General features: G+C 48.2%; 3 protein-coding genes and 1 pseudogene across 3 annotated transcripts; all 4 read right to left on the bottom strand.

The window, feature by feature from the left end:
- Positions 1-1160: 1160 nt before the first annotated feature.
- On the bottom strand, positions 1161-48387 carry NCKAP5L (NCK associated protein 5 like). The gene is given in 14 exon segments (XM_032492779.1): positions 1161-2059; positions 2355-2497; positions 2572-2880; positions 3369-3450; positions 3709-3756; positions 3758-3872; positions 4831-7460; positions 8583-8696; positions 11421-11540; positions 12230-12268; positions 12381-12449; positions 13158-13286; positions 14385-14446; positions 48265-48387. Coding segments are annotated over 12 exon segments (4005 nt in total). The 5' UTR covers positions 13281-13286; positions 14385-14446; positions 48265-48387; the 3' UTR covers positions 1161-1846.
- On the bottom strand, positions 34211-43487 carry LOC116667583 (annotated as a pseudogene).
- Positions 43675-48546, bottom strand: BCDIN3D (BCDIN3 domain containing RNA methyltransferase). The gene is made up of 2 exons (XM_006177697.2): positions 48265-48546; positions 43675-44997 (listed from the first exon to the last, which is right to left on the bottom strand). Exons 1-2 carry the CDS (start codon positions 48496-48498, stop codon positions 44353-44355), a joined length of 879 nt encoding a protein of 292 aa, XP_006177759.1. The 5' UTR covers positions 48499-48546; the 3' UTR covers positions 43675-44352.
- Positions 48547-64932: 16386 nt separating this feature from the next.
- FAIM2 (Fas apoptotic inhibitory molecule 2) lies at positions 64933-98254 on the bottom strand. The gene is made up of 12 exons (XM_006177698.3): positions 98043-98254; positions 94408-94606; positions 91604-91707; positions 91126-91190; positions 90605-90658; positions 84452-84502; positions 84073-84112; positions 83565-83602; positions 82961-83048; positions 82581-82676; positions 80857-80910; positions 64933-68557 (listed from the first exon to the last, which is right to left on the bottom strand). The coding sequence occupies exons 1-12, from the start codon at positions 98055-98057 to the stop codon at positions 68408-68410; spliced, it is 954 nt and encodes a 317-aa protein (XP_006177760.1). The 5' UTR covers positions 98058-98254; the 3' UTR covers positions 64933-68407.
- Positions 98255-136030: the final 37776 nt, after the last annotated feature.

The raw sequence follows: 136030 nt of genomic DNA on the forward strand, positions 1-136030 counted from the left end.
GCTCTCTAGAGCATTCACAGGGCTGGAAAGACACTGCTGGAAGGAGCTAGGATAAAGGAGGCGCCGACGTCTTCCCTGCCCCCAATCTCCCCTGGGCTGATCAGAGCACAGGACGGTGTCCAGTGGTATAACCGAGTTGTGAATGGGCCCAGCACTACTCCTTATCCAGGAACTCTTGACTTTGGCTCGGCAAGCCTGTGGTGTCAACAGACCAGGTATTCGTTACAGAGCCACCTACCTCCACGACGAAATGTCCAGAGTCTCGGTCACAAGGCCGGGGGTGTTAAGCATGTACGATGCCCAGGTGGCCCCCAGACAGCATGCCAGGGGAAGTAGCAGGTGCAGACTATGACAGGTGGGCACTCTGGACAAGTTATCCTGCATCCTTCCCAGGCCCAACCTGGCTGGCCAGTGTGAGGTGGGCTGGTGCCACCTGGTCACATTCAAGTCACTGCCCAGTTCCATGCCCAATAGGAACTCCACGGGCTAGAGAGCCACGACCACCCCCACAGCCTTCTCATGTCACCTGGAGGGCCCGAAATAACTCCTAGAAGCCTAGATCCTCCTGCACAGCCATCTTCCTGGCCTCCCCAACCTAAAGTGAGAATCTGAGAGCCAGAGGAACTTCTGGTTGAAATCTGAGGTAGAAATAGGGGCAAGAAGACTTGGGAAAAGCCCAAGTCTAAGGAGAGATCAGAAGGTGGCAAGTTTGAGACCCGTTTGTGCCTCCCTTTGTAGTAACAAGAGGCTGCAGACACAACTCTGTCTACCCTCTGGCTCCTGAGGTTCAGAGTTTGCACAACCTACGTGATTTGGTATGTCCAGGGTTTGAGTGGGTGTCCACAGCCACCCCACCCCACCCCCACCGAGGGGCAGCTCAAGCCTTCTGCCCTGATCAAGCCGTGGGGCAGCAGCATCTCCACACCCCCAAGCACCATCTAGGCCTAAACACACCCCACTTCCCCAACCCTGAGTTACCTTCTCAGGCGACGGCAGCCAAAGACCCTCGTGGTGGGGGCTGCCCCATGCCCCTGGTGGTGGGGGGCTGTCCCACAAGGGTACCTGGGGCAGAGTCCAGGTCCCTAGAGTCCCACACCCTGGTGCCCACACAATCTCCACCCACCTGCCCATCCCTGAGTCCTCCCACAGAACAAGTCGAATCAGGGGCAGGGAGAGGCCTCCACGTTTTATTAGGGATACGGCAGAAGTAGAGGCTGGAAGCAGAGCAGCCGCAATTTTAACGACAGATAAATTAACCGCAGTGCGGGGATGAGGGGTGGGGACTGGGCCAGGCGCTTTAATAAAAAATAAAAAATAAGAAGAGACAAATGGACCCCAAAGAACTGGGGCGGGGGAGGGCAGCACCATCCAGACAGCAGGGAGGACTAGGGCAGACAGAGAAAGAAGGCAACTTGACCCTTTGCCCCTAAACTCCACCAGCATGGGGCTTCCGGGCTGGCCCTGCAGGGCCTCCGGGGCAGGGGAGCCGCCAGAACGGGCGGAGATGGCACAGCCGGTGGGCAGGAAGCCCAGCACCACAAGATGGCTCAGCCTGAAGTGGGAGCTGGGGGCCAGGACACAGCAGCCTTGAACCCCCAGTCTCTCCGAGGAAGAGCCTTACTCTGGGTGAGAGAAGGGACCAAGGGTGGGGTCTCTCCCTGAGCTGAGCGCGGTCATCTCCACAGCAGTGGGGTGTGCCGGGGACCCCCTTTCACCTTCCTGTCCATCTGCCTCCTTGGTCCCTTCTGGGAGGAGCCTCCAGGGCCCCAAAGGGGCGGGTGCGAGGAGAGCTGGTCCATTCTGTGGTTGCCAACTCCAGAGAGGTCCCATGTCCCCGTGCAGCCACTCAGCCCTGACTCCCGCAGGAGGACAGCGAATCGTAGAGCGAGTCGCTGAGAGACTCTGAGGTCTCCAGCCCCGTGGGGCCCCCGCTGGCCACTCTCCCTTCTTCGCCCATGTCCGACGTGCTGGGGGTGCGGCTACCCCCAAATGCTGGGCCCTGGGGTGCAGCAGCTGGGCGGCTGGGCTCCAGGCTCCGCTTTCGGTCCATGGGCAGAGCCTAGGAAAGGAGGGGAGGCTGGGGAGGAAGCTCCTCTCTCCTCTCAGCCGGCCTGAGAGGCGCCATCCGCCTGATGGGGGCGCTGCAGCTGTGCTGGAGGCACAACTGAGCACAGTCCTACCAGGTCCTGGAAGGGAGAGAAACCCTTTCCCCAAGAGGGGTGTGAGAAGGCATGGGGATGTGCTGACCAGAGGGTCATCCAGGCGCTCCTACTCCGGAACAGGGCTGTACCTCACCCCATGTCATTCCCTTCTGCCCTCCAGTGCTGTTCCCTGTCCCCTTCGGCCATGCTCACCATGGGGGTCCTGGGCAACCCCTCCAAATGTCGGGGTGGGCATAGGAAAGGGTCAGAGGAGCCGCTGGCTGCCCTTGCGTTGGGGAAGGTCCAGTTCTTGGCCAGCTGAACAGGAGGGGGAGGTGCCGGGTCTTCACAGGGATCTGTCCAGGACAAAGGGAAGGTGGGTGGTAGGTGGAGCTCCCAGAGAGGCCCACCCACCTGCCCAGACACTCACCGTCAGGACAGGTCTGATGGCCCCGGTGGCCCGGAGCAGCGGTGAGCAGGGCAGGGAAGGCCGGCATGCTGGGGTGCCGCCCGCTCACCAGCAGCTCCTCTATGCCAGGCACCTCACGCTCCAGTGTGTGGGCACGGCGAGGGACTTTGGTAAGGGGTGGGGGCCGAGCTGGGGGCACCCCGGGTGAGGGCTCCAGCCGTGGTGGCTTGGTTTTGGGAAGATTCTTGCTGGGGGTCCCAGTGCTGCCATGGTCTGGGGGTGGGAACGTCCCAATGCCACTGTCCAGGGTTCGAGTCAAAGAGCCACAGGCTGGGGAGAAGAGGGTAAGTCAGGGATGTGAGGCTGCAGGCAGCTCAGCCCCTCTGCCTTCTTCTAGCTTCCTGCCCCCGCCCAGGCTCCACCCCTGGTTAGGGCCTCTCCTGGCTCCACAGGCTCAGTGGTCCCTGCCTGCCCTGCCCCATTCTGGAGGAGCAGGGCAGTTACCTTCTGCAGGGAGTGATTTATTCCTGTGCAGCCCCAGGGCCCACTGGTGCTTGGCACCAAGATGGCACTCAGGGCCTGGCACCTGCTGCAGTGACAGGAATAAAGTGAGCAGGGGGTGGGGGCAGGTCCTAGTCTTGGCTCTTTTTTTTTTTTTTTTTGTGGGGGGAGGGAGGTAATTAGGTTTATTCATTTATTTATTTATTTTTTTGGAAGGAGGTACTGGGGATTGAACCCAGGACCTTGTGCATGCCAGGCATGCACTCTACCACTTGAGCTATCCCCTCCCCTTAGTCTTGGCTCTTGACCCTGCTGACCTGTGAAGTGTGAGGTGGGCACTGGTTCTGCCAGACTGTCTTCTGAGGGCATCTCTTCCCGCCTCCCTGGCTCGCAGCTTGGCTGTACGGGGTACAGGAGATTTCAGAGCCCATTTTCCCTCCACCCTAGTCCCCTCCATTAGGACCCCTGGAGAATGGGTCTGAGAGTCCTGGCAACCTGTAGCCCTCAGGAGGCCTTGTCCCCTCCCCACGCTCCTTGAAGACCAGACATGCATCCAGAAGCTTCCAAGCCTCAGGGAAGGGGAGCCCTCCAGGGAGCAGGAGACCTGGCAGGGCCACAAAGCCAGGCCCTCCACTCAGCCCCTGTCCCAGGACTTACCTTCCCAGGAGGTTTTCCGCAGCCTTGAAGAGGGCCCACCAGGCCATTTTCGGGGCCCACAGGCTGGCCAAGGGTTCTTGGGGTCAGAGGACGCTGGCTGGAAATCACCATACTCAGGTTTGGGCTCCCGCCAGCTCTTGGGGGGCAGCTCCTTGCCATCCACCCTAGGGGCAGCAGGGCAGATGGAGGTGAGGGAGGCCCGGGTGCACCCAGACATTCTGGCCTTGTTCCCTCCAATGGTGCTGGGCCTAGTGAGGTGCCCCCTGCCCCTAGGTAAGGGGACATATTTCTGGTAGCTGCCCCTATCAACCTCTCCTGACACTGGAACAGGCAGAGACCCCAGGGAAAACCCCAGAGGACCAGCTGGGGCAGGGGAGATGGGAGAACTCTCCTGAAGCTACCTAGGGTCAAGCTTAGAGACCTCTTGACAATGTTTGCTGGTAGAGAGCAGACACGGTCACATCCTGGTCCACATGTGACACAGCCTGCCTGCCCCAGCTGTATTTGAGTGCACTTGTCAAAACCACACACTACCTGGGGCCTGATTCTTGTGGACATTCTGCCTTACCTGACCCAGACAGAGTGACCCTAAGTTGGGGTAGCCTCTTCTCTCAACCACAGCTCCCTTTGCTGAGTCTATGGCAGGTGCCAAAGGGCAAGATGGGCAGGGTCCTCTCCTTGTCCTATAAGGCAGAAAACCTTGGAGAGGGAAGACCTTCATCTTCTAACATGGTTAGGTACTAGCATTCCCTTAACTACTGTACACTGGCACTTAGGCAGGCTGCCTCATCTGACACTGGAGACAATCTCTGAAAATGTAGACTGTTAACTCTTCTCAAATGAGAAACTGGGTCTCAGCAAGTCTAATGTCAGACAGCAGGGAGGAAGGGCACTGGGACACAAACCCCCGGATTCTGGTTCAAGCCCTGGATCTCTCTTCTGGGGCAGGCCATTAATCCCCAGATGCTTTGGGGCCATTTGACCACCGACCCTCTTTGGCGTCTGGGAAGCCCCAGCTTCCAGGAAAGGCAGTCCCAGCCCCAGCTCTAGCCCCAGGTGTTCCCATGGAGGGAAAAGTGGCCCCAGCCACTGTCTACTTGCCAACTGGTCGCAGGCTCTCACCTATTGAGCAGCTGCTGCATGAAGGTGTCGGCACCCTGGTACATGCCGGCTAACTGGCCCTGCACCTGCCCCAGGCCTGCACTGGGCCCTGGCACTGGTCCCCCAGGTCGTGGCCGGGCTCTGCTGCTCAGGTAGGCCTTCTCCTCCTCCAGCGCCCGGCGCAGGTCTTCCGCTTTAGCCATCAGCTTGGAGATGTTGAGGCTCTCAGCCTCCAGCTTCCGGGCTTCCATCTTGACCTCCTTCCGGAGTGGGGAGCCTCCACTGGCCCCTTCCTTGCCCTTGGTGGCCTCCGTGCGGCGGTTCAGCGCTGGCAACTTGCTCTTCTTAAGGCCGAACCAGCTGGCAATGCTGCTGGTGTTGCGGTGCTTGGCCTCAGTGCCAGGTGCCCGCTCTTGGCCCTGGAGCCGCAGCACATTTTCCTCGATGCCCTTCATCACCTTCTCCTCAATGGCTGAGTGTGGGGCCTGCCCCTCAGGGCCTGGGCTTGGGTCAACAGGGCCAGGTGCTGGGGGTGTGGGCTGGGCCATGGTGCCACCACAGTCTGCCCAAGGTGGGCCCTTCCCTTTGTCAGGCTTGGGGGGCTCCTTGGTGGCTGGTGGGGCCACAGGTCGGGGTGCCACCTTGGTGGGTGACTTAGAAGGCAGCTTTGTCGGGCTGCCGTGGGGGCTCTTATTGGGCTTGCCGAGACTGGGGGCTGAGGTTGGCACTTTGGCAGGGGTGCGGGGTACTTGGGGGCACAGGGCCCCTGCCAGCCGGCTCTTGGCCAGCTCCACTTTGGTGAGGCAGCTCCTTGGTGAAACAGGCTCCAGGTCTACCCGGGCCCCCATGGAGTGAGAAGAGTAGACTCGGGTCCCAGGGTCCCCCAGGAGCCCTGATTCCTGTTGCTTCAGGCTGCTTGTACCTAAGGCTACTGCCCCCCGTAGGCCCCCCTTGGCTTCTGGCTGCTCAGGGGGCCTGGAGGTCAGGGGTGCCATGTCTCCAGTGCTCTCCCCTGACCTCCCTGCTCCTCGGGCCTTCTCGGTGCCAGGCCTGGCTGGTACCCCATTCTTCTCTGGGCCCTGGGGCCCCTCAGGGCCAGTCTTCAGTTTTCCCAGGGCTGCCAGTCTGTCCCGCAGAGGTGTATAGCCAGGATCCCCAGGTCGCCGCCCCACCCCCTGGCCAGGCTTCTTGGAGGAGCTGCCTGGGGTCCTGCGGCCAGGATGGGGAGACTCTGAGCCTACCTTGTCCAAACTCTTCTCCTGACCACTCTCATAGGGACAGGATTCTGGGAGGCAAGGGCTGGATGGGACTCCAGGGCTTCTGAGGATCTCAGGGGCCCGTGGCACCTCCAGAGTTAGTTGTGGATAGGTGGGCACCTGCAGTGGGGATGGAGGTGGCTCTGGGGAAGGCCCCCTAAAGGTGCTCCGAGAAAGGTCCAAAATGTTCTCGTAGCAAGGAGATACCACTGGTCCTGGGGAAAGTGTAGTGGACAAGGCTGGCTGGGGAGGTCTGAGCTGCGCAGTGTCTGGGGTTGTGGAGCAAGGTGAAGGGCTGGTGGGCAGACCCTGCGCCCCCTCCGGGGACAGCTCTCCTCCACTCAGACCCCTGCGGGCCAGCAGCGGGGAGGGGCTGCCATCTGAGCCACTGTTCCGACAGGGGATTCGGGAATTCCGAGGGAGTTGGGGGCTGAGCTGGGGGCCTCCTGGGCTAGGGACCTTCTCTGAGGCTGGAGGCAGCTTTAGAAATTTGAGACCTCTGGCTGGAGAGGGCAGAAGGGGTCCCTGGGCTTCTCCAGGAGAAGGGGGGCCAATTTGGAGCTTGCTTTTCACCTGAGATGAGGAGTGGGCATGGCCAGGCCGCGAGCCCAGGGGGGTGTCCCCTGCACCCATGAATACACTGAGGAAGGGGAGGGGCCCCTGGCCCTCTGAGGTAGCACCAAAGCCCGGCCTGTGGGCCTCTGGGGTACCCCCACCCCAGGTTGACTTGGGGAGGCCTTTGGACTTGGACAGCTGGGGGGGCCCCTGGTCTGGGGAAGTTGGCTGCCTGGGACCTGGGTGGTCCCCGTTGAGTGGGCAAGCAGCCCCAGCCAAAAAGGCCTGTAGGTAAGACTCTGTGTCCTCGAGGAGCTGGCCTAGGTTCAACTGTTTGCAGGCCAGGGCCCCGAGCAGGGTGTCGGGGCTGGGTGCCTCATTGGGGTCACCTGCCTCATCAGAAGAGGAGGAGGAGCTGCTGCCTGGGGCACAGGGTGGCCCAGAACTGGTGCCCTGGGCCTGTGGGGAGCCCTGACTAGGGCCCCAGGGCTGTCCAACACCCTCTTCCTCTCCTGGGCCCCCTAAGAGACGCTCCCAGTGCAGCAGGCCTCCCAGGCTACCAGGACCTAGGAGCAGGTAGGGGGCCCAGGGAGAGGGTTCAGGCTGCGGTGGGCCACACAGCTCGCCGTTGATGGGTTCTGGGAAGCCAGGACCCTCGCTTGGAGGCTGCCAGGGGGTAGCAGGTGAGCAGAGAAGCAAAGGGTCAGTCTCCTCCAGGGCTCTCAGCACCTCCAGGATCTGGGCTTTCTTTCGAAGGAATGGGGATAGGGCATCCAGTGCTGGGGGTGGGGCAGCCGGGGGTCCTGGGCCTCCTGGCCGTAGCTGCTGCTCCCAACACACCTGGGGGAGAAATGGCACGAGGAGGAGACCATGTGCAGTCCTGGGACCTGAGCTGGGCATAACTGAGTATGTCAGGCACACAGCTGGCCTGGTTTGTCGGTGTCCCCAGAAGGAATTGATAGCTTCTGGGATAGTCCAGCTCAGTTCCCTCAAGAGTCTCTGAGCCCTGGTTACCCCAACTCTTCCTCCTGGTGCACTGGGGGTTAGGTGGGCACCTACCTCCCTTCCTGGTTATCCCAGTGCCACTTCCCACCCCTGTTTGGATCAGCAGGGCTGACCACCTACAATCCTGAGATCTATGTTTGTCCCAGGAGAGGGAGGCCTGTTCATTTTTCAGGCTCCAAAAAGAACACAGAGACTTAAAAAGGAGATGTGATGTGGCCAAGTCCTAAGTCAGTCACTGAAGGCAAGCCCAGGCCTTCTCAGGTCAGACAGCTGTCCTGTGGAGCTGATCCCCACAGAGAAGCAAACTGGGAATGACTCCACCTCATGCTCTTTCCTGCTTTTGCCCAGCCCCTTCTTAGGCCCAGTCCAGTCTGGTATTGTGGTTAACTACATGGGATCTGGAGCCAGACTGTGTAGGTTCAAGTCCCAGGTACACTGCTTAACTAGTCATGTGACTTTCAGCAAGTTATTTACTCTCTAAGCTTAATTGTATCATCTGCACAACAGAATGGTTATTACATTTAATCTCATAAAATAAGGTAAATGAAACCAGATATGCAAAAGAATGAATAAATAATCATAGTTCTGGGCCTGGATAAATAAATATGTGTATGATTATTAAATTTATGCCAAAAATTACAAAAAAAAAAAAAAGATAAATGAGATCCAGGTGTTCAGCACAGTGCCTGGCCCAGACAGAGTAAGAGCTCAGGATGTGTTAATTATGAGTCTTACTGCAGTACTAATGCCTTTGGTTGTGAGGCCAGTGACTTGGGGTGGGATCTATTTTTCTTGGTATGAGGCTGACAGCTAGCTGAGGGCTCACACCCAGTCTGGACAAGAATCTGCATCCAGAAGCAACCTTTCCCCTGGGACTCATGAGGAAACAGCCGTGAAGCACAAACTAACGAGCCTGGAGCGAGTGAAGCCACAGACCACCGTACCCAGCCCTCCTACCTCTCTCTGCCCAGCACAGCGCCCCAATGGCAGCAAAGTGGCTGGTCCCTCGGCGGAGCTCAGGGAGGGGGAGGCTGGTGGCTCTGATGGTGGCTGGAGTGGGGTGAGTGGGATCTGCAGGGGAGAGGTGAGGTTAGCAAAGGTCCTGTCTGTCCCAGGTCCCTACTCACTCACGAAGCTATGCTTTCCCATCCAGGGGTTGGGAAATGTTCTTCCAAGTCTGCTCCTTCAGTGATGTCTCCTGGCCCAAGGTGTGGCTTTCACCACTGTCCCACCACTTGATCATAAGAGCCTTGGGAGACCATGGCACTGAAGAAGCGCACGCAAGCCCAGGAGGCAGGGAGGTGGGGCAGGGCAGATCTAACCTGGGAGTCCACTACGCCTCCAGGACCCTCCACTTTTCTGTGGGGCCTCCTCCCTGATTACAGAGAAGGTGAGCCTTGAGGCCTCTTCCTGTGCTGACCACCTGTGACCCAGCACCCACAAGGATGGCTGAGACTAACAGAACAGGCAGAAAAAAGATGGCGTGAGTTACCACTTCTGTCTCCCCTGACTGGTCGCATGTGAAACCTCTATTCTGAGAATCATAAAAGTAGTATTTAACCATGGGTCACCTCTCTCTTAGTCCCTGAGAGTGTCATTTCCTTCTCCTAGGCATCCTGACTAGAGACAAGTCTGCTTTAACTCTCCCATGTCTCTCATTCTCCACAGCTGTTAAATCCTGTCTCTGGGGCGTCTCTCTGGTCTGTGCATCCGCAGCAGCTCTTTCAGCCAAAGAGCCTCACACCCCTGGCCTAGACACTGCTCAGCATTTCAGTCTCCCTGACCTGGCTGGGTGGCTTTTCAATCTCCTGTGCAGCAGGCAGCCTAAAGCATCTTTTTCTTTTTCATCTAAAGCATCTTTGCACTCAAAGCCTCTGCCTGCCCAAGGCCTCTGGAGAGAAGTCTGAACTGCTCTGCCGGCATCCTGGACGGTTCTTCCTTGACACCATTCCCAGCTCTGCCTCGCTCACTGCTCTTCACATATCCTTTGCTCAAGTCCAGCTGAACAGCTCTTTGCTCCCTGGGATTCCCTGATCTATTCCTTCCAGAGGGAATCCCTTCTCCCTGATCCCTACTCTACTCTTTTTAAGTCTCCCATCCTTTAGGGCCCAGGACCGACGTCACCTCTTCAAGGGACTGCTCCCCAGCCCATCTCTGACGGCCTCTCTCCCCTCTGGGCTCTTGGACAGCACTGTCCCGCTCTGTGCCCTGCCTTACTGCCCAGCTCTCAGGGGTTACGTTCGTTCTGCATGGGCCACAGCCCTGTCTGATGTCATACGTGTTGGCAAAGGCACTGCTCACAACAATAGCTTCATGAGCATTTGCTTCAATGGAGCTTCCATCCCAGCAAAGCACAACTTGGGAATAAGATTAATAATGATAACTAGCTGCCAATTACTGACTGTGAACCAAGCACTAGATATTCCTCACAACAACCTGCACTATAGGTATTTTTATCCCCATTTATAAGGAGAAAAACTGTGGTTTGTATGGTTAAATAATTTACCCAAGGTCACACAGCTAAGAATTAGCTAAGTTAGGGACCCAACCCAAGTTTATCTGAGGCCAAGTTTCGTGTTCTTTCCATTATGTCATGTTACTTCTGGGGAAGATAAATCTATTGCCCCAAAACCCCAAATTCATTTAAAAATCCCAATTCAAGTCCCAGAATTCATTTAAGTAAAAAAGAAGTGATTTATGGATGATCTACACCTTTGTTATCATCAGTCACTGAGAAGGGTATGGATGGGGCAAGCCTGGCCAGCGTGGTTAGGCCTCCGGGGATTCCTGGGTAAACCCTATGGCAGGGACAGACCCAGGGCAGGGGCAGCCGCCGAGTCATGGCCGCTGATCCACCCAGGTCTGCACCAGCCTAGTGAGGCAGGGGACTGTAAAAAGGCCATGGTGGTGAGAGCGTTCCTCTGCCAGGGGTCAGGCTTCCCAGGGAGCTGAGGGCTTCCTACTCAGGGTCTGGGGGCCAAGAGCTGCCTGGTTTGCATTCCAGACACACAAATTCAGATGCACACACATAAAGGTGTTTCTCGTCAAGATGGGGGTGGGGTTGGGGGTGTGCTGGCTGACCTCAGAACCCACTGTTCACCTTGGGAACCTAGAGCTGCTCCTGATCCCCCCAGGTGTCACCCTACCCTTGGGGCTTCCTGACAGAGTGGACCCCAAAGGACATCTTAACTGAGCCCAGGATTCCCTCCCAATAGCCTCCTGCTTCTCCTGAGTCAGGCAGGTGTCAGGGCTAGAAGCAAGGACCGGCATCTGTAGCCATGCTGTTGTCAGTGGTGGACATATGCAACTAGGCGTGACACAGTCATCTGGGTAAAGTGCCCTTCCTGACCTCTCTGTGACACCAAGCACTGGGTGCCTTACACCCGCCCCACCCCTGCCCCTGGCCAAGAAGAGGCAAGGCAGTGGCCAAAGGGGCCCCTTGGGAGATTGAAATAACTGCATTTTGAGCCTCCACCCATCTCCCCACACAGGGCGGAGCAAGCAAGGACCTTCTCTGTCAACAAAAAAGGATACCATCCAGCTGGGCGGGGAGCACCTGGGAGGTGGGGGACAGCAAAGCTTAAGGAGACTCAGGAAGTTTTCCCCCATCTAAGGCTCAGATCTATCAGGCTAAGTGGGACTGCCCTGGATGGCCACAGCCCCCAGCATGGAGGGGAATGGCTGATGGCCTGCTTCTGTAGGGTTCTGGGAGGAAAGAGGATGATAATGATGATGGGGCTAGTAGGAGGCAGGAAGCTGAGATATGAGGAAGGACGGAGAATCACTTGTGCCCACCTGAGGGAGGGAGCCTGCCGTGAGCTGGAGTTTCTGCTGAAATAGGGCGCTCAGCATCTGGTTCTGCCGTTCCAGGTCAAACACCCTCTTCTTCAGCTTGATGCACTCCTCCCGCAGGTCCTGCGGCCCGCCCAGAAGGCAGCAGAAGGAGGGGATGGTGGGGAGAGGGAGAGTACATGAGCACAGTCGCTTTCATCAGAGCAGCGGGCACTCCTGCTGGGCATGCCCTTTTCTTGCAACCTTCTTCTATGAGGGAGCTGAGCTTGCCCACATTTATGGCTATCACATCTTGCAGGGTAAATTTTCTAAAGTCTACCACCCATGGTCGGAGGTAATTCCATTCTCTTTGACAACTTTCCCATCCCTGGAGCCAAGCCCCTGCCTCTTGGAAACCACAAGTCAAAGAAGGGCCCATTAAAGGCAGAGGAAGACCTGGGGGTCAGAGTGGCCCGTGTGTCAAAAAGTTACCCATAGTTTTTGCAACATTACTATCAGGGCCATAACAACCTGGAGAAACTAGCTGGGGCCAGGAAAATGGAAGGATTCAAGTCCAAATCAAATTTATCATAGTTCAGAGACCTGGCCTGACCTAGCTCACCCCTGGCTCCAGGTAGAACAGTATGGACTGCCCAAAACAGAGAAAGGGGACTTAGTTGGGAGGACCAAGAAGCCATTTCCACCAGCTCCCACCTCTATGCCCTGGCTGAGCAGGCTCAGGGGGTCCCAGGAAGGTCTTCCCCTACTGTACCCAGGGCCTCCTCCCAGGGTGTCTGGGCCCACGGGTGAGAATGTCTCCTGTGGACTTTTACCTTTTGGTTCAGCAGCGCCTGTACCACGTGATTGGCCACCTGGGGACAGAAAGCCCCGAGGCAGAGCTGAGGAAGCGCTGTCAGCCAACCCAGCCTCTGCCTGGAGCAGACAAGCAATCCTCCCTGCAACCCAAACTTCAGTCCCACAGACCTCATCCAGACAGCGCTCGTACGTCTCCCGCTGGTTTTCGTTGGCCTGGGCAAGTGCCGAGTTCTCTGCCTGCAGAAGGGATGGGGAGGGCAAATAGGAAGCTAAGGGATCATCCTTCCCCAGTGCAAACTCCTCTTGGGAAAGGGGAGGCAAGGAGTCTACTAGCTACATCCCTGTCCCAGCTCTTGGCTCTGGTCTGTTTCTGCCAGGGAGAGGCCTGCAAAGATAGACCAAGGGCATCAAGAAGGCAGAGCTGAGATGGCTGTTTTTTTGTTACCCCAGCTTCAGTCAATGAGGTTGGAGAGGCTGGCCAGGAGGACATAATGTGGGAGGTGCTGAAAGTAACCCTTATTTCCCTGGGAAGAAGGCAGAGGAGGCTGGAGGGAGAGGGGGCAGTGTCTTAAGAGTGTGGTAAAGGGATCCATATCCTCGTCGCTCAACTCCTGAGAGTCTTCTTCCTGTGGCCTCTGTGACCCATACCTTGCCTAGAGGTGCATGGGCATGAAAGCAGGGGAGAAACAGGGTAAAGAAGAAAGACACTTTGGGGGTTAGGACAGCCCCACCCTTGTGCATGCCTCTTGTCCTGAGCTGGCACTCGGGCTGGATCGCTAAGAGCAAGGAAACGGCTTCTCAGAGGGGCTCTGCTAAAGAAACATTCAGCTCTGCTCCAGCTTGGCAAAGCGGGCTAAGAGGAGGGTCCACCCACACCCAGAACCCATACCAAGCCCCCCAGAGCTCTGGCCAGCACTGTTGCCCCTGTCCTGGCCTGTGCCCCACCTCCAGCTCCCGCAGCCGGTGCAGGAGCTCTTGGCAGGTACCCGGCTCCATGCTGCCATCACCACCCTCTCCTGGCTTCACGTTTCCAGGACTCCCAGCAGGCTGGTCCATGGCCTCCGACATCAGGCCCTGGGGACAAGTGAGAGAAGCCCTGGCAGGCTACTCCAGGGCACAAGGAGGTGAGCGAGGACAGAGATGAAACTTGTCAGTGTTCTCAGAGTTTGCAGCAGTGTGACCGATGTGCCAAAGACACTGTAACAACTCAGGGTCAGGCTAAGACTCCTGCTCAAGGGACAGACACACAGAGACTCTTCCCATCTCAAGAACAGAGACCATTGTTTTAAAAACCCCTATAATTGCCCTCACCCTATCATGGGTCACACAGAACTGGCCAGAAGCCAAGAAACCTGAATTCTCCACTGAGGTTGACCTCAAATTGGCACCCTGTATCCTCCTGCAGAGAGTAGGAGGCGGCCTGCATGCCTCCAAGGATCCCATCTTCCACGAGGCCCCAGGGGACAAGCCTCTTTGTGCACGCCGGGCCCTCTGCAGGGTGTCTTGATACCCACCCCGCTTCCACCTGGCCAGCTCCTTCCTATTCATTCTTCAGGGCCCTGGCTCTAAGGCTGGATCAGGAACCACTCCTGCCTGGTTCTGTAACTGTCCCCCCAGACTATCAAACTGTGAGGGCAGGATATTGTCTTTATTTCACTGTCTAGACTCACACTTCTTGGTGTGATACCTGGAGTGTCAGAGACAGATGACTGAACAGACTAGTTTGTCACTGAACACAACAGAGCCAAGGTTCTGACGTGGATCGTGTTATGTGATCCCCCTCACCTCAAACTGTTGCCACAGTTCCTGGCTTATCTGACTAGTCTTCATCTTCCATTTAAGTTTCAATTTCTCAGCTAGAGAGAAGTACTCATTTCCTTCCTCTGCACACACATTGTACAAATTTCCAATAGATGGGAAGCCCTTCCTAATGTGAAAGGGTGGAGGCCCCCAGTCTACCAACTACTTGCCTCCCTGACTCAGTGAAGCTCCCACAAAAGGGGCTTAGTTAGTTAGCAATTTCGGATCAAGGAAGCGAGGAGCCCTCGGCAGCTCATGAACCAGGCACCTGAACGTTCTCCCCTCAGTGGGGCAGAGGGGCTGCCTCTCCCACCCCCAGCCCTCCTCCTCCAGCCCCCACCACCAGCACACATGGGCTCCAAAGCCCCTCACCTGTCTCTGCTTCCTCACCCAGGCTGGCACACGCACTCTAGCAGCCAGAATGGTCACCTTGCCTGTGGAGACAGAGAGAGAGAGAGAGAGACAATGTCAGCTGCGCATTCCACCAGCATTTACTGGGCTCCTGCTGCATGGCATCCTGGGCCCCAGGGATGAACAAGCCAAAATGATGAAGCTTTCATTCTACTGGGGGAGGCAGGTAGTATAAGATAAACCAATGAACATACATCAGGCCCGGAGAAGGCACTGAGAGGTGATAGCAAGGTATGGACCTGAATGAAGGCTGGATGGAATCCTGAAGTGGGAAAAGCATTCCAGGCAGAGGAAAGAGCCAGAGCAAGGGTCCTCCTCAGCTCTCAGCCAGATAGGAATGAAAAGCAACTCAGTCCTTCCACAATACACACTGTCATCTTTAATCCTCACTGCCACAAAGGGAATTAAATGCTACTATCAACACCTATATTTGAGATGAAGAAAGTGAGGCACAGGAAGCTACACCCACACACCCAGAGTGCGTGCTGTGTGCTGGCACTTTCCATGTACCATTGAGTGCATCTGACTCTCCTATCGACCTTTTAAGGGGAGTGCCAGCCTGGGTGAGGAAGCAGGCTCCAGAGGCATAGGATGCTGCCCAAATCATATGGCTGGTTCACAAAGCATGCTGGACAGGCCTGGATGACCCCTTCCTCTGTGGCCTCTCTACACACATATTGTACTGCATCTCTGTACAGTTAGTCCCAGTGCTCCTGGAGCTTTGCGGTTGGATAGATCTGGATTAGAATCTGACTATGCAAAATTCGTTTCCTCACCTGTTTAACGAGGATAAGAATACTTAGCCCAAAGGGTTGTTGGAGGATGAAGTGAAATAATGCATGTAGAGTGTCTTGCAGGGACTCAATAAGTGGAGGTTTTTCACATTTCAGAGCCTGCTGCTACTCCAACTGTTCACCTGCAAGCTGACCCTGAGTCCCAAGCCTCTCACCCTGGGGTCCTAACAGGAGGGGCTCCTGATGATCTGAGGTGCTGTCCCACCACCTGCCCCTCAGGGGCCACCTCCTCTCCAATCCCCTCCCTGCCAGCCTTCATTCTTCTCTGCCAGATACCCCAGAAAGAGAAAGGGTAACAATGAAGGAGAGAATGCTTCTTCTGGGGAGTGGGGAGATGTGTGCACAACAGTGGGAAGGGGGCTTCTGAAAAACTTGGTAAAAAGGGAAAACTGTGTAATATTTATTTTTAACACTTGACCACAATCCAAAGTCCTTTGTTATTTTAACATCATAAAAATGTATCAAGTATAACTTCATTTGCTCATAACATTATCTTGCTCGGTATATTTAGAAATGCACAGGCCTAGAAAAAAAACAAAAAAAATTCAAGAAAAATACTCCCTCCCACAAACACAAATAGGGGTTAAAACCAAGAAAGGCCTCGAGTTACCTCACCACTGGACCAGTTCCAGCCCACCCCACAACGCTCATCTCGGGGCTACCATCCTCTTGCTAGGCGGAGGCTCCCACTGCTGTAGGCAAGGCCTGCGCCCACAGATCACCAGCGTTATTTCCAGGTGGACACCTCCAGGACTAGAAGGGCGGGGTAGGGGGGCATCTTGGGGAGTGTGAGAAAAAACACTGGGAGGGTGAAGGAAGGGACTGGGATGAATAGGGCAGCATCCGGGAGCCAAAAAAGGGAAGGATTAAAGCAGGAGAAACCCCAAATCTTTGTGTTCATTATACAACAACAAAAACTAAACTAAGGGTGAAGGTGGTTCAGGAGAATATCTTTTCCTAAAAAAATAGAAATTAAAAAAAAAAAGTATCCAGGGTAGGCTTGAGGCCCAGATTGCAGGGGCTGGCTGTGCAGGATATATGTGTGGTTTTGTGCATGTTGAGGAGGGCAGGGACCCAATACACCCCCAAAAGCCAACTGCTGCCACCCTCCTGATCTGAGCCCCTGAGGATCACAGGACAGGGAAAGCCTGAGCCCCACTGTGACCTGAAGGTGACCCTCCAAGTGACAAGCTGCCCAAGAGCAACAGCTCTGTCATGTGGGTCAGGCTGTGTATCACGAGCGGGCCCAGGAGAGGTTCCAGGAGTGCTGGCTGAAGGGAGGCTGTGACTCAGCTCCATTTTGGGGAGAAGTTTTCTGCCCTCAGCTGAAGTGAGTGGTCTGGCCAACTCAGGATGACCGGCCCTCTCTGTTTGCAGGGCCACAGGCAGGGGGCAGGAAGCCGTCAGCCCGGATTGTTGAGTCACTTGGAAGAGGCCTGCATTTAAACTCGGCGCTAGGGAGGAGGGCCACTGTGAGTAGGGTGAGTTTGAGCTCAAGATTTCTATGGTGAAGAAAAAAACTTCCTGTATCTTTACCCTCCTCTAGGGAATATTAAAATCCAGAGAGATAATACCACCTCCAGCTCCCAATCTGAGCCCAATTATGAATTTGGCCCTTCAGAGTCTGGGTTTTAGACATAAATCTCATGAGGAAAAAAAAAAACACCCGAGTGTTCCCCAGCAGCTGTCCCTGCTGGGTATCAGTGAGGCCCCTCTCCCCAGGGGCTGCGCATCCTCCTCTTTCCTCAGGCCCCTCAACTACTACTCACGTCTTCTGTGTTCAGCCCCACCCTGGACCCAGGAAAACCCCTGGCCTGGGCTTTTCAGGATGGGCCTGGTTTCAAACATTCTTCTGGTGGTCCCACAACATATCCCGGATGTTGGATGTGGGTCTGGAACACATGATGCTGGCCAGGCTGAGTAGGGATGGAGCTGCAGTGGGTGGGAGCTCAGAACTTGAAGCGGGAGGCTTCTCCCGCCAGAACTGCCAACGGGCAACCCCGCCCCCGACAAAGGCCTGATTCAGAGGGAGGTGACCTCAGTGCTGAGGGGCGGGAGGGAGAGGAAGGGAGGCAGAGCAGAGCCTCTCTGGCCCTCCTTCAGAGGAGACAGGGAAGAGGGAACAGCTGCTCAGGGGTCTCTGGGTAACAGGGGACAGGGACGAGGCTGGTTCAGCCCAATCACTTAGTGAATCCAGGTGACCACTATCTCTACAGCCTAGTCAGTCATGCAGGGGCCCAGAAGAGATCGGCTTGTCCTGGCCTTTCAGTCGGCGAGATCAAAGGAGTGGAGCCTGCTGCTCCCACCCCCTCCCCAGCCAGGGCACAGGCAAGACCCCACCCTAAACTCAGAGTCCAGGCCTGGGAGGATAGGGCCAGAGAGATGGCAGCAAGCCTGTCCTCCAGGCTCCCTTACTCTGGCCCTTAGCCAAGGACTCCGGGCCCTGAGGAGCCCCTCACTCACCAGCTGTTCCCCCCAGAGTCCTCTAGGGAGTAAAGCTAGGGGCCAGGAGATGGGGGAGGGGTGGGCAGCTGTGGGAAGGCAAAGACCGAGCTCACTTTAATAACAGAATCATCCGTAACACCAACCGTTTCTCCCTCTGCTCCCCCCACCCCCCAGCTGCTTTCTGGAATCTCCGTCACACCCAAGAGTCCACTTGTAAACAGCAACTTCTGCACCCACAGCAAACACTCCTTTCCAGACAAGATCAGCCCTGGGCCGGGGTGGGGTGTGGAGAAGAAAATAAGGACTGAGGCGCCAGGGCATTCCTAGCCTGAAAGTGGCCACCTTAATCTTGCCTAAGGCACCTTTTAGCCCTAAGTATTCCAAATGGTCTCCTCCCTCCTCAGGGAAAGAGGCAGACAAGAATTTCCTTCCCTCCTCCTGACAACTGGCCCCACAACACAATAGCCCTTCTGAGAGGCCTGTGTCCATGGGGAAGGGGCCCACTACATCCCTCCTCCAACTTCCTCTTTAGAGGCACTCCAAGAGCCTCCAGACCGTGGTGTAGGTTCTTTTGAACTGATAGTAAGATCAGTCCCTGCCCTTCTAGGCAGCGCAGGAGGGAAGGGCAGTAATGTTACAAGTCCAAAAGGCCTACAGATTTCAACACCTCTTATCTCTCCTCCCCTGATTCTTCATGTTCCCTGTCCACAGCATAACCCAACAATAATAAAAGCAGCTGCTGGGGGTGGGGAGAGGGAAGGGGCTCTGACACAGACACAATGGGTTTATTTATAGGGCAACATGCCAGGGGCTCTGTAGCCAAGAAGCCTAGGCCACACTCCCAAAAGCCCAGCTGGGCCCATCCTAGCCCAGCCAAGGGTACTGGAAAAAGCCTCAGACCAGAAGGCAGAAGGTTGATAGTCCCAATACAACTTATTTACTATGTGACTTTAAACAAATCACTCAGTTCCTCAGGGACAAGTTTCTTCACTCCAAGTAGAGGCCGTTCTAAAACAGTGGTTCCAAGGGTGGTTCAGAGACCCTGAGATCCTTTCAAGGAATCCATAGGGTCAAAACTGTTTCCATAATACCACTAAGACATTATTTGCCTTTTTAACTCTCATTCTCTCAAGAGTATATAGTGGCATTTTCCAGAGACATGTGATAACATGACAGATTGAATACAGAAGCAGATAATGAGAATCCAGCTGCCTTCTATTAAGTTAGACATTACAGATTTGCAAAAATGAAGAACAATGCCATTCTTTTACTATTTTTTCTGTTCTGGAAAATATATAATTATTTTTCATAAAATCTGTTAATATGTAATAGGTTTATTGTTATTTTAAATGAATTAAATAAATGTCTAAAACTTTCAGTTCTAATTTATATGACAGTAAATGTCAATAGGTGTAACCCATATGAACCAAAGCTCTTTGGGGAGAAAAAAAATCTCTTTGGAGTCTTCAATTTTTAAGAGTGTAGAGGGGTCCTTAGACCAAATAGTTTGAAAAGAATCACTTTTCTAGAACAGTGCTATCCAGGAGAACTTTCTGCAATGATGAAAATGTTTATTTTGTGCTTTCCAATATGGTAGCCACCAGCCACACGTGGCTACTGAGAATTTGAAATGTGGCTGGTGCAACTGAAAAACTGAATTATAAATAATTTTTTTTATTTAAGTATAGCTGATTTACAATATTGTGTTAGTTTCAAGTCAGCAAGGTGATTCAGCTACATATATATGTATATATATATTTTCCAGTTCTTCTCCATTTAGGTTATTACAAGATATTGAATGTAGTTCCCTACAGTATATAGTAAATCCTTGTTGTTTATCTGTTTTATATATAGTGGTATGAATTTTCAGTTTAAATGGTCACATGCACTGGATGGATCTGGAGTTTATCATATCAAGTGAAGTAAGCCAAAAAGAGAAAGAAAAATACCATATAGAATCACTTGCATGTGGAATCAAAAATATTAGACAAATGAACTTATTTACAAAACAGCAACAGACTCACAGACATCGAAAACAAACATGGTTACCAGGCAGAAAAAGGGGTGGGGAGGGGTAAATCAGGAGTTTGGAATTTGCAGATACTAACTACTATATGTAAAGTAGATAAACAACAAGGTCCTACTGTATAGAGAACTATATTCAATAAATGTAATAGCCTATAATGAAAAAGAATATGAAAAGGTATATATGTAACTGGATCACTATGCTGTACACCAGAAATTAACACAATATTGTAAACTGGCTATACGTCAATAAATAAATAGCCATATGCAGCTGGTAGCTTCTATATGGACAGTGCAGTTCTAGAAGATCCCTGGGATTCCTCGATGGAAAGAAGTCACTGCTTCTTTCACCGAGTCTAGAGCCTCGGGGTAGGAAAGGACAGGTCTTGGCACTCCCGTCCCCAGGCTTTTGCTCACACTGTTTCTCACTCTCTCCTCACCAGAGGCCATCTCAGCCAGATGGTTAGCCCTGACTGGCACTCTTACCAAGGCTTAGTGTTAGTTGCTCTCTCATTCTCTGCAATGACTACTTCACACCCTTTCCACTGGCCTCAAATTTCTGGCTTACCACCACCCCTCTTTATTCCCCCAGAAGATTAAAGCCAGCACAGGGTAAATAAAACTCTCCAATCTCCTGCCATCACCCTCCCAGCCCCATTGGAATACCTCTGTACCTCCCCTTCTCCTCCAATTACAGCAGCGGGGTTGCCCTCTTCCCAGGTCAGGCCAGTCCTTCAGGCCACAGACCCTCCTCATTTATGTCTTCAATATCTCCCTCTTCAAGGGATCTTTCCTATCTGTGTTTACAACTTCTTTGGTGTCTTTCATCTTAAAAATAATTCCCCCCTGATGTTTCTCTAGATACTGCCCTCTTCTGCCTTTCACAGCCAAACTTCTCAAAAATCAAGCCGTCCTCACTTCTCACTCCTTCCTCAACCTGGTCCAGCTTCAGCAGTAACTGCCACAATGCTAAATCCATACAGTATTTTTCAGTCACCATTGCCTTCTTAGGCACAAGTGCCCCTGGTGGCCATTTCCTGCTGGACTATTTTTTTTAAAGCTTTGAGAAATAGTTCAACTCCCACACAACTCACCAATTTAAAGTACACAATTCAGTGGTTTGTAGTATATTCAGATATATGCAATCATGACGACAGTCAATTTTAGAACATTTTCATTACCCCTTAGTTATCAGCCCCTCACACCCAAACCTAGGCAACCACTAATCTATTTTCTGTCCTTATGTATAATTTTCCTATTCTGGACATTTCACATGAATGGAATCATATAATGGGTGGTCTTGTGACTAGCATCTTTCACTTTGCATAATGTTTTCAAGGTGAATCCCTGTTAACGCATATACTGGTACTACATTCCTCTCTACGGCCAAATGATATTCCATTGTATGGCTATGCCACAATTTGTTTATCCATTCATCTGCTGATGGACATTTGAGCTATTATGTATAATGCTGCTATAAGCACTAGTGTGTAAGTTTTGTGTAGATGAAAGTTTTTTCATTTCCCCTTGGGTATACACCTAGAAGTGGGACTGCTGGGTCATATGGTGACTTTAGGTTTAACTTTTTGAGGAATCGCCAAACTGTTTCCCAAAGTGGATGCACCATTTTATAATCCTATCAACAGTGTATGAGGGTTGCAATTTCTCCACATCTTCACCACTTGCTATTGTCTGATTTCTGATTCTACTCACCCTAGTATATCTCATTATGGTTTTGATTTATATTTCTGATTGATGATGTCCAGCATCTTTTCATGTGCTTATTGGACATTTATTTGTATGTCTTCCCTGGAGAAATGTCTATTCAGATCCTTTGCCCATTCTTTAATTGGGTTATGTGTCTTTTTTCTATCGAGTTGGAAGAATTCTTTATATATTCTGAACAAAAGCCCCTTACAGATACACAATTTGCAAAACTTTTCTCCTACTCTGTGGTTGTCTTTTCACTGTCTTGATGGTGACCATTTCCCCCCAGACAACTTTTCCCTTGTCTACTACGCTCCTCCTCTCCCTGCAGCCATCTTCCATCTCTACTTCTGTGTTATTAGTGGTGTGTATGCTTTTTAAAAAAAAAAAAACAGATACAGCAGCATGTTCTCATTCTTCTACATTGTTTGTTAGCAAAACAATTAAATAAAACCCCAAACCACAGACTTTACTTGGATCTTACTAGTTTTTCCACTGATGTCCTTTCCACTGGTTTTATTCCAAGATCCAATCCAGGGCCCCACATTGTACTTAATCACCATGTCTCCTTAGTTTCCTATGATCCATGACAGTTCCTCAGTCTTTCCTTGTATTTTGTGACCTTGACCCTTTGGAAGGCAACTGGGCAGTATTTTGGAGAATATTCTCTAATGTGAGTCTGATGTTTTCTCCAACGAGATTGAGGTTATGGATTTTTGAAAAGAACACCACAGAGGTGATGTGTCTTTCTCAGTGCATAATATAAGGGGGTATGTATACAAGATGCTGAGATGTCTTATTACTGGTGATGTTAGCCTTGATCACTTAAGGTTAAGTGGCATTTACTAGTGGTTTCCTCCACCATAAAATATTTTTCTTCTGTATTTAATAAATATTTGGGGGAGGGGTGGCAATACTTTGTGACCATGCAAAATCCTGTTTCTGCTTAAATTTTCACTCACTAATTTTAGGATTCATCAGTGGATCTTGCTTGTAGCAATTACTATGGTGTTTCAAGGATAATTTTCAATTTCCCTCATTCCTTGTACTTTACTAATTGGAAGTTTTCTGTAAGGAAAAGCTGTCTCTTAACTCCCATTTATTCACTTAATTACGTATTTATATTAGTATGGACTCCTAGGCATTATTTCATTCTTTAGATTATAATCCAGTATTAATCATGAGTCCTTATTTTGCCACTTAAATTCCAGCCATTCTCTCAGGTTGGCGCCTATGTCCTTTCAACCCGCCTCCATTTATTTTAAAAAAAAATCATTTTTAAAAAACATTTGCTTACTTTCTGGAATCATAAAGATGTTCCAGGCTTGTCTTGTATTTTCCCTGCCACAATCTCTTTTCCAAGAAGCTCCAGCAGAGCAATCTTCTTTCTAAAACTGTAAATCTGACTGTGTCCCTCCTGCTTCAAATCTTCCCATGACCTCCTACTGCTTCGGGGACAGATGAAAGCCTTCAACACGACCCTGGAATCCCTGCCCTGGTCTGGCCTCAAGAGCAGTTCTTCTGAAAAGCTGTCTGGACTCATGTGGCCCATGTTGATCTCTCTTCCTGAAGTGCCTCCTGCAGGTCAGTACCTCAAGCTGTAATGCATCCTGTTTTCTAGTACTCCTGTGAGAAGGGGGCACTTCCACGCTGTTAGAAGGGGAGCTCCCTGAGGCGCCCTGCTTATTTTCTGTTCTCTCTCACTACTTCCTGCCGATGAGACCCTGGGCCTGGTGATCTCCTTTCATTCCAGACAGAAAAAGACTAGAAAGAAGGGATAGGTGAGAATGGATAGTGGGCTCATCAGGTTCCCTTAAAGGTCCCCAAGGATCCTCCATCCGAGTGGATCTGAAGGACCATATGGCAAGCCATAATGAGGTGTAAGGAAGGGACATTTTCAGGTTTGTCCCCAACATTGATGTGACCTTGTCCAAGCTCTCAACCTATGCCCAGGACCCAGTGATGCCCTCTGGCAAAGGGACTAATCTATTCATTCTGCAGATACTCTTGGCAGATCACTCAGTATGAGGTACAGTGCTGGGTATTGGGGAGCAGTTTAGAGATGAGACAGCTCTTCTCAGACTTCTTGGAGCTTTCAGATTAGTAGGGGATGCAAGACATGCAGGCACATAGCCGTACAGTGAAGGAGGTGCCACAAGAGGAGTCTTTGGAGAAATTTAAAAATCAGGAAAGAAATATTAAGCTGGAGCTGGAAGAGTTTTTCCAAATTTGAGGCATCCAGTGAACTGAGCCTTTATAGACAGGTAGGGTTTAGGTACAAGGGAAAGGGAAGGGGGTCACTTCAGGCAGTGGGAGGCAGAACTCTATGGGTGTGTATGGAAACAGAAAGACAGTGCAGTTGGACTGAAGGGTGTTTGAAGGTGAGTGTTTCCTGGTACCCTGGCCCATACCAGTTACTAACTCCTCTCCTATTCCCTGACCAAATAGGAGAGTCAGCATCTTTTAAACGTCCTGGGTGTAACCAGAGACATGCTGGGTCCCCTAGGAGGAACCAAGGCAGAGAGGATCCTGCAGGCGATAGCAGAGCTGACTACTGGAATGGCAGCTATCTGCTCTCAGATCCAGAAGGAAAAAGGGCCTGGGAGGCTATACCTGGAGGCCCCAAAGAGCTGGGCATGTACTCTCCTAGGTCCCCATGCTCAGCCCTCAGTGCTTCAGATCATGGCCTCTTTCTTCAAAGGGAAAGGCTCTGGCCAGCCAAGTACCTTCCACGTCGAGGCAGCTTCAATGTTGACTCAGTGGGCACCATGTGGCCACAGCCCACAGGTGATCTCCTAAGCTGCCAGCTCTGCTCTGGGAGGAGACAGTAGCTCTGGTTCACCCACAGGTCCCACTGGGCTCTGTTCATTTGTGCCCACAAATGGGAGTCAGGTTCCTTGGATTCCGGTTCTGGCTCAGCCATTCTGCCTTCCCCTTAGGGGAAGCCTAGAATCCCTTGGACTCAGTCTTATCTGTAAAATGGGGTGAACTATGACTCCTCTCTTCCTGCAGGGCATAGAAGAGAAGGATGAGCTCACAGGAACTGCAGCTGAGAAGACAGGTCTCCTTGTATGGGGTGGGGGGTGCTGGGGTGAGGAGCATGGCAGGACCTTTACAGAGAAGCCATTAGCTTTGATGCTGCCTTCCTCCTACAGGCAACACAGGCTTCAGAGGAAAGCAAGGGGGTATAGAGGAAGGGACAGCAAAATCAAGAGCTTTAGCTTTCTAGCCCCGGGGACAGGAAGTGAGGTGCTGTCTACAGAGGAAGCAAGAAGCAAACACCCCCCAACTTCCCCTCAGCCTGCAGTGAAAAGGAAGGCTCCAGCTTCAGGAGCCCACAGGCACAGGTTGGAGAAACAGAGGCAGTGGCATGGAGGTAGGAGAGGAGGCATTACTGGCACTATCTGGCAGAGAAGGGGGCTTCCCATCTTGGGCATGATAAACCTCAAAGGGACCCAGGACATCCCACAGACTGGGGTAGGGGGAAGAAAAGCCACTGAAGTCAAGTTAAGAAACCCAGCTTTCCAGGTCACATGGTACCATATCTGCAGTCCTGGCCCCAGACTCCTGCCCCAGCTCTGTGCTACATCACGCCAACACACGCATACTCCCACACACACCAGGCTGGGCAGGGCCTCTGATGACCTGGTCTGACAGTACTTGCCCTGTCTTTGCAGTCTCCATCACAGCTATAACTTTGTAACTTTAATTATTTGATTAATGTGGACTTTTGGGATCACCACTGTACCCCCTGAGTCTGGCCTACACCTAGCACCTAGTAAATGCTGGCCATAGCTTGAGAACTCCTCAGAGACTGCTTTTGGCTTCTGAATGAAGTATATGAGAGTGAATGAACCCTGATCTTGGCCTGTGGTCAACTGGGGGATCCTGAGGTGGGTGGTGAAGGTCAGAAACCAGAGAACTGACAGAGGTGGCAAAAGAAATCTCTGCACATGCAGACATTGCCTACAAGTGACAGATGAAGGTATCGTTGTATGGTATCTTTGGGGTAGGGGTGAGAAAAGAATATTTGTATTTATTTTTGTATAAAAAACTTGAGGATATGTAAGAAAATTAATATGTGATTGTCTATGGAGGGAGAAGGGGGTGGAGGAGGGAGTGCAATTTCTCAATGTATGCATTTTCGTATCATTTTGATTTTTGGACTATATTTTAAAAAATGAAAAAAAACAAAAGAACATGAAATTTTTTTAAAAGTTAGAAGGAATAACCACTTGACCAGGTGATTTCTAAAGCCCCTTCCAGCTGGGGCCATCTACTCTCTTCCCATGTTAGGAAGTAAGGACCAAGCTCCTGGGGCAAGGGAGGGGTGAGGAGGTCTAGATAGATGAGTGTGGGGGCATCTGTCAAGGAACACCAGTGTTTTCACTCCCTTTCTTTCCAGAAATCTCTCCCTGGCCCTAGGGCAGATACACACACACACACACACACACACACACACACACACACACACACACACACACACACACTGTGGTGTGCGCTGGTAGCAACAAACTATTTGGAAGCTGGTTGGGGCCACTTCCACCTGGATGAGAACTAGGTTCATTCTTACCCCTGGGAAGGGGGTAAGTCTGGCCAAGGGCAGAGGCAGAGGTGAGAGCTCGGGCAAGGGGAAAGTTTAGGGCAGGTGGGGGTAAGGTGAGGAAAACAACTCCTGGAAGCACCTGGGGCTGCTGTAGGCAGGTTCTGGGGGTGTCTCAACATATCCTCACACAAAAGGGCTAATTACAGCCCCCACATCAAGCCAGCTTGGAGTAAAATGAATCAGTCCCTGGGAACTGCAGCTGCTGAGAACCCCAGGGCCACACCCCAGGAGTTCCAGGGCCCCTCACAGTCCTGTCAAGGAAAAACCTCGTTATTCTCCTACCCAGAGGGTCTTCAGGGAGGGACAATTTCAAGCCCTGAATGACAGTGAGAACTGTAGGCCAATGCCCCAAGCAACACTCACCACTTAAGCCTTGCAGGCAATAGCATAAGCAGCAGAATGGGGCATCTCTCCTTTGCAAATATCTATACATTAAAACAAAACAAAAAACTTAGTGAATACTGGAGAACTCCCAGAGCTTAAGGACCAGCATAAGGTTCAGGGAGCTGTGCCTGACTAGGCTCTTTTCAGCAGCTGCTGGATTTTTAGAAATCAGGAATAACAGCAATGATAATTCACCTTAATAATAGCCTGGCCTCTTCAGGCCTCTTTCATCTGTGTAACTCCCAGAGCACGGGAAACGGTAATTATCAAGCAGGTGCCACGCCTCAAAGATGATGTATGATTAATCCATCAACACAAGCTGGGAAACTGAGGCCCAGGGAGAAGGATTTCTCCTCACACGGAAATAAGGATATAGGTGCTGAGGGCCACAGGGCAGTGAGGAACCGCAGGTACCCACTCCATACCTGCTGTGTTTTGGGAGGATGCTGAAGACAAAGGCATTCCTTTCAGAGTCAGCCAGACCTATGCTTGGGGTGAAGGTGAGGAAGACCCCAAGTATGTGTCCCAAGCCCCCTCCCCAGGATGCAACAGGGCCTGGTGATAGCCTTGGTTGGAAGTCTGGGGTTCTGATCTTGAGCCAAAAACACTACTCTCCCAAAGTACTGCAAGCAGGCCAATAGCTGCTCTGAGCATCTCTGCCATCTCTGCAATGCTCACAGGCACCACAGGGTGAGGGCTGAGATTCCAAATACCCCTGCACCACATGTGCAGGGGGTACCTGGCAGCCAGGTGGCTAGGTCACATCAAAATCATGCCAAGTAGAAAGCCTGCTTCTTTTGGACCCCAGACCTTCTCTGCAGTCCTCACCCATCTTTGGCACTGATTTTTATAAAAATTTTTTTTGGGGGGATAGGCAATTCAGTTTATGTATTTATTTAAATGGAGGTACTGGGGATTGAACCCAGGACCTCGTGCATGCTAAGCATGCACGATACCACTGAGTTATACCTTACCCTTGTTCTGGGTACTGATCTTAAAATATTGAGATCTTTCCTACAGCAAAATCTGCCTAGTGGTCACTGGTTTAGAAACCTGCAGAGGAGGCTCAGTTGGCTTGTGCCTCTTCCAGGAGCATAGGGGAGGGTGGGCAAAGAGTCACAGAAGACCAAAGATCTTTCCCCACTGTGGCCATCGAGGGAAGCAGCAGAGATTCGAATGTGGATAGAAGTATAAAGACAGAGGCATTGCTCATGCAGACCCACCCGCAGCCTACTACATGCCTGGTACTATGAGAGATGCTGGGAACAGACACAATCTCAGCTCTGGGAAACCGTGACGGCCAAGCCAGGCAGGCAGCAGCCAATGACCTTGTCTTCCAACCCTCCAGGGCAGGGCCTGGGGAAAAATATTAAGGGTGTTGTTCTAAGGGACTTGAAGTGGTTTTTCTTCATCATGTTAAGAGAGCAGACCAGAGCCTCTGGGGCACCCTGAGGTAACACTGACCATCTCAGAACTCAGCCCTCTGAAAGCTCAGGTTCAAGAACTGCCCTCTTGGCTTTTAATGCGGTCAGGCCCCCTCATGCACAAGAAATTAAGACAGAATGGTACAATGTAAAACACTAGACCAGAGTCAGGAGGCCTGCCTCTGACACTCATCGTTGTATGAATCACTTCCCCCATGAATTCAGTGCACCCCCCCCTACTTTTTTTTTCAGCTTCCCCATTTTTAACATGAGGGCGTTGGACTAGACTGTCTCTAGGATTCCTTCCAGCCTATGACTCTATGTTGTTTTGATGTGGTGACAGATCCCAGATTGATTTACATAAATTTGCATGTTCAATCAGAAATCCCAAACTCCAAGTATAGAAAATCCAATCAGTCTATTAGTGCAGCCAGACTGGGGCTGGAGGAGCCTGCCAGGTTTGGGTGAGATTGTCAAAGCAGACAGTGGTAGTGGTGGTGAATTAGGGGAGGAGCCGGGGAAGCAGGGGTGGAAGCAGCACTTGTTCTGAGAGATGCAGGTTCTGGTGCTCCAGGGCTGATGGGGACAGGGACCTCTCTTCAGCTATCAGGCAAGGGTCCTTTCTCCTCCTGCTTCTAACAGGGCCTCTGGCTGGCAGGCCTCAGAGCCACACCCCAAGAGGAAACAGCAGCTTCTGCCTAGCAACAGCCGCATCCCTCACTCTGACAGGGACTCCACCATTAACCACTTTCTGGGAAACTGACCTCCCTGGGAGCTTCCATTCTCCATTCCAGGGGCTCCCAGCTCCCAGTAGTGAGGAAGGTTTCCCTGGGGCCTAACCTAAATACCTCCTGCTGCAGCTTCACTCCCACAGGCAGCAGGGTCCAGGAAAGAGGGCTCCCCAGGCCCAGGGGAGCCAGCAGAGGGGCAGGCAATGCAGAAGAATGTGCCCCACGTCCAACCAATCCCATGGCCTCTCTAAACACCACCTCTTCTTCCACATCCCCCTCAGTACCTGGGAGACCAAGGATGAAAACAAACAAGGAGAACGTGAAGGCCTTTGGCTCTTGGGCTATCGAGCAAGTCCCAACCTGGAGAGTCTGACTCCTGAGAAAGCTCTACCCCCAGGAGGGAAGGAGTCTGGAAAGGTGGGGTTGGGGCAGCCTCTCCCTGCTGATGCCTGGCTGGCAGGGCAGGGTCTAGGTTTCTGGCTGAGGGCAGCAGAGATTCCTTAAGCCCCTTGCCTGGGAGCTGCGGGAGGTGAGTAGGGCCAAGGGGTGGAATGGGCAACAGCAGTGGGGCTCTCCTTGTCCTCTTCCCATAACAGGGTGGATGAGTGTATTGTATTCCCTTGCCTAGATCTTAAAACAAGTCCCAACAGCTGAGATACAAACTGTCTCCTGGGAATCTGTTCACCCTGCTGGCCCTTGGCTGCCTCCTCCTCTCTCAACCCCTCCCCAAAGGCCCAGCTCAAAGACTGGCCTGCCAGGATGTCTCACTAGAGGCCTTGATGGGTGGGCCAAATCCCAGCCAGCAGGAGCTCATACGCCAAGGCGCCAGGGGTGAGCAGGTCAGGCAGGATAAGGGAGTCTGCTCCCCTTCACCCAAGGTTCTAATCCTAAGTAACCTATCTCTCCAAACTCAGCCACCCTGCTGGAGGACCTTACTCCCCTCCAACTTCACACAACAGTGGAAACATACTACGTCAAAAAGTGAAAGGGAATGGTAGAGCTTTCTAGTTCAACCGCCAAATTTTACAGTTGAGGGAAAGGAGCACCAGAGAGGCAAATTATCTTGGCTAAGATCACACAGCAAGCTAGGAAGAGCAGGGGACAGAGCTTCTCACTCCCATTCCACAGTGAGCAGCTTGGTCCTCGTACACATTGGTGTCTGCCTGCCTATTGTAGAAGGGCCTTCCTTGCTGCAGCCCAGGCCATCTGCCCCTGCTGGTTCTCACTCTCTTCCAAAGGCCTGAGCTGGAGAGAGATGCTGGAGGGCTCATGCCACCTCATGCACAGACCACAGACTGAAAACAAAGTTGAACTAAGTGGGAATATCTCCCCAGACACGAATATAAGTGTTTCTCTGAAGTAAGAAACCCACTAACCCCAGGTTGTTCTTAGAAAAACAGGGACCTAATATGAGAAGTGAATTTTGTGTCTCCTTTTTTGAAAGACAAGGGGTCTCCCAGTCAGCTGGCATGTCTTGCAAGAGAGGGTCTGCAACAAGGCAAATGGGCTAGGTTTATTTTTCCCCAAAGTACTGCCTACAGAATGGTTAGATGTTAATTCCTTGCTCCTGTCCTCCAGGACCACACCTGTCCCAGGCATCTGCCTCTACCATTACCGCTGGCAAACAACTGTAATTAAGCAGGAGGACCCGTGAGGGAGGACGAGCAGTGGTAGGAAGGGAATAGAAGGATTGCCTTTACAGCCAGAGAACCTGGCAGCCTAAGACCCCTGGCTTCTCAGGAAGGCGGGCATTTAAGGAGTAGCAGCTGGATAAGCTGATGGACAGCGCTGTGACACCTGGAAAACCAGGCCTGTACGAGGTAAGGGTCCTTCGTGCCCTTGGGGGCAGTGCCAGGGCTGGAGAGACTATGGGGCCTTGGGCCGAGGTTAAGGAGAGGGGGGCTGGGGTTCGGACAGCCGCTTTCCTAGTCGGCCTAGGCCAGGGGAGTGTCGGGCACAGATAAATTCTCTGCATTCTTCTGGCACCGCAGCCAGGACTCAGAGAGCCTTTCCTGCAGGCGCTGCCCTGGCCCCACTCCCTGACCAGCCCTTCTCCCTTTCTCAGCCTCTCTTTAGTGTTCAGCCCACCGGGCTCCCCTTCCCGCAGCCCCTCAAAGCCATCGAAGGGTCGCTCCGGGAGACCCTGAGCTCTCCGCCTCTCCCCACCTCCCCCACGCCCTACCGCCCCAGGCCACCGGGACTGCAAGGAGTGCGAAGAGGAGCCCGGGGCTCGCCTCCGCGCCTGCGCTTTGGGGAGAGTCTCCCCACTACAACAACCCGACACCGCTAAGCGGCACCCGGACGGTGGGATGCGCGTGGGGTGGGGTGCGCAGCTGGGGCAAGGTCAGTGCTTTCAAAAGGGAGGGAGACCGGCCCCCGGAACATCCCCCTCTCCGGAAAGTTTCCCTTCCGGGGCCACGGAGTGTGCGCGAGGACGGAGCGGGGGGCGGGAGGGGGTAGGGTGGGGGTGGACAGAGTCGCAGCCAGACCCCCGGGGTGAGGTGAGGCAGAAGGGAGGGGCGGGCAGCGAGGTCGGGCAGGAAACCGCGCCGCTCTCTCTGACCCAAGGCTGCCACGAGAGCCTTACCCTCCATACCTCCCACCCCAGCCCAGGGCTTACAGACCCCCCCATTCGCCGTCCTTTATATCCCAAGTAGGCCCAGAACTCACCGAAATCAGGTGTTGAGCTGGGCCAGGGCAGGCCGGATCTGCCGGGTCCATGGCCGCGGCTCCAGGGGCGGGGGGCAGAGAAAAAGGGGGGTGTTGGGGCCGCCTCTTGATGTCAAGGCTTTAAAGGGGCCAGTGAACCCCGCCCCTCGCCCAGACCCCGCCCCCTTCTCCTGCACAGCCAATCCACTTTCACCCTGAATGCTCGCCCCTCCCAGCCCCCTCCAGATGTTCCCAGGACGAAAGCTAAGTCCGCCCGGCCCGAGCGCGCGGCTTCCGCCCTGGAGGGAAGGACCTCCCCTCCCCCCTATAGAGAAACAGTCTTTCCAGACCTGGCCAGGTCCGGTCTGGTAAATCTCCCCAGTGTTGGGGTAGGAGTAGCTGGGCTAGGCCGAGCGGGGGTGGAATGAGGGGCACCTATAGCAGAGAAAACTAAGTAGGTGCACGCGGACCCATAGGCATGCGCGTTTGCTTATGTGGGGTTGGGCGTGCACGTGTGTATGTGGTTGTGAGCGTGTTTGTAATTTGCCTTCCTGCATACGTGTTGGGTGTAAATCTATGGGAAGAGGCTTAAGTGCCTGCTTGGCCTTAAATGCTCCCGCCTCCCTTTTCCTCTTCCCAGATCGGGTCCTTTCAGCAATATGGAAACCTGGGCGCTGGGAACAAGCTCTGAGCCTCTTAGAGCGCTGCTGGCCTTTTCCTCACTGGTTTAGGAGGAGGGAAAACTGAGTAGAAAAAGGATACAGCCTTGTTCTCAGCCACTTGCTATCTCCGTGGAGATGAATTTCTTCCCTATTCAAGTAACTGCGTGCTTAAAAGAGGAAAAGCAAACAACCCACCTACATCTACAGGGCCTCAGAGCTCTCTTCGATACCATTATCACTGGTCCTTGGTTAAACAACTATTTGCCCTTGTCCTGATATCACATAATCTTAACAGTTTGGCCCAGTAGTGCAGGTTCTGAACAGGATTCTGCGGAGAAAATATAAAGATCTCTAGCCACAGTCTCTGCCCATTTTATTAAAATTGCTTCTGTTGCTGATATACTAGGGATGTATTAAAGCATCATACTATCTGATAAATGAACATAAAAACTGAGGGAACATAGGGTGCTCAGATTGGCTAAGATTAACCAAGAGTTCCTCTCTGAAAGAGGCTCCTTGATTTAAAATGGGATTTGAAGGGCACAGAGAGAATCTGAGTAGGAACAGGCAAGGGAAGGACACAAGGAAATTCAGGTAGGAAAGAACAAATTATTTGCATGGGACAGTGAGCAGATAACATTGGCAGATAGAGTTGGAAGTGGGAGAAGTTAATGGAGAAAGTGTTTTTGGAGATCAGAATGAGGATATGGACTTGACAGGACAGGTTATAAAAAAGTCATTTTGACTTCTTGAGTATAGGGGTAGCTTGATGAAAAGAGTGCCTAAGAACAGTGATTATTGGAGCCTAAAAGATGTCATGGAGGTTACTCCCACCAGCTCTCTCATCCTTGCTTTAAAACAACTTTAAAAATTGACTTATCCTTCACATACAATAATATGCACAGATCTTAGGTGTTTCGTTTGGTGACTTTCCATAATAATATACACCTATGTAACCCCTGAAACAAGATACTGAACCATCACCCCAGGGAATTCCTTCATGCCCCTGTATAGATGATTACCCTGCATCTGCCAACTGTGCAGCTTCCTGGATTTTATCACCATGGTTTTGTCTGTTCTTGAATTTCACATAAGTGGAATCATATAGTTTGTACTCTTTTGTGTCTATATTCTTTAGCTTAGTAATGTTTTTGAGATTCAGCCATGTATAGTCTATTTTTTTATTGCTGAGTAATAATCCATTGTATGAATATATCGTAATTTTTTTATCCATTCTCCAGCTGATGGATATTTAAGTGTTTCCAGTTTGGGGCTAGTGTGAATGCTGCTGCTGTAAACATTCTTGTGCAAATCCTTTTGTGAATGTGTTTTCATTTTCAGAAAGCTCACCTTATTTCTTGATGGTAGATAGTGGCATCTTTGTAATCCTACAGCATTGATTAATTATTATTCATTCAATCATCTAACATTTATTGAATAGGGATCAGTGTCCTAGCCCTAGGGTTACCACAAAAATTAGACATGATAATTTCCTCAAAGGGCTTAAAAGTCCAGTAAAAGTCCACGAATCTATTGCATTCCAAAGCCATGGGGTGGAAAAACCTTAAGAGTCTACCAGGTATTTCTAACTATTTTTGGATGTTTCCAAATAACTAAATTTTGGAAGCAAACAAACCATCTAGATGATTTTTTTGCTTTTCATTCAGATGTTTACCCTTGTTTAATAAACACAGCCAGAACATCTGCACTTGTCAGAGCAAATACCTGCCCTCCATAACTTAAAGGCTCTTGCACACTTGAAAGTTTACAGTCAGATTTTGGCAGATTCTCTATGCTTCACAGATCTTTATCTTCATTGACAGGGGGTGAAAGAAATATAGCTACCATTGCTCCATGGTTGCTTTCTGCCTTTGATGAGGCTTAACACACTTTAATTCTTTACGGGTATTATTTACTTATTAAAAATTATACTAAAGTCCCAAAGTTGGTTTTCCACTCTTGTTATGTATCACTGGTCATAAATTGTTCTTTACTTGGGTTACCTGTGTTATAAAACAAACTAGGTCTCTGAGGTCTCTGGTTGCTGCAAGCTGTTGGTAACAAACCAGTTTGGTGGCATGGTCTAACTGTGCATTTAGTACTGATGAATGACTAGTATGGCATCTCAGAGAACCACGCCCTCACTGTTCACATCAGAACTTTGAATGGGTTCATCTGCTTCAATACTATGTGGTCATTCATTCAGTGTTGGAGCAGCTTCATGACTCAGTTTGGCACTGTAGCCATTTGGCTACTGTGTAAGTTGGTTGATGAACTGACCCCAGTTTAGAATTCCTGACATCAGAAGATGGTCAGGTTGGTAACTGACCTTTCAAAACATTTTTTTTTTCCCAGAAGAATGTAGTTTGATATTTATTTAGTATAAAAGTGCAGTGTAACAAATAGTTTTTACAAATCTGTTTTGAAAATGTGGTGGTTGTTTATTTGAATTTCATAGTCTCAAATGCTTCATCATCTTTTTTTTTTTTTTTTTAACTTCTTTGTGTCTTGTAGCTGCTAGGTTCACACAGTCCTGAAGTTTCACTCCAGTCAGTCGACTTTCGTCTGCTTTGTGAAGACAACATAGCTCGTCTTCCTCGTCTATTACTACTGTTAAGGTTCCGGTTGCCAGATGTTCCTCCTCTTCAGTAGGGTCAACTATAAGCAGAATGTCATCAAACACAGCAAAGGAAGTTACAAGTGGATGAGTTCTAAAATTCCAATAACTTTTCTTCTTTAAATTAACTTCTGCTAAAGCAGTTTCTTCATTTCTTCAGGCAACTGTACATTTTTTAAAGCTGCTAACAAAGCAAATGTACAGGCAACCAAAATGTTTCCAACATGGTTGAGGCAAATGAGATCACAGTATAGAACTCAAGCAAGCTTTCCTGGAGAAATGCATTAAGTCTTCTTTCTGAATTATCTGTGAATTTTCAGTGACATCTGCAATGAACTGGTTGGCCACTTGGACCTCTTCTCCAGGAGGTCCAGACCAGAAACTCCATGAACGCAGAGGTGATGAATCCACATTAGGAACAACATATCGTTAATCAGGGATATCTGTTGGTAGTGCTCCAAATTCCACTATAATTCCACAAATTATTGTTGTATTTCCATCTCACTAAAGAACCATTTGCAGTACCAAATGAACTTATGTTGACAGTTCTGGTTCTGAATTCACCAAGTTCTATTCCATCAGGATGGCAGGTTTCTTTCACAATTCTCCTATAACACTCCAGAGGTTCCACAGTTTTGAACCCAGCCGCCATCTTCCTGCCTACGCGTCTGCCTCAAAACATTTTAATAATCTGACTATTCTCCAGATTGGATTGACTCTGAGTGCATTCTGCATTCTTTATGTCTTCCCTGCTTAGAAGAAGAAAGGAGCTGGGGAGAGGCTAATATTTGGTCCATTTTCTGAATAGGAATAGATCTTTGCTAGTGCTGCTTAATTCTACATGGGACAACATGTTCCTTGGGTTCTAACAACATTGCCAGTATGTGTTTTGAAACCTTCCTAGCACAGATAATGATGGATCTGCTCAGGTTATTGAACCCCTTTCTTCTCATTTTCATCACTCAAAAATTTTTATTGAGTCTTTACTGTATGCTAGGCACTACGCATATAGTATTAGATAACTAATAAGGAATTCATGTCGGGTATCATAAGCAATGACATTGGAAAGGTAAGTAGTGGGATGATCATACTTTATCCTAAAAGCAGTGCAGAGCTTTTACATGGTTTTAAGCAGGGGGTTGTCACAATCAGAACAGCATTTATTTAAAAAGATAACTGTGGTTGCAGTGTGGAGAACAGGTTAAAGAGAGCAAGACTGAAGTCAGGGAGACTAGACAGAAAATATTTATAGTAACTGAGGAAAAAATGAGAAATGATGTGTTCTGGTCTAGGAAAATGATAGTGATAATGGAGATGAGTTGACCTCAAGAAATAAATAGCATTAGCATCAGCAGGTATTGGGATTGGCAGTGGAGGGAAGCAGAGAGCTAAGCCAAGACCTCTGGACTGGGTAACTTGCAGGTAGTAGGACCACTCATTGAAATACCAAACACTTGAGGAAGAGCAGGTTTGGGCAATGATATGCTCACTTCCAAACAAGTTGACACTGAAATGCTGGGAGACATCCAAGTAGAAATGTCTAAGAGGTCAGAGCTTCCCAACTGTTGTGCCTCAGGAAGAGGTTAAAGATGTGCTGCATGCTGATCTTCTCAACCTTCAGAGCAGCACAAGCTCCCTTCAACAGACAGCAGTGTCAGTAAGGTGGACTGCCATGAAAACACCATCATTTTCTATGTGTGCCAGATGTGGAAGAGTTTGGTAAGTACTGGTGTATAATGGATTGCATAAGTAATTCTGAAGCTCAGGAGAGAGATCTGCACTAGAGATAAGACGTTTATGAATCATCTGAACATCAGAACATGAGTGGCAACTGAAGCCATGGAGTGGAGAACATGCAAGGAAAGAAGAAGGACTGGAACAGAACCCTAAGGAACAGCAACATTACAGAGGGGTCTCCAGAGAAGGAGGAAGACAATTGGCTGAGTGCTGTCACCAGAGCCCAAGTGGCTTCCAAAAAAGGACCAAATAGTTCCTGATATTGCTGGTATCAAGTAGGATCAGGACTAAGATATAATTGCTGACTTCAGCCACATGTGGTTGGTGACTTTGGTAGAACCAAATTTTGAAGGGTTGAGAAAGATGTACAAAGTAAGGAATGAAGACAAGAAGTGTTTAAAACTCTGTCAAGAATTTTGGCTTAAAAAAAAAAAGAATTTTGGCTATGACTTGAGGGAAAAGTTAGACTGGTGGGTGGGGCAATGGGGGATGAGAGTTATTTTAGAAAACTATTTTTAGAAAGATACTACTTAATTTTCAAAATTACTTATTTAAAATTAATTATTTTTAAAAAGCATTATGTGCATGTGGTTAAAATATCAAAAAATATGGAAGCAATTATTTGCTGCATTTCCCACTCTCAACAATGAGCCTTTTTAACTTTTTGGCTGATTCTTTGATATGATTAAATATGGTTATACTGCTATTCTTTGATTGTTTACTTTTAGATATTTTATTACCCTCTATGTATATATACTTTTTATAAGGTACAAAAATGGGATCTAACCATTCATACTATACTACACCTTCTTGTACTTAAACTATCTTGGAGATCTTTTGATATTAGCATATATCGATCTACCTTGTTCTTTTAAACATTTGCATAATAATCTATGGCTGTACCATATTATTTATTTCCTACTGATGGACATTTAGGTTGTTTCCAGCTTTTCACTTTTATTAACCAGCTGTAATGGATAACATTGTATACAAATCCTTATATTACTTATGTGAGTGTATCCGCAGGATAAATTCCTAGCAATGGAACTCCTGGGTATGTGCAGTAAACATTTTTGATAAATACTGACATCTCCATTCTAGACCAGCCAGTCCTGTCTGTTCTCAATGTACAAAACACCCACTCCTGTGTACCCTTGCCAAGAGGTTCCTTTCTACATGGCTTATAGGGCATGCTCCTTTCCCTCTTGTCATCATTGCAAAAGCTATACAGTTGTCCCTTGGTATCCATGGGGGATTGGTTCTAAGACCCCAACTGATACCAAAATCCATGTTTGCTCAAGTCCCTCATATAAAATGTTGTAGTATTTGCATATAACCTATGCACCTCCTCCCATGTACTTTAAATCATCTCCAGATTACATATAATACCTAGTACAGTGTAAATGCTAGGTAAATAGTTGTAAATACAATGTAAATGCTATGCCGGAGGTGCACAGCAAATTCAAGTTTTGTTTTCTGGAACTTTCTGGAATTATTCCCCCCAAATATTTTCAATCCATGGTTGGTTAAATCTGTGGATGCGGAACCTGCAGATACGGAGGGTTGACTTTCAGGGATAGCTCAAATCCCATATCCTTCAGAAAGTCTCCCATCCCTGTTGTAGTCCACAAAGATTTTTCCTTATCTGAAGCTCACATGATCACATGCTACCATGTGTGAGTCTCTCCTTTTCTCCTCAACTTTAACATATTTGCTGAAAGATTCAAATCTAACCTTTGCAAGTCCAGGGTTGTTTAACTGACTTTTCCTTACCCCCAACAGAAGCTAAAAGCATGCTGAGTATATGAAAGGGATTTGATAAATTACTTTTTGAAATTTGCCATAAATGTGTAGCATTAGAGACATGTGGCTAATCATCTGAAATGTGGCTGGTCCAGATTGAGATGACCTGTAAGTGTAAAATACACCAGATTTTAAAGATGGTATTAAAAATAATATAACATATCTCATTAATAATTTTTATAGTGACTGCATGTTGAAATGCTAATTTTTGGAAATATTGGATTACATATATTTTTTAAAGTTAAAGTATATCCAGGACCACCCTCTAGTCTTGTCTCCCTCAATAAGTCTCTTGCCATGTTTGGTGTCGGTTCTTAAATTAGGCTGGCTTAAGAATAAAGATTATCTTTTCTTGGAGCCAAAGATATTCCCACCATCTTCAAGGGCTCGCCTAGGCCATTACACAATCATTGCCTTCTTGGTACCAGGGCCTCATCTTTATGAGCACTATTTACACATCTTCTTTTGAAACTAACTGCCACAGACTTCAAATACAACAATTCCAACAGGTCAGGTAACTGCTCAGCCAATAAAAATGTTAGGAGGGAAGAGGTCAGGTTCAGATGCTGAAGCATCTCTTGAAGCTTTTACTGATTGAAGATTCCTCAGTTACCTACCCAGATGGAGCCCCAGCCTGTCCTTTTGGTCACTGTGGCCATTTTCTGCCATCAAGGAAGGTGGGACAGGTATCACTGGCCTGTAGTCTAGTCTCATTATAGTCAGAGCCCCTGTGTTAGTTTCCTGCTCCTGCTGTAACAAATCATCACAAACTTAGTGGCTTAAAACAACACAGATGTGCTCTCTTACAGTTCTGGAGATCAGAAGTCTAAAATCAAGGTATTGGCAGAGCTGTGGAGGCTTCCGGGGAGAATCCATTTCCTTGCCTTTTCTAACTGCATTTCTTTGCTTGCAGCCCTTCCTTACATAATTCCAACTTCTGGCTTCCGTCATTACGTGTACTGTCAAATCTCACTTTGCCTCTCTCTTATAAGGACACTTGTGATAACATTTAGGGCCAACCCTGATAATCCAGATTAATCTCCTGACCTCAAAATCCTTAATCCTTAATCAAGATCCTTAATCTGCACATCTGTATGCATCTACAAAGTCCCTTTTGCTATTTAAGGTGGCATTTACAGGTTCCAGGGATCAGGATGAGGACATTTTGGTGGACCATTATTCAGCCTGCCACAGCCCCCATTTATATTTCTTTGCACTGCGTTGGTGAGGAGAGACAGCACCAGCAGGGTCATAAGGTTTCAAACTGTTTTTAAATTAAGACCCACAGAAAAGTAGGTAAATTCACATCTGTAATCACCATTATTACTCTGAGACCATCATAAACCTTATTTCTATTAGCAACAATCACTCCCTCCCAGCATTTCTTCCTTTAAAATGTTCCGTAGGCTGAAGCTGTACTCCTTATTACTTCCTCATCTTAAGAACAAATTATTCAAAATAGTAAGATGCATGTTTTCTACACAGATGAGATGCTTTTCTCATAAGCCTTTGATCTAACAGGCATAGTTGTGGTCTGTGCATGCATAGAGTGTTTTTGTTTAACACTTCATATTCTGTAAAATACTTTCATATCCTTTAGCTCATTTGGGCATAGGAAAAGGAAGATTTTGTTATTGCTATTGTACAGATGAGTAAACTGAGGCTCAAAGAGGCTAAATGAACTGAATATGGTGGTCATATAATGAGTTATTGGCACATCTTGATTCCAAACCTGATGTTCTTTCCACTGCACTGTTCCCAGGCCAAACTGAATCCCAGAGGGCTGAGAAGGATCTGACTGAGCTTGAGATCTTATTACATCTGGGAGTTGGCCTTGGAATCCCTACTTCCCAAGCATGAAACAGTCTGTAACCCATTTTAGGGGGTCCTACCCAGAAGTCAAAGCTAGGGGCAGATTGGGAATTTCGGGAATTCAGGGGAAGGTTAGGGTTGCTGGCAAGTCAAGGGTACAGTGAGAGGATAGCTGGGACTTATGGAGATGTAAGTGTCTATGTTTGCTACATGCGCCTGTTTAAGTGGTAGGCAGCAGCAGGGGTACTACTCAGGTACTCAACCTAGAATTAGGTATCACTTCTGTGAGAATTCTAAGAACATCAGGGATAGCTAAGAGTGGCCTGGCTGGGTCTCTTATTCCCAAGTGTGAACACACATTTTGAGGAAACACAGTAACCCCAAAGCCCATGTTCTTTTACACTTGCTCTCTAGAGTCTCTTCCCAGTCTCGATTTCTGTGACATTTCAAGGCATAGCAGCCAAGGCCCAGTCTTTGCAACCCCACTGCCTAAGTTCAAAGTCCACATTTACTAGATGCATAACCTTGGGAAAGTCAGTTAATCTGTATGTGCTTCAGTTCCCAGATCTGCAAGACGAGGATAATAATAGTATCTAACCCATGGGGTTGTATCAAGGATTTAAAGTTATGTTGTCCAGCACATGGTATATTATTATCTTTTTTTCTTTTTTCCTATTTCCAACCAGACCTCTTTTGGTTATTCCTTTTCCCCTCACTCAAACACTATTAGCAGCCCTCAGACCTAGGATCTGGTCTCCTCCTGTCATATTCACTTATTTTTTGAATTTACTACTTGTTAAATATCAACCACTCTATGTGAATGACTTCTGAGTTTTTATATCTAGTCTTTATCTGCTGTCCTCTCCCAAACCATCAATAATGAAGACCCTGAAATGGACATTTTATCTTAAAGATATGTTTGAGAAACACAACTCAAACTTCCATGCCAAAGGCTATGCTTATTCTCTTTCCAACTTTCTAATTTCTCCCCATTTTCACAGTATCCTGGGCAGTCTTTTGCCCAATCATAGATCTCCCTTTTCTTCTCAATACTTGAATTCAGGTGCATTTCTCTTTTGTTCATTCATACATCCAACAAATATTTCTCAGCTGTCTGCTACATGTCAGACACTGAGCTAGGCCTAGGTATACAAAAATAAGTTGGGCTTGAAGAGCTTAGTCTTGTGTTGGTGGGGAAGAGGCATATGAACGATTACAATATGATGAGGTGAATATTGTAATAGAGGCTTCTATGCAAAGTTCCCACTAGAATACAGTAACAAATGCAAAGTGCTCTAGGAGTTGGAGAAGGTTTCCGAGAAAATGTAGCGTCTGAGCCATCTTTTAGGACAGTTGAACTGCGCTGCAGAGTAGGAGAGCTGGGGGAGAGAGAAAGGAAGCAGGAGTTTGTGCTAAGAAGTTCAGCGTGGCTGATGCGTGGAGGAAAAGCCTGAAGACAAGAACCATCCTATGCAACTTTCTGCAACACTGAAAATTTTCTATATGCGTGCCGTCCAATAAGATAGTCACTAGTCACATATGGCTACTGAACACTTGAAATGTGTCTAGGAGGACTGAAGAGCTGAGTTTTAAATTTTATTTCATTTTGCTTAATTTAAATTTAAACAGTAAGCAGCTACTTTACTGAACAAATTGGTTTAGGCACTGGATAAAGGACAGGACTCTAGGCAACAGGAAACACTGAAGGTTTTTAAGCATAATACTAGCATAGCTAGTTATTTGAGAAAGGAAACACTGGCAGCAAGACAGAATGGACTGGAGGGTAGTTGACCTAACACAGAAACCTTTGGTGGGCGCCAGCCACATGGATGGAATAAATGGGACTTACATGTTATTGGTAGAATCTACTGGACTTTGTGACTATTTCATTGTGGGAAGTATATGTGAGGAGAGTTATCTGAAGTTTGCAGCTTGAGCAATGACTGGATGCCAACAGCTGAGATAGGATTAGGTTTGGAATGAGGGCAATGAGTTTGCTTTTGGGATATGTTGAATTTGAGGTGCCAAAGAACTGTCTAGGGAAATATGACTATAAAACAGGAAAAATATTAATCTGGAACTGTGGAGGTAGGGCTACCAATATATTTGGGGGTTATGATCATATAGGTAGTTGTTAAAGGCATGGGAGTGAAGGAACTCACCCCAGGAAAAAATATGTAGAAGAGGATTGGATGGACCCTAATGAACTGTAAGCATCAAAGCTTGGTCTGTTTCAACTTGCATCAAATCATATGGAGTACGTGTTAAAAAGATTCCTCATTGTGAATGTATTTAATGTCACAGAACATACACCTAAAAATAATTAAAATTGTATACTTACTACGATAAAAAAAATGCAAAAAAACTAAACCAAACCAAACCAAACCAAACCAGAATCCTAAGCCCCATTTCTGACTTGAAACACAGCTCCTGGAGATGAATCCAGGACTCCCCAGGTAATTCTTATGCAAATTAAAATCTGAACCAATTGCTTAATGGGTAGAGAGGAGAATAAAGGGAGGGAGGTATGGCAGAGAAACCAAGGGAGAGTGGTTTAACAAGGAAGAAGGGGTCAAGAGTGTTGAATGGTTCCATGGCCCAGGAGGAGGACTGAAAAGAGGTCTCAGATACAGCGTTCAGGTGGTCACTGATGAATGGGGGCTGAGGGAACAGAGGATGTGGAGTCTTATTTTTTCAAGGGCTTTGCTCATGTTTGCTGGTAAGTAGATGTAGGGAAAGATTGCAAAGCTTGAGGAGGAGATAGGACACAAGGTTTGTCGTTTTGAAGAGAGACCTGAGCATGTTGATAGGTGGATAGGGGAGGAGTCAATGAGGCCAAGGAGACACCAAAAGGATCTTCAATAAAACATAATTTGGGAGAGGTAGTAGAAGTTGGGATCAGGGACTTAGGCAGGGGTTATTTGGGTAAAAGCTCACTGGGTAAGTTTAGAAGTGGAAAGGAGGGAAGATGAAGGTGTTCAAAAAGACTTCCTGACACAGCAAGCAAGAATGCCGCTAGTTTGTGGTTAGGTCACCTACTCAGATTAATGAAGCAGAAATAGAGTCAAGAGCCTGCAGAAGGGGAAAAGTCTGGAAGAGTCACTAGAATAAAAGTGATCAGGAGCAGCAATATAAAAAGATTGAGAAGTAGTATTGGAGTCTAAATGAGATTGGAAATGGTACCAACCATACAATTATCCTGCACAAAATAGAAAAATTGGTTTTCCTAAATGAAGGTTCTGGTTCCACCCTTCTATTATTCAGCGACTGCTCTGGCTTCTGCTCTCTCATGCATAAAGTTCAAATTCCTTAGCAGGAACTTTTACTAACTTTTCCTTCAAGAGGTCCAACCTCTAATTGGTGGTTTAGACTCTTCTGTTCCCTGTTCCTCCATCTATAACATAAATAATAGGACCTTAGGGATTTTGAAGCTCATCAATCTAATCTCCCTTCTTAGCTAGGTATGTTTTATTTTTCCATCTTCTCTCCACCAAATCTTTCTCCATCTTCCACTTTCCCTTGGAGTGGACTCATGGGTGTTTTAAAAATCAAAACCTGCCAGATCAGTGGCACTTATTCCACAGGACTGATGCTGTAGCCATCCAATTGCAGACTGCATTTTGCTTATGCTTCCCTGTACCTATTCCCACCCTGATACTGACTGGTGTGTGCCCCCAACCCCCATACTGGTGTGCTCCGGCAGAGGACACTGCCGAAAGAGTCCTGAATTAACTTACTCACTAGCATATTTTCTGTTTTGAGCTTGAGTGAGGTTTTTGTCTTGAGTGAAAACCTTCATGGTTAGAGTGATTAAAAGCAGAAGCTTCTTATCTACCCCAGGTTCACAGGGCATTCTCAACCATACTCCAGTCACTTTTATTATATATAAAATATAACTGTATATTCTGTATACAGTTCCACTTCATTCATTTCATTTGTACCAGTTGGATTTTGAGTTCATAATTTAAATCTTTAAAACATCTTTTAAGTGCCAGTCAATGCATCTTAGCTAGTTCTGTATATGTAACTGCTGTGCTCAGCCTGGGCATGTTGGAAACTTGGCCTGCTCTGGAAAGATGTTTTTCCTACCAATGCTCTCCTTTAGCCAAGCCAGTGACTTTTCATTCCAGATTGTATTGTGAGACTTTGACCCACAGAATAAGTCCAGAAGCCTGAAGGCAGATCAGATTCAAGGAGTTCAGGGAATGAATACATTCTAAGGCCAACCTGGTCTAAGTCTTCCTAAATTACCACTAAAAGCAGCCCCTTCCATATCCCAGAACCAGGATCACTTTCTCTAGGCCATCTCATTCCAGATAGCCCAGATCACTGCTCCACAGAAATATTTTCCTCGAGGATCATTCCCCCAAATGGGGAACAGATACTGATTCTTTTCATTGCATGTCTTGGACATTTTAAAAGCTTCTGCCAGGTTTTGAGGCTGCCTAACTACCAAGATTTAAGGAGAGTGAACTTAATTCTTAGTATAAAACTCCTTCAGTATCTGTATCCTGGTCTTCCCACCCTCTCATCTCACTGTCTCCAGAATCTTAATCTGTTCCTTTCTTTCCCCTCTTCTATCAGTGAATCAGGGGATGAATGAGTCGCTGTTGTTTGTTTTGCCCTGAAGAGGAGAAGGCTTCGGTCCCAGCTGGTGTTGCCAAAGCAGCATACTAATTCCATGCCATGGTCCTGGGTCAAGATCTGCACAATCTGATTGGCCATATCACCTCGGATGGCAAGGGAGTGGAAGTGGTCAAAATCATGGAGGCCTAGTTTCCGGAGACGCCTTGCAGCTGCCCGGTAACACTTCCAGGGCTGTGGTTCCACAAGCAGGTAGCGGCATAGGGAAGAAAGGTGGGCCAGAAACTCCCACAGGCCTTGGTCCCCATGGTTCAGATGAATCCACATGGTTACTGACATGCAGAAGCCAATATCAAAAACCGAACGTCCAAACTGGCTTAAGAAAGAGCCCAAGAGAATTTTCCGGGTCCTCTGATTCATGAAGTCCAGGGTGATAAAGGTCAAGCCATCAGGAAAAGGGCATTCTTTTTCAGCTCGCTCCACCAGGACTGGATCTATGTCGCAGCAGAGGAGATGGAGTTCTTTTGAGGCATCTGAGCAGGTCTCCCCATCGTGTAGGGAAAGGAAATGTTTGTATAGAGCCACACTCAGATCCTAGAGGAATCCAAAAGAGCTTTGTCATTGCAGTTCTCAACCAGTGAATGGAAGAGAAACCTATATCTCTTATCCTCCCATAGAGACTGCAACTTACACCTGGCTTTATAAGACGTGAGGTTCCTAAAATATAGGCTAAGGAGGTTGCCCCAAAAAAGTTTTCCACAGAGCAGGCTGTCAGCGCCCTCCAGGGGTCTCAGGCTGTAATGCATCATCTCTATACTTTGCTGACACTGATGGGTTGTATGGTTGAAAGTTACAGCCCAATGGATGCAGCAAAGGAGTCCAGAGCAGTATTTTCCAGCTTAAGTAATATGCTGGTAAACTCACCATCTTTTTCTCTTTTGTATATCTCAGATTCCTGAGAGGATGAAAGAGTTTCAGGGACATAACCAGAGCTCCTTACTAGGAAGGTGAGGAACAGAGCAAGCACCACCTTATAAAAATCTACTTCTCAGACCTGTGGTTGGGAAAGTCTGGATTCCAAAAAGTCCACATTCAGCCTTCGCTCTACAGCTTCAATTTTACTACCTGTCTTATGCTTCACCACCCCTTTCTGAGACTTACTCTGCTTTTGCATCCATTACTCTCAAAAGTCACTGCTGCCTCTTTCTAGCCAAATCCAATGATTTGTGATTTTCACCATCTTAGCACTTTTTTACTCTTAAACGAGTCACTATCTCCTTTCTCTAACTTTGACTTCTATAACCATTATAACTAACTCAAATTTGTGTTGTTCTAATCTATTTTTTCAAGGCATTTTTTATTACCTCATTTGCTCTGTGCAACAATCCTATGCCCTTTGTGCAGGTGAAGAAAGTGTGGCTGGAAACAACCAGATGTCTAATAATAGTAGCATGGATTAAGATGGAATACCAGATAGCAATTAAAATGAAGGAATTCAGCTCAGTGCAGCAACATGGATGACTCACACAAATACATAATGCTGAGTAAAACAGCAAGACACAAAAGAAAATACATGGCAAGCTTCCATTTATATGAAGTTAAAAAATGGATGAAATTAAACTACATTGTTTAGGGATACAAAAATTCACTATTTATTTATAAGCTATAAATAATAGCAAGGAAAGAATAATAATAAAAGTTGGGCTAGTTACCACTTCTGGGTGGAGAGAGGGGTTTATGAGCAGGAAAAGGCATATGGGAGACTTCTGCGGGTGCTGACAGCCTTTTATACTTGATCTAGACAGTAGTCATAAAGGTGTTTGCTTTAAAATAATTCATAAAGTATGAATTTATGTTTTATGCACGTTCTCCATGTGTGGCATGGTTCACAAAAAACCCGGTATTTTAAAAATTATGGTTCAGAGGCTAGTGAATTGTCCAATGTCACATGGTTAATACACGGCAAGATTTAGGCTACATTAGGTTCTTTCCTCTATACCAGGATTCTCATACTTTAATAGACATACACATCATCTAGGGAATCTTATTAAAATAAAGATGTTAATACAGTAGATCTGGGGTGGGGGCTGAGATTCTGTATTTCTAATAAGCTTCCAAATCATACTAATGCTGTAGTTCAAGGACCACATTTTGAGTAGGAAGGTCCTATACTATGCTGCTTAAAAATTTCTCCCCATATCTCTTTTACTTCTTTGCTGTCTCCCTCCTCCTATCTGATCTTGGGTGTGCCTCATGTTTGACCAGTCATTTTGTCACATCTTCCACATCTCTTCATCCTCTCCATCCTCAATTCCCCAGTCCTAGAGTCCCCTAGAGTAAAAAATAAAATTCAGACTCACAGGCTCAATCCCCCAAGATCCTGATTCATTAGGTCTAGAGTGGGGCTTAGGAGTTTTTTAAATTAAAAAAAAAATTATACCACATCTATTAATGAAATATGAAGCTGCTAAAAAACAATGCAGTAACATGAGTGATCTCCAAATTATTAAGTGAAAAGCAAGGTGCAAAACAGTGTACTATTATTTGTAAAACTAGAAGAATTGGGATAGTTATACATACATAAATGCTTGTGTACACTCAAGAAATTATAAACAGGAGTTGCCATTGCATAGCGGAAGGAGAGGACTTAGGATCAGAAGTAGTTTCTTTTTACTATATGCCCGTTTGTATTTTGAATTTTTTTGTTTTATGAAGTGCAAGCATTTTTTTTTCTTAAGTACAAAATAAAAAATTCCCTAAATGTACAGGCAGGCTTGGGAACCACTGCCCTAGTTAACTGCAACTATGTCCTTGCCCCTAAGGTGCACATACACTACTTTGAAATCTCCTGTAGTTTCCTATTGCCTTTTATTAAGCCCAGTCTCTTTTCCATTGCTTTCCCCCTCAGATTTCCTATATAATCACAGTAGAGAAATGTTTGCAAGGGATAGCCAGACACCCACCCATCTGCTCATTCCAACTTTTAGCCTGTATCTAAATGTCCCCCTCTCATTTACCAGCTGAGTTCTTACAGCCCTCAACCCTCAACCAAAGTCTCTTCTGCCTAAGGCCAGCAACACAATAAAAATTTCCTCACCCTCTGCTGCTCATGGTCTGGAATGGAGTGGGGCTACTAACTTTTGAAGCATTTATAATCACAGGGTCAGAATGCCTGCTCCTCTGGGATATCCTAGTGGCTACAAATAGGTGTCAGAGAGACATCTCACTGTTGTGTTTGTGGTTTGACTATAATCATTGTACGACTAAGAATACTTTGTGGTAAGAAAACGTGGCAATGCCTTCCTCTGGCAGGATGCTTTCTTTCTCGATCGTCTCCACTGTACTTGGCCAACTCATTGCTTTTAAAATAAATACCCACTTGGCTCCAGGGTCCATTCTGCACCGTGTTTCACACGAATCTTAATTCCAGACATGATTCTGTCACCTCTGTCTCATCTCTCCCAGTAAACCATTTCCAACTCCAGGCTCGCAACGTGAGTCTGGGAGGCCCCCTCTCCCCCAGCCAAGTCACCAGCCACGCTGGACAGGAGGCAAGCGCCGGAAGCCCAGACACGATGGCCCTTCCCACCCGGGGTTTGGCCGTGAGGCGTAGAGAGGAGGCGGGGACGCAGGAATTTGGAACGTAGTTGAAAATGATTCCTCCCCAAGATTCCTAAAGTAGATGGTGCAGGGACCCTGGAGGTCAGACAGCAGCAGCTCGGGATCGAACTCTACGCCTTTAAACTCATTTTGGGAAAGTTGTGACGGGTGTGATGCCACGCCCAGACCAGAACACCAGTGGACGTGAAAGCTGCCAACCTCTCATCTCAACCGACGTCGGATCCCTCCCCCGTCACTCACCCCGGAGTTACACCCCACGTCGAGCCCCAGGATCGGCCTCGTCTCGGGACTCTGAGGGAAGAGCCGGTGAAGTAGCTCTGGGGGCAAGAGGAGGAGCCGTTGCTCTGGAGGGTGGAACCGGGAATAATGAGGAAAATTTCCGAATGGGGCGGCCCCGGGTTCCAGAGCTCGCTGTTCCTTTTCCGCCGAGGCCTCCTCAACGCCCCCGGTGGCCCGCTTCATGGACGCCGCCATTAGTCTCAATCTGGCCTCCGGGCCCCCGCGGAACCGGAAGTTGGGGACCTCCGCCCGGCGAGCGAGGGCTGGGCTCCAGCGCGCGTGCGCTGAATGGCAAAGGCGGGTGTGTATTAAAGGCCGCCTATCCTAAGCGATCGCGGATGCTTGGGGTTTCGTTACTTTGTTGAACTGTCGCTGTAAGGTAGAAGGTGGATAGTAATATTATCCCATTTTTCCGGTGAAACAAGTGCAGAGAGGTTAAATGACTTGCCTAAGCTAGCATAGTTTTAACTTGGGCTACCAAGAACAAGGAGTTTGTTGGGATTTGGAAATCAGTTTTGGTCTAACTTCATTTACAAATGCATAAAGTGAGACCCAGAGAGTAGAAACTCCTTGTCCAGGGTCACACGGCGAATCTGTGACACTGGAACTTGTGCCCGGTTCATCCTGTGATTCCCGGAAATGTTAGGCAGGAGCTATGGGTCACTTGAGGTGCCAGAAGACCCAGATGGTTCTGCCTGCCACGTGGGACAGGAGGACAGGGGCAACTGTAGACTGTGAGCTCCTTGAGAGATATGGACTATGCCTTAAGAGTCAGCACCTAAGAGTCCTTACCAGGCCCAGACACCTTCTTAAGCCCTTTACATGTATTAATTTGTTTAATCCTCACACCAACCCTGTGAGGAAAGAACCATAATTATTATCCCTTTTATATAAATGAGGACATCGGGGCACAGAGAAATTAGTAATTTGCCCAAGGTGGCACAGTTAGAAATAATGCTACCAGGATTTGAACTCAAGCACTTTGTACTTGCAACCATTACGTTTGTCTCAGTTTTGAATCCCCTGTGCCTCCCTACCATAATGTCTGGCCAAAAGGTGCTCAATAAATGTTTGTTGAATGAATACTCAGTATCAACAAATGGTATTGGGAAACATCATATGCAAACAAATGAAAGTGGACCCTTACACAAAAATCAACTCAAAATGGATTAAGAACCTGAACATAAGATCTGAAACTGTGTAACTTCTAGAAAAAAAAATCATAGGGGGAAGGCTTCAAGACTGATCTTAGCAATGATTTCATGGATGTAACACCAAAAGTACAGACAAGAAAAGAAAAAGTAGACAAGAGGGACTACATTGAATTAAAACGCTTCTACACAGCAACAGAAACCACTGACAGAGTAAAAAGGTAACCTATGGAATGGGAGAAAATATTTGCAAATCATATATCTGATAAGGGATTAATTTCCAAAATTAATTAAAGGAACTCCTACAACTTAAAAGCAAAAAACTAATAACTTGATTTTTTAAATGGGCAAAGGACTTGAATAGACATTTTTCCAAAGGAAGACATACAGATGACCAAAAAGTATGTGAAAAGATGCTCAGCGTTACTAATCATTAGGGAAATGCTCATCAAAACCACAATGAGATACCACCTCACAGCTGATAGACTACTATGAAAACCAAAACAAAAGACAGAGGTGTTGGCAAGGATGTGGAGAAAGTGGAATGCTTGTATACTGTTGGTGGAAATGAAAAATGGTGCAGCCTCTACAGCAAACAGTATGGATGTTCCTCAAAAAAATAAAAATAGAACTACCACATGATGCAGCAATCCCATTTCTGGGTATTTATCCAAAAGAATCGAAAGTAGGTTCTTGGAGAGATATTAGCCCTCACATGTTCATTGTGACACTATTCACAATAGACAAGGTATGGAAATTATTAAAATGTCCATATGCAGATGAATAGATAAATGTTATGCGGTATTTAGAAAACAAACTCATGGTTATCAGGGGGGAAGGGGATGGGAAGGGATCAATTGGGAGTCCGAGATTTGCAGATACTGACTACTATATATAAAATAGATAAACAACAAGTTTATACTGTATAGCACAGGCAACTATATTCAATATCTTGTAGTAACCTATAATGAAAAAGAATATGAAAAGAAATATATATATATATGTATGACTGAAGCATTATGCTGTACACCAGAAATTGTCACAACATTGTAAACTGACTATATTTCAATTTTTAAAATGTGATATATACATACAGTGGGATATTACTCATCTTTAAAAAGAAGAAAATCCTGCCATATATGACAACACAGATGAACCTTGTGGACATTATGCTAAGTGAAATAAGCCAGTCATGGAAGGACAATTACTGCATGATTCCACTTATATAAGGTATCTAAAATTGTCAAACTCAGAAGCCAAGAATCAAATGGTAGTTGCCAGGGGCTGGGGTGTGGAGAAAGAGTTACTAATAAACCAGTATAAAGTTTTAGTTATGCAAGATGAGTAAATTCTAGACATCTGCTGTACAACATTGTGTCTATAGAGAACAATACTGTACTGTACACTTAAAAACCTGTTAAGAGGGTAGATCTCATGTTTAGTGTTCTTGCTGCAATGGAATTAAAAAAAAAAAAAAAACAACCAAACACCATGATGGTTGTAAGTAGCCAACAAAAGCCAGGTCTGTTTTGGGAAAACCAAAAAGGAAGAAAGAAAGGAACTGAACTGAACCAGATGTGGTGGAATGGAGCTAGGCAAGATGTGGGCTGAGCCAGAGATAAGAAAAAAATAGCTAGTAGGGTGAGAAACTATGGATGGGATGTTGGTGGTGGGGTGGTCAGGCTAGGTAGCAGGTTCAAGTCAGAAGCCATGATGGCCCAGAATATCCAACAGGCTCAGCCAGGGATCTGCAGAGTTGTGCTGACCTCTCCCCACTTGGCCAGCCATCTTAAAGGGGCCTCCAGCTTCATCAAGCCAGCAGTTTGCTGAACTTCTCCCAAGGATTTAAGCAAGACTTTTGCAGACAGTGCCATTAGAGGTTAAAATAAGCCCTGTCTCTCGTCCACTCAATTTTTGCTTAATACTTTCTTCTCTGTCTGATCTATTTGGGGACATAAGTTAATGACCAGAAGGCACAGTGGAATTGAGTTAACCACAATATTCTGCACAACTTCTAGGAAAGAGGGGGTAGGAGACAGCAGCACAACTATCTCTCTCCCCAGTGATAGATTTTGGTGAGCTGAGCTTACCCCTTTTTGTCACTAGATGATGCTAGCACAAACACCCAACTACCCTTAATTTTCAAAAATCAAGAACCACCTTGCTTGTGTAAACACTCTTTTGTTTGCCTGTTATACACAATATATTTTTGCCAGTAAAGAGTTAAATTTCATTAAGGACGTAGGCATGATTTTTGAGTTCTCAAAACACTGAAAAGAAAATAGTCAACAGTCCTAGGTGGTGAAGGGCCAGCTCCTTCTGATCCTGGGATCCTCAAGAAGCAAAGATAGGAGTGGACCTGGTAATGTTACTGGGGACCTGAAATGCCTCAGAGGTGAGCCCATAAGGAGGCATTTTAATTTGACTCACTCTGGTGACTTTTTGAACCTGTGCCCATTTTTCAGAGCCTGATCAGCCCCAGTGACCTTACAATACTCAGTCCCTGAGCCTGGGGCCTGAGTAACCCACCCCAATACCTCTGTTGCTGTAGTAGTACCTAAGAGCATGCTTTGCACTGCTATGGGCCAGAGTTTGTGGAGCCTGATGCTTAGACAATTGTGGGGGTGGGTAGTGTTTTTTAAAAAAAGAAAAGTACAGACATAAAGATTGGTATGAAAGTGAATATTTATTTACAGTGAGAAAATAAGTCACAAGTTACAATTTTTTAAAAGCTGACAAGTACCACAAACATCACAGAAATTCCCAGACTAGTTCGATGAATCAAATGCAAGTCACAGTTGAATATTACATTTTTCTTAAATTTTTGGGCTGCATTCACTTTGATTGCTTCTTTATATGGTAATGATTTGATAATACCATTTTACTGAGATGACTAGAAAGATAATTCAGTCTTTTCTTAGCATGGCAGATTAAATTTGTCTTTTTTATTATTTGATTGTTTGGAAAAGTTTCTTTCAGGTTCACGATTTGTTACTGGCAATGTCATGTAAATGTTTAGATGTGTTATCAAATTGGGGGAAAACCTTGATCAAATTTCTTTCATCTAAGAGCTATACTATTTTAGAGCATTTCAAATTTTCTTGTGCAGGGACTAATCTTAGATACACTCTTCAAATTGACGACATTTACTAGACAATTTGTCTTTGAAAACCTCATTATAAATGGTGTATTATGAGTTTTTCATTATCTGCATTGATACCAGAAATTTGTGTCAAGTCATCAAAAAGTGTAAAGATAGGAGTTTTGATAAATTGTATTTCGAACAGTTCCTATCAAAAAAGAAAAGCATGTATGGTACATTTATAATGATATATGCTGTGTTATTGAGTATATTGCTGACAGGACAAAACTTGTTTTGACTGGATGTCAATAAGGACAGACTCCTCTATTTATATTTTTGTACAGCTGACAATTGGAAGAGTTTTCTTCATACGAGCTTCTGGCTTCATACATTTTCAAAACTTGATTTTCTTCTGCTCCCACACACTTCCGGTGCCGGGTGTCATAGGACTCGTCTAGATCTTGATTTGAGCTCTGGCCTTGCACCTTCAGGTCACAGCTTCAGGTGAGTCAGCATGTTGGGCGAATAAGAGATTCCTGGAACTGTTCCTTCGTCTGGGCGGCAGGTAATAGCTGTAATAGCTCAATTATGCGTGGAAGTAACTATAAACCCTGTGAATAGACCCCAAACAGAGGGTATCCCCAACTGAACTTCTCCTTAGCTGGGTTCCAGGCATGCCTGTGGCCACTCCAGTGCCATCCAAACACAAGGGGAAATGTGAAGGAGGGGGAGTCAAAGTGGAAATAGCAGTCTTACCTGCAATTAAAATAGCTTACTTCTTCAAATTTTATAAAATCAAATGACCTTGCTAACACATTTCTAGGGCCTTGGAAGGGTCCTGGGTGTGAGAGAGGACCCTGAAGTTTGAGCTTTATTTGCTCCACAGTAAATCCATCTCTGCCCTGCCCAGAACATGTACCCAAGCACAGTTAAAGTGAAGAAGTATACATAGAATTGAAAATATCCAAGTTAGGAACTATTCACAGGTATAATGGCTTCTGAGGCCTCCCAAGGAACCTTGTGTAGCTGATATCCTGGCCCATGCTCCAGCCCATCCTATCCTCCCATCCTGTCCCTTGCTAATCATGCCCAGAGCCTCTGCTCAGTCCCTGTTCTCCCACCTCACTCACTGCCTCCAGCTGGGGTTTGAGGGGGCCTCAGAACTGGGAGTTAAGCAGGAATTTATGTATATTTTTAAATATTAAATCTATTTTCTCACAGAAACTATGTTCCAATAAGGGATTCATACCTGGACTTTTGGAACACAAAGCATGTATAAATGGAGAAATTTACTTGTTATTATGGTTGAGAAGTTCTGCAGTTAATCCTTATAGAGTTTTAGACCACTTGGGAATAGTAGCCACACAATTTATAAATGGAGTATTATAGCAGAAAGGCAACCGATAGAGTACCCGTTCTGAACCCCTCATTTTCAGATGAGGAAACTGAGACCCAGGAGGTAACGGCAATTTCTCCAAAGATGGAACCAAATTAGTCGGGGTAGGCTAAGAGCTATAACAAACAACTCCCAAATCTCAGTGGCTTACCACAATAAAGGTTTATTTCTTCCTCGTGTCTCAATTCAGTGTGGGTCAGGGGAGGGGTAGAGGGGGCCTCTGCTTCTCAGAGGCTTCATGGACCCACTCAGCTTTAAAAAATGTCTAAGAACATTTCACTGAAGGCAAATAAATACATGAAAAGATGTTAAACGTCACTAACCAGTAAGGAAATGCAAACTAAGGGCACCACAGGATAGCCCTACACATCTATTAGATGAGTGAACTTGACACCATACTGACAGCACTGAATACTTGAATTCTTGGACACAGAGAAACTGGATCTGTCATATATTGTTGGTGAGAATGTCAAATGGCACAACCACTCTGGAAAACAGTTTTACAGATTCTTAAAACAAATAAACAAACAAACAACAACTGGAGTTGGGAGGAATGAGGATTGATGGCTATAGAGTTTCTTTTGACGGGGAACAAAATGTTCTAAAATTTGATTATGGTGATGAGACAGGCTGGGACCTGGGACCTGGGGTCCTTTACTGCAGTGCCTGTACTCCTGGAGCAACAAAATACAAAGCAACTATGAGGAACTAAAAATAACAGCATGCGTGCAGCAGCTGGGGCAAATTATGAACAACAAGCTACAAAGAGGTGAAAACCCACTGGCCGCTTCTGAGTTGTCGAGAGCAAAAGCAGGGTAACACGCATGATTCCTGCACACAGCCCCTCCAAGGGGGTGGGCAGACCACCTGAGCCACCCCTCTGCCCCTGCCCTCACCCCATTTAAAGGACTAGCTCATCCCCTCTCAAAGAGTGAGCAAGGGAACCTGTTACTTGTTTTCACTCCCTCATGCTGCAGTGAGTCCCAATAAAGCCTTAGCTGAATTTCTGGTCTTTTAACAATTTCTATTGATTAAAGAATCCAAGAACCCAGGTTGGTAACACTGATGGTTTATTCACACCTTCTAAATATACTAAAAAATACTGCGTTGGACACTTTAAATAGGTGAATTGTATGGGATGTGAATTATATTTCAATAAATCTTTTTTTGGAAAATGAACACTCAGTATATGACCCAGCAATCACACTCCTAGGTATTTACCCTAGAGAAATGGAAACTTATATCCCCCACAAAACCTTTACATCAATATTCATAGTGGCTTTATTTGTAATAGGTAAAAATTGGAAACAACCAAAATTTCCTCCAGTAAGTGAATGGTTAAACAAACTGTGGTACGTGGTAGTCTACAGCATGGTACGTATTACTCAGCAATAAAAAGGAACAAATTACTGACACCATGCAACAATTTGGGTAGATGTTAAAGCATTATGCCGAGTGAAAAAACTCAAAAAGATACAAACTATATGATTCCATTTGTATAGCATTTTCACGGTGAAAAAATTACAGAAAATGGAAAACAGATGAATTGTTTGCTAGGGTTAGGGATGGTCGGGGGTGGATGTGACCATAACAGGGTAGCTTAATGGAGATGGTTGTGATAGAATAGTTCCATATCTTGATTATAGTGGTGGCTACTTGAATCTGTGTGATAAAATGTCAGAGAACTATATACACGTTTTGTACCAATGTTAATCTCCTAGTTTGGGTAGTACAGTATAATTATATAAGATGTAATCATTGAGGGAAACAGTGAAGGGTACAAGGGACCTCACTGTACCTTTTTGTGACTTCCTGTATGTCTGTAATTGTTTCAAAATAAAAAGTTCTTAAAAATGAGAGGCATTGTTAGAGAATCAATTTAAGAATCAGGTATACCTCCACCCCTTCCACCACCCGACGTAGCCATCTGACTGCGTCTCTGCCTGCTTCCAGCCCTGGCAGCAGAGTGAACAGGGTGGAACAGAGGATCTCTGGTCTGGGGGATACCAGCCCACCGGAGGCGAGGATAGCCTGCTTCAGGCTTAAGTGAAAGTATACACACTGAATGTTGAAAACCCCAGATTTCTTGCCCTACTGGCAGCCAGGATTATACTCTTCAAGTAGGAGGTTTAGAGAGCCTTTTGGGGAAACTTACTGACATGATTATGGGTATAACCAAATCAGAAGAACTCAGGAAGAGGGGTCGGGGTAGGGGGGGAAGAGAAAGAATGCTTATTCCTGCGCGCGCGCGCGCGCGCACACACACACACACACACACACACACGATTTCCATCTCTCCCCCAGTTTGTTTTAAATCCTTTCTGTTTCTTTCTCTGACTGCCCTTTTATTTTCTTCTTCAAAGTAATGTATTTCCCAAGCCCTCTATAATGCGTATGTGTTAGTTTTGTAGTCAGAAAAAGACAAATAAAGGTTATTATAAAGAAAAGGTTAGGGAATGTATCCCCAAACATCCTCAGCTCCTCTCCTTAATTCACCTTGAACTTAGCATCTGTGAATTTTTGTAAATGTTATCTGAGCCTACTTATGTTTTCAGCATGTACCACTGCTTGGGCGTAATTAATTCCACAATGTACAGTTTTACGAATAGGACAAAGAAAATAAGATTAAGGAAAGGATACTTGATATGCCAAATGATACTTGGTAACTATCACTACTGCCAGTTTCCTTTCCATCCTCCTTCCTTTTCTCCTTTCCTTCTTTCTTATCATCCATTCCTCCTTCCTTCCTTTTTTTCTCTGTTTTTTTTAGTTTTTGAACTTCCCTTTACAGTATATTTAATACTGTAGAATGTGTCCTTCTCAGTACATCACATCAGAAGGCACAATGGTGTCAATTATTTGTGATGTTAACTTTGATTGAGGTGGAATCTACCAGGTTTTTCTGCTGTAAAGTTATCATTTTTCCCTTTGTGATTAAAAAGTAGTCTGTGAAAAAATCTGTGCATATGAAAAGATACTAAACATCATTAGTCATCAGGGAAATGCAAATCAAAACAATGAGATATTACTGCACACCACAAGGATGGCTAAAATACAAAAGACACACAATAACAAATACTGGTGAGAAGTAAAGAAATTGGAAGCCTCATACACTGCAGGTGAAAATGTAAAATGGTACCACTCCTTTGGAAAACAATTTGGCAGTTCCTCAAAAGGTTGAATGTGGGTACATATGACCCAGTAATTTTACTCCCACATATGTACTCAAGAGAAATGAAAACATGTCCACACAAAACTTGCACATGAATGTTAATAGCAGTATTGTCCATATAGCCAAAAGTGAAAACAACTTAAATGTCCATTAATTGATGAATAGATAAATAAAATGTGGTATATTTATGCAGTAGAATATTATTTGGCAATAAAAAGAAATGAGGTACTAATATATGCTATGACATGGATGATCCTTGAAAACATTAAGCTAGTGAGAGAAGCCAGTCACAAAAGACCACATACGGTATGATTCTATTTACATATGTCCAGATTCGGCAAATATCTAGAGACAGAAAGTAGGTTAATGGTTGTCAAGGGACAGGGGAAAGGTGAGTGTGAGGACTGACTATAAGGATGGAACAAAAATGTTCCACAATTAGATTGTGGTGATGGTTGTACAACCCTTTGAATATTAACAAAAAAATTGAATTGCGTATTTTTGAATGGGTAAATTATATCTCAATAAAGCTGTTTAAAAGAAATGAAAAACAATTTGAAATAACAAAAACACAAAAGGGGAAGAGGAAAAGGATGGAACCCGGATAGGCAAATGAATCTAAGATACTATCAGCAGAAAAAGGACTATTTTTCTATGAGATGCTGTATACAAACCCCATGGTAACCACAAAACGTAAATCTGGAGCAGAGACACGAAACATATAAAAAGAGGAATTGAGAAAAACCTCATAGAAAACCACCAAACCAAAAAGACAAATAGAAATACAAGGAAAAAGAAACAATGGAGATATAGAACAACCAGAAAATGAAAAATTAAATGGCAGTACCAAATCCTCATCTGTCATAATCACCCTAAATGTGAACGGATTGAATTCACCAATCAAAAGACAGAGTTGCTGGATGGATTAAAAAATAAGATCCAACTATATTCTGCCTCCAGGAGACTCACCTCACCTCTCAAGACAAACATAGGCTCAAAGTGAAGGTATGAAAGATGACACTCCAAGCAAATGGCAGCCCAAAAGAGCCATGCTCATATCAGTGCTTGTGTTGTATCAAACAAAATAGACTTCAAGTCAAAAAAGAGACAAAAATGGACAATATATAATGATAAATGGGACAATTCTTTGAAGACATAACAGTGATTAATATATATGCACCTAATATAGGAGCATCAAAATATATAAAATGATTATTAACGGACCTAAAGGGAGAAATTGACAGCAACACAATGATAGTAAGAAACTTTAACACCCCACTTACATCAATGGATAGATCATTCAGACAGAAAGTCAATAAGGAAACAAAGGTCTTAATGAAATGTTAGACCAGATAGATTTGTACAGAATATTCCATCCAAATGCAGCAGAATATACATTCTTCACAAGTGCATATGGAACTTTTGCAAAGATAGACCATACATTGTGACACAAAACAAGTCTCAATACATTTAAGAAGATTGAAATTGTAATAGAGGAGAACAGATCTGACTCTATATTGGATCTGTTCCTTTGGTTTTAGCCTTGGTGTCCTTTTCTGGGTTCATTCTTGCTAGCTCTGCATCTTTTGTAAATGAATGTTGCCTTTAGCCCATCTGGTAAACAGGAGAGCCTTTTCTCAAGGCTCTGACCTTTAAGGATATTAACACTTCTGCACTTATATAAAGACAACAAGTTGCAAAATAGAGGGTAGCCTTTGTTTTGCTGGAGGTTTTGCAGGAGCCATGACCTGGCGGATGTGGACAGCTGAAGGAACAGAGACTTCCTACACCAAGAAGTATGCAACAACCAACCACACCTCCCTCCCCTGTTTTTTTGTATAAAAGGAGCCTGTATTCTGACTGGAGCAGGATGGTTCTCCAAAACTTTAGTCTGCCATCCTCTTGGTCTGCCAGCTTTCCAAATAAAGTTGCTATTCCTTGCCCCAACACCTCATCTCCCAATTTATTGACCTATTGTGCGGCAAGCAGAACAAGTTTGGACTCGGTAACAAAATCACATCAAGCATCTTTTCTGATCACAGTGGTATGAAACTAGAAATCAACTACAATAAGAAACCTGAAAAAATCACAAGCATGTAGTCCGAACAACATGCTACTGAACAACTATTGGGTCAATAAAGAATCAAAGGAGAGATAAAAATTACCTGAAGACAAATGAAAATGAAAATATGACATACCAAAATCTATTTGATGCAGCAAAAGTGGTACTAAGAGGAAAGTTTATAGCAATACAGGCCTACCTCAAGAAACAAGAAAAATCTCAAATATACAATCTAACCATACACCTAAAGGAATTAGAAAAAGAAGAACAAATGAAGACCAAAGTCTGTAGAAGGAAGGAAATAATAAAGATCAGAGCAGAAATAAATGAAATGGAGACCAAAAAGACAATAGAGAAGATCAATGAAACTAAGAACTGATTCTTTTAAAAGATAAATGAAATTAACAAACCTTTAGCTAGACTCACAAAGAAGAAAAGAAAGAAGGACAAATACCACATGATTTCACTCCTATGATATAATAAATGGATCATATTTGTATTTATAAATATAAAAAACATACAAAAAACCAAACAAAATAAATGAATGAACCAAACAAAAATAAACTTGTAGAGAAAAGAGTAGTGGTTACCAGAGGGGAAGGAGAGGTGATGGGGACAAATTGGGTAAAGGGGAGAACTGTGTGGTGATGGATGGATATGAAATTTTTTGTGGTGAGCATGATAAGCTCACTACCAATGGTATGTATGGTATACAGAAGCAGAAATGTAGTGTTGTACACATGAAACTTACATAATGTTATAAACTAATATTACCTAAAATAATATTTAAAAAAGAAGAAAGTAATTGTGGATGGAGATAAGTTGAAAATAAATAAATATTCTGTTCCTAGCAAACTTTCACTTAAAAGTTTAGCATTCATTTGGTGATTCTTGCCTGAATCAATTATTGCTTTGAATATTACAAACTGGTAATTTTCTAATTCTGTTATTCCATCTATATTTACTTGTTGGCAATTTACGATAAGGAAGAGCCATAAAATATATTTTAAAAAATAAAAGATGGGATTATACTCTCTGTACTACTTTACAATATGCTTTTTAATTTAGTATTATGTAATATTATGCCTGTATAAATATTTACCCATATTATCGTTCTTTTTTTTTTAATTGAAGTATAGTCAGTTTACAATGTTGTGTTAATTTCTGGTGTACAGCATAGTGATTCAGTTATACATATATCTATTCCTTTTCATATTCTTTTTCATTATAGGCTACTACAACCATATTATTCTTAAGGACTGATTAGTAGTTCATAGAAGAAGTCTATCAATATATTAAACAGTCCCTTATTGTTTAAAATTTGTTTCCAAATTTTCACTCTTATGAATAATAATACCAATGGATATTCTTGTATCTTTTTGGAATTTGTCCAATTGTTCACTCAAATATCTAGACAAATACCTAGAAATATGATTTCTGGGTATATACTTCTAAAAGTTACTCGATAAATATGGCCAAATTATCTTCCAGAGTTATTTCTCAAACACAGATCTGATTTTGTAATTCCTCTACTTAAACATCTACAGTGTTCTCACTGCCTGCAGAACCTAGTTCCATCTCCTTGGCAGAGCATTGGTCGGTCCCTCAGAACCTAGCTCCTCTATGTTGTAGCATCTTCTCTTTCCTTTTCAAAAAATTAATTAATTGATTAATTCCCATCTCATGGGAATCATACTCTGATTTCCTTTGGGGAAACATCCCTCACCTCCCTGACTCTCATCAGTGAATGTGGCTCCTGGGATAAATACATGACATAGGTCCAGTCAGTCAGTACCTCCCAACCTAGTGCCACGGTGATTGGCCCAGCAAAGAACTTCTGAACCAAAGAGGACCGATTAGGGTCAACCAGGACTTCTGCTGGAATTGCTGGGCCAGAGAATTCTTGGAACTCACACAGTAGCACATTCCATTGGTCAAAGAACTTGTGATCATTGTTTTAAACTGCTCCATTCTACCCTCAGGCCTCATGCAAATATACCCAACCTCTCCCAAAGTCTCATTGCATAACAATATCAGGCTCAGGCCAGAGGTCCTGAATCACATCTAAACCAAGTCTATGTGCATTTGAGGCTCTTCAGGGCTGGTTCCTTGGGTAAGGCTGTGCTCCACTTGAAGACTTCAGAATAAGAGAGACAACTTATTTACCCCCATCTCCCCTCCACCCCACATGGTGTAAATAATGGGACAGGCATAGGACAACCACAATAGTTGCTCTGGTTCAAAAGGGAGGAAATGAAAGGGATACAGCAGATATGGTTATAACAATTTCGAACTCCACCTGGGGTTGACTAGGGCCCAGTCTCTGGCAATGACTCTTTGTGGCTCTTAACTCCATTCTCTGGCCTCTTGGTTTTGCCTTCTGAGTCATCTTTTCCGTAGGAATCAGCCCATATTGTAGCTAAATCGTTTTTTCAGCCTGCTTCCTGCCCATAGACATTCAGGAATCCAAAGGCTGCTTCATTTTGTACTGTTTCTATCTCTTTCAATCTGAACTGGTGGTGCTACTACAAATACAACTATCTTAAAAACTGTGGTTTTTATCTGAATCTTATTGGGGATCACTCCAATAGGTGACAATAGTCACACTCGTAAATCTGTTTAGGACAAGGTCTTCTTCATCTGGGCCCTCAGTGAAGCTGCTGAAGGGTAATATCTTTAAGATCCTTGGAAACCCTATTGTTTAACAGAGCAGGTTTACAACCCTTTAAGAGCCTTAAGAGTGCTTCTGTCTGTTGGAAAGATTCTATGAGGCACCATCGAAGATCTTTCTGAGGTCTTAACAGAGGGTTTTACAGTCATACCTTTGGCTTCACTTTTGCCGGGAGGCCATGTTTTCCTGACAGTGCCCTGGATTTGATCTGTGTCCTGAGGTTCTTACTACTTTGAAAATTCTTTGCTGACTGGAAAGACTGTCCTGGACTTTTTACATCTCCTCCAAATTTTGCTTAAAAACAGAATAATTCCTTCCTTAGCTTTTCTCTCATTCTCTGTTTCTTTTGACACAAAGCCAAAACAAGCCAATGGACATTTTCAACATTCTGCTTGGAAATCATCTTAGCCAGATCTGTCAGTTCATTATTTTTCTATTTTTCACTTTAGTGTAGATAAAAGTTTTGTTAAACTTTCTACCACGATATAACAAGGGTCTCTGTTCTTCCAGGTTTCATTGATATTTTCTTCAACTTTCCTTTGAATCTTCATATGCAGTTTCCTGGAGGCCCTTCGAGCTTTCTCTCACAGTCTCATTGAGACCTGTCCGGCATCTCCTATCACCTGATCCCAAAACCAATGCCGTATGTTTTAGGTTTTGTTACAGCAGTGACTTACTTCCAGGTACCAAATTCTGTTCCAGTTATCTGTTGCTGCATGGCAAACTACTTCAAACTTAGTGGCATAAAACAACAACCGTTTTGTCGTGCTCACAGATTCTGTGGATTAGGAATTTGAACAGGGCATGTAGGGGATGCTTTGTCCATGCTTTGTGATGTCTTGGGCCTCAACTGGGAAGACTCAAATTGCTGGGGGCTAGAATAGCTGGAGTTGGAGAATCTACTTCCAAGATGGTGTCCTCCCTCACATGGCTGCCACTTGGTGAGCATGGCAGGAGCTCTGGGCTCAGCTGGGTCTCTTAGCTAGAGTGTCCACACATGGCCTCCCTGGCATGGAGGAAAAAGGAGCTAACAAAAGGGCATAGAGCTAATGAGGGACAGGGTGAGGCTCACTCCTTTTGGCAGGATTTCCTCAGAAAAGAAAGCAGAGACTCCAGGAGAGGTTGGGAATAGTAGTCTGGGAAGAAAGGATCTTAGCCGACTGTGTGTGGCACGGTGGGTGGGGTGGACAATGAGAAAACAAACACAGGTTTGCTGAGAGTAGCCAGGCTTGAGTGGAGACAGATGGCACGCGTGAGCTGGATCAGGTCAGCTCAGGTCTAGAATTTCTCCAGCCTAGCTTGGGAGCCTGGGAATGGGAATGAAGTGTGAAGTGTGAAGACCTTTCCTGGGGTGAGAAGGATGTGCACAGAGGTCACCACTCAAGCAAGGCAGCAGCTGCCAGAAGGGAGTGGATGGTTTAGTGGTTGAATAGCGGCCCCCAAAAGGGATGTCCAAGTCCTAACACCTGGTACCTATGAATTTGACCCTTTTTTGGAAATAGGGTCTCTGTAGATGGAATTAAGGATCTTGAGAAGAGATCATCCTAGATTTAGGATGGGCCCTAAATCCAATGACAAGTGTCCTTATAAGAGAAGGGAGAGAGGGATTCAAGACACAGAGATACAGAGGGAAGTACCAGGTGAAGACGGAAGCAGAGACTGGTGGGCAGCCACAAGCCAAGAACACTAAGGAGAGAGACAAGGAATGAATTCTCCCTCAGGGCCTCCAGAAGGAACCAACCCTACTGACACCTTGATTCTAGCCTCCACAACTGTGGGAGAATAATTTAGCTCTGTTGTTTTAAGCCACCCAGTTTGTGGTAATTTGTAAGGCAGCCCTAACAACTGATGAAGATAGAATGAGTGGAAAGAGATAGTGAGGCTGAAGGGCTGGTTGGAGGCAGGAGGCGGCGAGGGAGCCCAGGGTTGCCAACCCCCCTACCCCCCACCGCCAACTTGGACTGCTATCCCTCAGTTCCCACCAGTCCATGCCCCTCTGCCTTCATTCACTTCAAGCCCTGACTCAGAGTCCCCTCTGGTCCACTGTTCCGCATCTGCTCACATTTACCTGGGACTCTCAGCCAAGCGGTCTGGAGCTGCTGGGTATGTTTTCTCTCCTGCAGCACTGCGGGTGATTTCTTCCTCTCCTGGCTCTTGCTGTCTGTGGAAGTGCTTTGCTCACAGTGGGTGCTTAATAAATGTTTCCTGTTCTTTCTTCAGAGTCCCCTAACTATTGCCCTGCTCCTTTCCCTGCTCCAGTTGGACTGACACCAAAACCTTGTCAGAAACCAGATAATGTCTCCTGCTTCTCCAGTGTGATGTGTCCACTTCCCAGGAACGTGGTAATGTAATCACCACCCATGTGCCTCTAATCGCACTCCCACCCACTCACTCACTCATGTATAACCTTGAACAAATCCCTGCACTTTCTGCTCCTTACTTTCCTCTTAGGTAAAATAAAGGGTTGGAGGGGGGTCATTCATTTATTCCTCCATTCATTCAAAACCTGTTCATTGAACCATTTGCCATAAGACCTATGAATTCAAGGGTGAACAGTTTGTGCCTTCAAGGAGCTCAGGTTTTATAGGAGACAGAAACAACAGTTAAAATGCAGCTAGTGTACAAGGAAGAGGGGCTCCAAGGAGGGAGTGGCCAGAGCACCGCGAGGGGGAAGGATTGAGAAAGGCTTCACAGGAGAGGCGACTCTTAAAGCTGCTGCTCTTGGGATCCTTCCAGGTACAACATAAGCTTTCCTTCTAGGGAAACAAATTTTGGGTCAAAATATGGAAGAATCTTCTAACACAACTGAGCACAAAGGAACAGGCTTCCATGGAAGCCCCCCCGACTGGGAAGGGCCTCTGTCAGGGCTGTGACAGGTACAAGGATCCAAGGAGACTCTGCAAAGGCTGTATAGCGACAGGAGGGCCAGTGCCTCTTTTCCACGTAAAGAGGAACGCGGAGATTTAATTTTCGCTCAGCTACACAGGGAGCAGCAGCTCTGGTGTGCACCTCTCACACTGAATCTGACTTACACCTCACACACACACTCCCCAAGCCATCTGAGGCAACGAGTAAAAGGCAGGCAAAGGAAACAGTTCGGGTGTCATTATTACTTTTATTCTTATCTCCTGTCAGTCATGGACCGGAAGGTGAGGCCAGGGAAGGGAACAGGCATGGACCCCGGGAAACTTGGAAGAGCTGAGGCCAGAAGGGCTTGTGTCTGGGGTGTGTCTCTGCTCTCAGACATTTGAGAGGAAGCTCTGGGGCCAGGTGGCACAGGGGCAGTTTCCAGCAGACAGGTAAACAGTGTCCGAGAGATGCGAAAATGGCTGGACTAAAGGGAACAGCAGGAGGCTGATGAGGAGAGTGGTCTGAGGCTGCCTGAGAAGAGCCCGGAATGAAGTTCAGTGGCCAGATCCTGCCTGCAAACCTCAGGCCCAAACCTCCCTCTCCTTCTCCCCCCTGCAGAATCAGGCCCTCCTTTTCCTCAGGCAGCCACCAAGGGGCAGCAAAGTGCCGGTGTGAAATCCCAGCTGGGCGAGCCAGGGAGGGAGAGGCAGAGCCTCTTGGAATAAGGATGTCTGGTCCTGACTCCCCGGGGAGAAAGAGCTGAGGCTGGAAGAATCAACGTTCCTGGGGCTTCCCCCGGTGACACAGGAGCCACACCTGAGCCTGGGAATCAGTATGGGAGGCCCCCAACCTGCACTTCCGAGGAGAGGCTCTCTTGATAGGTCTTCCCCTCAGTCAGAGACCTCCGACTCACAACACCCATGGTCAGATTCCTGGCTGCATCCCGCCTTATGAAAATCCAACCTCCCCCTCCCTGGTCCCAGCCGCAGCCCTGCCCAAAATGTGAGGGGCCAGCAGGCTCCCTTCCTCCTCTGCAGCGTGTGCCTCCTGCCCAGCTTCGGTTTCCCTGTTTCCTGTAATCCTGCATTCCTGTTCCCCCGCTCTCCCTCCTTCCAAGACCCATCCAAGTGTTCCTGGGGCTCCTCATGGCCTCAATGCAGGTGGAATGCAGGGGCCTCAACCCTGGCTCTGCTGCCAGCTCAGCATGTCCTGGACCCCTCTTAGGACCCAGAATAGGAGGCTCCACACTACTCTGCTTTGGGGTGGCCCTGAGTTGCCCCAACACATTGTTTATTTCTGAGTGCTTGCCTCCTCCCCTAAGCTTTTGGAGATCAGCCTCAGAAAAGCTTCTCAATCCCGTTTTTGCACAAACTGTCCTAGGGAGAGGAGGACTTGGACAAGAGCTTCTGGGAAGCATGACCAAGGCCCAGGCTGAGAATTACAGGGCAAGGGGTGGGGGAAATAACCCTTTATGAACAGGAACTAGAGATTAGGAGAGGAATCGAGGAGACCTTGGAGGAGAGGTGGCAACTGGATAAGGAAGACAGTGCAAATAAGTGTTCTGGTGTCTCTCCCTGCGCCACCCTGGCCATGGTCTTCTATCCTGCTGATAAGAAAACTGAATCACAGACAGCAAGAAACACTTGCTTCATACCATGAACCTGTTGGCAGTGAGGCTAGAAATCAGACACCAGAATTCTACTTCCCAGCTTGTGTCTAGAAGGTGGAAACTACAGAGTGCAAAACTTGGTGGTGGTACCGGGCGGGGAGATGGAAGGCCAGGGGTGGCACTGAGGATAACAAATCCGCCGAGATGTCACAGCCTCACCACCCAGTCTCATTCCAGTGCCTACCCAGTCTGTTAGCCTTATGACCCGGGACCCAGCCTCTCCAGCACTTCAGCTTTTCTCTCCACAACAGGGATGTACAGAGTACTGTCTTTGTAGGATTGCTGTAACGGATTAATTTAGACCAGCACACAGGAAGCATTCCACCTGTGCTCCCAGCTGCCTGTATCTCAACACAAACACCACCATCCGTTCTTGGCTCCCTCTCTCCTCATACCCAAGATGGAACATAACTTCAACTGTTTCTGCAATATTTCTTAAAAGCTGGAAATAGAAAGGGCAGAGAGGGAAGGGTCAGGAACACACAGATAACATACCTAGTTATCCTCCCCAGAGGCAGAAAGAGCCCCTGGCATATGGAGAAAGAGGCAGCCCTGGAGGAAGAGGCCAAGGAAGGGTCCAGATAGCTGCTCTGAACCTCTCTGATCTATCCAGTAACTTTCCACTGGCCCAGAGTCAGCAAGTGCTGGCTGCATGCTTCCCCAAGTGTGGCCCCCTGGTCCGCTCCCCAGCAGACCTGCAGGGGGCTGGACGGCTGACGCACACCGGGCCTGAGATCTCAGCTGCCAGGAAGCTGATAAGGAGACCTGACTCCATCACATGGGACCAGCAGGAGAGACTTGACCTGGTAGTTAACATCAGCTGGATGGCTTCCAAATTGGAAAGATGAGGAGATAAGGAGTGGAGGGGCTGAGTGGCCAGAGAAACTAGGAGAAGGGACTGGGCACTGCCAACTGAGGCCTCAGGAGGCCTGACTGGGGATAAGCCAGCAACTGGCAGCAGATGGGGGAGGTTTGGGAAATAGGATGGGCCGAAAGACCTTGGGGAAGGGCTGGGGGCAGGGCTGGATCCCCTCCGGCTGGGGCTAGCTCAACAGCTAAAATACACCCCCTCCTCCAGAACTCCTAGTCCTCTAGGGCCCAAACACTCCACTTAGCCTCAGGCCTTTGGGAGCAGCCTGGGGGTTGAAGAGAAGAGGGTGAGAGGGTGCAGGTCTCAGTCCTGCCCCGCCTCCCAGGAGGATGAAGGTCTGGGTGAATTGGCGGTACTGCAGAGCCCAGGCCTCCCAGTTGGTTGGCTGCCTGCTCCCACCTCCCTTGGAGTCCCAGGACAGGCCCCCATTTAGGAGCAGAGCCCCCCCTGCCCACTTCTGCCCCCACAGCACTCTGTTATGACCCAGGGGGGTCAGCCAAGGCAAGCACAGATGGTACTGGCTTCCTGCCCTCTCTCGTTGCCCTTGGCCCCCAGGGCTCAAGTGCCTAGAACAAGCCTCTGGTCCCAGACCTGGGAGAGGATGGGCAGCCTGAGACAGCCATACTGTTCCCCCACCCCCAACCCCCTCCCCCTCACACATAGAGCATCCAGACCTTGTCTCCCAGCTCTCCTCCTAACCACTCCCTTGCAGTGTCAAAGCCTAACCTGGAAGCGGAGAGGGGGTGGGGGTGGACACAGTACAGTGTGCCCCAGGGTAACACAGCTGTGGCCACCTCAGGAGGAATCATGGTGGGAGTACAGACTTCAGCCGGGCTTCCTGGAGCCTCCTTTCCACATCTGAAATACTGCTGGGCTCCTCCCACTCATCCTTTGGGTCCTCAAACTCGGAGAAGCCTCCAGCCTCGACTGTTCCAGTTTGGGAGCGGTAACTAGGGGGAAGGGGCAGCACAGGGGAGGTGTGACCTGGATTCCGCAGGGCCCTTGATGGCATGGGTGCAAGCTGCTGAGGGTGAGGATGAGGGCTGGGCTCAAGGAAGTGAGCTGGCCTCAGGCTGGGTTGGCAGCTAGTTTTATATCTGGGCTGGCAGGAGCACAGGGGGCAGTCAGAGGACCAGCAAGGGGGCATTCTCTGAAGGAAGGAGTGGGCGGGAAGGGCTCCTCATTCCCGGTTGGTGCCAAAGAGCTGCAGGAAGAAGGTGAAGATGTAAATGATGTCTAGGTAAATGTTGAGGGCTCCAAAAATATACTCCTCAGGGCTCAGCGAGTGCCGTCGGCTACCCAACAGCAACTGGGTGTCAAATGCCAGGAACTGAGGGAAGGAGGAGAGAGAGAAGTCAGAAGGTCCAGTCACTGTGACACTGACCATGGGGCCCCAATGTCCCCACCCAGGCCCAACCCCAATTTTGTTATCACCTACTGACTGGCTGCTTAGTGACTCTCCTGTGACAGCCCGGAATCTGAAATTTTCCCAACACTTTCCATCTTTAATTCAATATCTCTTTACTGAGTACCTACTATGTGCCAGGCAGTCATGCAGCAAAGAACTAAATAATTAAAACGAACTAACATTTCTCTTCTCCATCCAAATTTACTGGGAACTGAGGAAGTAAAAAGGCACTTGAGAAAAGGAGTCATATAGGTCCTGACTGAAAAGACCAGGCTACCAACAGCCAGGGGCCAAGTAAGTGGAGATGCTGGAATGCACCCACCCACATGTTAACTGCAGATGACATTTGTCAGAAGACACCGACTTAATTCACCTGGCAAACAGAGGGGACAGTGACGCAGGGACCGTGGCCCTACTTAAACTGGACTTCATGGTGGAGATGATGACCCTTGTCACTCAGGGTCACCTCTCTCCCCTCCTGCTCTCAAACCCTTTTCTCAACATTGTCCCCAGACAGAGCAAGGGAGTAACCGCTAACAAGCACCATTTAGTTCTGTTCTGTAAGACAGAACTACAAAAATCCATGAGCACTTTTAAATACCTATTCTGTGTTTATGTCTACATTAAAATATATTTTCTTCTGATTATTAAAAAAAAAAGAACTAGACAGAAAAGATCCTGACCTTTGAGAGCTTAGAGTCTAGTGGGGAAGTAAAAGTATGATGAGGAATCAAAGAGAAACACGATGTGCCACGGGGGGCTGCTAACAAGGTACCTGACCTACGTGAGTGTGGCAGGGGTTCCGGAAGGCTTCCTGGAGGAGGGGACCTTCAAACGGAGGCATAGTCTTCTTGCCATAGCCTCAGGGCCCTGCTCTTAGAGGGTGAATGTCTGTTCTAGGTAACAGTGAGCAGGGAGCAGGCGCTTGTTATGTGCTTCACAGACGTTAGCCCACTTCGTCCTAATAACATCCCTATCGAGTAGGGATTCTATCATTCCTAGAGGAAACCCAGGCCCAGAGATGTTAAATACTTAACCAAAGTTACACAGCTGGGAAGTGGCAAAGCCAGACCTGAACCCAAGTGGGCTGGCTTCAGAGCCCCCACATTTAACCATTCTGCCCTGTGGCTTATGGGCAGCACCCACGGTTAATGTGTCTCCTGCCAGGAAACAGGCTCCCCTCCGAGCCCCAGTGACTTGCTCAGAGCTGCAGAGACAATGAGGAACACCATGCTGTGCCTGCTCTTGGGGGCTCACCACTTAGTGGGGGACACTTACAGATGATGACAATAAAACTGGGTAAATGCCATAATTAAGGCTGATTGGGCAGGAGGAAGGTGGCCCAGGAAAGGTGACACTTTAACTGGGGCTTGAAGGATGAGTAGGGAGTTTGCTAGACTAAGCAGACCTAGGGAAGCCCTGGAGGTGAGGGGTGTGGTGTGAAGAACAAGGGATTCAGGGTGGCAGGAGCAATTTGGCAAAGGGATAGATGGAGAGAGGCTGGAGCCTAGGGGCCAGAGGCTCCAATAAGGAACAGCTCCAGCACATGGGATATCAACACATGTCACCCTTGAGGGTGGGGAGGTGGGGGTGATTACAACTATGGGCTTGAAAGTCAAACTGACCTATGTTCCAGTCTCAGCTCTGCTACTCAGTAGCGCTGGGACTCTGGGCCAGGTTACTGAGTTGCTCTGAGCCTGCGAGTCCACACCGTCAGATGGGAGATGAGTGTGCTTGCCTCTTGAGGTTGTTGTGACAGTGAGATAATTCGTGCAAGGCGCCTGGCATGGTGCCTAACACATGGTAAGCACTTAATGAATGGTAGCTATTAATGCAGTTTTATTGTTAGTATCTGCAGAAGGAGAGGTGCCCTCTTGAGAACATGTGTACGCTGCGGCTGAGACTCGGGTCTCCCGCGCCGCTTGTCAGGAGGCAGAAGTGTCACTAGGGGAAGCTATGTGCCCTTAACAGAAGGAAAATGGAGAGCCACAGCCAGTGCTGAGGGGGCCCTGTGCAGGGCACGTGAGCCTCTGAGCTCACAGGCACGGAGGGAAGGGTGCCGGAGAACACAGCACTGGAGCCGGAACGCCTGGGTTTGGGGGCTGGTTCCATCTCTCAGAACCATCACCCACTTGACCTCAGTGTTCTATCTGCAAAATGGGACAATGATAATGACCACAGCGTGGCATGGTTTTTGGGGAAATGTATGACAGAGTATGTGGCATCAAGTATTATTATTCTTTAGCGTCGTGTCACTCCCTTCTACTCTGCTTCTTCTCAATTCGATTTGGACTCCCAGGTAAAGTTTCCTTCTGCAGCGCGAACGAGCGAGGAGAAGGGCTGGCTCCAATGCTGCAGGCTGCTTAGCAGTCACAGCGGGGAGTGGAAGTTAATAAATTGCTGATCTGGCTTGCCAATCAGCAGCTTGCTTGGTTGACTTCCAGAGCCTGGTCACCCCTGGGTGAGCTAATGAAATTGAATCTCTCAACCTAGAAGGCTTGGACCTGTCTGGGTCTGGGGGTGGCCTCTCCAAGGAGCACCCACCTACGAGGCCGCCTAGAGCAGTCAGCTGGCTTTTTCCCTTGGAGTAAAGAGGAATTAAATGGTTTCTGTCCCCACCCTTGGTCTATGGTCAGGGGTGCTTATCTCCATGGTGCTAGCCTGCCCCAAATTTCAATCTCCCTGCCCAGGACCACCCATCATTGAAACCTCATGTCTGTGAAGGCTTTCCATTAATTTATTCCCAACAATATTTACTGAGTATCTACTATGTTCTTGGAACCCTGCCTTCAGAGAACTAACAGAGCAAAAGATAGTATCAGAGATTACATTATGAGCATGTAGTCATTACAGGGGAAAGTAACCTGATAATCTCCCTGGTTGATGTGCACTGTTGACTAACATCTTGACTGAGAGTGGATATCCTGGTTATTAACAACTAAGTTAACATCTTAGTTGGCAGCTAAGATCTTAGTTGGGAGCTCGCAAATGGGTTGACCGCTAACACCGAAACGGACAGCAGGTACTTGAGTTGCTAACTAGCCGAATACAAGACCCTGCAGGAAGGGCAGGAGCAAGAGGCAGGAGCAGGACTAGAACACTACTGACTTACATCTGAGTCGTCCTTTCACACACTGGTCTTTTATCTTACTCACCGAATTCACCCTGGGAGGTGGATATTATCATCAGTATTTTACATAAGGGGAAAGCGTCTCAGCCACTGCGTGACCTGCTGATGGTAATTTGTCGTGTGCTGGAACCAGCTCAGCTGTCCTATTCTGACAGAGATGGGGCTGGGGTGGGCTTGCCGGGAGGGAGGGGGCAAGCACAGAGGCAGAGGAGCCAAAGGCAGACTCTCCTGGTTCACCCTATCAGCTGGGGCTGCACCTGGTCAGGGTCTCCTGGCCGCTCACTCAGCCTGTCCCTGCCATGTCCAGGCTTCTGTCTGCTGTCCTCCCAGAGGTGAGGCTGAGAGGCTCAGAGCCACACCAAATAGGCACTGAATACAAAAAGCTGGGGTTACAGTGTGTTGACTCAGCATAAAAAATAACTCGTGGCCCGTGTCCATCCTACAGATGCCAGCATAAGTGCGCAAAGCAGAGCACCCAAGGCCGTTCAGGGTGGTGTTGGTTCTAACAGGGAAACCCTGGGAACAACCCAAAACTCTATCAACCAGGGGATTGTTAAATTGTGGGCAGCAGTGCCAAGGGAGAAACATCTCACATAAATGCTATTATAAGGAAAGAACAACTTGCAGAAAAATCCATATCACACGAGCTCCTTTATGTAACAAAAAACCTCACAAGACTATACGTCATAGGAACCTACACAGCATATATCTATAAAATGCAGATAGAAAAGTCTGGAAGGAGAGACAACTGATCACAGCGGTTACCACTGGGAAGGCAGTAAGGGACATGGTCAAATGACATTTGCTTTATCAATATTTAAAATTTAAAAAATGAAATATGTGAATAATGTATTCATATACTATTATATTAGAAAAATTTTAAGAAAAGTTTAAAGTAGCACAAAAGAAGACTTGGCAGACTCTTTCCTTTGTCACCGCAAGCCCTGTCACGGGTGTTGCACTGTCATCTCCGTCACGGAGTTGAGGAGACTGAGGCCCAGAGAGGATGGGACTTGCCCACTTCACACAGCTGAGAGGACAGCTCAAATCTCCTGACCACCCCCAAGACCACTCTCTTTCCACCATGTGACACTGCGTTGGGGCATGGTGTGTGTGTGTGTGAGTGTGTGAGTGTGTGTGAGTGTGTGTGTGTTTGTAGAAGGATGGAAGAGGTAAGATGTATAAATAGAGCTCATGGCTACCCGGGGGGATGCACAGAGCACTGGGCCCACCTGGTCCTGCCACCACTTTCTGGGCTACAGTATGAGCCTGGGCTTTGGGGTTTCTGTAGAAAGGAGGCTACCAGCCTTAAGCCCTTGTGCCCTTGGTTGGGATGCAGGACAGGGAAAGGGAGCTGAGTGGAGACGTGGGGTCCATTTGTTGCTGGGCCAGTAGAAGACACTTCTTGTCTTCATTGACCTGGGTGTCAAAAGTTTAAATGGCCCAGATGACCTCTGCATGCAGCCCTGGGTCCTGGGGAGCACCTCCAGGTGGGCCACCACCAAAGGAACAGGTCGCCTGGCAGGCATGTGAACCAGAAAGTCTGGCCCAGGATAAAAGGGGAGCATGTAAGAAGCTGTGTGAGAGAGGAGGGACACGTGTGTAACACAGTGCTTAAGGACACGGAGTGGGGCGTCACATAGACCTCACCTTAGGCAACTAACTACCAGGAACAGGTGATATTATTGATCACTGATGATGTTCCAGGTGCTTCCTAAGTGCTCTGCACATATTAATTTACTTAAAAGTCACAACCTACAAGGTGGGTACTATTATTATCCACATTTTACAGATAAGGAAACAGAAGCACAGAGAGGTTGCATGACTTTTCAGCCCACACAGCTAGAATGGATTTGAACCCAAGTACCGTGTTCCAAAATCTGGTGCCCTGAATTACAGGGTTAACTTTTACAATCAGGCTAAAAGCTACCAGGGTACTTGAGAGACTACTATGTTCCCAGTGCTAGGCTGTTTTCTTTTTTCTGTTCATAGAGTATCTTATTAATCATTACTACAGCCTTGTGAAGTAGTTAGCATTAGGCCCATTTTAAAGATGAGGCAGCTGAGGCACAGAGAGATCACATAACTTGCCCAGAAGTCACAGTGGTGAGAGGACGAGCTAGGCCTTGACTGTAGCTGGGGTTGGGGTGTGCGTGGTCACCGGGAGAGCTCCCCTGGCCCTTCTGACAGCACCTCTTCCTGGTGACCCCCCCCCCCCGGCCCTGATGCCAGGGTGCCCAGCCCCGCTCTCCACAGGGACTCTGAATCACCCCTGGGGCTAGGGGCTTCTTTCACCTTCTCTGGGTCAGAGTGTTGGTTTGAAGGGCTTGGTCTGAGCAGGGCAGTTGGTTTCTGAGGATTAGTGTCTCAGGAAGTGAGACTGAGGTGAGACCTGGGAGGGGGACACTGAATACACTTCCCCCTAGAAGAAGAAATTACCGGTCAATCCACTCTCCCTCCTGCCGCCCTCAGAGGAATCCATCAACCTCCAGAGGGTTCCGACCAGACCTCAGGTCGGGCGTCAGAGTTTAGCGGCAGAGGATAGGGGGCACAACAGAAAAGGTTCTCACCGGCTCTTCTGGGCCTATGTAAACCACCGAGGCAAAAGAGCCTCTAAACTCTGAATGAAATAAAGGTTAAGTCTGAAATAAAATCGTACCCCCGCCTTGGGTCTGTGTAGCCGTTTTTACTTTTCGAAGTGTTTCTCTAACTGTGAAGAAGACAGGGCATAGATCTCCAGAAAAGCAGGGGAAGGGTGGGGTGAGGGCAGACTGGAGTCTCTTTCCCAAATCCCTCAGATGCTGTGGGTTTGGCCTAGGCTGGATGGCAGAGTCCCAGGACACACAGATTCCCTGCTAGGGGCTGGATGGAAGTAACTACCGACGGCCTAGCCTCAGGGTGACAGAGGCTGAGGCCCCTCTGGGTCCTCCTGCTGTGGGGGCCCTTCTCTAGGGCTTTATCTTCCCATCTGTGAAATGATACAGAGAAGAGAGTAGAAAGAATGCTGGGCTGAGAGTCAGGAAAATGGGGCCTTCATCCAGCTTGGCAGCAAACACTGCATGCGTGTGTGTGGTGTGTATGTGTATGTGGTGTATGTGATGTGTGTATGTGTGTGGGCTGTGTATGTGAGTGTCTGGTGTGTGTTATGTGAGTGTGTGATGTGTGCATGATGTGTGTGGTATGTGTGTCTGGGTGTGCCCTCTCTGGGCCTTAGCACAGGGAGGTCTGTCAGCTCTGAGGGCTCCCTGGTCTCAATGCTGCTTTTCTTTTTTTTAAATTTAAGTATAGTTGATTTACAATGTTGTGTTAGTTTCTGGTTTACAGTATAGTGATTCAGTTACACATATATATAATATATGTATTTTTACATATTATTTTCCATTATGGTATATTACAGGGTATTGAACATAGTACCCTGTGCTGTTCCATAGGACCTTGTTGTTTATCTATTTTATATACAGTAGTTTGTATCTGCTAACCCCAAACTTCTAATTTATTCTCCCGCCACTTTCCTCTTTGAGAGCCATAGGTTTGTTTTCTGTCTGTGAGTCTGTTTCTGTTTTGTAAATAAGTTCATTTGTATCACATTTTAGACTCCACATGTAAGTGACAGCATGTGATGTTTGTCTTTGTCTGATTTACTCAGTGCTCCTTTTCTTCTAGGGACTGAGGACAGATGCCTGTGTGTGTCCCTTCAATGGTCAGGGGTCCATACCCAGCACTGGAGGCCCAGCACCTCTGCAAACAAAGCATCTTCCTTTCCAAGCTTCACCCATCCAAACACTATCAGGCCCTGAAGCAGCCACTGCCGACCACACAGGTTCTCCCTGCCACCCTGTCACTGACTCTGGAACACTGTAGTGGCCTCCTCACTAATCTCCCAGCCTCTGGCCTATTCACTGATCTGGCTTCTCACTCCTTCAAGCACAGAGGCTAATGTTTCCTGAGGTCCTCAAAGTGGCTGGGCTGGGCAGGGAGGGGAGAGTTCTGTTCCCATCAGGCCCGTCTAATTTCTCAGGCCCTATACCTGATCTCTCCCCTAGGTACATCCAGGCTTGGCTTCCTGATTTAAGTGGCTGGGAGACTTTAGCCTCCCCAAAGAAGGACCAACTCTGAGGTGGAGCAACCTGCCCAGAGTCATGTAGGCATGGAGACTCCTGTCACAGAGGGAAAGCAGCCAGCCAGGCCCTCCGCCCCACCTGTGTGCTCGCGCTCTCTCTCACTCTCTCCCCGCCCCAACCCTCCTGCTCTGTCCTGGCCCCTCCACCTTGCCTCATCATCCCAGCCCAGCTCTCATGCTCCTCTGCCTAACTTCTCAGGAGCTTCTACCAGAAAAAGCACTCAAGGAGAGGGCACGGAAAGGGAGAGGAGGATGGGGCCATCCTGAGGCCAGTAACTTTCGGCTCTGACTCACCCACTTCCACCGGCATTTGGGGCTGGTGCCCAGTAGGGGGTATGGGGTAGGGTGAGGCAGAAAACCGGAGCCTCTTGAGAATGTGCCAAGCCTAGGGGGTGAGGCCTAGGAGGGGCCCTGCAGGACCACAGCCCTAAGATGCCTTGGCTCCCCACCCACCTGCAACCTCAGCCTTGTGCAGCTGGGTGGCCCTGCTCTCAAAGATGGCAGAATCTTTCAGGGGAGGGGCTGAGGTCTCTAGAAGAAAACCCTTTGATTCTCACAGCCCTTCCAAGGCCCAAGCTGGTGGGGGTTGGGGGTGGTTCTCCCTGGGGGTCTGGGACCCCTCCTTTGACACTTCTCTTCTCCCCACCCCCCACCTCCACAATTCTTGCCTAGCTGAAATGCTGGGAGGACCCCTCATGGTGCTGAGAATTCCCCAAAGACTAGGATGGGAGATGTCAGCATGGGCAGATGGAGAGACTGGGGGTGCTGGGCACTGGATCTGGGGATGGGTTACAGCTAGGGGACCACAGATTCAACAGCACAGGACTGATGCTAGAAGCAGGGTCAGATTGAGGTCAAGGACCTTCCGAGTTGAGGTTAATGGAAAGACACAGGGACCTTAGTTCTTATAGGGCTGGGCCTTTGAGGGCCTCTGTCCACCTGAAACTGAAAGGAGGGAGGAGAATGAATCCAGTGGCCCCTCCTCAACTCTCCCCACCCCATGGGACCTCTCACGTGAAGGAGGGCAGAGGATGGGGCTGGGGGATTGACATCATGTGCTCCTGACCCTTGTTTACATAACCTTCAGGATGAACCCAACCAAGGGCTGTGGGTGTGTTGCTCTCCTAATGAGCCATTAACGGGTAATTAGGCGCTTGTGGTTCCTCCTCCCTTGTGACTCACAGAAGACTGATGCTTAAGTCAACTGTGCAGCCACGCTTTCTTTGCCTTGCTCAAACAGCACCTCAGCCGGACCCAGCCCCCCAGCCATGCCTCTCAGGTGTCCATTCATTCTGCAAACATCTAGGGGGTGCCTACTGCGTGCCATACATTGTTCCAGGCACTGGGGGTGCAGCAATGAGCAATCCAGAACCAAATCCCTGTCTTCAAGGAACTTAAATTCTGCTGGATGGAGACAAACAATAACAAAGCAGAAAAATATGGAGTATGTCAGAGAACGAGAAGTGCTATGGAGAGAAATACAGCTTGTGTGCTTGTGTGCGTGCGTGTGTGCACACTCAGGCACACGAGACTGTAAATGAAGCAAACCCTTGAACGAGGGGAGAGAGGGAGCTGTGAGCCAATGCGAAGTAACAGATAGAGGCAACAGTGGGTGGAGGGGTCCTGTGCTGGGAGCGAGCCTGAAGTCCTCAGGAGCCAAGGATGCTCACGTGGCTGCAGCAGAGGGGGTGACGGGGAGTGAGTGTAGGGAAGGTCCACGTGGGTCTTGCAAGCAGTGGGGAGCAATTGCTGGAGGCCAAGAAGAATAATGATTTGACCTCATTATGTTTAACAAAATCACTCTAGCCACTGCGGTGTTGGACACAGACTGTCAGGGCAGTACCAATAGGATGCCATTTCCAGATTCCAGGTGGGTATAAAAGAAAAAAAAATACAGGTAGGAGAGGATGGTGAAATGGACCAGGCAGTACCCATGAAGGTGGAGAGAAGCAGTCAGACTCTAGACAGAAGGTGGAGCCAGCTGGATTTGCTGCTGCGCCAGTTGTGGGGTGTGGAGAGTGGAGGAGTCAAGGATGTCATCAAGGCCTTTGGCCCGAGTGACCAAAAGGGTGGAGCTGCCATTTACAGAGACGAAGAAGGCTGAGGGAGGAGCACGGGTTCAGGGGAAGAGCAAGAGCTCAATTCTGTATATGTTAAGTTTGAGGTGCCTATTAGATTTTCAAATGTGCATCCCGAGCAGACAATTGGAAATTCTAGCCTGGAATTCCAGGCTAGTGATGTAAAACTTAGGGTCATCATAAAAGATAGGTATTGAAAGTCTTGAGTCGGTCTGCCATCCCCTAGGGAGTGAGTGTAGAGAGTCCACGGCCCTAGGGTCCTCCAGTGTGACCTGGGAGGGAGGAGGAAAACCAGGAGGGCTAGTGGTTTGGATGCTGAGGGAAGATGATGCTTCTGGGGTAGGGAATGAGCAATCGTATCAAATGCTGCTGAGAGTCGAGCAAGATGACGACTGAGAAGTGACCACTGGATTCAGTCACAGACAGGCCACTGGGGACCTCGCAGGGAGAATTCTGAAGAGGGTTAAGAGAGAACAGAAGAGAGAGAGGGAGGAGAGGAATGGGAAATTGTGTAAATTCCCTTATAAGGAGTTTTGCTCTAAAGGGGGAACTAGAGGGAGATGTGGGCTCAGACTATTTTGTGTGTGTTTTTTTTCAGATGCTGACAGAAATAACCCAGTAGGGAGGGCCATACTGGTGGTGCAAGAAAGGGAGGGGGGAAATTGCTGGAGAGATCTCCCCAGGCTCTCCCCACTTCAAGCCAACAGAAACCGAGGGGGACCAAGGGGGACCAAGGGGGAACCTGGAAATGGCACCTGGGTCCTGTCCTAAATCTGCTCCTTCCTGGCAGTGGGACTCTGCGCCAGCCCCTTAACAACGGGGGCTTCAGATGTGGAAAGCAGGTTTATAACATCAGCACTGCCTCCCTCGCTGGGTTGTGATGGAGATCCAGTGAGGTAATAGGTGTGAAAGTTCTTTGTATAATGTAAAGGGTGGAACAGATGGTTGGGATTATTTTTATTATTCTAATAACACAGCGGATTATTGAACAAATTTAAGGGGTTACTGTTCATTCAACCCTACTCCTACGCACAGCCTCCTGGAATAGCTGACATACCTGCTGTGACCTGATCAGCATGAAGCCAAGTAAACGTCCTAAACATCCTGACCCTCCATCGCTCCTCGCTCTCCTCCCGCTCTGCCCTGCATGATGCCTCTTCTTCCATCTGTCCCTGGCAAACGCTGTCCTCTGAGGCCTTCCCAGGCTCCCCCTGTCTGACCCTCCCTCTTCTTTCCTCCTAGCCTGACTCCCCACCTCATCCTTTTCACTGAAATTTGTCTTTAGCAGGTGCTGCTGGAGGAAAGAGCACTGGTCCAGGAGCCAAGAGAAGTTAGTGTTGTAGGATAACCATCCTACCGTGGTTTGCCCAATCTTGGAGTTCCTAGGGGTTCCCCCAAGAAGTGGGACTTTCAGTGCTAAAACTGGGGAAGTTCTGGGTAAACTGGGATAAAGGTCACCCTACTCTTAACCAAGGCCACACTCAATTGATTTACCACTGTCTTGCAGGGAAACCTTAGACAAATCACTGAACAAGTTTTCTCACCTGTAAAATGAGAGGCTTGAAGTTTCTCTAGACCCCTTTTTAGTCCTGTCCAGCCCTCAAGTTCTGAGCCTGGAGGTCATTTACTCCACCAGTATTTACTGAGTGCCACTATGTGCCACGCACTGTGCTCTTCCTGCTGACTATGGCAGCCTGGACACACAGCACACATGTCACATGTTGTAGGTGCTCAGTAAAGACCTATGGAAATGGATGAATGAACCTACCACACTCCCATTCCTGGCATGATCCCTATCCAAACCCCTCAAAACCTTTGCTCATAATTCTGACTCCCTATTTCCCCTCATCTCTGCTCCCTCAAATCTGTTACCCATAAGCTTCTGGAACCTGTGATTCGGCCCGGAGCTCGGGCCAGACTGAGTTGAACTGAACATTCCAGTGAGGGAAAGGAGAGCCTGGTCACTGCTCCTGCTGGCAGTGGAGGTTTACCTTGGATGCCACATCCCCCAAGAACATGTCACCAACACATGCTTGTCAAACTGGGAGGATCCTGGACTACCACATTCAGGTGCTGGGAGCCCCTGAGCAAAGGTCCTGTGTTGGGCTGCTCCAGGCAGATGTCTGCCCCTGGTCACCTTCTGTCACCTGGGCATCTGCCTCTAGCCACGCCACTCCCTTCCCCACCTAGCCTCAGACCCTGAGTGGGGCTCTGGGGCCAGACTGTCCAGATTCTCAATCTGGCTGTTTACTTCCTAGGATGCTGTATGCTCTTGAGCAAGTCATGTAAAGTCTCTGAGCTTCAGGCTCCGCGTCTTAATTGGAGAACAATAGAACCTATTTTAGAGTTATGGTGACATTCAGTGTAGGTGGGGAGCCTGCTGTGGGAGAAGCCTCTCAATAAACATTAACTATCATTGTTATGATAATCATAATCATCGTCATCAACTCTCTCAGTTTGGTGAGAACCAAGAAGGACAAGCTCAATCTAACTGCATCTCTGTCACAGAGTACTTGGAATCTCCCTTGCTCCAAGAAGCCTTCCCAGATTACCCCAGGAGAGCATGACTAACTTAGTCCATGTGGCCAGGACAACCCTCACTCTCTCACCCTCCACAAGCAGCACTGGACCTCTCCACGAGCCAAGGGCACCTCTTCCCAGCTCTGTCATTAAGCCTCAATCTCACTGTTACAACCTTCCCTCTCTTCCCAGGTCAATTAGTCTGTCTTGGAGACCTGAGAGAACTCCCTGACCACAGCACTGCGCCCCTCCCTGCCCACTGGCACTCCAGAAGGGTTTAGGGAGGAGGGCTGTGAGGAAGACGGCTGATGGTGGAGGGGCCTGGGAAGATGGTGGGAGGCTGAGAAGGGGGGCCCCAGGGGGTCACACTCACCAATGTAAACACGCCTGCTCCCAGTACGGCATACACTGCGTGGAGCCAGGGCACCTGCAGGCAGATGTAAAATGGGCTTAGGGCTGGCGAGATGAGCAATGGGGCAGAAGCGTAGGGAGGAGGGATCTGTCTGGAGAATGAAGGATATGGGACAGACCTCCCCACTGGGGGCCTGCTCTCACCCCTGCAAACCCAGCCCCAGACTGAGAGGTCCTTGATTCTCTGTGTGCTCAGGGTTGGTGGGGGTACCCCAGGATAACAGAGATCATGAGGGACTGGCAGGGGAGCTCCCAACTGGCACTTCTTCCCTCCACACACAGCCCCAGGCTCAGGCTGGCCCAGAGTGACTCATCCTATTGGGGCCCTGTCATCCTGCCAGCCTGGGCCTGGCCTGAGGCTGCTCCCTCCTCCCAGTGTGCACTCATTCCTGCGCTGTCTGTCTGTCCCTCTGTCTGGAGCTCCCTGGCTTAGCCTGTGGGGGTTAGGGGCTCAGGCAGAAGGGGACATAGGCTTGAACTTAGGGGTGTGGGAGGGGCATCTGGAGCCCCTGCCAGCTGTGCATGATGGGATTGCCTGCAGAGGCTGGAACAGCATGCCCACTTCCCAACCTCTGCTTCCCCCAGGTCGCAGGGGTACCTAGCTGTGTGTGAAAATCCTGCAAAAGGTGCCACACCAGCCCTGCCCTCCATAGGGCCTTCCTCCAGAAGATTCCTGGAAACACAGGCATCCCACTAGCCTGACCCAGGTCAATAAAGGGTTCTTTGAAGCTCTGGGGCCCCTTCCTGTACACCCCCATCCTAGATACACAGAGGGCCCCCAGGCCAGCTCCGGCTCCTCCCTTGGTCAACAGGATTGTGGGAAGAGTCAAGGAAATGCCAGAACCAATCCTGATGTCCTGGACTGGCAGCCAGTACCCTGGGGGCTGGGCAGAACAGGCTGAGCAAGCAGCGAGTGAGGAACACTGCTCCCAGACTGGCAGAAAAGGCGGACCACGTACCAAAGGTGGCTACGAGGATCTGGGGAAGGCTGTAAGCACCGAGCCTTCAGCAGGGGTCCAGTAGCTTCCTCTCTCAGGTTCCCAGGAGTCAAACCCCCTCCTGTGATGCCCTCAATCTGCCCCTTTCTCCACTTGCAGTAGTCTGAGTGCCTGGAACAGGTCCCTGAGCCCCGAGCAGTCCTAGCTGGATTTTCCAGGCAAGCCATACACTTACTTCTTAAAGAGCTGAGATTTGACTCCCCCCATGGACACTCTAATGGGGTGAGGGTATGTTCGGAGCCCCACTGTCCCACTTCTCGCCCACCTGGCTAGCCCGATGCTGCCTCCCTGGATTTGGCTGATCCCCCAAGAATTCCAGGAGGTCCTTTCGCTGGGCCTGGCAGCTCCAGGGAGCCCCAGAGCTCCCTCCCCTGCTGGGGGTTTAAATGCTCCTGCCCTCCCCCTCAGCCTCACCTCCGCGGAGAGGGGCTAGATAGGAAAGGTGAAGCCGGATGTGGCTCGTGTAGTGGGCAGGTGCCCAGGCCTGCTAAGAAAAGCCTCCTTTAGTTGTTTGCTTACACTGCCAGTAAGCCCAGGGCAGGTGCCAGGAGAGGCAGGACAGGAGGGCAAGCTGTGAGCCGTTGGCTCTGGGCCTTCCCTGGAGGATGTAGGAGGAAACGGCACCCTCGGGCCAGCGGTCCCTCCCCCTCTACCCCCATGCGGCTGGCTGGGAGACCTGGAGACTCACATATTGGAAGGGCAGGAGGATGGCCAGGATGAGTCCACTGAAGAAGAGAGTCATGAGCAGCACGAAGAGCACACCCTGGCAGGACGTGAAGTCAAACTGCAGGGATGGGATGGGTGTCAGCGGCCGGGCCTCAGGCCCTGCACAGGGCGGCTCGGCATTCCTGGGGGCCCTGGCCGGGCAGTGTGCTGGAGGGAAGGCTGAGGCCTCTGCGGCAGGCCACCGTCTTGTGCTCACCCTCAGAACGCAGCGTCCCTCCCCACCTCACCCCAGGTGGCCTCCCCAGACCCTACTCATCCACTTTACCTCTCCCCAGCCAGGGAATCCAAGCTCGGAGCCCCCACCCCCTCTGCCTTCCCCTGGCCGCAGGCCCCGGAGCTGACCTTGGTCTGGAAGCTAAAGACGGTGACGGAGAGGCAGACGAGGGCCGTGATACCCAAGCACAGCAGCACAGATGTGGTGTTGTAGTAACTGCAGGACCGTCAGGCTAGAGGTCAGCTTCAGGGCAGGGCTTCTGGTCTCCCCCAGCCCTCCTCCCAGGCCCACTGTCCTCTGCCAGGACCTGATCCCACGACCTCTGACCTCTGCCCTCTCCCCTCTCCCCTGATCCATTCTCTACTTCCCCATCCTTTCTGCTGGGACCTGCCCTCCCCAAATCCTTAGACTCAAACTCTTGCTAGAAGGATCTTGAAGAGGTGAGAGTGGGGGTGGGGAGAGGCTTGTGCTCGCACCTGGAAGTGGTTTGCAGGGAACCATGTGATCACGAACCTGGGGTTTTTTAAGCTGCAGCTTGAGAGGCGTCACCTTGCTCTCCTCTGTCCTCCACCCCCACCCCACTGACCTGGCCAGGTTCTGGAGGCGCTGTCTGGCCGAGGAGAGCAAGGTGAAGGCTCTAAGCCAGTGTCTCCTACCTGCCTGAACCACTCCCCCATCTAAATGCTCCCAGGAGAGATGATGTTTAGGGCACCTTCTGCCTGTCCCCTTTACCTGGACAGCATGCCGGTGAGGTAGGCCATGGACAGGGTCTGAAAGGAGAAGCAAGATGAGGGACACCTTCAAGGGCCAGCCTGGGTCTCCACCCCCTGTGCCTACCCCTCAACCCTGAGTCTGCTTCACTTACACACACATTTACCTCCAGGACTTCCCCTGGTGAAGGAGGTCCCAACAGGCCTTGCGCCAGCTGTCTCTATCTTTCGTACCCCTATTTTTCCTCCTTTCTAAGACCCCCCTGCTCATCCATAGCTCTAGGATTCCCCATACAAATCTCTTCAAAACAAAATCGAAGTGGAAAGGGAGACTGGATGGAGTAGGGAGAGAAAGCCCATTTGGAACGAGAGGGATGTCCTTGTAGAAGAAGTGGGGTGAAAATCCCCCGGACTCCCCCTGCGACCTCACATTGGATGCCCCCAGTTCCTGGCCCTCAAAGCCCAACCTCCAGGCCTCCTCCCTCCCTCCCCACTCAGCGTCTAACCCCAGACACCTCCACATCACTTACGAAGACAGTCAGAAGGATCAGGTTCCAGGGGAAATGCCTCCTGTAAGGCAAGCCACCGAGTTCAGAGGAGAGTGGGGAGGGGGTGCCAGCAGCACAGGGGGTCACTGCTACACAGAGGGGTCTCTGCCCAACCCACCCCCACTACTTGGAGCCTCTTCCTTCAGCCACATCCCCACGTGCCTCCTTCTGTCCATTCACCCTCCCTCAGCCTCTGAGGTGCCAAGTAAAGGGGGGAGGGGCAGGACTGCTTGATGGAGCCCAGAGAAGGATGGGGCCCTCTTAGGGGTTCACAGCATCTAAGTGGCAGGGAGGACTGGGGCCAGAACTTCCAAAATCTTGCTCATGTTCCCACAAGTTGCTCCTCAAGCCATCATCATACCTGGGTCCAGAACAGCAGGCCAGGGTCAGGTAGGTTGCAAAGAACACAGCGCTGAGAGACAGATGTATGGGTGAGTTAGCTAGTCCTCCCTGAAGCCCCTCCACCCAGTCCCCTGCTCATTCCTCTCTCTGCCAACCCTGCCCTTGGGGCACCAAGCAGGGTTCTTCGGGGCAGGGGAGGTTGATTAAGACCACGATAATCCTAGAGCCTTGCAACCAGCTATGGGGTGATCCAATATCCAAAAGAGAGGAAGAGGTCTAAGATGAGCCTGCTTCTAGAAATACTGAATCTTGGGTGCCATGGGATAGCTAGCCATCCAATCTAAAGTGGTTCCCTCCAGGGGGGAGGGTATAGCTCAGTGGCAGAGCACATGCTTAGTATGCACAAGGTCCTGGGTTCAATCCCCAGTACCTCCATTAAAAATAAATAAATTTTTTAAAGAAGTGGTTCCCTCCAGACACAATCTTATTATTTCAAAAAATATTAAAAGCTCATATACAATATTCCCTATGTGCCAGGCAGAGTGCTAAGTGCTTTATAATATAATCCTTATAACTGCTCTGTGAAGCACGTTCTTCATTTGACAGCTGAGGCACAGTGAGGTCAGGGACTTGTCCAAGGTCATGGGGCTACTACATGGCAGAGGCGGGATTAGAAGCCAGGCATTCTGGCTCCTGAGTCCTGGCTTATCACCACCACCCCGCACTGCCTCCCTCAGACCCTTTCCTCGCCCTGTCACTACCTGTAATGATCTTGTCTGCTCTGCCAGCGCCTGGCACAGCAAGAAGTACCTGTGGCATGAAATTCTGGAGCAGGCAGCCATGTCTGGGAGACTGGCAGGAAGCTCAGGTGTAACCCAGAGGTAGGGGCTGAGGACTGAGGACTTTCTAGAGAGCGGTGGAAGAGGAGGCCAGTCTAGATGGGAGATAAGGGCTGAGGACCCAAGGATGGGGCATGCTCATTCCTACTGAGATGGGTGCCAACATCGATGCCTGGTATGCAACCCCAGTGCACCCTCAACATGGCGCCTGCCACTCTTCCCCATCTCACTCCTTGGTTCTCTCATCCATTCTCCATAGCAATTCCAACCCATCTCCCTCTGTCTGCAAACCTCCCAGGCTGCCTCGCTTTACTGCTGGTCTGGCCTGATGTGTCCCAGAAAGATTGGAGATGAAGTGGGGCTTCCCTGGCTGCCTGCCTGCCACCTGCAAACATCACGTCACACATCTGTGTGCCCTTCCTCTTGGCCCTCCTCCTGTCCCAGGCTAATCCCCTCCACCTCTGGTCCCATACTCAACTACCCTGTCATCTCTATTGCTTACCCCTTGCCACTGCCACCTCTTCTACTCACAAAGCTCCGCAGCTGTTCTCCATCTTTAACCAACAACTTCCCTGGCTTTAGTTACTGCCACTTTGTCCACCCTCACAGCCAAGCTCCTTGAAGAAGCTGTCTCTGCTCATGGTGTCTTCTCCATCTCACAACTATTCCTCAACCCAGCAAACCAGCCCCAGCCCCACTTAATGAAAGCTGGCTTTACCATATCACTGTGACCTTGCTGAGTCCAATTGATGTTTGTTAGTCTTTAACTTACCTGACTTCTCAATATTTGATCTCTCCCACTGTTTCCCTGGTTCCACAATGACACACTCTTGGGTTCCCTCTTACCTCCCTGACCCCTCCTTCTCAGTCTCCTTCAGAGTAACTCTAGCTCTGCCGGGCTCCTTCAGCACAGGGGCCCGTCAGGCTGTCTCCCTGAACACTCCCCTCCGGTGGGCTCACTCATCCCCAGGACTCCCTTTATTAGGCAGATGCTCATGACTCCCACACCCATATTCCTGATCTAGCATTTCCTTCTCAACCTCAGACCCGAATAACCAACTGCCTACTGAGCCGACATAGCTATTCAAAAACGTGCCAAATGCAGCAGGTTAGAGTCAAACTTGCCCTCTTCCCTGCTCCTTCTCCTGCATCTCCTATTGCAAAGGACAAGTTGCGCAGCCTCCAAGTCACCCAACCAGTGACCTCAGTCAGCTTTGACTCTCACCCTGCCACGCCCAACTAGTCACCTGGACCTGTGGATCCTCTACCCAGGTAGCTCTCAAATCTGCCCCTCTTTGGAGAGGGTATAGCTCAGTGGTAAAGTACATGGTGCTTAATATGCATGAGGTCCTGAGATCAATCCCCAGTGCCTCTATTAAATATATATATAAATAAACCTAATTACTGCCCCCCCAAAAGAATTAAAAAAAAAAAGAGATAGACATTTTAAAAAAAGACAAAATATCTGTTCCCTTCTTTCCATTTCCACTACCATCCTTTTAGGTCAGGCCACCTCTGTCCATCTGGTCTTCCTGCCTCCAGCCCTGCCTTCCACTCTCCAAACTATAGGCATATCCGATCATGTGACTCATCTGTTTAAAATTCCAAAGACCTGGCAAAGCCCTGCAAGATCCGCTCCCCCACCTCTCCAGCCCATCCCTCCCTGCACTCTGTCCCTCCATTCCACCCTCATCGCCCTGGGCACCCTCACAATGTGCCCATCACTCTGCTGCTGCGGCTAGAAAGGACGAACAGACCAGGACGCCTGAGACTGGGGTTAGAGGGGCTGTGACCCACGGGCATACCTCAACCAAAGCTTGCACCCTGGACCCCACACCCTACAGGCCCGCTCATCTGACCCCGACCCAGATGTAGCATCCAGAGCAAGCTATTGCCTAACCTGGGGCCTGACCTTTAAATATTTCTAGATGAAATGTGAATGCACAGGGACTGTGGGGGTTGAGACAAGCCTATTGGGTTTGGTGACTGGGAGCCCTCTATCTTCATCCTTCCCTACCCTTCAGTGGTTCTCAAATGAAGCACACCACTGTCACAGTGATGGAGGGGTTCTCAGTGCCAGGGCCAGGGCCGCAGGATACCCTGCTCCGTGAGGGACGGTGGAGTCATCCTGACCCATTTATTGAGAAACACCCCAGCATTTGCTCTTTGGTCTCCCTTGAGTCACGGGTCAGTCACTTCAAAAATAATGATAATAATAATAGCCTTGTCTATGTGCATCCTGGGCGTGGGGCCTGTCTCCCTGGCCAGACTGGAAGCTTCTTAAGGGCAAGGCCCAGCCTCCTTTTCCCTATGGTCCAGAGCTCCTCAACCCTCAAGGTGAGTGGTCGGGAGGAAGGGCAGAGGGACTGCTGTCCTGGCATGTTATGGTGCAGTTTGGGAGCCTGACAATCGAGTTCACATCCCAGTTCTACCACCACCTATCGTGTGACCTTGAACAAGTTACTTAATTGGAGAGCCCCAGATTCCTGCTATGTGAAACAGGAATACTGGTACCAGCTCACTGGGCTGTAGCGAGGACTGAATGAGGGCATGCATGGCTGGAGCATTTAGCACAGGGCCTGGCACAGGGTAGTGACCTGCGGATGGGAGTTGTTATTATTATAATTAGAATCTGGCTGATTGACAGCTTCCTGGAGAGGCTCAGGCTCACCTCCCCCCAGCTTTGGTCTCACACTTTTCCTCCTCTGCTGGGTTCCCCTTCCTTCTACCCCACAGCCCTCACTCCTCCCCACCTCAGGGAGGCTCGCAGGTCCCGCTGTCAGAGCTCAGAGGGAGCAATCAGACAATAAGGCAAGAGCCCACTGAAGGAGATGACTGGGGCCTGGAGAAAGGCGGGGAGCGGGAGCTGGGAGGGGCGCTTGCAGGGTGCTGGGTGCTGGAAGGCTGCCGTCCCCAGGAGCGAAGAATGAGTCACAGAAGTGAAAGACTGACTTGCTTGTCAGAGCCTGGGCCTCAGGGCCTGGGCTGAAGCCATGGTCTGTTTACAGAGTGTCAAGACAGAGGAGTGAGGCTCAGGTGGAGGCCAGCGTCTGAACCCAGAGTCCTCCCCCAACTCATCCTGCTCTAGGACCAGTTCCCGGCTAGGGGTGGGGGCAGGCAGCAGAACACTGGGGGCAAGTGCTTGGGCTTTGCAATCAGAAAGACAGACTTCAGTCCTGGCTGTGCTGCTTAGTAAGCAATAACTTCTCTTTGAGCCTCAATTTCCTCATCTATAAAATGGGGATAATAATAATATCTGCCTGGTATGGTTGTTAATGATTAAAACGAAGAATATCTGCAAATCACAGTGGCACAGTGCCACACACATAGAAAAAGACCTGTTTTATTCTTATTGCCATTAAGGGCTTGGTATGTTGGAGAGGTGAGACCCAACAGGTCTCAGACCTGGAGATAAACTTTGGGGGCAGGGGCAGGATGGACAGAGAGTTGGGGAGGGGACAGTGGGGGCAGAGCCACAGACTGGCTTTCTGAAGAACAGAGCAGTACCTTGATGGTGAATTCCCAAGCACCTTTAAGGCTTTGTGATACCCCATGAAAAGCGCAGGTCCACACCCCCTTCCAACTTCTCTCCACCCCCACCCACCTCTGAGTTCCAGGTCTCTGTTTTCTGCCTGGAGATGTTGAGCAGGAAGGACACTAAATCTCACTATTCAGAGGTCAGATTCTCACATCCACCCTCAGGGAGGTAGACTCTGCCCCTGCTTCTCAAGCTTGCTTATTCCTGGGCTGTGCCCCCGCCACCATCTGCTCAGGGCATAGGGTCCTGAAGACCTCTCAGCAGAAGGCCTGATGAAAGGCCTGGGGACTCCATTCCCAAGGTCTCAGGGCACCGAGGCTGCCAGGCAGTGCTGACGTGCCGGGAGCCATGCCAACCCACCGTGTGTGCTGACCTGGGTGGCGGTCCCTGGGGCCTCATTAGCTTTACCCTACAGTGTCCCCAGATTCTCAAGACTGCACCGTCCCTGCCTGGTCTGCAGACAGGCCCTCCATCCTGTGCCCTAAGAAAGGCTCTGAGTGTGAATGTCTCCTCCCCAGGGACCCCCAACTTGACTGAGCCCCTCCTCCACTCCCCTGCTCCTCTGAGGAGTCCCCAAGGCCAGGCTGTCTCCCTCCTGTCAGCCTTTGGCTGGCTTCTGTTAACTCGGGGTCCACTCTGGGACTATTCTGGGCTTGGGTGGTCCAGGAGGCTTTGGGCTAAACCCATATTCCCACCAGATCTCCATCCAGACATAGGCCTGGGACAGCCGTAGTGGGCAAGCTCCTTGGGTGGACGTTCAGAGCCTCCCAGAAGGCCCCACTGCTCTCTGGGCTGTCCCAGATTCCCCTCCCTTGAGCCTTCCAGCACTCTGCCAGCCTAGTCCCTAACTGACCAAATGGGCCACGTGCACTCCCATTCCCATGCTTTTGCTTAAGGCACTCTGGTCCCCAGTCCTCTTGGCTCATCTTTTGAGGCGCACCCCCTGATGTGGACTGAGTGCTCCACCTCCTCTGGACGCCACTCTTTCACAGGCTACCTTGTGCCATCCACTACCTTCCCCTACTTCCAAGCTGGGCTCACAGTGGGTGCTAAAGGATCCTGGGTGACTAGTAATTCTGCTCTGAGCCCAGGGTGGCCCGGCCTGAAATGATCCAGAATGACTCCGTGATTGCCCACATCGGAAGGTCAGAACGACCTTCTCTCAAGTTACCTGCCATGTTCCTTAAAGAGGATGGGACAAGCAGGAGCCCAGTGCTCAAGAGGAAGGGAGTCTGCTGGGCAGAGGAATTATGAGCACAAGCCTCAACCTGATTCTTGGGTTTGAATCCCATCTCTACCACTGTCTACTTGTGTGACCTTGGGCAAATTACTCAATCTCTCTGAGCCTTAGTTTCTGAGGTAATCGTACCCAGTAGATTTGAGGAGCGAAAGCAACAGTGTATCAAGCGCACAGAGCAATACCTGGCCCTTATTAGGCATGCTGTGAGTGGTAGCTATTATGATTAATAATTCGTAAGCACTAATAACAGCCACATTAATAAGAGTAGCAACGTTATCATTAGCATGGGCCAAGGTGTTCCAGCACCCCTTCTCTTCAGGGCCAAGGTCTCGGTCTCACCAGCATGACCCCAGCCCCACCCTTCCCTCCTTGAGCAGGCAGCAGAACCCACTCCCATCTCCTCTCCTCCCTCTCAGATCTAAACACCCTATAAAGGCTCTTCTGATCATGGCCTTGTGAGGACGGTTCCTGTGGGGTGGGGAGAGGCCATGGGCTGGGATTCTCCCACCTTGTGCCACTGAGGATGCTCTGGGAAGGGGTCTAGGGTATACTCACTAGGATGCCCAGTACCAGCCTGGGTTGGCCTGGACATAGTCCTTAACGGGGTCACTGCAGAGAAGAGAGGGAGAATCAGAATGTACCCTTTGTCTCCATTTCTATTTCAACATCTGCACCTGCCCCTTCCCCCACCCATGTCACAGGACTTAAGAGAAGTCCTGAGTCCTTGAGAGAAGAGAGGAGGGCTGTACTGCAGAGGGCGGAGGGAGCCCCAGCCATGGTCTCAGGCTGAGACTCCATGCCCAGGAGTAGGGCTGGTGCATCTGAGAGGAACAACCACTTCACAGAGACCAGCAGGCCTGGAAAGCACTAAGGCCACCCCGCTCCCCCCCTCCACATTGGATGGAGGACCCCCTCCGTGTGCGCTAAGGTTCCTCTCCAGCATGAGGGTGGCTGCTGCCCTGCTCAAATATTTTCAGGCAAACATTCCAAGAACTGTCTGCTTCTGGATCTCCCACCCCTACCTGAGGCCTGGCCATACCACCCCTAGAACATGCTGGTCCACACGGCCAACTCACCAGAAGGTAAAGAGAGCCACGACACCCAAAGTCACCAGCAGCTGGATCAAGAGAATGGTATAGACCTAGGGGTGGGAGGGGGTTCCACTCAGCTTGGGAGGCCCTGCTTGGAGGCCAAGGAGGCTTAGGCCCCCAGCAAGGCTCAGGGAAGAGCCCAGCTTCCCGGTGACTCAACCTACCCTTCAGACCCACATCCTGTGCCCTCCACCCTCCTCCTTAGGGGGTCATTGGACTGGATCCAGGGCAAGGTGAAAGGAGAGCAAAGACACCCCAGATCCCACACCCGCAGGATCTGGAGAGAAGAGACCCTGTGATCAGGCACAGCAGGGGGCGCCCCCACTTCCCAGCAGTGCTGTCAGCTGGGATCAGAAGGGACGGGGAGAGGGATGGCCTCTGAGGCAGACTGGCTGGGTCGGGGCTTCTCTGGGGCTCCCCCAAACCAGCCTTCCCATCTTGGAGAGCTGGGGGAGGCAGTTACCTTTCTTATGAAGACTCGGCGAACTTTCTGGTCATCCCAACTGTAGGTGGTGAAGAGCTCATGGTCTCCAGTGGGGAAACCGCTCTCATAGCTGGAACTGCTGCCTTGAGGGGGCAGGGGAGGGCCATGAGAACGCCATACATATAAACACTGTCCCCAGTGGCCACCTGCTCAGTGCTGCCTTTTGTTGGACTGGCTCTCCCGGCCAGGCAAAGCCTTTCTCTCTAGCCCCATTTTCAAAATTCCCGGCCCACCCATCCCACAGAGATCCCAGATTTCTCTCCCAGGATGCCTCTCACCTTCCTTGTTCCAAGTCCTGAGAATGAACTATCATCTCCCCTCCTCACCCACTCCATGCTGGCTAGGGCTCCCTGTGGGCCAAGCTCTGCCATACCAGTGTGACCTTTCCTTCTCATGTCCCTCACCCCCCTCCCTGGACACTCTGGCTCCCTCATGGCTGGGAAGCTGAGAGGGACAACCACTCTCCCAGGGCCACCTTGCACACCCCTGGCTCAAAGGTCCTACCCCAGCTTGCTCTGAGGCCCTTGGGGTGGGAACTGGGGACTTGCTGGATTGGTGGACCTGCTGGTGCTCCAGCTGGGAACCAGGGATGACGGGAGACCAGAGGCGGGAATAAAGTCAGGACAAGGGCAAGAATGAGGTGAGGATGAAGCTGTGGGGTGTGGTCCCAGGACTCAGGCTTTCAGAAGAGCATGGGCTCCACAGGCAAACATGTGGATTCCTCCTCAAGACTGACCAGCGGTGTGACCTTAAGCAAGTCACCAGCCCTCTGAGTCTCTTCTATGATGTGGGTCAGTGATACCCACCTCATGGGGACGAAAATGAGATAAAAGTGAGAGCTCTGTGCCTGATGGTGACTACACACCCTTCTCTCTCTCATCCCTCCTCTGGGCTGTTCCTAAGGCCTCAGATGTGTCCACTCTGTTCTCCTCCACTGTCCCCGCCAGTTCTCTGTGACCTTCCCCTCCACAGCAATAGCCTCCATCTTGGTCTTTCAAAGCTGACCTTGGCAGTGCCCTGCTTCAGGCTCTTTGATGGCTCCCCACTGCCTTTTACTCAAGTCTAAGTTCCTTAACAAAGCTTTCTCAGCCTCCCAGGAGCCCTCCAGCCCCACTGCTCACTATCTATTCTACTTTTCCCCAGCCTGACTATATTTTTTTCAACGATGTGCTCTCTTTCCTCTGGGCCTCTGCACATTCTTTCTTTCAGCCATGGACACTCATTTCCCCACCTAACACACGCCATCCTTCAGGACTCCACGAAGATACCCCCTCCTCCAAGAAGTCTTCCCTGACTGTCAAGCAGGTTAGTTGAACTGCCCAGGCCACCATCACTGCTCCTGTTTCACTGTGTGGTGGTTGTCCACTTACCTGTCTACACAGTCAGCTCTGTGAGGGCAGGTCTTACAAATTATTGCATCCCCAGAAATTAGCCTAGTGCCAGACAGTACCTGGAACACACTTAGTAAACATTTGTCATATGCTGACTGAAATGAACTGCCTTCCTCTGCCCCAACAGCTTTTGGGAAAACATTCTTTTAGGCAGCCAGTCCTGGCCACCAGGATATGGGAAATGAGGAAGGGGGAGGGAGGTAGACCCATTGCCAACCTGGGGCTTGGGGACCCTCAACCTCTTATCCTTCACTCCTTCATGTTCCCTCTACAACCTCTCTCAAAGCCCAAATGGCCAGGCCACAGAGGGGAGAAAAGGGGATAAAAAGCAGCCTGACATGAAAAAGTGTCAGGGGCAGTGGGAAGGGCTCCCATAATACCAGACCTTCAAAGGCCCTCCAGTAGGTCACAGTGGGGTAAGTCTGCTTGGCTCTGGGCTGAGAGGCTTTGTGGTGGGAGGTGCGGACCATGGTGGCCACTCTTTGTGAGGAGAGACTCTGTCTGAGGCATTGTCCTCAGGATCTCTTCTAGAATTCTGTGGGGGAGGAGGGGGTGTTGATAACGTGGGGGAGGGGTCAAGGGACTGCTGAGGGAGGGTGAAGGGGCTGAGGAAGGCATCCTTACAGCTAGTGAGGAGCTGTGTGTTCCCAGCCCTGAGGTAAAGCTCCCACGGGCTGCCCCACCTAACAGAGGGGACCCTACCAGCTGCGGTTCTCAGTCTGCAAGGAGCTGTCATCAGGCTGGGTGGGTCTGCCTATGAATTGTGTCTGGCCATGAGGCATGCTGAGGCTGGCATCCACATACCTTCCCCACATCATGCTCTCCTGCCCCCAGTTAAGGCCTGGGGGAAGGAAAAGAGACAAGGAGGGTAATGGGTGAAGTGGATCCTCAGGCTCACAGCCCCCAACAACCCTGAGGCCTCTGTGGAGACATGTCCCCACGAAGGGTTCAGATCAGCCAATATGTAAGCACACTGCACCCCTACTCCCAGGGAGCCAGCCCTAGCTAAGGCCTTGGTCAGCTATAGCCTCACTCTATTCCTTCCTGCATCCACTCTGACCTCTCCCATCCCTTCTCTGCATCCCTCTCTTCTAGACTAGCTCCTGGTTTTTCTCTCACATCCATCCCCTCTTTTTGCCCTAGCTTCGTGACTCAGAAACCCCTGTTCCCCATCCAAGAGAATGATGACTGCAGACACCATATCTCCTCTTTCATGGCTTTCTCCTTAACCTACCCTCAGACCAGTCCTCCAAATCCCAACCCTTTGATATCAGAGCCTCATACAACAACCACACAGTACATCTATTTCTGGGCAACTTCCTCCTACCCACGTTTTCCATCTGGGCCCACCACTCCCCTGATGCTCCAGTCTCCAGGAGCTGAGAGACTTACTGGGGTCCACGTAGGCCCAGCTGGGGTGGAGAGGCACAGCTGAGGGGGCTGGGGGGAAGGCGCCTGCCTTCAGCCCCTCCCCGGAGGTGGCCTCCTCATAGGAAGGTGGGGCCGAGGGCACTGCTGGAGCCTCCTTCTTCTCACCATTTGTCTGCTGCTGCTGCCCCTCTGTCCCGGGGGCCTTGTTAGCCACAGAGAGCTGTGGAATAGAGGCAGAGGGAGACAGTCACCAGGGAAAGGGTGCTTTCCAAGTCCTCCTCAGCAGCCCCTCAGTTCTGGAACTTCTGTGGGTACTTTCTCATGTGCATTAGGAAAGGCAGGGGAACAGACAAGAATCTCCCCAATTTATGTGGTGTATATATACAATGGAATATTATTCATCCTTAAAAAAGAAGGAAATCCTGTCATTTGCAACAACATGAATGAACCTGGATGACATTATACTAAGTGAAGTAAGCCAGACACCGAAAGACAAAAACTGCATAATCTCACTTATATGTGAAATCTAAAATAGTTGAACTCATAGAAGCAGCAGAGTAGAAAGGTGGTTTCCAGGGTTTAGGGGTGGGGGAAATGGAGAGACACTGGTCAAAGGGTACAAAGTTTCAGTTATGCACAATGAAGAAGTTCTGGAGATCTAATGTACAGCATGGTGACTACAGTTAACAATACTGTATTGTGTACTTGATATTTGCTGAGAGGGTAGATAAGTGTTCTTGCCACTGGAAAAAAAAAGGTAACTCTGCGAAGTGAAGGATGTGTTAACTAGCTTGATTGTGGTGATCATTTAACAAGTTATAGATATAGCAAAACATCATACACCTTAGATATATACAATTTCTATTTGTCAATTATACCACAATAAGGCTGGAAAAGAAAAAGACTCTGTCTATTTTATAGATGGGAGAACTGAGCTCTAGGAGGGTCAGAGCTGGCCAGGGGCACACACTGGACCTGGATTAGAATTGAGGAAGAAGAAAATTTTTAGGAGAACCCACCATTGGTGGTTACTGTTCCCAGGGCAGGGACTGGCTCTATATGGTTCTACTGTTTCCCTGGGGTCCAGGGAAGGGCTGGGCATGGAGTAGGCCCTTAAAAATACTAAATAAACGTTTTTCTCACTTAATCACTCTGCTACTTTGCTAGCTGTATTTTGATCCCTGTTTTCTTCTTTTTTTTAACTGAAGTATGGTCAGTTTACAATGTTGTGTCAATTTCTGGTGTACAGCATAATGTTTCAGTCATATATATACAAACATATATTCTTTTTCACATTCTATTTCATTATAGGTTACTACAAAATATTGAATATAATTCCCTGTGCTATACAGTATAAATTTGTTTATCTATTTTATATATAGTAGTTAGTATCTGCAATTTATCCTTTCCCTTCCCCCTGGTAACCATATTTTGTTTTCTATGTCTGTGAGTCTGTTTCTGTTTTGTAAATAAGTTCATTTGTGTCTTTTTTAAAGATCTGACCCCTGTTTTTAAATGAGGGAACTGAGGATCAGAAAGGAAGAATGACTCAGAGTCACATATGGTTCCCCGAGCTGCAGAGCCCAGGTACCATCCGCTGGGACTGGCCTCCTGTTGCTGGGCTGGAGATGACCAAGGTGGGTGGGGATGGCAGAGCCGGGAAACAGAAAGGAGGGGAGAGGAGAGGGGAAAAAGAGGGAGAGGAATGGGGGCTGCAGGGCAAAGGAGGGGCAAGAGGCCCCGGGGCTAAGTGTCTCTTTTTGGCCTCGGCCTATTGGAAACCCAAACCAGAACAGAATCACAGACTTGAGAGAGAAAGCATTTATTTCAGCCCCTTCATCTTACAGACCAGGAAACTGAAACCCCGTGGGAAATACCCCAAGGCTGGTTGAAAACTCAAGCCTGTTTACACTCAGATATGCCCCCCAGGCCCCATAATGTGCAAGTTTAGCTTTGGTGAGAGGCTACCAGCTGTGAGGGCCTGAATGATGCCACCAGAGAAGGGAAGATTGGGGTGGCGGAGGTGGTATGAAAACAGAAACAGCACCAAAAGGACTGAGCCTTAGAAAACAAATAGGATTTAGGTCTGGTTTCAAAAAGGTGTTAAACCTGCAGAGCCCCACAGAGTTCCTTCTTTGCAGGGTGTGTCTAGCTGAGGCTTCCCGGAGACAGACTAGCACCGGAAGGTCTCTGCTTCCATCCAGCTCTGAGGACCACTAAACTGAAAGGGTCTTTTCCATCCCTGGAAAACCTGGGAGCAAGCTGGGGGTGAGGGGCAGAGGAAGAAGGGCAATACAATCACCCCAGGGCAAGAAGCAGCGTTGGCAAAGTGACTCATGAAGGTGGGGGTGGGAAGTGGAGGCAGAGGAGCCACAGAGTGGGGAGCTCTTCATTTTCACCACAGTGGATACCCCCCAGGCATCCTTAGGGAAGGGCCTTGGATCCCAGTCCTGTGGGAATGGGGCCCTGGCTCATCCGCTTCCCTCCTACTCACCAACCCCCTTCATCACCCAGACCAGCAGGGTCCTGCCCAGGAAAACCCATCTCAGCCCACCAAAACCAAGGGCCTCGGAGTCCAGCCCCAGGGCTTGTAGTGAAAGGATTATCACCTCTGACTTCAGCCCTGTCCAAAGCTGGTCTTTCTTACCCACACCCACCCTGCTGACCAGCCCCCAAGTCTCCTGGGCCCTGACCCCCATACACACATATCCGGCATCCTCAAATGCAGTCTGCCCAATGGCAGAAAGTGGTATCACCCAATGACATCATTCTGAGGCATGATGAGCTTAAAAACAAGGAAAGGAGGGTCTGAGAGCTCAGGGAAAATGCCATTGGCTCTGAAGCTCATCTTGCAGAAAAGAAGGGGGAATGGAGGGGAGGTCCCTCTTCTATTTTTCTCTGCCCAATCCTTAGCATCCCCAAGCAGAGGCCCAGTGGACCCTCCCTCTTTGCCCCAGGCCCTGGTGGTTGTATAATTCCACAGGCTGTTGATGTTACATAACCTTATTAGGCCAGCCAAGTCTCTGCCCCAGCCCCTTCCCTACATTGCAGGTCTAAAATTGGGGGAAAAAGAGAAGACGTTTCATCTGGTCCCATTCAATCCCATGTCTGGCCAAAACCAAAACAAAAATTAGAGCATCCTTAAGCAGGATTGCCATCAACCACCCCCGGCCCCCCAACCACAGGGGATGTATCCAGATATGGAATAACGACAGGGAGCTGGGTGGGGGGCTTCTATGGAGGGTATGAAAGATGAGCATAATATGATTGGGGCTGGGAATAGACCGAGGGACGCATGCCCTATAGGAACTACCCCTCAGGTCTCACCCTGGGGTGCATACACTTACACAGACACACACCAGACACCTAGGCTGACTCCTTAAGGGGACCTGGGCGCCTGTGAAGAGTCCTGTTATGCCAACGCATGGGGTGGAAGGTAGATGGGAGGAGAGGTGAGCCTGGTGGGAGGGAAGAGACCACAACCCATTCCTTGAAATGGGCCTTCTGGTCCTCTGACTTCAGCAAGGACCGCAGAGGACCTTCGCACAAAAGCCAAGGAAGGATGCTTATAGTGGTCCGAAAAGCCTGCTTAGGATGACAGGGAAATGGGGGATCCAGAGGATGGAGGATGGTGCAGGCGGGGGAGATGTCGGTACCTTTCCCTGGGTCATGGTTCCGTCTCTCGGGGAAGGGGGTGCCTGAGGCAGGGGCGGCTGCTTGGGTCACCGCAGCCTGCCTGCGTCTCTTCCTTCCTCCGCGTGGGTTCTAGCAACATCCACTGCAGCCAGGCCAGGAGGACCGGAGCGTACCATCCAGGAGCGGGAGGGGGGATCTGGGGCGGGCCAGGAGGCTGCTGCGGAGGTCTCTGCGGATTTGACAGCGGAAGGGGAGGAGGTGGCGCACCGCCCCCTCCTCCCACCCCCTCCACCCTCGTACCCTACCCCACCCCCACTTCCCCGGGACTAGGGAGCGCTGCGCTGCGGGGCTCCCCAGGTGGATGGGTCCGCGCGGGCGGGAGCAAGCGCCAGGACTGCGTGTGACACCCGATCAGCTGATGCTGCCTGCCAGTAACTGGATCTGGGTATCAGGGCCTTATCTCTCCACCGTCTCTGCCGCTGACAGGCTCCGTCAGTACCTCTGCCTTTTCCCCCCTCCGTCTTTGGATGCGGCCCTGATTTCTGTCTCCATCTCCACCTCCTGTCTCATCATCTCTATTTCGTCATCCACGCTGGGGTGGGAAGTCTCCGCTGTCTTGTCACCCTACCAGGCTTCTAACAGGGCCCCTGGGCCCTAAGTTCCTGTGGGCCTTTGGGCGAGCCATGTGGGCCCCTCTCTTGCCTCCCTTTTCTCACCTGCAAAATGGGAGCAACAGGCCCCTCACAGAGGCCTGGGGAGAGAGGATGCAGCTTCTGTTTTTTTAAACCCTGCCTGGACATTTTACCAGATGTTTCTAGAGGACCTCTAGTTCTGTGTCAAAGCCTCTCCAACCTCCTACACTGCCCCCTTTCTGCCTCACTTTCAGCCTCCATCACCCCTGTTTCCATCTCTTCCCCATTCCAGGGCTGGTCCCGTCCCCTTTCCCAGGCTTGTCCTTGGGAACCTGGCCATCACCAAGCCCTGTTTTCTGCAGTTGCTGCAGTGTTACTGTGGGATTTGCAGTCTCAAGAGCTGGGCTCACGTCCCAATTTAGTCACCCACTAGCCGTGTGACTTTGGCACAGCCTTAACCTCTCTGAGCTGCAGCAGCTCCTATGGAAAGGAGAACAGCAGAGCTCTGTCCTTCCTAGGTTTACTGTAAGACGCATGGGTCATTGTGGTGAAAGTACACTGAAGACCGCAATGTGTTGCAAGCATTTGAGTTATTATTAACCAAGGAAATCTCTTTCCAGTGTCTTGAGCTGCCCCAGAGTGAGGACTGAGATCTGCCTAAAAAGAAGGATCTGAACCTTGTAGGGTGGGATGAGAAACCAAGACCTGGTGCAGGTGGCGGTGGCCCCTTACCTTCTGACAAAGCAGGGCCCAGGGGCGGCAGGTAAATTGTTGAAGTCTTTTTACCACCTCTACTCACTTGGTGTCTCCCACTCTATAACCACCAACTTCTCACACACTTACTTAAACATGGGCCTCTCTGTCCAGAGGCTCTGTCAGTCCCCACAAGCCTGAGCGCCTCCCTGTCCCAGCACTCTCCTCCTTAGCCCTTCATCCAGCCAGCTGCCCCTGGCCCTGGCACTGCTACTGAAGCTCTACCCAGCATCCCAGCTTCTGGCCTTCCCCTCCTTCTCTGCATCTGTGTTCTGGAGCATTTTCCTTCTCCTGTTTGACAGCTTAAGTGCCATCTCCTCCAGGAGGCCTCCTTGGCCCCTAGTTCAGGTGAGATGCTCTCTTCTGTGGTTTCAGAGTGCCCTGACACAGCACCTGTCACATGGCACTGTGGAGTTCCTTTGTCCGTCTCCCTGCTAAACTCTAAGAGGTCCTGTCTGTAGATGTTTTGTGTTGGCAGGACTGAGGACTGTATCAGGCATGTGGAATGCATTCAGTGACTCCTATTACTATTACCCAGACATGTGGTGCTACACAGAGCCTGAATTTATGTAGAACTTGGCATTTTCATGTGTTTGTGATTCTGACCTACTCCTTCTCTCCCCATTCCTTCCGCTCCAGCCACACAGGTCTCTTGGCTGTTCCTTTACTGGGCCAAGCATAGCTCAGGGCCTTTGCACTTGCTGTGTCCTTTGCCTGGGATCTCTACAGATCACTTTTCTCAAGGAGGAACACTCTCTCCAGAGCATGTTTAGAGCTGGCCCCAGCACAGTGCCAGGGTGGTTAGAGTACAGGGTGCCTGAGGGGAGCTGGGAACAGTGAGGGGCTCCCCGGAGTGAGCTGGGAGCTTGATGGGGTCACATCCTTGACCTCCTAGCACAGGGGATGCGCTTTATTCTGTTAGTGTGAAGTAGGGAAGTGGGACCAGGGGAGAGGGAGGTAGGTTTCAAGGTTTTTTGAGCAGAGGAATAACATGTTAAAGGCACGCTTCCTCCCCAGATACAGTCTCCAAAGTGCCGGGACACAAAGCCAACATGGCAAGCATCAACAGCCTGAATCACCCCTTTTCCCAGCTGCAGAGATTTCTTACCATGTGAAACTACATTCCTGCTGCTCTTGGCAGTGTCAGGGCCCTTGAGAAGTCATTTCCTTCCCCTGAGTCTTGGTGTGAGCACCAGCCCTCCCTGATTCCTGGGTTGGTCACGGGCTGGTCCGATCACTTGTCGTGTTATGTGTGCTATGTGTGTGCATTTCTGCTTCTCCACCAGATGCAAAACTCCTTAAAGGTAGGACTGTGTGCCTTGATCCTTTCAGCCCCACCCCATCTCTTCCACCTGCTGGAGTTCAGTGGTGAAGAATACAGGTTTTGGAATCAGGTCCATCTAGGTGCAAATTCTGAGCTTGCCACTTATTACATGAGTGACCTTAGGCAAGTTATTAAACCTCTCCGAGCTTAGTAATGAATATCCATTAATTAATTCACTCTTCAACCGATGTTCACTGAGGGCCTCCTACATCTCAAGCATTAATGTATATATAGCAACAAAAACAAAAGATGCAAATCCTTGCCCTGTGGGGCTTACTTTCCAGTGGGGAATATCAGTGCCTGTCTCATAGGGCGATTGTGAGGACTTGATGAGCTACCATATGGAAAAGGCTCAGCACAGTGCCTGACCTGTGGTAGGCATGACAGACGGGAGCTGTTATTGTGAACATCCATTCGCAACCATTTGCCAAGGACTTACTGCGTGCCAGCTCCATGCTGGGTGCTAAGGGAGACATAGGTGCAAACACCAGGCCCTCAAGGAACTCACAGTCTAATGCACCTGCTATGTTACAACGGGCACCATCTTCATTATTGTTCAGAAGCCTGTAACCAGCACCAGCTTAGCTTGTGTTGCACACTACAAAGAACCATAAAGTTCTAGAATGTAACATATGTCAGAGACAGCTCTTTGTCCCCTGATAGCTTTCAGGCAAAGCCGTACGTGATTGATGGTTATCAACGCTATGCTTTTGGGAGGTTCAGAAAAACGTGTGGTTATGCTTGGTTGGGAGATCAGAAGGGACTGGGGGAGGTGGCTTTTGAACTGCATCTGGAAGAAGAAAGTTAAATTTAACAGACAGAGACAGTTGTAGCAGAAATAGGAAGGGATGCTCTTTAGCAGATGAGAATGGCACATAAAGGCATGGAGGAAGGACAATGTGAGGCACCAATTTTGTGCTTTATCCCAAAATGTCCTAGCCTAGGGTGAGGTTGGAGGCCTATCCAGGCAAAGGAGTTTTATTCACAGGAGCAAGAGACAACTGCCCAAGAGGTAGGGTATGGAGGATCCCCTTCCCAGTCCTCTACCCTTGGCCAGAACTACACCAGGCTCAAGATTCCACCATTATAAATTCATTTCCTTGGGTAAGCATTCAGCCTCCAGGAGGTCCCCAGCAGGGGGCAAATCATCCCCACAGGAATAACATGGAAGGATGGTTCTGGGCCATGAGGGGAATGGTGGGAAAAGAGACCTAGGAACAGTGGAGAGCAGGGTGACGTGAGTGGGGAATAATAATTAAAAAAATAGTAATAATAATAACAATAGCTAACACTTCCTGAGCACTTAAATGCTAGGCACTGAGCTAAGTGTGCTACATGGGTTGTTTCATTTAGTCCTTGACAACAGAGGTAGGTCCTTTTATTTCTATTTTACAGATGAGGAAACTGAGGACCTGGAGAGGTTAAGTGACTTACCCAGGGTCTCCCACAGCTGGTAGTCAGTAGCCAGACCCCAGAGCCCAGCTCTCAACCACACCTGGTCCTGCCTCAGATACTGTTTTCTAACCAGTTAGATGGGGTTAATGGTAGCTCCTTCCTGAGCCATGAGGCTTCAGGATGAAAGTAAAACATTTATTCAATAACTTGTAAAAACCTATAATGACAAAGAATATGAAAAAGAAAATATATGTTTAACTGAATCACTATACTGTACACCAGAAAATAATACAACATTGTAAATCAACTATACCTTAATAAAAAATTAAGTTTTAAGAAAACCCTCCCTGAGTGGTGTGACATACTGTAGGTCTTCACACGTGCCATGTTCCTTCCCTTCCTCCTGAGTGGAAAGCTCTGTTTCACGAGCCAGGAGCCTCGTAAATATTTCAGTGTGTCTGTGTGGTTGAGGCTGTGCAGCCCGTGTTCTGCAGCACTTGTGGTGGGGAGGTCCGGGAGAAGTCCCAGACCTGTTGCAAGTGTTTGATCAGCCTCCTTAAAAGAAAAAGAAGACCTTCCCCTGGAAGAGCATGAAACAGCTTTGCAGACAGACCTCGTCTGGAGAGAGGCCAGAGCAGGAGCCGGCCCAGGGTCCCATTTCCCAAGTAAGACCAAGCCATCTGCAGGTTCCTACTTCCAGCCCCACACTGTGCCGAGAGCTCTGTCACCTTTGGGGTCCTGGAAGGACTGCAGAGAGCCCAGAAAAGAAAGCAAGGGACGTAGGCCACACCCCTACAACAGGGGCAGAAGCTGGAACTGAGGGCAGGGGAACCTGGGTCATTACCTCTACGGCACTTTGAATTCCTTTAAAAAAAAATATTTTGTTGCAGTAAGAACATTTAACATGATTCCTTCTAACAGATTTTTAAGGATACAATCCAGTATTGTTAACTATAGGCACAATATTGTACAGCAGATCTCCAGAACTTGTTCATCTTGCGTAACTGAAACTTTATACTCATTAAATAACAACTCTCCATTTCCCCTTTCCCCCAGCTCCTGCCAGCCACCTATCGACTCTCTGCTTCTATGCGTTTGACTTTTAGGTACCTCATAAAAGGGGAATCATGCAGTAATTCTACCCCTGTGATTGGCTTATTTCATTTAACTTAATGTCCTCAAGTTTCATTCATGTTATCACATATAACAGGTTTTCCTTCTTTTTTAAGGTTGAATAATGCTTAACCATATATATGTAGATGTGTATGTATATACCACATTTTCTCTATCCATTCATTCACTGATGGACATTTAGGTTGTTTCCACATCTTTGCTATTGTGAATAATGCTGTAATGAGCGTGGGAGTCTGAATATCTCTTTGAGACTCTAATTTCAATTCTTTTGGATAAATACCCAGAAGTGAGATTGCTGGATCATGTGACAGTTCTAGTTGTAATTTTTTGAGGAATTGCCATACTGTTCTCCATAGTGGCTGCACCGTTTTACATTTCTCCCAACAGTGCACAAGGGTTCCAGGGTCTCAACGACCTCACCAACATTGTTGTTGGGTTTCTTTTATAATTGTCATCCTAACAGTTTGATGTGGTATCTCACTGTGGTTTTGCTTTGCATTTCCCTGGTGATTAGTGACATTGAGCATGTTTTCATATACTTGTTGGCCATTTGTATGTCTTCTTTGGAACTGTCTATTCAAGTCCTTTGCTTATTTTTAAAAATATATTTATTTAGGTTTTTTGGGGAAGAGTAATTAAGTTATTTAACTTTTTTTTCAAATGGAGGTACTGGGAATTGAACCCAGGACCTCCTGCGTGCTAAGCACACTCTCTACCGCTGAGCTATACCCTCCCCGCTACCTGTTTTTTAATCAAGGTTATTTGGGGCTCTTTTACTATTGAGACAGTATGAAAGGTAAATGTAAAATAGCTTATTCATAATTTTTTTATATTGACTACGTATTGAAGTGATAATATTTTGGGTATATTGGGCTAAATAAAATATTACAATTAATTCTACTTGCTCTTTTCGCTTTTCTCATATGGGTATTAAAACCATTTAAATTACAAACGTGCTTGCAATTTGTGTCTCACATACTTCTTTCTGTGGAACAGTGCTGATCTGGATGGAACCATTCCCTACTCCCCACTCTTCAGAGCGAAGCCCCTGGGGAGATGTTATGGGGGAAACTCAGAGGGGTTGTCACGTGTTGGGACAGCATCCATCCAGACTAGGCTGGAGATGGGGTGGGGTGGAGGGGTGCGGTGGGGGACAGCTATGCCTGATGGGGCTCACGAAGAGGGGGGTATGGGGCGGGCATTCTCTCTTTCATGCTCGTATTTCTGTTTCCTATGTCTGCCTCCCTAGCAGACTGGGAGCTCTTGTCTTCATATCCTCAGTGCCAAGCACAGAGCCTGCCATAGAGTGACCGCTGGAAAGCACGCACTGCATTAAGGAACAAGGCAAGGGAGAGAATCAGACAGCAGAGGACTGTGCTGAGACGGTGCCAGGCCCGCCTGGGTGGCTACAGCAGTTGGAATATTTGGAAATTCTAATCCTTAGCTCTTTTAAATTAAATCTCCAGAGAACAGTCAGGCCCAAACTCATATACACTTCTCAGGAGCTGAAAGACAGCTGAAACAGGCAGTGAGGACACTCCGAGCTCATTGCGTCCAGACTCCTGCCTCTTCGCCCCCTTCAAAGGAGCAGATTCTTCCGCCTCCTGTAGTCAGACTGCTAGCTCCACCCGGCACTTCCCCAGGTGCGTACACACCTGGGAGAGGTTTAGCAGGACTCCCACACTCGGGCTGGGGGGGTGGGGGGTGGGAAAGGCTACTAGTGTAGCCCAGGGAAGGCGGAAACATTCAGCTGCTCCTGCCTGGCACAGCTCTGCCTCCATTTCAAGCCAGGGCCCCACCCTTGCCCAATTCGCGGGTCAGCAACTCACAGGAGCACCCTTCTCACACACCTAAACTCTCAAGGCTGGGTCCAACTCACTGGTTCCCACGGTCCTCACCCTCTGAGAGCCTCTTCTGCCCAGCAGCAGGCAAGGTAGGGACGAAGCAGGATCAGGGAGGGCTTGAGGATGCAGAAAGGACCCTAGAGGAGCTCAGAGGGACGGATAGTTAGGATTGCATGTTAAGAAGCTGCCTATAGTAGAACTGAAGCACCAGGGCTCCAGAGCTGGAACACTTGGGTCCACATCTTAGCTTCTCCACTGCCTGCATGTGACCCTGGGCAAGTTAGCTAACCCCTTTAGCCCTTAGCTTCCTTCCCTCTAAAATGGGCACAACCCAGGTCCCCTGCCCACAGGGTAGTTCAGAGATTCAATGACTAAAAACAAGTCAAGGACTTAGAACTGTGCCCAGTATGTGGTCAACACTCAGTGTTAGAAATAGTCTAGCTCCCTCACTTCACATTTGAGGGGAACGGGGCCCAAAGAGGAATAATAACTAGGCACAGTTATAGAGACAAAATGGTTTGATATCATTCAGTTTTTTCTTTTAGTTTTTATTATGGAAATTTTCAAATGTACAAAAATGGAGAAATAATATAATGAGCCCCTATATACTCATTATCTTAATTCAATGATTATCAGGCCCACTGAGTTTCATCTACATCCCTGCCAAACCCTGGGGTCCTTTTGAAGCAAATCACAGACATATCATTTCATCTGTAAGTATTTCAGTATGTATCTCTGAGAGAAAATGATTTAAAAATAGCCACATTATCATTATTAACCCCTAAAATATTAACAATAATGTGTTGATATCATCAAATATCCAATCATTGTTCAAATTCTCTAATTGTCTCATTTCTAAAATAATTTGTTTAAATCAGAGTCCAAATAAAGTCTATGTATGGCAAATGATTGCTGTGTCTTTTAAACTATAGTTTCCCCTTTTCCTCTCCACCCTGCCCCTTACAATTTATTTGTTGAAGAAATCAGGTTATTTGTTCTGCAGAGTTTCCCACCGTCTGGAGTTTGGCTGCACCTCTGTATCTAGAGGCTTGACATGATTCAGGTTCAAATTGTGGGATGATAACCCCATAGGCTGTGGTGTATTCTTCCATCAGAAGATACAACAGCTAATGAGCAGCTCCTGGTGACCACCGCTTCACTCCATTATTTCATTAAGGGTTGCAAAATAGTGATATTCCATTATTCCTTTGCATTTAGTAGTTGAAATACCTTTACTAAGAGAAACTTCTGTCTCTCAACTGTTTGGTTAACCTGAGTTAACTTTTATAAACCATACAGGAAAAGCAGCTTAGTGCTTGATTCTTTTCCCTTTATTTACAATTTCAAAGATGTTACTTCCCTAGCTTCTCCAAAAGTGATCGATGTTTGCTTTTAATAATGAACTCATGAATTTAAAAATATTTGAAGTGTTTCGAATCATTGCCATTATGGTTGGGATATGTTTTAAAATTTGTTTTCTGGCTTAAATTTCCTGAATGAGAGTAATAAAAATAAAGGTAACCATCAGAAAGCTAAGAGAACTCCGACTTTGGAGTCAAACAGCCCAGAGGTGGAATCCGGGATCTACCACTTACAAGCTTAGTGACCTTTGTCAAGTGGTTTAATTTCTCTGTATTTCTATTTCCTCATGCCCCAAAGAGGGAAATGGTTAACAATAATCAACTATTATTCAGTGCTTACTGTCTTCCAAGCACTTAAAAGCTAAGTGCTTTAAAGTCCTAATAACGTAATCCTCGTATCAGATCACTGAGGTAGGAGCTATTATCATCCCCATTTTAGAGATGAGGAGGAAGCTACTAACACATGAACTGGTTGAGCAATTTGTGAAGGTTACACACCTAGAAAGCTTTAAAAACATAATGATATGTAATACTCATATCAGCTCAATGAGGTAGGAGCTATTATCATCCCTATTTTAGAGATGAGGAGGAAACCGAAACATGAACTGGTTGAGCAATTTGTCACTGTTACACCTAGAGAGAAGGGAAACAGGGCCTTGAACCCAGGGCAGTCTGGCTCTAAAATGCACTGTTGTCTAGTGGTTATTTGAAGCTTTGAGATAATGATGGTGATGATCATTCATCACTCATATGCCTACTGCATGCCACGCACTCACCCTGACTCCAAAGCCCATACTCTTAGCTGGTACCTATTTTCATGGTGCTGGCCTGAGTTTCATGCCTAATTAATGAGAATGATCAGTGGCTGTAGAAATAAGCACCATGGGAGTGAAGGATGGGGCAATGAACTAACCAGGAAAAGGGCAGGCCCTGGCAGGTGGGAAAATCAGGGCAGGACCTAGAGGGTGAGCAGGACTATTTTTGGCCCTTGGCACGTCCCCTCAGAAATGGAGCACGGACAGGTCTAGCAGATGGGGGGCAGTGTGCTGCAAAACTCCTATTGCAGCTGTGGCCTCTCCCACACCAGGCTCCCCTTCACCTTTTGCCTAAGAACGCAACTGTTCTTGGTGAGTTCTGTGTCCACCACCATTATGGCTCTCATCCGAATGGCTTCGTTAATCAGTAAGGGCAGGAAAGTTCCCTCTGCTTCCCCAGAGTGGCTGGGTGGCCCTTGAATAATCTTTGAGGACAGCCCAAGACCTACCTGGCCGGTGGGGAGGGCAGAGCTCCTGAGTGCAGCTGGGAGCGGGGAGGTATCGATGATAAACCAAGAGCAGCAATAATAGCTATCATTTTCTGAGCACCTGACATGCACCAGGCAGGAACCAGGCCCTAAGTTATCTCAGTTCATCCTCACAGTACCTAGAAGAGGTGGGTCTTGTTCTCATCTCCATTTTGCAGACGCAAACTGAGGCTAAGTTAAGCAACATTGCCCGAAGCAGGTGGCAGAGCCAGGAATCTAATCCAGGCTGCCGAACTCCACATCGGGTACAGACAGACAAGGAAGCAGGGTACTGCGGAGGCAGGCGATGCTGAAATAGCAAAGGGAGGGAGGCATTCCCAGCAAGAGGAACGGTTTACGGGTTTATGTGAAAGTGTGGAGGCATGAAAGGGTATGACCTGTTCTGGGTGGTGGTGACTAACTCTGGCCAGAGTGAGGGGCGTGTAGGGAGGAGTGGCACCAGATGGGGTGAGGCGGGTGCTGAGGCCAAGGTAGAAACCTGAGGTTCCAGGCTGAGAAACTGGCATTTTGTCCTTGTAGGGGGTGTTAAGCAAGAGGGCCAATGACAGTGACAACTTGGGTTTGCATGGTGATCTGTGGTTTGTGAGGAGCTTCTAGAGGTACATGATCAGGTGAAAGCATTGTGTCAATTCTGAAAGCTAGCCCATTTTGCAGATTAGCAAACAGACTCAGAATGGTTCTGAGATGTGTTCAGGCTACAAAGCACTTAACAACTGACCCTAAACCCAGTGCTCTAGCCAGTGTGGGACATTGCTCCAACACTCAGGGCGTAAGGAAAGAAAGACAGAGGCGTCTGTTGGCCGCTGACTTCTCCAGCCCTGCTCCGGCTCAGCCTTGACGAGGAGCGTGAGATGGCGATCACCTGGACCCCCATGCCAGGCATTGCTGCTTCCCAAGAACATGACAGCAAGGAGCAAGAACATTCACGGAGCTCCAACCACGCGCTAGGTCTGGGATACATCAGTGAACAAAATACAAGATAAATAAGCAAAATGTCTAGTAGGCAGAGGCACTGTGGAGAAAACTAGACAGAGAACAAAAGAAGCAGACACGCTGTCTGATAACTAATATTCTGAACTGACGGTTCCCTGTGCTGGACTAGGAGGTGCCCCAGATCTTCCTGAAGAGCCAGAAAGGGCCCCCGTGGGAGAGAATCCTGATTTCGCCGCGACCTTGAGCAAGGCAAGCCCTTAGCAAACCCATGGCTAAGTGAGGGGACTGCACCAGAGAAGTTTTTAATGTCAGAAGTCTCCAGGAGCATCTCAGGCTGACTTAGGAGGTCCTGGGAAAGGACTCTGGTGGGGGTATTTTAACAGGCTCTACAGGGAACTCTGAAAGCACACCTGATTAGAAACAACCAGATTGTCAAGGTCCAAATCCAATTCGTTAAGTTCAATACAAGACATGTTTATTGAGTACCCCCATGCCAGGTGCCATCCTGCAGGTTTGGGATCGATCAGTGAGCAAAAATATCAGATAAGTAAGAATTTCTAGTAGTTAGAGCAGCGCCGGCCAAGTGCAATGTTGTGTGCTGGTTTGGAGAGAAGTTACAGGATTCAGTAGGATGAGTAAGGTGACTTGAAGGAGGTGAGGGAGTAGAGGAGTGCATAGCTGGGGGAAGGGTGCTCTGAGCAGTTAACAGCTGGAGCAAAGGCCCTGGCAAGCAGCGTGCTTACAAGGGGGCCAGTGTGACTGGAGCCGAGTGAGCGAGAGTTAGGTGTTGGGTGGGGAGGAGGGTATAGCCATGGAAGGCTGCTCCAGCAGGCTAAGACATATTCACTGTGGCCCTGAGTATCTTGATCCTGAACCTGTCCCTGTCCTGATCCCACCCCCACTAAACTTTCATTTTAGGGACCACTCATCACAGTAAATGCCAGAACAGCTATGGCCAAACCAGTATTGTTTGTACAAGTATGCATTTTGTATTTCTCCTCCTTAAACCTAAGTGCATGCAACCTCTCCTGGTTTTTTGTCCCACCCTGGTATCTTCCCTTCCTTTCTTGACTTCTTTCAGGGGCCCCAGATATGCTTGGCCTGGAGGAAGGGGAACAGGGCAGCTGGAGAGCCTGTGGCCAGTGTTGTCCTCATTGTCCCAGGAAAGCAGTGACTTAGGGTCCAGCAGCTGAGAAAGAGAGGACCCCCATGAGTCACTGTCCTTGGAATCCACATCTAGTAAGCACTCACTCTGAGCTTCAGGCTGGGAATCCCAAGGTGAATAAGACTGTCTAGGGGTCCCAGCCTGGCGTAGAGGAGGAGTGGAGCTGGGTAGGACAGGAGATAAACACAGATGCAGAAAAGTCTAATATATATACAGTGTGTTGTCTGAGATTCTCCAGCGGCCAGCATTGTGAGCAGGAGAAGAGGTAGGTGACCCCCAGGGACGCAGAGTTCAGCTGGTCCTTGTCTACCAGTTGGGGGACCCTGTGCAAATCAGTTAACCTCCCCTCTCAGGCCTTGAAAAGTATGTGGCTCAATACATATTTTTAAATAAATGTGCTTCAGTTTCTTTGCATGTTAGATGGGAGTAATAATAATAATATTGTTGACTGAGGGCTCCCAGAGCCAGCCTCTACCCACTGCCAAGCTCACCCTCCTGTCCTCAGCCTCTGGCCCTCCCTTCGCAGCCCTCGCACATCCCCTGACTGCGGTGTCAAGGGTGCAACCAGGCCGTATCTGTTAAGAGGAGGGTCATACCAGCTCATGGATGTGACTTTGACTGCAAAGTCCAGCACACAGCTGTTCATTAAACAGTCAGTAAAGTGTTCTACTGGCCCATCCATGGCATGAGCTGACAACTTTAGCAAATAAAAATCCAGGACACCCAGTTAAATTTGAATTTCAGCTAAACAAACAGAAAAACATTTTTGTTGTTATAAGTATGTCCCACACAATATTTAGAACTGTAGGGGAGGTGAAATTTTACCTCTACCCTTTTAGGGTTTTTTGGTTGGGCCTGAGGATTAAACCAACATAAGACAGATTAACAGAAGAAAAGCATGCACATTTCTACCGGCTTTATTTCTAGAGGACCCAAAGAAGTGGTGAAAACTACATGCCTTTCCTTGGGGTTGAACAAAGAGAAACAATTGTGAAAAAGTCACCGAACTGTACGGGAAGACTGGAGGAAGATGAGTTATTTTAATAAAGTCTGTTTGTATAAAAGTCTCTTGGCCTTGACAAACCTTAAGAGAATGGTTCTTTTCGTCCCTGGTACAGGGAAGGCATCTTTCACAGGGGAGTTTTTAATCTCCTGTCTTCAGGAAGAAAAAAGGAGATTAGAATGCCCTTCTGGCATCTGCTGCTTTTCAAGTGCCTTTAGCTCAAAATAATCCTTACGTCAAAGTGGTCTATTGGAGGATGGCATGTTCTGGCACCTTTCAGGACACATTTATAACACAAAAATATTATTCATTGTTTATCTGAAATTCTAATTTATTCATGCATCCTGAATTTTATCTGGAAACCCTACTGATGGCAGTTTACTGACTGGCTGGGAGGACAGGGATGTGGGGCCAGACAATGGCTCTGCAAAGGCTGTCTAGAACTGAACTGAACGTGAGGATGAGTGTCAAGACGCCCCCCGGGATCGTTGCTGTGCCACACATTGATGCGCAGTGGGATCATCGTCTTGGACTTTATTTGTCAGACTCAGGCCTTCTTGGGGCTCCCAGTCAGTCTCTCTTCCCTCCAAGACTGGGTACCCTGTCCTCCCAGGACCTGCCTGGATGCTGCCCTCAGTGAGCTCCAAGTTCACTGAAGATGTATTGAGTTGTAATATTAATACCACTTACTGTGTGCCCACTGGGGGCCCGGAGCCATGGTGCATGCTCTAGAGATGTGAGCTCACAGAGCCTCGTGGCTGATCTGACCCCAAAGCCCAACTCCCTTTCCACTGCACTTGCTACAGTCTGTTCAAAGACTCAAGCATCCAGGGTGGTGAGGGATGGAGCAGGAGCAGACATGGGGTATCCTGAAGTGACCTCCCACCGTGTCCCAGGCACTGTTAGAACTCATTGAGTTGTTACAGTCATTTTGCCCTCCTCTGTGTGTGTGCGCTTTGTGGATGTGTGTGTGTGCACATGTGTCTGTATATGTGTATGCATTGTGTATGCTCACAGTCACTGCTAACCTTCAGAGTAAGGTTTTCCAGTCCTCTCCTAGCCTTCCTCTCTTGGGAGGGTCTAGGCCCTTGGAGTGGGCACACTCCAGCGGTGCTCGCTGGGCTGGCTTTCTCAGGGGCCTGTGCCATCTGTCCACTCACCTTCAACCAGCAGCTTCTCTTGGGCCTCACCCTCCTGTGCCAGAGCCAGCATCTCTAGGGATGCCAGGCAGTTGGGCCTGGGGCAGAGGAGGGGGTGAGGGGCCAGGGCTGGCACCACGGATGCCTCCATCTCCAGTTTTGGCTCACACGCTTGTGCACACACTCCCTCTGTAATCTACAGAATCAAACAGTATTAAAGCTGGAAGGACCTTAGAAATTATCGAGTCTTATCTTCTCATTTTACAGAGAGAGGAACGGGGGCCCAGAAAGCAGAAATGACTGGTTAAGATCACTCATCAGATGAAGAGTGCAGAGGTTTAGAACCCAGGTCTCCCACCTCCACGCCTTATATTCTCCAGTGGGTTGGCATCCGTCCTGACATATTAGGACCAAAAAGAATTTTGGATTAGGGAAAGGGCTGAGAATTCTGTGAAAGATTGAAGTATTTTCACTCAAATCGTCAGGGAAATGAGAATATAAAATAAATGGTGTTGGGATGCCTGGATTATTGTTTGGGAGGATAATAAAGATGAGGCCAAAACAAATTCTCTTTGGAACATTTATTTAAGTGTAATAAATAAAACCATAGAAGTTCTATAAGAAAGCAGAGGTGAATTGATTTATAATTTTGGAGTGGAAAGTTTTTTCTGATCAGGACGGAAAACCCAGGAGTCATAAAGAAAAAGTTGATACATTGACCACATAACAATTTTCTAAAACAATTCAATATGGAAAACAACCATAAAAATGTTTTTTCAATAAATGAAAAAAAAAGATATAGGAATATTTTCTTAATTTACAGGGAAACTCATATAAATTATTTTTAAAAGTCTAATCATCATAAAAGCTAATACTTAATGATCATTTACTATGTGCTGACACTATCTTAAGCACGTAGAGTATTTCTTTTAAATTTCACAAGAAGGAACGCTATGAGATAGGTACTATTTTATCTCTGCTTTATAGATGAGGATATGGAAGCAGTTTTTAAAAATAGTCAAAGAATATAGATGATAGTTCACAGAACAAGAAATATCGATAAACATATAGCTATAGGTACTTAATATAAATAAAGCCAATAAACATGTCAAAGGATGTTTGATATCACTCATAATTGAAGAAACACAAAATAAAACTAGAATTTAGACAACACTTTTTCACTGCTCTGCTAGGCAGAAATGAAAACATTTGCCAATACCCAAGCTGCGATGGTGTGTGGGGCAACAATCTACTTTATAACCAACTGTTCCTCTACATATTTGGAGCCCTGTGTTAGTGTCAGCTCACGTCACCAGAAAACTACACATCTGAACCACGTCAGCTTAGCTGCCCGTGCAAAAATTGCCTTCAATTCAGTTCTACTTTAATATTGCACTCTTGGCATCTGTTAATGTTTGACAGAAGAAATGACCACATGAAAAACACTGCATTACTTTTGTCCTGGAAAAACTACAATTAAAGGCATTGTCTACACTGGTAGTCTATGTTACCAGAAGGAAGGGCCCACATAGTAAATTATCTTAAATATTTACCACCAGGAAAAAAAATTTCTCTCTCCTAAAGACCTGATATGTTTTATTTTTACCAGATAATGGTAATTACATTTCTCTTTTTGTCTGGACTACCAGGAAGCTCAGAGCCATATTTAATGGTCCCTCATAGCAACAACATAACTAGGGTGATTGACATCTGACCTCTTAACCCAATCTGGCTTCATTTTAGCTCTCTTTTTCCCTCTCCCCTTCAATTGGTTTCTCTCCTGCCACTTGCTTTTTAATTTTCTAATTATAGTTTAACAAAATTATTGTAAATGTGTGTTTAATTGGACGCTACCTCAAAATCTTTTGGAAGCAGGTGGGATGTAAGTAATAAATAGATAATCAAGCCCCTTAATTTCATAAGAGAAAACTCCAGTCCTCTAGAGATTACATGATTACTCCAATCACTCTGTTAATTGGCACATGACTCTGATACGCTACTGTAAGCTCCTTAGAATTGTCATTTTCTTTGAGACCCTGGTGGCTAGCTCTGAGCCAGGTGTATGGTAGGTGCTCAGTAAATGCATATTGGTTGAAAACTTTGTAAGCATTGTGAAGAAAGGAACCACTTTTCCATGGAACAAGGTCTGGCAGGTAGCAGGTGCCCATGAGAACTGAATTAACAATAGGGCATGGCCTCAGCCTCTGGCTTCGCCCTGTCATATCCTCAGGCCTCCGTCACTCAGGACTCCAAGAGCTGGGGCCCAGAGCAGTCAATCCACCTCACACCTCCACTCTGCCTGTATCTCCACCCTTCCTCCTCAGCCCTTTGTCTGGTCCAATCAGCTCCCAGATCTTTTTGAATTTCACCCTGGGTGGAGACTGGCATAAGTGTCCTCCAAGTCTCCTGGCCCTGAGATGCCTGAGGGTAGGAAATTGCATCACCTTTTGAACCCTGTGTTACACCCAGTGTGGGCTGTTCATCAGTGGTAACTGGTAAGGAGGAGGAGGAAGAGGAGGACCCAAGGTCATAGCTCTCTCTGTCCTTGTCACCCTCAGCCAACTGTGTCCTCCTACCCCTGGTTAGGCAGAAGGTACATCAGAGGTCAACATGGTCACTCTTTCTCCACTTTCCCATCCTTCCTTCAATGTCGGGAGGCAAAAGAGTGAGACATAGACAGGGAGGTCAAGCTGGACCACGAAGATGAGGTGAAGGGGACGGGCTTCCTCTGCTATACCGCCTCCTACAGTGCCAGTCACTGAGCTGACTCCCTGTTGGCGCCCCTGCCCTCTCCCCCTGCTCACTCCTAACTCCCTACCTGGCTCTTTTCCTGAGAAGCCTCTGTGAAGATGTATAGTAAGAGAGCTGAGGTCTGGGCGAGGCCTTCCCATCCAGATGTCCTGCACTGACGGACACTTGTGTCCAGGTGAGCTGAGCTTGGGTAGCCACACGTGCCAAGCCACAGGGAACCCTGGGCCTGGAGCTCCAGGGCCCAGCCTCCTGCAAGGACCATCCTGCCCAAGGGAGTGCTCTGCCCTTCAGTCTCACCCAGGACTTCAGGTTCATCATTGCAGCCCATATGAGGGTGCTAGGGGATGAGAAGAGGGGTCCCTGTGGTCTCCTTGTCCTGGTCTCCACGTATGTAAAGTGTTTGCTTACACTGCAAGCTCCACGAGGCTCCCTGTGGAGGATGGTGACTTTTCACAGCGTTGGAGCAATTCCGGAGCCATGGAAAAGGCAGTAAGAACTATGATTCAAGCTGAGGCATGGATTCCACACCCTCCACTCTCCTTTGGTAGCAGAACTACCAGCTTGAAGAAAAAGTGGCTGACGTGAGATCTGAACATTCTGGAAATTCTTGCCAACTTCTGTAAGAAATGATGACCCAGTCTATAGCACCAGACCTGCCCTTAATTTGTACAGGGCCCAGGCAAGGTTCTCATATCATGTGTCTAAATACTGAAAAGTTATCAGTCAAGCTAAGTGTCAAAGTGTTGAATAAAATATGTTCCATTACCCACTTTGGTGATATTCTTTCATAATGACAACACTTTTTAAATGTGTGAAGTGATGGTTATTGTATAGCTAAAAGTTGACAAAACATCAAAAGACTAAATTTAATTATCATTGCAGTCATCTGGGTATACTGTTGATGGGCTGGCCACGCTTGGTTGAGTAATAAATGCATATATAATTATACATAATTTTTAAATGATTACATGTTCATTCAATAAAATTTGTTTTTCCTGCTTTTGTCATGGAAAGTCACCAATTATATGGTTATAATAAAGCTTTTCATATAATAACTATTAATGGAGTACAATCTTTAAAAATTGTGAATCACTATGTTGTACACCTGAAATTTATATAATATTGTAAGCCAACTATACCTCAACCAAAAAATAAATAGAAAAAAAGAATTTTCACATAATTTGTGTTCTGTTGAAAGTCATACCAAATTAGACATTATAGTTGTTAGTTTTTTAATTAACTTCAATCTGGAGAAACTAAGAAAACTATCAATATATCAAAGCAATACTTGGATTTAGAATGAAACCACAAATTTTATGTATCAGGTACAAACAAAATAATAGGATAGCATGTGATACATTATCACTGTCACAAAAAATTACAAAATGTTTTTACTTCGTCATATAAACTGCTATTCCTTATATCATGAAAATTTCTTAAGGCAATATCTCAACCTATAAAATAGCAGTTCTCAAACATGTTTACGTCAGAACTCCTTTACAGTCTTAAATATCATTGAGGACTCCAAAGAGCTCCTATTTATGTGAATTATAACTATCAATAGTTGTCCTATTAGAAATTGAACAGATAACTTTTGTTTTATTAAAGTACCATCAGTTACAATGTGTCAATTTCTGGTGTACAGCACAATGTCCCAGTCATGCATATACATATACATATATTCATTTTCATATTCTTTTTCATTAAAGGTTATTACAGATATTGAATATAGTTCCCTGTGCTATGCAGAAGAAATTATGTTTTTTAAAATCTATTTTTATATGTAGTGGCTAACATTTGCAAATCTCAAACTCCCAAATTTATCCCTTCCCACCCCTTTTCCCCCAGTAACCGTAAGATTGTTTACTATGTCTGCAAGTCTGTTTCTGTATTGTAGATGATGAACAGGTAACTTTTAAAACACAACACACAAGCACGCATTCTGTGAGTCATCAGAGTGTTGATGGCAAACCATGTAAGCAGCCTCTGGAAAACACTACGCTCGTGAGGGAATTAGTGTGAAAAGGGCAAATGGTGTCTTAGTTTTATTATGAAGACAGTTTTGACCCCACGATCCCTGCGGAGGGGCTCAGGAACCTCCTGAATCCTCGGGCCACATTTTGAGAACTGCTGGGTGGAACAATGTAAAGAATTGGTATCATGCTCCCTACACGTTATGCCTATACCTGTGAATATACAAAAAAGAGTTAGAAGAATTAGTCTTACAAAACATGCCTCAACTACTACGTGCAACTTTTGTGAATAGTGTGCTAATTCATGAGTCCATGCAGAGCCACAAATTGGAAATGAAGCAAGAAAGTGGACCTGCTTCTGCACCTGGTTGTGTGTGAGACTCAACCTCTCAGAGCTTCAGGTTCCTCTTCTGTGGAATGAGGATGATATTCACCTATGCTTCCTGTATCCTGTTTGAGGACAGGTCCTGCCTGAGTCCCCGCCCTGTCCCCAGCACAGTGCCTGGCCCAGAACAGGTGCTCACTGAACATCATCAGGGCAACCATGCAACTTGCAGTTGCGCTGACAAAGACTGTGGTGTTACCTGCACTCTGGAGTCAGGCAGGGTGTTTGTGTGAGCTTGGAGGGCTCTCCTCCTGAGCTGGAAGGTCCACTGCTTCTAAACTGAGAGACCTGGGAACATTGCTAACCTCTCCAGGGCTCAATTTCAGCATCTATAAAAGGGAGTAACAGCACTAGTAACTACCTTGTAGGGGAGAGGAGTATCTGGGATAATTTATGTAAGACTCTTGGCACCTAACACATAGAAAGTGCTCAATAAATGTTAACTATTCACTCTACCAGGTGGGCAATTTCAATATGGGGCAGATCGATTTATTATAAATCAACTCCTAGCTTGGCGAGGGCAAAGACTGTATCTTACATACAGGTGAATTCTAAAACTGCTCCGTGCCTGACACGCAGCAGGTGCTCAGCCAACAGACGAATGAATGAAGGAAGGAAGGAATACGTGAATGGGTGCACGTTCTATGGCTAAAGTGTTATACCTTCTTCCCAATGGCAGTGTGGAACCGCCCAGCTCTTCCAGCTGCCAAACACCGAGAATCAGGTCCTTGCCCGAGTTCCCAGCTCTGCTCTGTTACTGAAAGTAAAAAGCAAATCGCATTTGAATCATTAGTTGACTGGCTGATATTGCCTCTCGCCGCCCCGCCCCTGGGTTCACTGGATTCTCCCATGAACAACCAGAAAATTGGCAAAGTAGGATTTTGTCTCTACCATTTAATGTAAATTAATGTTTAGCTTTATTCTTTCAAGTAAGTAATACATGTTCCTCATAGAAAAATAACTTTTAAATAGAAAACACAAGACTAAGAAAATCAACTCCACCAAGCAGAGAACTATCAGTAAGATTTTATCCTACCTACATCCATTCATACATTAAGAAGGGGATTATGAGTAACTTTTTTTTATTTTACAAAAGCAAGTTCTTATAGTGAACTCCTCCCCCCCCCTTTTTATTCACCTAAGGTATCTTGAACATATTTGTGTAATGTTTTCTCCCACAACTCCTATGTGACACTATCTCCCACAACTGCAGGGACACTATTGCAGGACACTTGTGTGGTTTCCATTTTCTCTCTATTGTAAATAACACTGCCCTTCTCATTCGTTATTTACTGTGCATACACACTGTGAACACTTACAGGTTTACAGTAAATCAAAGGAGCACATTTCCATTATTTGATGGGATGCTGACCACTGCTGGAGCCTACTTCTTGCCCAGATTCTTACGTGATGTCCTAACTGGACCAGCCTGGTCTCCCCAGAACTCTTCATGGCTTCTCTCTGTCCTGCCTGTGATCTAAGCCAGCATTCAGGCCCTCTGAAGATCTGTGCCGGTCACTCTGGACACTGGCTACACTCACCCCTCCCTTTCCCACCTTCTTTGCTGACGAGTCCCCCAGCCTGTAACAGCCTCCAGGTGAGAGTTTAGGGGATGCTTTTTCTCCTTTTTAAAAATATTTGTTTCCACACTTACTATGTTAAGCGTACCTTTGTAAATTGATGTATAATTCATAAAACATAAAATTCACTCTTTTAAAAAAGGGTACAATTCAATGGCTTTTAGTATATTAATAAAGCTATGCCACCATCACCACCATCTAATTCCAGAACACTTTCATCACCCTGCAAAAGAAACCCCTGCCCATTAGCGGTCACTCCACATTCTCCCTCCCCTGGCCCCTGGCAACCACTAATCTACTTACTATCTCTGCAGATTCGCCTATTGATATTTCATATAAATGGAATCATAATATAGGTGGCCTTTTGTGACTGGCTTATTTCACTTAACATAATGACTATGAGGTTCATCCATGTTGTAGCATGTGTCAGAATTTCCTTCCTTTTTAAAGCTGAATAATATTCAATTGTATGGGACTCCCCCCCTTGGTTTATCCATTCATCTGCTGTTAGACAATTGGATTGTTTCCACCTTTTGGGTATTGTGAATAATGCTGCTATGAACGTTGGCATACAGTTAACTGTTTGAGTCCTTGTTTTCAATTCTTTTGGGTATGGAGTGGAATTGCTGGATCATATAGTAATTCTATGTTTAACTTCTTGAGGGACCACCACACTGTTTTCTACAGCAGCTACAACATTTTATATTCCCAGCAGCTACGTGTGAGGGTTTCAGTTTCTTCACATCAATGCCAAAGCTTGTTATTAGTCTGTGTTTTCATAATAGCCATCCTAGTGTGTGTGAAGTAGCATCCCACTGTGGTTTTAATTTGCATTTTCTTAATGACTAATGATGTTGAGCATCTCTTCAAGTGCTTTTGGCCATTTTCTATGTATCCGTAGAGAAAGTACCTATTCTCTCTCTCTCTCATATATATATACATATATATATATATATATATATATAGTGTATTATATATAATACATGTGTGTACATACACATATATATGTATTTTTAGAGAAATACCTATTCAAATCCTTTTTCCCATTTTTAAATGGGATTGTCTTTCTATTATTGAGTTGTAAGTGTTCTTTACATATTTTGGATACTAGACTCTTTATCAGAAATATGATTTGTAAATATTGTCTCCCATTATATCAATTATGTTTTCATTTTCTTGATAGTGTCCTTTAAAGCACAAAAGTTTTTAATTTTGATGACATCCAAGGTTGTTTTTTTTTTTTTTTTTTTTGGTTGCTTGTGCTTTATATGTTACCCTCTAAGGAATCACCTCCTAATCCAAGGTCAAAGAGACTTACCTGTATGTTTTCTTCTGACAGCTTTGTAGTTTTATCTCTTACATTTAGGTCTTTGATCATTTTGACTTAATTTTAGTGTAGGGATCCAAATTTATTCTTTGTATGTAGCTATCCAGTTGTCCCACGATCACTGGTTGAAAAGATTATTATTTTCTCACTGAATTGTCCTGGCACCTTTGGGAAAAATCAATTGTCCATAAATATGTGGGTTTATTTCTGGACTGTCATGTCTGGTCCATTGATCTATTATATTTTCCTGGGCCAGCACCACACAGTCTTGAGTCAATAGAGTGCCATGGCAGCTTTTTAGTGAGTTTAAATTGGGAAGTGTGACTCTTCCAACTTTGTTCCTCTTTTTCAAGATTGTTCTGACCATTCTGAAGCACGAATTACTTTTATAGAAGGAAAAAATATTTATTACTATCAACAAAATCCTACATATTCAATTTGTTCCAACCTAAAAGCCACCTTTTAGGAAGCTTTTCCCAGACTCTCCATTCAGGATCTGTCTTCCTCTGGACGTTTCCTTAATAATCATCTTACAGCATCTTGTACTCTTGTCAGGTTGCTGGGATCGCCAATCTCATTGGAAGAAGGGCTCATTGAGGGCAGGGTTTGTGTCTTATTTTCTTGAAAATATTTCCCACGTCCCCAGTCATGGAGCCTAGGACCATGGTAGGCTTGAATGGTATATGCTGAATGAATGAATGAATGAATGAATGAATGAGTGCATAAAATATAGTTCATATTCTGATCAGAATCTGGGCAAACGTCCTTAACAAAGAAGGGATTAGGAAATGCAGCCATTAAATTCATGGCTACACCTCTATTAACAAATACAGTCATGTGTTGTTTCACCTGAGATTTCCTTAGTTTATTATAGTCATTATAATGCTTGTCAATAAGAGAAAAATGTGCCTGAATTAGTGGAGGAATTACGTGTGAATTGCACACTTAGGCATTTCACAGCCAGGCCTGGCCTCAATCAATACTGTAACACAATGACAGGTCTTATCAAAGCATCAGCCCTTGCTTAAATGAAAAGATTATTAGCCTTTAAATTAGCACTCCAAACAGGGCTCTTAATTAATCAGCTAATGATTTTCTTTGTTTAGAGGGATTAGCCCTAATCAATTCTAATATATGCTCCCAGAGCAACATACACATATTTGTCCCTTAAGCAGGCCTGTGCAGAGCTGGGGTTAAAGTCCTTGCCCTCGGTCCAGACGTGACATCAGCACACACATGACTTCAGAGTCAAAGGACCGAGTGCTGGGTCACACAGTGGACCCAGAGCAGTAGGACAGGAGTCATTCTGCCTGGGAGGCAGGGAGGTGTCAGGCCACCTCAGACCTTTGAACCGAGACTGGAAGCCTGCCTGGGGTTCTGTCAGGTAAAGACAAGGACTGGCGGGTTTCGGGCAGAGTGGGCAAGATGTTCCAGGCGGATGGAACAGCTAGAGCAAAGGTGTGTTCACAAGTACACATTGTACCAAGACATGCGCGAAGACTCAGGTGCATCCTGCTCCCCAAAACTGTGCAAGGCGGAAACTGTCTGACAGGTGGCATTGTGTTCACCTGAGTCAGCCCACAGTTCCAAGTCCCACCAGGCTCTGGATTTCAGCTCTCTTTTCCTCCAGAGGGCACTTAATGTCTGCCACCCCCTGCCTTCCCCCCATCAATGCAGGCCTTCTCTCTGTCACCAGGTTGGACATTTCCCTCAGGGTCCTTCCTCACTGCAGACTTCCAGCACTAAGCCTTGGAGACCCAACATGAACTGGGCCAGAGATTGTTGGTCCTGATGAAGCTCCAGTGTCACAAGATGCAGGCTTTTCCTCCTGTCCCTGAGGAGGCCTTTGGCAGACCAGCCAAGCTGTGGGGGCAGGGAGAGCCTTCCCAGCACCGCAGACTGCTGATAGGGACATAGCTTTGTCCAATATTTAAAACAGTGCTCAGAAACAGTCCCAATGTGCTTTCTTTCATCAATCAATGACAAGTATTTATTGATCACATACCTTTTAAGTTTCATAATTGGTGGATTACAAACATCTATTAAGATGCACGTGTCATTAGTATACAGCCTGATGCATTTTCACCGAGTGAGCACACCTGTGTAACCAGAACCTGCATCAAGAGACCGAACATGACCAGCACCCCAGAACTCCTCTCATCCCCCTCCCAGTCACCACTTCCCCAAGGAGAACCACTGTCCTGGCTTGTGACAGCACAGATCAGTTTTGTCTGGTTTTGTACTTTATACAGATGGAATCACATAGTATGGACTCTCTTGGCACTGCATCTTGAACAAACAGATAATAATCTCAAGAGGGAAAGAAAAAGGGTGTTGGAAAGACTGGATCTCCTTAGGAATAGGGATCCACTAATGTAAAATGGGGTAAATCTCATTCATGGGGGTCTCTGCGGTCCCTTGGAGGGTGGAGAGGGCAGGTGGCTTGGTGGAAAGTGCTCTGGTCTAGGAGTCAGGGACTGGCATTCAAATTTGATACCAGTCCACAGGTTGCTGTGCAATCTTGGAAAATCTTCCCTCTCTGGACCTCAGTTGCATTCTCTGCAGGGCTGAGTGGACAGTAGTTTCCTACCTTTTCACCAACAAAGACATCTTTTGTTATCCATTCCCACCCCAATCACTGCCATGGACGACATACTTTGAAAAATGTTGCCAACTGAGCAGACCACATGTAAGTAATGATTAATTTGCTTCCCCATTTCTTGTTAACGGAAGACGTATGGAGCAGACTCAGATCTACAGCAGATAGCCAACATGCCAACCAGTGTTGGTAGAATTCCAGAAATAAACAGAGAGTTTCTTTATGGCTGAGTTATTTGATTGCAGCCTCATGTCAGGGAAATGTTCAGAGCCTGATGTACCCATTGAATTATAGCGAATAGCTTGAGAACCTCCATCCCAGACTTCATGCAGCCCTGGGCCCAGGAACCACCGACAAGATAGGTAGTCGCTAACCTTCCTTCCAGCTCTGATAACCCAAGGGTCTAGGGGTCGGCCAGCTCCCCACGGAATGACTGCCCCTCCCCTGAGGAGGGCATCCTTGTCAACCTGACCTCAGTCCCACTTGTGCTCTTTACCCCAGCACCACCCCTACAAGCCCACTGCTGGACAAGTCCTTGCGGGCCCAGGGTTGCCTCATGTTGCTCTGTGGGACTATTTGGAAACCACCAATGGAACTTGAATTCCTGGAGCACTGTGATAATTGCCCTCTGTGGCTCCAGGCAGCCCCCACCAGTGCGGGGAGAGAACTCCAGTGTTCTCCTCAGGAATGTGGCTTGTTGCCTCCTTTAAGGTCTACCTCCTTCTCCAGTCCTGGCTGCTCAGGGCTCAGGCTCTGGGACCTCAAGAGTCCACTCTGTGCACCCCCAAGAGCTCTCTACTTTCCGGCCCTGTCCCCATTTCTTCTCATAACCCACAGATGGGATGAAGTCTGCTTGAGGAAAGGAGTAGTGCTTACTCATGGGGAACAGAACCGCATCCAGAATATGTCAGAGTCCATCTAGAGCTGGGGGCAGGGAGGGAAGGAGCTTGGAGGGAAAGGACTTGGTCAAAGGGAGCTTCTTGGCAAAGGGGACTGATGCATGGATGTGAAAGGAGGAGGGGGAAGAGCTATATCAAAATAAGTGTGCTGGGCGGGAGGGGTGGTGGCACATTGCAGCTTAGACAGTCTCCATGCAGAGAGATAGTCTCCACGCATGCTCACATTCTGGGTGGTATGAGGGTATACGGGGCACCCAAGGGGTCACCTCTGGAGAAATGAAATAACTAGAAATTCTCTAGGGTGATGAGCTGGGGAGGAGGGAGGGATTCATCTAGGTGGGGGTGGGGTGCAATAAGTCTGCTGAGAGCTTGGCACTTGATATGAAGACATCTATAAGCCTTGGTTGACATTTGGACATGCCTGGGGCAGGAAAGTACGTGACCCATGTAGAACAACCCATCAGTCCAGCATATGATCCATTTCCACCATCTTTAAAACAAGGGGCTGAGCCTTTGTACTGTGAGGTGCAGAGGGTGTTGAGGGGTAAGGCTTGAGGTGTTACCTTGGGATAAAGCAGTACTTGCCTGCTTGTCCATCTGGGCAGGCTTTCAAAGAGAAATAATTTCTGGAACGGCATGACAGATTGGCTGGTTATAGGAAATACCATTTGAGCATATGCTGTGGGCTGGTGCAGCTCTAGGAAATAGGGGTGAATAGTTGTGGTTCCTGCCCTTGGGGAGCTGTCATTGTTGCGGAGAAGGCAGGTCGTGAAAACTCAACCCAGTAAAGATATGGAGCTTGAGAAAGGCTCTGATGTGGGTGGGAGAGTCAGCTGTGTTTGAATTGCATTTTGTTGGAAGAACAAGAGTTCTCCAAGGGGTGAAGCAGGTACATACTCAGAGGCTCAAAGATTCTGGGGGAATCCAGTGAAAGTCATGGGCCCACTTTTGGAAACACACACACATGCACTCACACATACACACGTACACACACTTCATGAATCTTGGCTTGGAAGTCTCCAGAAAAGGCTCTGAGGCCAGCTGGAGCATGGATGATCAAGGATATTGACCTCTGGGGCAAAGATGAACCCCAAGATAAGGGCCCAGCCAGGGCTCAGCCCGCCCATGGGCAGTGGACGCAGAAGCGTGAGTCTCGTAACAGGGCCAGACCACTAGTGGGAGAGGGAGGTGGGCTTCGGCTGGTTCCTTGAGACCAAGCTGTGCAGAGGGCAGGGCCGAGGTGTCTGTGGGGCGAGGGGCTGGGTGAGGAGTGTGATGGCCTGGAGCATCCGAGAGGGTAGTTGGTGGTGTTTCAAATCATGAAGGTGGGCATGGCAGTGGTGGTCCTGGTTAGGGCAGCACAGTGTGGAGTCGAGAGTGGCAATTTCAGAGTTGAAATTCTTGGTTTGAACATCTTGGTTTGAACCCCACAGATGCTTATCTGCTCAAAGATGGCCTGGAACTCAGCCTTGAACAGTTGTCTCTAGGAAGCTGGAGGTGTGGAGGGTCGGCATCGCCCAGGGAGCTTCCTCAAAAGTGTAGTGCCGCCCTGTCCGCATTCTCACCCCTACGTAATTCAGACAATATGCCTTCGGGGAGTTTGGCAATTGTCTTGTGAAAAGCTTTCCAGGTAATTCTGATCCATCCCTGACACTTTATCCTTCTCCCCCAGAAAGGTCATTGAAAAAGGAACATGACACTGTTCCTCTGAACTAATCATACCAGCAGCAGCTCAGCCCAGCCCAATTCAACCAACTAGCCCATTCATTCAACACTGTTTTTATTGAGCCTCCATGCTGGGCCAGGCCCTCTGTGATAAGGAAAGTCTCTAGTACTCTAGGAACGCCCAGGAGGGGCAGTCTTGGGTCATCAGGGAAGGCTTCCTGGAAGAAGAGTAGGCCAGGGCCAGGAGCCAGTCAGGAGGGTGGAGAGGCCTTTCAGGAAGAGGAAGCCACCTGTGCACAGCCTCGAGGCAAGAGAGAACAGATGTTCAAGGAAGTGCAAGTAATTTCAAGTGTGTCCTGTGGGGTGAGAGGAGGCCGGAGCCACCAGGCGGGCTGGAGTTGCCACTGCAGGCAACGGGGAGGCAGGCAGTGTTCTGAGGGGGACTGCAGTGGCCACAGTTACTCTGGGGAACAGATGGGCCTGGAGAGAGAGGTATCTGAGGTCAGGAGTGGATCTGTTGGCTGCTCTGGGGGTCTCAGCAAGAGATGCTGAAGGCCCAAATGAAGAGTGTCCATGGGGCCGAGACCAGAGCCTGGATTCCTCAGAAACTCTACCCCAGCTCTGGCTGACCCCTCCAGAGAGGAGGCTCCTTGCCCCAGGGGCCAGCAGAGGGGATTGTTTTGCAAACTTCCTATTTCCTCAGCATCGTTCTTAACCCTTCCACCTCCTGGAAGCCCAGCTCTCCTCCTGTGTGGGGACGTCCACCTTTGTTCTGTTCCCCAAACTTCTCAATTCCATAGGCCTTCTCATCCCCATTTCAGCCAGTCCCTCCCATAGCCACACCCTGGAGCTCATCTTTCCTAAAACACCTGCACTTCTCAAAGCTTAAATCAAACACTCCACTCACTGGCCACGTCCCTCTGTGCTCCTGGTGGACCCGCTTCCTCCCGATGGCCTATCCCAGGGTCTTGCTCACCTAGGCCTCCAGCCTCTCCAGCACACTTCTACCTTCCCCCCATGCCCAAGACCCTCTGGCCTTCACACCCTTCCCTGTCTGCTCCCCACCCCCCAGCTGCCCCTTGCACCCACCCAGCACCCCCTGGGTGGTGAAGCTGGCTGCCTGCTTGGGCCGCTGCGCCTGCTGGAGAACAGACCACCATGGAGACTCCAGCCTCTTCCCTCAGATGGGCCCTGTCCACTTCTCCCCATCAAGCCTCTCCCTGCTCCCCACTGCAGTTCTTTCAGTCCCAGCCCAGTACCCACACCTCCGTCTCTCAGTCTCCTCATTCACAGCTGCCCTTCCTCCTCCTTCACAAAGAAAGCAGAAGCCCCAAGATGAGGATTCCCGCAAATTCCTGCCACCCCCCCCTTCACATCACAATATCACACACACCCCACCTTTCTTCCTCCTGAAGCATAGGTCTCCCCCTTCCTGACCAGGACCAGCCTGGGGTCTGGGACCCAGCTCCTCCCTCCTCCTTGGGCAGAGAGCACCACCCGTCACCCTCCACCTCTTCCTCTCTCCAGCTGCGCGTTTTCCCCCAGCTCCTCCCCCAGTCATGGAAACCCCCAGTCTCCCCCTCCTGCCTCACCTCCCATTCAATCCACTCACTGCCTCTGGCTTCTGCAGCTCCCCAGAACCTTCTCTTACCCATCCCAGAAGCACTTCAACATCAGAACATCAGAACCCATCTCATTTCTCCCCAGCTTGTTTCTCCTCCAGTTCCCCATCTTGGTAAAGGGCAGCAGGGCCCAACTACACACCAGTCATTCTGTACTCCTCCCTCCCACATCCCAACCCCACTGAGTCCCCTCAAGGCTCCTCTCTAATATCCCCAGAATCCATCATTGTGCCTCTGTGATGTGCCCGGTGTCTACCCTGCAAGTTCTTGGCATATTATTCTTTCAGGTATTTGTTCAACAAGCATTTCCCGGAAAGACCATCCTGTAGGACACTGACTTGACCCATGTTTACAATTCCAACTCAGACAGTCACCCCACTTGGTACCTGACTCCTCTCTTCCTAATACCAATAATTGACCTGAACTTCACCCTTATTGACCAACTCTGTCTCACCTCCTAAGCAGCCTACGAGTTTGGCTGTTCCTCCTCATGGCCATTTCTGGTTTCTGTTGGTTTCATCCTGACCTGTCAGTGACAATTATGATAAGGAGTCAAGGTGGCTATGAAAGCTCGGTGGTGGCAGTGGCGGTGATGGGGAGACTGAGATGGGACTGGTGGGGATCATGACTCTGTTAGAATTCCCTTAGGAACAGTTATTAATTTATGCACTCAATAAACATTTATTGAGTATCTACGATGTGCCAGACACTGAGCTAAGCCCTTGAGATACATCAAGGAACAAAAATACACAGGTTCCTGCCTCTCTCCAGGAGCTCACAGTTTAGTGGGGGAGACATTCATCATACAAACATCATAATTATGACCAAGACAAGTGCTCCACTGGGGTGGCACATGGTGCTCGAGCATGTCACTGGGGTGCTTGGTCCTCTCTGAGGAAGTAATGGTGAAGCTGCGATCTAAAGGATGAAGATGTGTTAACTAGGAGAAGAGAAAATGACGAGTGGCCCAGGTAGAAAGACCAGCATGTGCAAAGGCCCCTGGGGGAAGCAGAGGCAATACATGGGATGGGAAGTCCCTCACAGAACACATTTCTGTTTTTCAAATTGTAAAGTAACATAATATAAAATTCACCCTTCAACTCTGTCAAAATGTACATACAACTCAGTGGCGTTTAGTAAATTCACAGCGTTGCATAACCACCACAACTCTCTAGTTCCAGAACATTTCCTCACCCCAAAAGGAAACCGGGAACCCATTAAGCAGTAACTCCCCACTCTTCTCTCCCCTCAGCCCCTGGCAACCACTCATCTACTTTCTGTCTCTATGGAGTTGCCTATTCTGGACATTGCATATAAATGGAATGACATGATTTGTGGCCTTTTGTGTCTGGCTTCTTTGACTCAGCATAATGTGCACAAGGTGCATCCATGTTGTAGCATGTACTCCATTCCTCACTGTGGCTGAATCCTATTCCGTACGGATACATTGCGATTCGTGTATCCGTTCATCTTTGATGGCCATTGGGTTGTTTCCACCTTTTGGATATTCTGGATCACGCTGCTGTGAACGAGTGTGTACTAGTTTTTGTTTGAACACCTGACTTCAGCTCTTTTGGGTCTATCTCCAGGAGTGGAGCTGCAGGGTCATATGGGAACTCTGTGTTTAACTTTTTGAGGAACAGAACACCCTTTTAACTGCACTCCTCTGACGTGACAAATGCAGGCTGGGGTGGTAAGACGGGGTGAAGGTGACATCGGAGAGTAAACACTGTTATTTTCCAATATTGACTATTTCTTTTCATCTCTTTTCCGGTTGTTTAAAGTGGAGGAGAAGAGGTGGAGAGGCGCCGACTAACAGGCTGCCCACAGGGTCGGCCTTGCCAGGCCAGGGATCTTGGTCTGTTTTTTTCCCTGACGTATCTCAAGCCTAAAAGAGTGCTTGGCACAGGGTTGGTGCTCAATAACTATTTGTTGCATGATTAAATAAATACAATGAACCACTTCAAGTGCCATAAAATCCCAAGAAAACAGGCATTCATCAGCTAGAAACAGAGAGAATGGGCTCACGTTGCAGCCTGAAGTGGGTGGTTAGGTGAGGAAGGGATTCCCCGGAGCCACAGGCCCTCAGCCCCTTTGGAAACCTTGGCTGGTAATTTTGAACCCTTGCCACGTACAGGTACCTTTACATTTGTTCAGCCGGAAGCTTGGAGAGCCTGAGTCGCTTTGAATTCCACAGCCAGGCAGCTTGAGAAGTGGACCCAGAATCTACACCATGCCACTGGACATCCAAGACTTGCGCCCTTGGTGGGGACTGTGGTCCCTCCATCCCAAGGCGGATACGCAGCTCTGAGCAGGCCTAAGGCTGTGGTCAGCCAGAGGGACTCCCACGGTCCCTCAGAAGCGCCACTGAGAGAACTCAGTTCTCCCTTCCCCCAGCAGGGGCCGGAGGGAGGAGGGAAGGATGGCAACAGAGCGTGCAAACTGAAGGCTGATATTGAATTGCAGCAAAATGAGAGGAGGATTAGGTGCCCCACCTGGACCCACCCTAGGAGAATACCAAGGCCTGGGCTGGCTCTGGTGAGAAGCTGGCAGGCCCAGTATCAGGCAGAATCGTGGTTGGATGAGCGGGGGTCATGAGGCGGGCAGCTGGGCCCACCAGCCAGAAGACACAAGTGGATTGCCTTGAGGCCTTCCTCTCCCGGCCCTCCACCCCAGTCTGGGCATCCCACATTCACAGAGTTCTTTCTGAGTTCTGGGGGCAGAGCTAGGGGGTCAGAGCTAGGCTGACACACTATCCCAGGACCCTGCCTTCAGGTAGAGCAGGGGAGAAGGGAGATAGGAACACAGCCAAACTCCCAGGATTCTGGGGAGTGGGGTGGGGAAGCTGCCTTGACTGAGTGAGTCAGGGGAGGCTTCCTGGAGGAGGGTGAAGGGTGTGGGACTGGGTTGGGATCCAGGAAGATCTGAATTTGAATTATGGCTTAGGTACTTTCTAGCTGTTTGACCTTGTGCAAACAGTTCATTCTACAAACATTTTTTAAGTGTCTATTCATGCCAATCATGTGTTGGAACTACAAAGACCAATTCAATACAACTGCAGTAGTCAGAGCTTGAACAAATCATCCAGGAGGGCATGATCCTGTGATGTTGTGGAGGTGATGCAGAGTGCTGTGTGGTGGAGGCAGAAGATGTGGTAGCCAAATTAATGTCCTTGAGCCTCCCTCCTTTACCCTAATCCAGTATGATGGGGTCAGTGCCCACCACCACATGGTTCAGATGGGGTGTGAGCCTAGCTCAGTACCTCACACATCGGACAGGCAGGGCAGGCCTTGAGGAGATGCATGAAGCAGACAGAGGCCAAAGCCTGGGAGGGACAAGAGAGGGAGTGGTACCAGGGTGGGAGGATGGCAGGTGTGATGGCAGGCATGATGGTAGGCATGATGGCAGGCTGGGGAGGAGAGGGACCCTGCCTAGAGCCTGAACAGGGTCCTGCAGGTCACCCAGTCGCTGGAGCCACGAATGCTGGAGGCAGCCACCGTGGAGCCAGGGCGGCTCAGCTACAGCCGTTCTGGGTGGGGAGTCAAACAGGTTCAGGTGACCTTTGGGAGCAAGGTCATGAGGCACTGCCCACAACCCTTTCAGCTCGGTCCACTCCCTTCTCTGGCAATGACCCCGGCACCACCTGACCCTGGCATTCACAGCTCCTCTTTCTCTCCCTGTAGGGCCAAGACATTGGCTCTCCTGGGCCAGTTGGCAAATACTTCCCCCTCTGCCCTCCAGCGCTGGGGGAGTGGAAGCCCAGCAAGCCAAGGGACCACCAAGGCACCCTTGGCTCTTTGGGGCCTCCAGCCTGGCCAGCCTCCCCAGATGTGATGGGGGAGACAGAGGCTAGGAGGAGTTCAGTCAAGGGGGCAGCCAGATGTCCTCCTCCCAGCTGTCTCCTCTCCTGTGAGCACCCACAGTGGCTCCCAGCCACCCACCTTCATGCTGCACTTCTCCGGGCTGCAGAGCTTCATGGGACTCCATTAGTCAGCTTGTCCAACCCTCCCCCTGGTGCACAAACTCCTGCCACAGCTTCCTGCCACAAACTCCTTGCTCAGCCTTCACTGGTCTCCTCGATGCACCCGGGAACTCACTACCTCCCAACGCAGGGTTATTCGAAAGGTCTCCCTGCCCGGAGCCCCTCACTTATGCCTAATCCTTTTCAAATGAGAAGCTTGTTCTTGATCCCCCTTCACCCAACCAGGGTGCAAAACGCATGCTCCCTCTCTCCACCCAAGCTCTGAGAATCAACTTCTCTCCTGATCAGGTCCCTGAGGAGGGCCACGTGGCTGCAACGCAAGTGGTGCAGGGCAGGGTGCTAGTGGGCTTGAGGGGACCAGAGCTGGCAGTTTGCTCATTGTTCACTTGACACTTTTTGAGCCCCTGGAATGTGCCAGGCCGCCCACGCTAGGTGTTGGGGATGCATTGGTGAGCAAACCCAGATACGGTCCATGCCCTCTGGGAGTTCACAGGCCAGAGGAGGAGCCCAACATTGAGCAGATAATTACAAGCCTCTGAGTGATATAAAAGGCAAAAGCACTCCATTGGCTGGATGGTCCTGGGAGTGTGTGTTATTGGGCTGACAGGAAGCCTTCCCTAATGAGAAAGCAAGTTTTAAGACAGAATCAAAAACAGTGTTTTTCAAACTGTGAGTGGCAACTCATTAGTAGGTCATGAAACCAATTTAGTAGTTGTGACCTCAATTAGTTTTTTAAGTAAAATAGAAAAATTTAAAACATCACATTTAGGAAACACTGCTTTGTGGAAATGTTAGTTTCAGTTATATGTCTTTCTATCTATTGAGATTAGGTTTTCGGGTTAGGCTGCTAAATGTATTTCTTCCATCAGGAGGAAATTAAAAAGGTTTGAAAGTCACTGCCCTAGAGTTTGAGGAAGAGTTAGCCATGAGAAAATGATGGTGACACATGGTCCAGGCAGAGGGGACAACAGGTATTAGGGCCCCAAAATGAAGGGGTTGGGAGGCAAACAGCCACGCCCAACGTCTGGCCTTGCCCTGTGGGCAGTGGGAGCTGTAGGAGGTCAGGTGAGAGCCCCCAACTTCTGCAGGAGGGAGACTGCAGGCAACTGACTTTGTGTCTCCCCGGGACCCTGGACCTGTGACCTTCCTGCTGCCACCTGGGCCTCAGTGGTCAGGACTGCCTAGCATTTGAGGACAAAGTCAGCCAAGCATGGGGGCAAAAGTCTGAATTTCCAAATCAGACAGACCTGTTTTTATAGCTTGTCTCCGCTATTTACCAGCTTGTGATCTTAGACAACTTTATAACCTCTCTGTGCCTCAGTTTCCTCCTGTGTTAAATGAGGCTAATAAGACTATTCCCAAAAGTTCTTGTGAGAATTTAGTTTGAAACCCAGATGTCTCCAGGCCTTCAGTCCTCTGGGTTCCCTCTTTGCTTTCACATAGAGCAGGGTTGTCAGATTGAGCAAATAAAAATACAGGACACCCAGTTAAATTTCAATTGTAGATAATGAGTTATTTTTCAGTGTAAGTATAGCCCAAATATTGCTTGGACTACCCTTACACTGCACAACTTATTTGTTATTTCTCTGAAATTCAAATGTGCCTGAGCATCCTGTGTTTTATCTGGCAACCTGATACAGAAATCCAAAGGCGGGCACTTGTCCCAGAACCACGGGGATCCAGCACCCTACAAGACTTCTCAGGCTTCCTGAGGGGCCAGAGCACCAGCCTCCCACCCCTCCCACCGGCTGCTGCCTGAGGCTGCACTTCTCACTCGATCCCACGTCACCCGACTGTGAGCTGCCCTGTCTCCTCTCCTGCACTCCATGAAGTTCCAGCCTCCTGGGCTGTGGTGTGTGACCCACTTTTACCGACCTTGTGGGGAGAATGGAGGGCATTTGTAGCTTAACTCTGGGCAGGAAACGCATCTCATGTCACCCGTCAAACAGTACTGGTCCTGAGTTCTGTCACTGTGCCTCCACGTGGGGCATCCTCGCTGGCCCAGCTCCCTACAGACACGCTCCTATCTCTGCTTTTCCAGAGTCTCAGCCCCCTCGTTCAAGCCACCAGCAAACAACATGCAAAACCCCTATTTCCTTATGATTCAGAGTCCTTTAGCCTTTTTGATCGCTTCTTTCCTATCTTGATTAATTCATGGGGTAGGGATGAGGCAAGGATTCACCTCCACAATCAAAAAAGTCCTCTTGACTATTATGTATAAAATAAATGACAGTAATATGTTGTACAACACAGGGACTATAGCCAATATTTTATAGTAACTGTAAATAGAGTATAACCTTTAAAAATTGTGAATCACTATGTTGTACACCTATAACTTTACATAATTTTGTACATCAACTATACTTCAAAAAGAAGTTTAAATAAATAAAATTTTTTATTTTATTTTAAAAAGAGACAATCAAGACAAACAAAAAGCCCTCTTGAAGCCAGACTCCTGGGATTCTAATTCTGCCTCCCCACTTACTGGCTGTGTGACCTCAGGCAAGTTAGTTAACCTCTCTGTCTCATTTTCCTCCTCTCTAAAAATTGAGATGATACTTTTAGCTCATAGGATTGCTGTGAGGATCAAGGGAGTTAATACATGCAGAAATGTCGGGAGAGCAGTGCATAGGAGAGTGAGCACTAAATACACATTTGATATTATAACTGTTATCTTGAGTCAATTCTAAGGTATACCTTTTCCCCCTCATTCTAACGTCTTAACAATCGTGCTGTCTTACAGCAGCTGAGAGTGGCTGTCTCTACCTGCACATCCTGAAACTTGGTCAGGTGAGTTTCATGCCTTCTCATTCCTACATCTGTTCAGTTTGATTGCTATTTAAAACTTCTCCAGAAAGGTTACACCATGGTTTAGCAGTTAAACAAAGTTATTGTGTGTGTAGCAGGACACGGAAACAGAGCAGCATGGCAAGAATTTGACATTAGAGAAGCAAACAGTTGTCACTGAAGAATGACCGCAAGTCTGTATTTTCTTGTAAAACAACAGCCAATTGTTTCATGGGACCTAAGAACGGAAGAGTCCCACAAGTAGATGAAACTGTTATGTTTTACTGCTGAGAAAAGGACAAAATGGTTGCCTGTCAATGTGTGAAGCAAGAAAACACCTGTGATAAAGCTTTCAGAAGGAGTATCAGAGGCCTCGAAAGAAATTCTGGAAACATAGTGAACAACCTTGTAATAAGCAACGTATCACTGCAGCCCTGATGGCACAGAGGGTGAAACTGAGTCAAAAAGGGATTTAGGAAAGTTGGGCTCCTAATGGGAAAAAATTTTGGAACCATTTTAGCCAATTTATTTTGGTTATAAATAAAATTTCCTTTTTTGTGTGGGCACAAGAGTGATTTTTGACTAAAAACTGATGTTCACATAGATCTATAAGACTTCTTTTGACATATAAAAACAAAAATGGGAAGAACACATTCTTTGGGTCATCTTTCTTCACTGACTTTAGTTATTTTTCACACAACATAAAACTTACCAACCTAAAACCATTTTTAAGTGCACAGCTGAGTGGTATTAGGTACATTCACATTGTTGTGCAACCATCACCGCCATCCATCTCCAAGAAAGCATTTTTGTTCACATTCTAATTAGGAGTGCATCACACCGTTGATGGCATCTTGTTCCTCATAAGACATGGCATAGTGGTCACTGTAAACAAAATGCAGCCTTCCCCTGGAAGCTCCATGCCCGCCAGGAACCACAGCTAGAACCCTCCTGCTTCTCAAGAACACTTTCCACCTGGCTCAAGGGGAAAGCACAGCAAAGTAGAGGCCCCCTCGTGGTTGGCACCCTCCCCTCCTTCCAGACTTGAGTCTAGACCAGAACATGGGCAAGTCACAATCCCTCTGGACTTCAATCTGTAACCTGTAAAATGAGATTCATAGGCTAGATGAATTCAGAGATCCCACTGTGTTCTAAATTTATGACTGTGTGACTGAATGACCAACATGTACACACACACAAATTGGGATTAGGGGTTAATGGGCTACAGAGAGAAGTCGTGACACTTCTTCTGGGTTTGTCGGGAGGTAAGAGATTTTCACTTGACTGGGTTGTGGGGATCCTGCTGAGACTCATGGGTTAGTGGGCCACTGTCTTTCTCAAGACCATGAACATTCTGACCAGAAAGGGTGCACAGCCCATCAGAGGGCACACAGCAATACAAGGTGCTTCACTCTGCAGTCTCCCTTCGCTCTCAGATTTCCATTCCTGGGACTGCTGGACAGGAGGTAGAGCAGGATCCAGAAGCTGGTCCTCTTAATCACACTCTGAGCCTGACCCTACCTTCAGGTCCCCAGGCTGGGCAGCAGGGCTGGAAGGATTAAAGAGCCACAGAGTGGGGCCAAGGGACTCTGAGACCTAAATGTCTCCTAGGACCCAGGCCGGAGCGGCATTGATGGCAGGATACCAGGCCAGCTGCATGGGCACTGAGGCCGGAACACTGCAGACTCCCTGAGCCTGCACAGCTCACTGCCCCACAGAAATGTCCTCCCCTGTGGCCTGGGGGACTCTGAGCTCCAGGGGGTGCCTAGAGCCTGTCACAGATTCTTGATATGTGAGTTTGGGGAGTCATATTTTCCTCAGAGTGAAATAATGCTATTAATAAGAGGTGGTATTAATTGACAGCTTAAGCTGAGCAGCCCTGAGCACTTTCTATACATTAGTTCATTTAATCTAAACCCCAAGCCCATGTAGGTTTATCATCCCTTTTTTAAATCATGGAGATGGACCATGGAATGGAAGCCCACAGCTTCCTCAGTCGACCCCAGGTTGACTCCATCACCCAGGGCCAGGATCCCAATGCCACTGAAACCACCTCCTGCCTCTAGGCAATGGGAGCTGCTATTTGGCTGGGGTTCCAGAGAGCAGGTGAAGCTTAATGACTTATGGGTGATTGACTGCAAGAAAGCAAGCACAGAAGAGACAGAAAACCTTTATGCCTTGGACGGTTCATGTCACAGCCAACCAGTTGTTTTCCATCCCCTGCAAGAAGGAATAATTAGAGGTCAGACAGCAGGAAGAACTTCCCAATCCCCAGAAGGGGTAGCATTGACAGTCTCTCTCATGGTTAGTTTTGTAAGGTGCTGCCTCTGCCTTGGCCAGCAGTTTGAATCAGGGAGAGGGGTTTGGCACCACCCCCTACAGAACCCCCACTCACAGAACTGGTGGGGGTAGAGAGGCCTTGGAGCAACAGCCTTGGGGTAGCTGAGGAAAC

Source organism: Camelus ferus, chromosome 12 (assembly GCF_009834535.1).
Source record: "Camelus ferus isolate YT-003-E chromosome 12, BCGSAC_Cfer_1.0, whole genome shotgun sequence".
NCBI classification, from domain to species: Eukaryota; Metazoa; Chordata; class Mammalia; order Artiodactyla; family Camelidae; genus Camelus; species Camelus ferus.

What these genes read in the sequence shown, in the direction of transcription:
- BCDIN3D (XM_006177697.2), bottom strand. Translation starts at nt 48,498, where the DNA reads ATGGCGGCGTCCATGAAGCGGGCCACCGGGGGCGTTGAGGAGGCCTCG. An exon ending in ACGTGGGGTGTAACTCCGGG is followed by an intron (nt 44,998 to 48,264) that starts GTGAGTGACGGG and finishes GGATTCCTCTAG; the next exon opens with GATCTGAGTGTGGCTCTATA.
- FAIM2 (XM_006177698.3), bottom strand. An exon ending in GTGGCTCTCTTTACCTTCTG is followed by an intron (nt 90,659 to 91,125) that starts GTGAGTTGGCCG and finishes TCTTCTCTGCAG; the next exon opens with TGACCCCGTTAAGGACTATG. An exon ending in TCCTCCTGCCCTTCCAATAT is followed by an intron (nt 80,911 to 82,580) that starts GTGAGTCTCCAG and finishes ATCTGCCTGCAG; the next exon opens with GTGCCCTGGCTCCACGCAGT.